We start from the raw sequence: 142,714 nt of genomic DNA, 5'->3' as shown, positions 1-142,714 counted from the left end.
ACATGGAAGGTAGAAGCGGGGGATGTGAGGAGGTCACAAGAAGATGAGAAAATATGTTATGTTATGTTACAATTTTGTCTGTTTGTTATACTGTAACTTAAAAACTTTAATAAATATTTATAAAAAAAAGAGAGAACAGAGAAAATGAGGGTGGAATGTGGAGTGCAAGGAAATCAAACAAAGTTCTGACTTTTCTTATGATTATTTCACTGTTTTTTCCCCTGAAATATAAAATTCTTTCCTTTGAAAATTCTTTTGGTGTGTTTGCACCACTGTGACATCCCCCCCCCCCATTTCCCATAGATAGCTTGAAGATCACTGAGAGTCTTGTAAAATGATTAGATCTGCTGTGCTAGATGCTGTAATGATTTTAAATTGCATTTTTATTGTTTCTTTTCATCCTTATATATTCTGTTTTATTGAATTATGGTCTGAATTCTATAGAACAATCTGAAAAACAAAAGAAGCTTTAAAACATGCAGTTCAAAATCAACGTGAATACTGACTGCAATGGACGTGCCATCTCCCATCTTCAACCACATTCCAGTCATACAGTAGAGTACCTCACCAAAGCCCATGGACCAGAGTTTGATCCTTCCTCAATGGTTGGTTGGTTTGTTAGTTTATACCCTGCCGTTTCGCCCTTACAGCTTACAGATGAGAAAGAACTGCTAAAAACATAAGGAAAAAACATTATTAAAAAGCAATTAAGCATTGATAAACTTAAAACACTCTGTGTGCGTGTGTGTGTTTAATCTATTTAAAACACACAAATACAGTGGTACCTCGGGTTAAGTACTTAATTCGTTCCAGAGGTCCATTCTTAACCTGAAACTGTTCTTAACCTGAAGCACCACTTTAGCTAATGGGGCCTTCCGCTGCTGCTGCACTGCCAGAGCACGATTTCTATTCTCATCCTGAAGCAAAGTTCTTCACCTGAAGCACTATTTCTGGGTTAGCGGAGTCTGTAACCTGAAGCGTTTGTAACCTGAAGCGTATGTAACCTGAGGTACAATGAAACAGCATGGCAGCAGCCCTTTCATTAACAGCAGTCAATTCCCCAAAGTCTGTTGAAGCCTGAGAAGAAAGTCTTCACCTGCTGCTGGAAAGACAACAAGCACAGAACCACGTGCATGGAGCATGAGACTCTTAATCTCAGGGTTGTGAGTTTGAGTCCCACATTGGGCAAAAGATTCCTGCAATGCAGCGGGGTTGGACTTGATGACCCCCATGGTCCCAACTCTACGGTTCTATGATACAAAAGCAAGGACCAGTCTTGTATCTCTAGGGAGTTCCAAAGTCTGGGAGCAGCCACTGAGAAGGCCCTCTCCTGCATCCCTACCAAGTGTGCCTGTGAGGGTGGTGGAACCAAGAGAAGGGCTTCCCCTGAAGATCTCAGAGCCTGGGTAGAAGGAATACAGCTTTTCAGATAGCCTGGACCTAAGCTATGTAGGCCTTTGCAGGTCATAGCCAGCCCAGAAACAGACTAGAAGCCAGTGGAACTGTTATAACCAAAGACAACTAAAACCAGCTTTGGTCAACAATCTGGCTGCAGCCCATTGAGGCAGACAAAGTTCCTGAGCCCTTTTCAAAGGCAGCTCCACGGGGAAAGCATTACAGTAATCCAAACTGGATGCAACTTAAGGCATGTGTCAATGAAGTTAAGTGATGTCTGTTTTAACTTTTTATGGCTTTATTGAATGGTTTTATGGTTTCATTGCTGTAAAATGCTTTGATATATTTTTTTATGGCACAGCGGTGTACAACTATTTTTATAAATAAAATACAGTCTAACGGGGGAACCTGCAAGAAGTGAATGAAGGCCAGGCCTTAACGTTGTTGACGGTGGAACCCAGGCCCATGGAACGACACAACAGAAGTCAATAACGTGACTGTTGTTTCCTGGTTCTGTTTGAATGAAGCTGTCAAATATTATCCTACTGGCACGCCCATTATTTTCTGTCTTTGAAATCATCGGGACTCTTTGGGTCTGCTTCTTCTCGGGCCTCCGCTGGCAGATATCCACCCATGTTTGCCTTGCCTTTCCTGCTTTGTACCAGCCTGACCAGAAAGGGGACTGGAGCCCTTTTGTTCCTCCTTGAGATTTATGATCCTTCACTAAGCCCTTCCCGTCTTCTCCTCTGTCACCACTCTTGATGACTGAACCACCTGCCTATCTCAGCTTCCTTGTCCTCAATGCCTTGACTTCAGGAGGAAGCCCATTAGCAAACAAGAGAGATACCTGAGACAATGGGACTGGGATAAATAAAATAAAAAAAGCTTGATAAAACCTGGTGGCAAACTGTTTCCCTGAGCCTCTACCTGTTGTAATGCAAACACTCCCTGGCACCAGGAATGTTTGCCTGTCTGAGTGACTGGTAACAGGATGAGCCTGAAGTAGAACAGCTTTTGAGCTAGTTTGCACTTGGCTTAAAGGTATTGTTGGTCACCAGAGGAGACTGTTGTGATGGTGGTACTGCGCCCCTGAGAGGCAGTAGGATTACCTAGAGGGGTGCTAAGACGTAAGGGGGTGGCAGTGGGGGAAAGCGCTGAAGGTGTAAATGACCATCAGGCTTTGAAAAACTGGTATCACTGGAACAAGTTCATCATCATTTTTGAATTAAACAAAATAGTTTGAACCGGATTTTGAATAAATTGCTACTGTTTTGAATTCTATTGTGTTATTATCTTCCTTAGTGGGCCGTGCAAACCAGTATTCTGAATAATGGTTTTTCTTTTTTTAATAGGGTAGAGTAGAGGGCGCTAGGAATGAGTTCATGGAACCAAGAAGGTCCAAAAAAGTTTGGGAATCACTCCTCTACAATTCTTAGAGAAGAAAGGCAAGCTTTAAATCCTCTGGATGACCTGCTTATTTAGCATTCATCCCCATTTCCTTGCACAGTGCTCACACTGACGTTTGATTATAAATAGTCTTTACCAAGCATTTGTTCTGACTTGTTCGTGAGGAGGTTATACGACAGCGAGCGTTTGGTGTGATTTCCTTGCAGAGTGTTTATAGGTCATCCCATGAATCATTTGTTCATTGTTCACTTTTCAATGCATTCCCTGGTCCCTTTCCAGACTGCAAAAAGTCCGGTTTTTAGAGTGGGTCCATTGTCCCACTAGCCGTGATGCCTATGTTCTACCTACGTTGTCAGAGGCAGTGATGCTTCTGGAAACAAGTTTATGGAAACCAAAGGGTGGGGAGAGTGTTCTTACGCTCAGGTCCTGCTTCTGGGCCTCCCATGGGCATCTGGTTGGCCTCTGAAAACAGGATGTGGAACTCGTTGGGCCATGGGCCTGGCTCAGCAGAGTTCTTCTAGTCTTAAGGCGATGGCCCAGTCCTCAACAAGGTGCAAAACCTTGGTCTGTACTATGTAAAATTGTAGCTGGGAACTCCCATGGTGGAATGCTGTATCTCTCTCTCTCTCTCTCTCTCTCTCTCTCTCTCTCTCTCTCTCACACACACACACACACACACTTCCTGATTATTTTCATTATCTATTCATCATTATATACAGTGGTACCTCAGGTTAAGAACTTAATTTGTTCTGGAGGTCTGTTCTTAACCTGAAACTGTTCTTAACCTGAGGTACCACTTTAGCTAATGGGGCTAAATGCGCGATTTCTGTTCTCATCTTGAAGCAAAGTTCTTAACATGAGGTGCTATTTCTGGGTTAGCAGAATCTGTAACCTGAAGCGTCTGTAACCTGAGGTACTGCTGTAACAAGGTTGCTCTCTGGGCAGCTCACAGAATTTTTTTTTTTTTGAAAAATACAACCATACAATACAATAAAGACTTTTTTTTTCTTCCCAAAAAACTAGTAGCAGCCATTAGCTCTGGGATAGATGGTAGAGCACGAGACTCTTAATCTCACGGTTGTTGTGGGTTCAAGCTCCATGTTGGGCAAAAGATTCCTGCATTGCAGAAGGTTCTCAACCTGTGGGTCCCCAGATGTTGTTAGACTACAACTCCCATCATCCCTGAGCTCTGGCCTTGCTAGCTAGGGGTGATGGGAGTTGTAGTTCAACAACATCTGGGGACCCACAGGTTGAGAAAGGCTGGGTCACTAGATGATCCTAGTGGTCCTTCCAACTCTATGTTTATGTGATCATTTTGTTTCCCATGGTGCCCCAGAGCGATGCTATGTTAGCAATGTCCCATTACCAAAGTTCAATGGGAGATTATGGCCAGGCAAAAACATTGGGGGTGCAAAACAGGGCTGGGGAGGGGTGCTGTGACCAGGAGAGAGTTCTGAGGGCTATATAGGGAGGCCTGAAGAGCCACATATGACCCTCTGGGCATGACATCCCCCCCCACTCTAGATCAGTGTTTCCGAAACTTGGGTCTCCAAATGTTTCTGGGCTACAGTTCCCATCATCCCTGACCACTGGTCCTGCTAGTTAGGGATGATGGGATTTGTAGTCCAACAGCAGCTGGAGACCCTGACCTAGATTATGGGAACTGCCTTTCTCCTTGGAATTATGGGAGAGGAAGTAGAACACCACAGTCTTTTCTCCCCATTTTCTTGGGGGGTGAGGAGATCAGTGTCCCAAATAATGTATAAAATAATATAAAGGCATCCCTGCATTTTCCAGGGATGTCCCTGATTTGCACCTTTCTATTTCTATTTTTTATTTTTTATTTTTTTAAAAAAGCTTCTCCCTCTGTCCCTTATTCTCCTTCCTAAGTCCATGGCTCAGCAGCTGCCCGTCAAATCAGTTTGAATTCTTTGGAATTTGCTCACAGCTGTGTCTAGATAGAGACCATTGTAATGACCATGGAAGTCACAGTGAAGAGGGTCTTCTTCACTCAGCTGCCTTGCCTGCTCAGATGCAAGCCGAGGAGCAGGACTGGGAGAAATAGCATGACTAGTCAAAAAAGCACAATGGTTGCATTAGCCCGGTCCGGGCAGTGCGAGACTCTGTATCACTCAGACATCATTTTATTTAGTGTGAAGCAACCAGCCATCTCCTTCCCTAATACTGCACCATTGTGTCCCTTGATTCAAGGTCGGTCTTCTCTGATCCCAGCCCCTTTTGACAGCTTTTATTCCTCATTTGTAGAGTCAAAAGTTTGAGTCATGAAGCACAGGCAAGGGAGTGCACTGTGTTGCTTGCAGGGAGGTCACTCGTGAACTGACTACTCCAAAAATAAACTAGGCAATGCAAAAACTGCAAGCAGATTCTCAGGGCTTTCTCAGAACGTTGTTGTTGTTGTACCATGCCCATCTGACTGTGTTGCCCCAGCCATTTCGGGTGCCTTCCAACATGTTTGTTTGTTTGACTTATTAGCTACTTAAAGGTAAAGGGACCCCTGACCATTAGGTCCAGTCGTGGCCGACTCTGGGGTAGCGGCGCTCATCTCGCTTGCTTGGTCGAGGGAGCCGGCCTACAGCTTCCGGGTCATGTGGCCAGCATGACTAAGCTGCTTCTGGTGAACCAGAGCAGCACACGGAAACGCCATTTACCTTCCCGCCGGAGCGGTACCTATCTATCTACTTGCACTTTGATGTGCTTTCGAACTGCTAGGTTGGCAGGAGCAGGGACCGAGCAACAGGAGCTCACCATGTCGCGGGGATTCGAACTGCTGACCTTCTGATCAGCAAGTCCTAGGCTCTGTGGTTTAACCCACAGCACCACCCGGGTCCCAGTTACTTACTACAGTACTGCCAAAAAATATGTCTAGGAGAGCAATCCAAACCACCCTGGGGTATGTGTGTGGTTTGTGCAGAGGTGTCCTTCCTGCCGGCCGCCTCTTAACAGGCCATCCATACCTCAGCTCCTCAGACTGCTGAATATAGCTCTACAATGTGAATTTTCAAAGCCCAGGAAATCTCTGAATTTAGGGAAGAGAAAGGGTAGGACAGCAGTAATTCGAGGAGGAGGAGAAGCCTTCAGGAATGAGGGGGTTAACAATCTGCATTAAGCTGAGATATGGACAGGCCCAGAATGACACAAATGACTGCCCACCAAACATGCAGGCGTGGGCAGTGGTCCTGGTGCCCACTGGGGCAGGTAAATCAGAAAGCAGGGAGCCGGACAGGAGTCAATGACAGGCAGAGCCCATCCTCCTCCCTGCTGAGTTCTGCCAGGGCAAAACTGAGGGGGAACTCGACAAGCCACCCATTGTTAAGTAATAAGGCAGGCATGAAGGGTTGGTTGAGGGCAGATTGAGGTTGATGGGCAATGCACTGTTCACCCTAGCAGACCAGCGTCCGCTGGGCATGTGGAAATGCTGCTGGTGGGAAAAGAGGCCGAGCCAGCCCAGGATCCACTGAATCCCAAACCTCTTGCACTGCTCTCATGCGATAGCATCACTGCCCTTTCCTAGGTGGGTCCTTGATTGCAGGGGACAGGGACACTCCAGATAACTAAGACTACTATGGGCACAGACAGCAGCAGAGTCAAGGCCAGCCAAGGTCTCTATTTTCATCCGAGAGAGGTTGGGATGGATGAAATTGGGAGCAAATAATGCACTCTCTTTATTTAGTAACTAGAGGGCATCCAGGCAGCGCTCTTCTCCCAACACACTCTTTGTGGGGCACAGTTTCTTATAACACAAAGCGGTGATATTGTTGTAAAATTTGAAGTTTGGGAGGCAGGAGAAAGCTTAGTCATTTATTTGCAGAAGTATTTGCCTAACATCAGGGTGATGTACCAACAACAGAAAAACAATTAAAGCAATACCAAGCAATCATGATAATGACTGGCTAATCAAGAGAGATCTTAACCAATTGCATAGGCCTTAATTGGTACCCAGCACCTCCTGGAACAGGGAGTGGGATAGACACTTCCTGCCACCCCAGCTGATCTAGGTATCTGTGTGTGAAGCAAAAACTGCAGTTAGACACTGGAACTTTAAGAACATCTTAGGAAACTGCCTGCAGAGCTCAGACATAGGATCAATGGGTCTTGGCTATGTGTTGGGTTTAAACTCCACCTGTGCTCACCCTGCATATTTATAAATTTTACAAAGAATTTATTTATTGAGTTACTCTTTGCATTTGCTACCTCCCAACAGAAGTCGGCCAGGTGGTGAACCATAATTAAACCTAGAACAAAATGAAAACATAACATAGGTAACAATAAACATATTTGACACTGAAATCCCAGAACCAGCACAGAAACTTAAAATAGAATAACACCAATGCATGCCAATAAGGCTGCAGTCCAAGCCATGTCTACTCAGAGGTAAGTCAACAGGATTTACTCCCAAGTAAGTGGAGTCAGGATTGCAGTCTTAGCCCAGGCTTCCTCAGCCTTGGCCCTCCAGATGTTTTGAGACTACAATTCCCATCATCCCTGACCACTGGTCCTGCTCGCTAGGGATCATGGGAGTTGTAGCCAAAAACATCTGGAGGGCCGAGGTTGAGGAAGCCTGTCTTAGCCTCTAGCAACCTCCTTCCAAAGGAAATCAAACCTGGACAAGAATTTCTCACTGCCCAGAGAAGTGGGATAAGGTAATATCTTGTTCTGGGGAAATTATCTATTCTTTCCTCTCCACACAGTGTTACAAAAATAAAAGCTACTGTGCTGTCATATTTAGATTATCACCACTATTAGACCACAGTGGTCTACTGAAGTTTGTTTTTAATTATTTTGGTTTTAACTTGTTACGACTTTTACTGTTTGGTTTTATATTGCTGTAAACCACCGTGATATATATTTTATGGCACAGCGGTAGAGAAATATTTTCATAAATAAATAAAATAAATTGGTTAGCACCACTGGCTCCAATTAGCTAGCGGGCTCAGTTCAAGGTTCTGATTCTGGTGTATGAAGCCCTATACAACTTGAGACCAAGGTATGTAAAGGATCGTCTGACCACTTGCATACCTCGTCGGTCGCTGTGCCTTGAGGGAGAGGGCCCTCAGATCAGGAGGTCCTGTCAGCACCATATAGGAATTGGGCCTTTAGTGCTGTCCTTTGGAACTCCACCCCCCTTGAATCTCTGCATTGTAGGGGGTTGGGTTGTGGGGTCCCTGCCACAGAACGCTACAGTTCTGTGTTTCTATGCAGTGCTTTTTTCTGGGGGGCCGCAGGGGCCCACATACCCCTAAACATTTTGTGATGTTTGGCCTCCTTGAAGGGCAGTATTTCAATATGAATAGGAAAATGAGAGTACCCCTTAACATTTTTTAAAGGAAAAAAGCACTGATTCTAGGTATACTTGGGTTGCAATCACATTGCAAACACTTACTGGATGGTGCTAGTGCATTCACTGACGGTGAGCAAAACAGCTCCCTCTCTCCCCAATTTTGTGAGCACAATTGACAGTTTTCTGCAGGGCCGTGCCGGACATTTATCGAGTGTTTCACCACCACAACCATTCTCAATCAATTAGTGAGAAAATAATTGACATACAAAAAAAATCAAAAGTGTTGTTATCCTGTTGTTGTTCTCATGGTTGTTATCTGGGCCTTCATCATGGTCGCCTTGCTTTTGAGGTGGCCAAGGGTTGTCTGTGAATATTCCTTTCACTCCAGGTCCACTGCAAGAAGACATTTTGGCACCTGAGGCAAACTGCAAAATGGCGTCCCCCTGCCACAGCCAGGGAAGAAGGGGTGAGTGAACTTCCCTTTCGGTCAATTTCACCCCAATCAACTGCAATTTATACTTCCCAAGCCCAATTCCTGAAATGCCAGGGGAATCTCTGCAGTACAAGTCTATTTGTAAACACTCAAAAGTTCAACGGCGCCTACTCTCTGGTGGAGAGGGTTGTGGGTATGAGAGTGAGAGGGTAAAGGTAGCCAGGTTTTTAAAAATAGTTTGTGCGGTTTCTCTTTTTATAAAAGCAAATGATACAATACATTGGGCAAAACCACCTTTCCTTTGCACCATACCCATTAATTACATGGGGAAATGGATAGCCCACGATAACGGATTTGTGGAAGGACCACACAAAGAAAAGTACTATTGGGGTATATTTTATGCTAGGGTTGTTGCAAAGTCCTGTGCTGCCTTTTAAGATGTATTAAAAATAGCCAAATTCTTCTGATATTGCTAAAATGTTCATCCCTAAGCTCAAGACAACCAAACATCAACTGTATTTAATTTATGCAAATCAAGGGAATCCGTGTTTTGGGCAATTTTTCATTGCAGTGCTGTCAACAACAATAAATATAATAAGGGACTTGATGGGAAAACACCATCGTGTGAGGTTCGTAGTGTTCCTTTTTAACTGGGATGGTTACAGCCGAACATGGTTTAGGTGCAGCCCGGCGTTGAATGGGAATTCTCTGAAAAGAAAATGACATGAGATGAATTGGCCAAAGAGGTTTTATGTGTTCCCCCTCAACCATTCTTTCCCTCTGGTTTTGGAAAAATAAGTAAAAATTGGCCTGCCAGAAGTCGACAGATCCTCTGAAAGCCAGGCACTTTTTTTTTCCAAGAGAGAAAGTTAATCCAGATGACTATGGAGGAAGAAGTTCCCTATTTAGAGTTTGCCAGGGCTGGAACCATTTCTCACTTGTATTTAGCATCATTTCCTTGGTTGCAAAACTGCCAGGAATCTTCAGTTTTTTGGAGCATTGCGAACAAGAACTCCCCCCCCTCCGCAACCGCCAGAGCAGGCATCCCTTTCCAAGAAGTTGAGGTTAGACTGGTATGATCAGCATCTGCGGAAGATATGTACTCCCACTTTGCTGCCCTCTCTTATTGTCTTCTGCTTTCCACTCCAAACCAGCCAGTCAAAACCTTCTGAAAGGGGGGGGGGGGAGAGGGATTGTTGGAAGGGGGTGAAAAATCCATGATTGCATTTGGAATCCAACTGTCTCGAATGTGTTCATATCCTGCCCCCTCCATACTTTTTGCTTTTAAACATTTTAGGAGGCTCTTAAAAGTCCACTTGTAATACAAGGCCCAGCTGGTCACTTTCTAGTAACATTTGAAAAAAAGGGGGGCGGGGAGGATTCCTATTGAGAGGCAATTTACAGAATATACTTTTTCAGAGACATAGTTGAGGGTAAAGAAGAGGGCGGCAAATGGACTAGGGCAGAGATTTAAGGTCTGGAAAGGGGACGGGGTCAGCGTTAAAATATATATTAAATATATATATATATATATAGGGTGGAGAAATGGCTGGACAACAGGACAGTCAGCTGCAGGCTAGAAAGCTCTTCAGAGAATGGAGCTGGGTAAGGAGTAGATGCAGATTGTGCTAAAGAAGGCTGCACTTATGTATACAGTATATGTATTTTAGCTAGTGGAGGGTCTTGTTCAAAATTGCTTTCAGGACAAACCGCAGTTCTGCAAGCAATACAGACTCCTCTCCTGGCGAGCCAGCCTCGCTGTTCAGTCATTGCACCCTAGAGCCTTGGAGGCAATAGCGGGGCTATCAGCATCACTCCAAAAGCCAAGAAAGCGAAGTTCACGCTTTGCCAAACTGACCTAAATTTGCGTGTGGTAAATGATTAAAACTCATAATTCTGGAATATATAGAAATAGATGCCCATGCTATCTGCCGGGTAAAAGAGATGCTCTCAAGGAAAAGGGAAAATAAAGCCTCAAAAATGGTTTTTATGGCCCCAACAGACTGTCCAGCTTTTCTCCTTTATAAAAAAAGAAAAGAATTCAAAGCTTTTAAGAAGAAAGGCGCAAGCCATCTGCGAGAAAACCTCCCTCGACTTATTCCCGGCCACGCCTCTCCCGTTCTGCTGCTCCGATTTCCTCCCCTATCCCCGGGAAGCCCCGCCCCCTCGAGCCCCGAGACCACGCCCCGCCCTCTCCTCATTGGCCCTTGCGGCGAGGTTCCAGTTCGGTGCCTATGGCGGCGGCGAGGTTGCCTTGGCCACGCATCCCTGTGTGAACGCATGACGTTCGCAAGGCTGGCGCCAGGCTGTCTGGAGCTGCGAGTTAGATCAACACAGCTGGAGGGACAGGGACACAGCTGGGCAAAGGGAGCGGATTCCTCAACAAAAAATAGGATTGTGAGAAAAGTACTTAAACAAAAACAGTTCAAACAAAAGCCTTAATGACATCCTTTCATAAAAAAGAGAAAGAAAGAAAGGGAGGGAGGGAGGGAGGGAGGGAAGGGGGAAACGCTTGCAGGACTGGGGGAAAAGGGAGCTGGCAGTGGGAACAGGGAGTTCAGATGCACTGAGAAGCAGCCTTGCTAAACAGCCAAACAAGCGCGCTCACAAGCGCGCGCACACACACACTTCGGAGCGAAAACTTGGGTTTGGTGCCATCAGCCCTGGGGAGACATTTCAATCTGATCACTTACAAAATTAGAAACGAGTTTTATAAAATATTTAAGGCCTCTATCCTATGCACACCGTGCAAGTCCCCTTGCACACAGTGGAATCTTGCCTCCCAGTAAACATGCACGGGGTGGGCTGTGCTAAAAATAATAATAGGAGCATTGTGTGAAACGGCATGGGATTCCTGTTAAGCTGCATTTGTAGGGCTGTTCAAGGCTTATGGATCAATTGCATTTGTATGCCACCTTTGTCTCCCAAGGAGCTCAAGGTAAAGCACATGGTTCGCCCTCTCCTCATTTAATCCACATGACAGCTCTGTAAGGTAGGTCAGGCTGAGTGAGAGCAGTCGACTGGCCCGGGGTTACCCTGTGAGCTTAATGGCCAAGCGGGGATTCGAACCCTGGCCTCCCAAAGTCTGAGTCCGACACTATTAACCACTACACCAAAGTGGCTGTGTGGAATGGGGTGGGTAGTCTTAAGGGTTTCAAGGAACAATGGACAGTAATGTGGGTGGGATAACCTACATATAAAAATATGTAAATATGTAGCAAGTATTGTATGCCTGGGTTTAGGAACTGACTTGATTCGAAAAGCTGCAGGGCTGCAATCCTACATCTGAGGAACGACTTCCACTGAAATCAACAGGACTTCCAAGTAATCATGAACAGGGTTGTTATAAAATCCTTGTCCTCTCAAGTGGAAGAAAGCACTAGATTATAGTTTCGAAAGGTAACAAACAATGCAAGAGCATACAGAACTGGAAGTTGTGATTTCCACTTGCAGAGAATGAAGTACCTCTAGAAATCAAAACCAAAATAAAATTGCCTCTTTGGTTAGGAGTTAAACAAAAAACAAAAACTGGCAGGATCTAAGGAAAAGAATGGAAGAAAGAGGGATCTGTTGGGTTACCCCAAACCCATTCATTGCTTTGGACAGCAAGTTTGCATGCTAAACATTCTTTTAAAAGTTTTTCAGTAACACAGACTCAGTCATTTAGGAGGAAGAGTTTCTCTCCCTCCCCTCCACCCACTGCACCAAAGCACCCACCAAGCAAAACATGATTTTTTAAATTGCAAAATGTAAACAGGGTAAAAAATATAGAAATTGACCACGATTAATTGTATACACAATGTGGTCTGTGTGTAAGTGAGAGAGAGAGTGAGTGAGTGAGAGAGAGAGAAAGAGTGCAAGCCTGGCTAAAACGAATTGAATCCAAAAAAGAAAAAAAGGGGGGAAACTTTGGTTTGTTTCTTTTTTTAAAAAATCCAGCTGTGGGATGGGATAGGAGAGCAGTTGGGAAATTAAATTTGAGTTTAGGTATTCTGGTGAATGCTCTACTAGTGGGCAGGCATAATTTATTCCAGGTGCCTTTTCCTTCTTGACTCTAAAACAACATTTTCAAAAGTTGTCTTCAGCCAGAGGTGGCTACCCTGTGTCTCTAATCCTGGACTACAACTCCCATCTGCCCCCGGCCAGCATGACCAGCGGTCAGGAATGAGGGGAACTCTAGTGCAACATCTGGAGGGTTGGGTTCCCTGTCTCTGGTTTAAGCTTCTTAAATTTCCAGATGCCTGATTTGTATTTATAGCCAGTCATGGTGGTACGGCACAGATGCATATTAATTATACCCAAGAGGCAAATGGCCTTTGGACACTATCCCTTAGTCTCCTATCTAGGATCGGTTCCTATATGCACTCTGGAGACCAGAGGCCTCCCTTAATTACATCCACATGTTCTGGGAGTCTCTACCTACCAGCAGCACTGGCTGTCACTGCCCTTGAGACATTGACGCCCCCTCCCACGGTTTATTATAATATCTACCCACCTCCTCCAGCTGTCATTTGGATGCCCAGCAGTGGCGTAGTGTGGGGGGTGCAGGGGGGCCTGACTGCACCGGGTGCAACATCTTGGGGTTAGGGTTAGGGGGTGCAAATCCATGCGTTAGGGGGCGCAAATTACTTGCCTTGCCCCGGGTGCTGACAACCCACGCTATGCCACTGATGCCCAGAACCCGCAGGCTTCTTCTGCCAATGCACAGGAAAAACCAGCAGGAACTAAGGAACCCATGGACCTGTAGTTTGTGGGAAAGGACAGAGCTAGGGAACCTGTGATCTGGGGGCCAAATGTGATCCTTCGGGCCCCTCTGCCCAGTCCTTATTTTATTTATTTAGAGCTCTTTGACCAATATGGTGGTACCTCAGTTTTCAAATGTGATCCATTCCAAAAGACGGTTCGAGTTCTGAAATGTTCCAAAACTGAAAACTCAGTACAGAAGCCTCAAAACGGAAGGAAAACTCAATACAGAAGCCGCGTTTCCGGTTCGACTTCCGAGGCGCATTTGAAAACCGAAGCATTTACTTCCAGGTTGACGGCGTTGGAAAACAGAAATGTTCGTCAACGGAGATGTTCGAAAACCGAGATACCACTGTAAAGTTGTCCAAAGTGCCTTACATGAAATCAAAACAAGACGCTCCCTACTCACAAGTTTACATTCTAACTAACTATCTATGGTAACTAACTAGCAAGCAAGGGACAAGGGACAAGGAGAGAAGAGGAAAAATAAAACTCAAAATGCAGGCACTGATTTCTATACAGTTCCATATAAACCAGCTGGCATAGTTCAGAGGCAGGAGGTTCCTGATGGGCTGCAGCAAAGCGGATGCAATGAGCCCTGCTTCCTATCTCTCACACTTAGGCAGCCTGATGAAAATGGCTGCCCCAGGTGACAGTTCAGGGGAGAGGAGGCCTGGTGGAGCCTAGCCTGGCTCTGCTGCTCAGCTTCTCAGTGCTTACACTTCAGTACCATGGATGCTGCTCTTCTGTTCAGTTAGGATTAAGCAGGGTCAGCCACAAAGAGGCAAACACAAAATCCAAACCCAGGACTCCAGGCCGCCCTTCTCTTCTGCTACATCCACTTCCCCCAGACCAAACCCCATCACCAGCCTTGCTTCACTTCCCCTGGAGTGTTTTTGCCTGGCTGGAATGTGTCCTTGACTCAAATGATGACTGTTTCTTGCCTGGATAAAGTTAAAATTTACTATCATGGCTCCCTGGGCTTTTGCCTCCCCAGCCATGTGGCCTTCCCAAAAGTGGAAGTGCCCCTTAGGCTGTAAAAATGTTCCCGATTTCTAATGTAGGGAGTTTCGCTTCTCACTATCTCCCAAGTGACAAATCCTGGCATTTACTGCATCTATTGTTTAGGCCACTTTTCTGGGCGAATTCCCATCCTTAATGCGGGCTCTGCTCATTGTTCAAAATGTGTATCTGAGTCTACCTACCATTAGGTATGGTGAGGTGGTGGCCTCAGGTAGTTGCTCTTGGGTGTCAAGACAGGTAAACTCTTATTGTTGTTGTTGTACAGGCAACTCCCCATTTGTGGGGTTGCATCATCCGGGTCATTGTGTGTGTCAGTGGTCACACGTATAGCATCTAGATCAAGGGAAGTAATAGTGCCACTGTATTCTGCTCTGGTCAGACCTCACCTGGAGTACTGTGTCCAGTTCTGGGCACCACAGTTCAAGAAGGACACTGACAAACTGTAACGTGTCCAGAGGAGGGCAACCAAAATGGTCAAAGGCCTGGAAACGATGCCTTATGAGGAACGGCTAAGGGAGCTGGGCATGTTTAGCCTGGAGAAGAGGAGGTTAAGGGGTGATATGATAGCCATGTTCAAATATATAAAAGGATGTCACATAGAGGAGGGAAAAAGGTTGTTTTCTGCTGCTCCAGAGAAGCGGACACGGAGCAATGGTTCCAAACTACAAGAAAGAAGATTCCACCTAAACATTAGGAAGAACTTCCTGACAGTAAGAGCTGTTTGACAGTGGAATTTGCTGCCAAGGAGTGTGGTGGAGTCTCCTTCTTTGGAGGTCTTTAAGCAGAGGCTTGACAACCATATGTCAGGAGTGCTCTGATGGTGTTTCCTGATGATGTTTCCTGCTTGGCAGGGGGGTTGTGGTCTACTCCAACTCTATGATTCTATGATTCTTCTATGATTCCACCCCACCTGGTTCTGCCCCCTTCTGGGGCCAAAAGCAACATGTGCATCTGCAGTTGCATGTCAACTGGACATGTGCAAAATGGTCACCACCTGTATTTTTATCCCATGGAAGGTGTTTTGAGGGGTTTAGGAACATGAGAAGAGCCTGACGGATCAGCACCTGGTTTTCACTGTGGCCAACCAGATGCCTATGGAAAGCCTGAAAGCCTGCTTCATGTGGAAGTGAGTTCCATAGCTTAGCAATGCGTTGTGAGAAGAATTTCTTTCCTCTTGTCTCTGCTGGGTCCTCCCAATTTTCAGCTTTAAGTTTTCCTCCCTCAACCTGGCTAGCCTTGTACCCTTATGAGGGTGGCCAGATGCAAATGGGAGAGGGATCTTGCATCTTTTAACCATTGCGATTTCAGCAGGTCATGTTTGTAAATTAACAACACCTACTAAAATCCCCCATTGCAAGTACAGTCATACCTCGGGTTACAGACGCTTCAGGTTGCGCGTTTTCAGGTTATGCACCGCGCCAAACCCAGAAGTACCGGAACGGGTTACTTCCGGATTTGGGCACTTGCGCATGCGCAGAAGCACTAAATCGTGCTTTGCGCATGCGCAGAAGTGCCAAATTGTGACCCGTGCATGCGCAGACGCGGCGCTGCAGGTTGCAAATGCTGCGGGTTGCGAACGTGCCTCCTGCACAGATCACATTCGCAACCCGAGTGTCCACTGTAAATGTTAGAAGGTGCCTGGTCCGCCCTAGGTGCAGTGTATCTCAGCTTCAGGGGGTGGCGTCATTTGCTGATCTGCCCTGCATGGCCCGCACTGTCTGTCCCAATGCTGTTTCTGAACTAAAGGCTATACGTTTGTATCAACATCCTCAAGCAAGATCTTCAAGAGAGTTGGTGGGGGAGGGACTTGTGGCCCTCCAGATGTTGTTGGACTCCAACACTCATGAGACCCAGTTACCATGGCCAATGGTCAGGGACAATGGTCTGACAGTCGATAAGGATTCCCCATCCTTAATTCCTTGCAATAGCGGGCTTTCAAGTGAGGCTGCATTGACCCCATGCATTTAAAGCAGTGTGAAACCACTTAGAATCATAGAATTGTAAAGCTGAATGGGACCCCCAAGGGTCTTCTAGTCTAGCCCCCTGCAATGCGGGAATCTCAGCAAAAGCATCTAAAGCACGTTAAACAGTCCCAATAATTTTGGGAGCTGTACTTTGTTAAGGGCACCGAATGTTGTTAAGAGACCCTTATTCTCCTCCCAGAGCCACAGTTCCCTGAGTGGTTTAACAATGAATCCCTCTTCTCAGGGAACTGTGGGTTTGTGAGGGGAATAGGGTGCTGGGAGTTGTAGCTCCATGGGGTATAAACTACAATTCCCAGTATAAAAAAAATGGGAGGGAGGTTTAAATGTATGGTGTGTTCATCTTAATTTGACTCACTTGGGTACCTAGTGAAAAGATTTGCATGAGCTTGTGCAAGGTGGAAGAGCTATTGCTGCAGATTCCCACATAATGGCCAGTTGGACCTGCTTGTTCTGTTGAAAACGCATGATGGCCACCTGTCATGGATGCTTTAGCTGAGATTCCTGCATTGCAGGGGGGCTGGACTAGATCACCCTTGGGACCCCCTTTCAGCTCTACAATTCTATGAGTCTCAAATTCATTGTGACCCAAGTCCCACTGACTGGATACAACCCAATATATTCACAAAGCACCATCCTTTTATTTATTTTATTTAACAGAAGCCATATACCACTTGATTGAACACAGAAGCTCTACATGGTCAACAAGAGAGTTAAAATAGTCAACAAAGAAAAAGTTTAAAACATGTATTTAAAAATATGATTAAAATCAGCAGTTAAAGTGAAAAGCAGATTTAAAAGCACCTCTCTCTCTATATGTCTGTCTACTTGGAAATAAGCCCCTATGAGATTTACTTCCATGCAAATGTGCACAGGATTACAGCCTATTTATTGTTCAGGTATGTAGGACAGGGAATTCAGATGGGCCAAATTTCCTCTTTCCTGCCCGCTTCCCTTTAATCCTGTTGTCCTAAAATAATCCTGTTGTCCTAAAATATTTTAGCAATGTCTTGCCTGGATTTTTGTGTGCCTGTTTATTTGTTTATCAAGTAAATTATGACTTGTAAAAAAATTCCCCATAATCTCCTCCGCCACCCCCCCCTTCCCTCACACACGTTTCACTACCATTATTGCTGGCTCAAATCTGCTTTCTCCATCGTAGCCTCAGCTTTCCCGCAATTAATTTTTTTTTAAAACTTGGTCACAAGATAATTCCTGACGCCAGAAAGTCTGGAGGTCATATGAGTAGCAAATTGAGGAACAAGGCGGCACTAAGTCCTTACAAGATTCCCTCCCCCAAACCCTGAAGAGGAGGAGGAGGAGGAGGAGGAGGGGAAAAAATCTAAAACCTTGGGAAATTTCTCTGCCGTGATGGGATTTATGGCTCCTGAACGTTTTAAGGGCTGGGTGAAGGCAGAGAAGCAGTAATAGAAAAATGTGCCCTTTTCTTCTCGGCACAATAGCTCTTCCTCCCTCCCCCTTTATAATCATACCCAAATATAAGAATTAAATCGGACAAGGCAAATGGCACACATTTCGAATTTATCTCTGTTTAATTGAATGGAATAGAGAGAGCGAAAGGGGGAGGGAAGGAAGGAAGCGCTTTTGATAGCTGGCCCCTCCTTCTTTGTAATCAGAGCTTCCTCATTCCTTTGATGTCCTCTGCTATTCGGTGTCAGCCGAAGCCAATAGAAACCTGTTTTGCAGTTTAACCATCTTGTAAACGTTCCATTCCAACATTTTCGCTGTCATCAGAGCGAAGGGGAGTGGGAGGGGGAACGCGGTGGCTCATTTGCATCAGCGGGCGGGCTTGAGCGCTCACACTCGGCTATAAAAGCCGAGCGGGGTGACAGCCCTCGCTTTTTTGCAAAGAAGCATCTTCTGTGTGTGCACAATAGAGATTTAACCAGGCCGGCAAGCGGCAGTATCGATCGCTCACTTCTCCGCCTTAAGGAAGGAAATCTTGCTCTTCTGCAAATCCCTCTCTCCTCCTTCGCTGCCATGAAAGCCATCAGCCCCGTCAGATCGGTCAGGAGCTGCTACGAAGCCGTGTGCTGCCTCTCGGATCAGAGCCTCGCCATCACCCGGGGAACGAACAACAAGAGCCCGGCTCTGGAGGAGCCCATGAACCTCCTTTACGACATGAACGACTGCTATTCCAAGCTGCGGGAGCTGGTGCCGGGCATCCCGCAAGGCACCAAAGTCAGCCAAGTGGAAATCTTGCAGCACGTCATCGACTACATCTTTGACCTGCAGATCGTGCTGGAGGAGCAGGCAAAGAAGGGGCAAGATCCGTCCGCAGCCGAGACTTCCCTACTCTCTTTAAAAGTAAGGAGATTTCCCTTAGAAGGAAGAGGGGGCGAAAACCCAGGGAGCCTTCGTGGGCTCACACAAGGTTGAGGGGCGGGGGGGGGGGGAGCCGGGGAAAATGCTGTTACTATAGACGCGCCATCTAGGCTAATTTGGGTTATGAGTTAAAGTAATGATCTAACGGGCGCCAGCGGGAGCCGCGTCCTGCCTGCGGTCCGCAGAGCGCTGTAAGGCAAATTGCAGTGGGTCGTGCTTTGCGCTATCCAGCCTTGAGCGAACTGCGTGCGCCTCTAAGGCTGTGGAGTCCTATCGCAAACGCTGCGGGAGTACTTTGCTTGCTCGGGAATAGGCGCACAGTTTGCGCTCTTCTCTGCCATATGCGTGGGGCGGGAGGGATTTATGGGCGCTTTTGGTTCCACTGACAGCTGTGGTCTAAACTGAGATCCTAAATGCTTTGCCTCCAAAAGAAGATCCACTGTATTTATTTGTTGGGAGGGTGTTTTTTAATCTTAATAATCTTTTAAATCTTAATAAAATGCTTGGGATCCCAGTTTCAGTGGGACTACTTGAGCAGGATCCAAGATAGCAATCTTGGGTTCTGATCCCAAGGACCCCATGCTAAACACATTTGATGAAAATTGAATTGGCACTGCTGTCCATTCAGGCTGCAATCCGAGGCATTTTCCTGGGAGTAAACCCTGTTGAATGTAGTGGGACTTCTGACTAGGCTAGCCTTGCATTGTCAGTCAATAGGTGTTGCTCAGCAGAAAACCCACTGAAAAGTCAATAGGATCATGGCCCTTTGTGCAGCAAACCCATTTTCAAAGACTACTCACTGTTCCCGATCTTTATCTTTATTTTTTTGTATCGTGTGGCATATATTAAACTGTGAACTCCGTATCTCCTTAACGCTTCTCTCCCCTTCTCTCATAGGCTGCAGAGCTGGCATCAGAACTTTGCTCAAAAGAGGAGAGAAATCTCTGCCACTAACCTCTTAAAACAGGTAACAGCCAAGAAATACCCAAATTATTTTTCCCCCATCCCTGATCTCAACCAGCAAGATACTTCCCTGGTCATCAAGCAGGTTTTTATTTAAAAAAACAACCACCAAAATATTTTTTAAAAACCCTACAGTCAGTCTAGAAATCTAGATTTGCACCCCAATGTTTACTCCAGAGTAGTCCTACTTGACTGCCCTCCCTGGAACAGATTGTGGTCTTTAGAGCCCCTTGTCACTGCTTGGCAATAAGGCAGCAGCCTCAGATGCCTCCATGCTTTTGCCTGTAAATGGAGTCATTATTTTTACAATGTCATTCTTTTTATAGCTTTAAGTCTCTGCAGCTGCTTAAACAGCCCTGTTGAAATCAGTGAATCAAGAGGCACTCTTCTTCTTTCTCTCTCCCTCTCTTCTCTTCTCCCCCCTCTTCTTTCTTTTCTCTTCTTTTTTTTTAAAGTCGGAAGACACCACTAAAGAGTTTGTCCCCTCCCTCAGAATCTGTAATTTTAGATACATCTGCAGAAAGTTAGAAAACAGAAGGGTCCATTTCATTCCACCCTCTGCTGCCCCGCCTGCTTTAGATTTTTGGTGCCAATTAGCAAACCTCCAGCTTAGAGTGTTGGCTCCTGATTCCTTATCAGCTGGAGGTAAATAGAGGCTTCCTCTGTGGCGCCAGGATGTCTGCAGACCTGCCTCTGATCTGTTGCTGAAACTGACATGTCTTTCTCTCCCGCCTCCTCCCCCTCCTTCCCTCCCCCTTTTTTCAGACTGCAGGTGTGGGATCCTGACACTTGGTTCTCTCCAGTGAGACAGAAGATAGAAGAAGAGGAGAGAGAAAAAAAAGATCTTGAGTGGGGAAAAGGATCTGATGTTTTAACCCCGTGCATCCAGTAATGGAGAGACCTCCATCATTATCTTCCAGATAAACTGTGGAACATGGGTCTTGCCCGGCAGTTTCAGATGCCTTGACTGGACTTCCAGAAACAACTTTCTGCCCTCAATCTGTTGTTCTCTTCCAACTGCCTGAAAACAAAATTTGCAGGCCAGAGGAGGGGGGCGGGCGGGTTGAAAGCAAGCCCACCTTTTAATCCACTCTCAGATTTAACTATCGGATTGCTGTATTGCACAAGAAGAAACTTTGTGGGGTTTGTGTGTGTGTGTGTCGGGACAGTTTTTTGTTTTTTTTAAAGCTCTGAGCCATCAGATTTTTCGCGTTGATCCTGGTCGGGAGATTTCTTAGTGAAATCGTACACTTCCAACATTGCAACAACTTGTGACAAATGTGGACCGATCTATCGTTTGCTCAGAAAAAAGGGCAACAACAAAAAAAAACTTTGCAGATATGCAGCTTGTATGTATATTTTGGATTATAGTTTTTTAACATCATTTTTTTTGGGGGGGGGTGGACGGGGACTTTCAAGAACATGAAAACTGAGGTGTCTTGGGGCTGTTTCGCCTCATGGTTTTTATTGTTGAACTCTATAATAGAGAGAACACATGTACCTTTTTTTTTGGCAGGAAGGTTAATTTCTGCATCCATGAATTGTACTTCCTTTGGTTAAAAAAAAACTTTTTATAAAAGTTTCTTACATAATAAATTTTAAGCTGGTTTTTTATAAAAAAAAACATATCTGAAAACTTTTTGGGAGGGGGGAAAAACTTCTTAGACCAGACCACCACCATCACCCTTTTCACATCTCTTTATAAACACTTGAGGTATTCTGAGCCAGCCCTGGCCCAACCTGGTGGCCTCCATATTTTTTGGACTACAACTCCCATCAGCTCTGGCCAGTATGGTTGTATTGGCTGGGGCTGATGGGATCTGTAGTCCCCAAAATGGGACTCCCACCAGGTTGGTGATGGTTGATCTGAAGATCCTACAGATTCTAATCCCCTTAAAACTTGGAAACTCTTGTCTTGCAGCAACTGCAGTTTCCTAAAATAGGTGCAATGGCTGCTGTCTCGTTTTGACAACTCCAGGAGCCTTTAACCACTACCAACACAAAAAGAAGGCAAATGTTGATGAGTGCTGAAGCCTTGGAGGAAAACATCCAGTTATCTGCTAGGTGGAATTGGCCGCACCAGCTATAAACAATATTGCAAATGTTATTGGTGGTGTTAAAACAACTTGTGTGCACTGTAGGCAGCAACCAAAGGTGTTCTCCACTGAAACTGTTTCGGGAACTGCTGAGGCAGCTGGCGCTCAACAGAGATGCCATTCTAATGGAGTTGTGTGGAAATGGGACAAACTCAGGGCTGTACCAGCTGCACGAACCACCCACATAGTTGCTTACGGCACCAATATTTCTGGGGTGCAGTTGGGAAGCACAATTAACACAGCTCTCCAAGGGATCCTGGGATGGGTATTACAGCGTCATGGCTTGTGGAAGCAACATATAAACAACTGTACAGTTAATTCATATTTAACCCAGAACGCTTGATGGGTGAGTTAAACAGCGAAAAGCAAGCATAAAAAGAAGGCACTCTTGCGCTGGTGTTGGGTGGTGAAAAAAGAAGCTGTCAAGAAGTCCCTGGTTTGAATCTCTGAACACACTAGGTAATCTTAAGACAACAATTGGGTCTCTGCCTCAGTCCTCGCATCTGCAGCATGGACATAATACTAAGTGGTTGCATTTGACCGCTTACACATGCACTCCAGACGTCAACCTTGCATTTCTTTGCTTCTGTCTTCTACCTATGCACGGGTAAAACTTGATAATACAGCTTCTGTAAAGGAAAGTAATTTCTCTTGGGGGTGTAGGGGTGAATTCCACTGTGACCCCCCCAAAAAAAATCCTAGTTTGAACTAGTAAATCATTCTCCCATGCTCAAATGGCAAAGCTGAGCAAGATCCCAAGGTAGCTGCCAGTTGCAGGCTGGGAATTTACGCCTAGTTGAAAGTTGGCAAAGCAGCCGGCAGTTACTGATCTATTGCAGTTCTTCAACTGAGCATCTGCCAGTCTTAGCCTGATTGTCTTGCTGGCACAGGCCAGTGCAAAGCATACCTCTCTGCCTTTGCAACACTTTAGGTCATTGGAAGTCAAAGCTTTTTCACTGCTCTCTGTGGTACACATGGTTGCTTAAGGTGGGGTGGTTGTTTTTTTAAAAATTAAAAAAATACAGTATCATCCAACCAGTACTTGATATGCTTGTGATTCTCTGGAATCACAGTATATTCTGAAGCCACGATGGTCAGTTGTGCAAATAGATCTTTGTTCCAAGCTCTGCTTAGCTAACATTCAGTGATTAGTGCTGAACAGGTCACTCCAGTTTCAGTAGGGATTGTATATATCAGGGACGTTCAACCTGTTGATCACAATCTACCAGTTGATCTCTGGGCGATCCTGTTCGATCACGTGCTCCTGATTGATCCCCTCCCCCCAAAAAGCTCAACAACTTTGGTCAATCCAATGGGTAGATCACTGCCAGTTTTTTTATAGTGAGAGTAGATCACAGTCTCTTGGGAGTTGGACATTCCTGGTATATATCAAGTGGGTAGACTGGGATCTACTGGTAGACTTCTCTGATTTACAGGGAATCTGCTTAAATTTATGACTCTTGACGGGTTGAACAATAGGGCCTTGTTTTGTTTTAAATTAAATTTCTGGGATGGCTGGTGTTCTGCTAATCACTTAGCCTTGGTTTTGCTCACCTGTAAAATGGGAGATATTGCAGCGCATTAGGATTACTCAGAAGTCCCATTGAATTTACTTCCAGGTAAGTGCATTAACTAAATAACATTAAGTGCTGCTAGGTAAGTGTTGCAGCCTTAACCAGTGGCCTTTCAGTTAGTCCTCACACAGTTTTAAGAGTTTTGAGGTGGAATACCTGATCCGCAGTAACTTAAGATGTAGATACACACTTAATGTGTGCAGCTTATGGGATGTGGAAGGAAAGTCGCTCTGCCCCATTTGCATCTGGCTCCACCTTCATAGCCACTGTTTTCGCACCTGGATGTAGTTGGTGGACCTTGGTGTCGCTACTGAAAACAGCAAAGCAGATTCTGTAGGCTGGTAAAGGAGACTCACTGGGCCAACGCAAAGGTGGTCACCAGCTAGGCAACAAGTTAGTGCCTATTGACATGATATAGCCCCTGGGTTTAAAGCAGACTGCCCAGGTGGCCTTTTCAGTAGAGAGGGATACATAGTTAATGATGTGTTGGAATGCTGTTTCTCTGTGGCATAAAAGCTGCAGGACTTCAGAGAGTGAAGAATAATAATAAATAGGACCCTGTTCACATTTGTCTAGAGCAGGAGTCAGCAAACTTTTTCAGCAGGGGGCTGGTCCACTGTCCCTCAGACCTTGGGGGGGGGGGGCAGACTGTATTTTTTAAAAAATTAACAAATTCCTATGCCCCACAAATAAACCAGAGATGTGGGGGGGGGGCAGACTGTATTTAAAAAAACAAAACAAATTCCTATGCCCCACAAATAAACCAGAGATGCATTTTACATAAAAGGGCACATTCTACTCATGTAAAAACACACTGATTCCCGCACCACCCATGGGCCGGATTTAGAAGGCGATTGGGCCGGATCTGGCCCCCGGCCCTTAGTTTGCCTACCCATGTCTAGAGCCTCTCCCACCCACTTCTATTCTTTACCAACTGAAGAACATAAGAAGAGTCTGCTGAATCAGGCCAGTGGCCCATCTAGTTCTTCATCCTGTTCTCACAGTGATCAACTGGATCCCTATGGGAAGCCCATAAGCGGAACCCAAGTGCAACAGCTCTCTCCGCGCATGGGATTGCCAACAGCTGGTATTCCAAGGCAGACTGCCTTCCAACAGTAGAGGAAAAACAGAGCCATCAGCATTAGTCGCCATTGATAGTCTTAGTCTGAAGCCAGCGACATGCCTGCTATGCTATTTATACTCCAATGCAATTGGATTTAGATGGCATTCATGATAATTTTGCAGCAGCCCTCGTGCCACTCAGCTGGGGGCAAGAGAAATGGGTAGAAACAGACATAGCTCGTCCCCCTTTATCTTACGTGCTCAGTGAGGGTTGATGAGATTTTGGCCGGTTCCTTCGTCTATCTTTTGATATAAGGTTTGCAGTTCAATCCTACACATGCCCATAATCGGAAATAAGTCACACTGCTTTCTTGGATAATTAATCCCAGATAAAACAGGATTGCAGCACCCTTTCTCTCTCTCTTTTTGATGTGTCCTCATCTCTTCTGACACCCCTGAACACATGCAGAAGGTTCTCCCTCCCTCTTTCCATTGCTTTATCCCATTTCACCTTATTTCTCCTCTCCCTTTCTCCTCTCCTTCTGGGCTTCCCCATCCCACATAAAATTAGTTTGAGGTCTCCACTTGCCCCACCCAAAGTGTTGATTTATTTTGTGTAAGCTATTTGTCTGCCATCCTTCATAAAATCTTATCCTGGGGTAGTACAATTTTTTTTTTAAAATCATAATAAAATATACAATAAACTTCAGAAAATGGTAAAACTGCTTTTTCTGAAAAACTAGTTATGTGCAGAGACACAACCTCACTGCTTCTTTCATTTTTTGGGAGGGGGATTAGACAGCAATGTTGGGAGGGGAAACATTTGGAACAGAAATACAACACAGAGACTATAGTGGTACCTCAGGTTAAGTACTTAATTCGTTCTGGAGGTCCGTTCTTAATCTGAAACTGTTCTTAACCTGAAGCACCACTTTAGCTAATGGGGCCTCCTGCTGCCGCTGTGTCGCCGCCGCGCGATTTCTGTTCTCATCCTGAAGCAAAGTTCTTAACCCGAGGTAATATATCTGGGTTAGCGGAGTCTTTAACCTGAAGCATATGTAACCCGAGGTACCACTGTAGTTGCTTAATCCTTTACCCTCCACTCCAAATCCTCCCGCTGGCTGCTTTTCCCTTACAGCAGTGGTGTCCAAACTTTTTTCAAAGAGGGCCAGATTTGATGAAGGACCATGAGGGCTGGCCAAGGGGCCAACCAAAGCTGTTGACCTTTTTTTAGGATTGAAGTTGTTGAGCTTCTTCTCCATCCCACATAAAATCCAGTTGCCCTTCTTTCTGGGAAGAAAAGTAACCCACAAGTGGGTAATTTTGAGCGGAGAGGTTGTGAGTGCAGAAGTAGTTAAGCGCCTTCTTGCTGTTGCTTCTCGACTGCAAACCTCCTCCCCAGGCTGCTTTTCTTCAATGTTTTGTAGCAGTGGCGTAGCGTGGGTTGTCAGCACCTGGGGCAAGGCAAGTAATTTGCACCCCCTAACCCGTGGATTTGTGCCCCCTAACCCTAACTCCCAGATGTTGCGCCCGGTGCGGCCGGCCCCCCCTGCACCCCCCATGCTACGCCACTGTTTTGTAGATAATGAGCACAACTGATACAGCTGCATCTCTGCTATGCACCCCGTTTTGCATGAACAGTTACCTGCAGCTCCATTCCTTGTTGGCAAAGGCCTGTTGAGAGAACCACCTTCACTGCGTTTCAGGAGTGTGTTGTTTTTCAAACCTGGAGCTATTAAAAAGATGATCATCCAATGGAGGGACAAACCGTAATCCTGATACCTCTTTTCTACCTGGCTTTCAGGATTCGTTCTTTCTCTCTCACTGTCCTAATTTCCCAATCCATGACAAGTGGGGAAGTTCTTCCCAGCTGTTTATTCTATAGTTAAGCACATGGAATTCGCCCGCGCAAGAAACAGGCACCAACTTGGACGGCTTCAAAAGAGGATTAGGCAAATTCATGGGAGAGAAGTCTATCATGGAATCAGTGTGTGCCTCTGAATACAATTCTCTTGGAAAAGCTGCTGTTGTGCTGAGGTTTTGCTTCTGGGCTTCCCATGGGCTTCCCATGGTTGGCCACTGTGATAACAGGATGTTGGCATGTGACAGGCATTTGGTGAAGGGTCCTTCTCCTGTTCTGACTATCCAGCACCAAACAGGATAGGAATATCACCTGCTTCCTTTCCCAACTCTTCATAATGACGAAGAAAGTTTAGGCAAACAGTGTACAAAATGGTACTGAAATCCAAGCAGCAACTTCTGCTTTGACACGCGTCACTTTGTTCTGTGGTCACATTCACACCAGGCATTTGAAGCACTTGGATTATCGAACTGTAATCTTACCCCTCACAGAACTGTAGATCCAGAAGGGACCATGAGGGTCATCTAGTCCAACCCCCTGCAGTGCAGGAATTTTTCACCCAACATGAGACTCGAACCCACGACCCTGCGATTAAGAGTCTCATGCGCTACGAACTGAGCTATCCCTCCCTTAACACACTACAGAGCCAGTGTGGTGTAGTGGTTAGGAGTGGTAGACTCGTAATCTGGTGAACCGGGTTCGCGTCTCCGCTCCTCCACATGCAGCTGCTGGGTGACCTTGGGCCAGTCACACTTCTTTGAAGTCTCTCAGCCCCACTCACCTCACAGAGTGTTTGTTGTGGGGGAGGAAGGGAAAAGGAGAATGTTAGCCGCTTCAAGACTCCTTCGGGTAGTAATAAAGCGGGCTATCAAATCCAAACTCTTCTACAGTTCCCAGGATTCTTGGGCAGAGGCCATTTTGTGCTTTAAATGGACATTCAAGATATGGTGTTCATGTGGTCTATAAATGGGCAGGACAGAGAGCATGCAGAGAACTAGCAGAGGAACCACAACAGAGCTCACCTCAGTATGAGCAAATGCACCTATTTTCCCCCATCCGTATTTATCTATTTTAAAGTATTATTACCTTAAACATTATCCCGTCTTTGTCCAAGACAGCTAACGACAATAAAGCACACACAGTTACAATAAAAATGAAATCTATTAAAAACCAGCAGAAGGAAACAGTAGCCAATATACAAACAATAGATTCATGCAACGTATCACAAACTGATGAAATTTGCTATTGCAAGAAGTGGTGACGCCTGCTGGCTTAAATGGTTTAAAAAATAGATTAGCGTAATTCATGGGGGAGGAGATGTCTATCATTCATGCTGTTTCCAATGTTCAGGTGTGAGTGCCAGTGCCAATGGAGCCAAAATGGAACCACACACAGAGAGAGAGGAGATTTTGGCATGTTTGGGGAAACCCTGAGGTTTGCAGAATACTGGAGGAGGGCAGGGAAGTTAGGAAAAAAGTCTTAAAATGAGGGTTACAAAAAAAATCCACAACAGATCAGCAAGGACTGAGAGTGCTCAGTGGCAACAACATCGTGACCTGAGTCTTGGAGGGGAAATGGAAAACTGGAAGCGGGTGGTGGAATGGAGTATCACAGGACGGCATTGCTGGCTGGAACTCTGAGCAAGAGCACTTCACACTTGAACATTCTGCTGCCAGTCCCCCTAGGAGGTAGGTTAGGTTGACAGATAGTGACTGGCCCAGGGTCACCCAGTGAACTTCCTGGTTAAGTCAGGACTCGAACCCGGGTTGCTCAGACCCAGGTTTGAGTCCTGACTCAACCATGAAGTTCACTGGGTGATCCTGGGCAAGTCAGCGTCTCTCAGCCTAACCTACCTCATAGGGTCATTGGTGAGGATCACATGGAGAGGGAAGGGAGAACCTGGTATGACATCTTCAATTCCCTGGAGGGAAGGTGGGATAGAAATACAATAAAATGATAAACTCCCAAAATATTAAGGGAAGGCAACAGTGTGGGGAGAGGGCTACTTTTGTGCCACACTGGGTGGGCTTCCCAGAGCCACCTGACTGTCCGTTGTAAGAGACAAGATGTTAGAGTGGATGGACCACTGCCCAGATCCAGCAAAGCCCTCCTGATGTTTCTATCTGTCGAGGGACCCACCTGGCAACAGAGCCTGCAGGGAAGGAAAACTGGCTCACATTAAAGCAACTCTCTCACTGTGGAGCGGAGAGACTGTCTGTTCCACCCACACTTTCCCCCAAACGTAGGCATGAAAGCCGTTTCCCGGGCGCAGATGTTGGTACCTTTGAACTCTTGTCTTCCTGTCATCAGTTGGATGCCTGGCGGGGTGGAAAAAGGAACATTAGCCTTAAATCTCTCCTCAAACAGGTGAATGGAGAAAACCTCTGTCTCTATAGACCTCTCCACAACAGGGGTCCTTCCTAGCAGATGAAGGACCTGCCACTGCCAGGATTTTGCCTTCTTCCGCTCCATCTTGGCAGTGAGGGTGTGTGTGTGTGTGTGTGTGTGTGTGTGTAACTCCCCCTGTGAATTTTCTGCAACTTACATAGACCCTACATTTATATGTATTGTCACCAGATAAAAGGAGGGCAGGCGGTATATGGAATCAGAAGTAATGCGCCTATTTTGCCTCTTCCTCACCCTGACCTAAGAGGTATATTTCACAAGGGGTTTGCTTCAGAGCAGGCCAGTGTGTTACAGATGAAAGGAGACACGTCATTGCCACATATTCACATGTAAGAATAAGTCAGGGTCATGATTATGCCATTTCACTAAACGTTTAATTGCCTGATGATATCAATTGTTCAATCTCTAGTGGTTAAATGTTTGTTTATTTTGAGTATTTCTACCCTGCGGTTCATATTTAAAAGGCTACTTCAGTGGCTGACATACAATCAGTTGAAACAAAACAGCCTGTACTCACAGGTTTACAGTCTAAGGATACGTATACATTAGTGGCTGGCTTACGACACAGCAAGGTCCTTGTTCCCTCCTGCTGTATTTCAAGTCACATTTGCACTTGTTGCACACATCAGGAAGGGGGTGGGGTGTCTACACTCAATCCACATTACCCAGTTTGTTTCTGCAAGCCTGCAACCGCCCTGAGCTCCAATTCAAGGGAGTTGAAATCTGAGCATAAAGGAAAAGGGGACAGGGAGGGAGAAGGAGAAGCAGTTTTCATTATTTACCATTCTGTTATTGGTTTGGCAAATAGAAGGGGAAGAAATAGAGGCAGTGAGAGATTTTACTTTCTTGGGCTCCATGATCACTACAGATGGTGACAGCAGTCACGAAATTAAAAGACGCCTACTGCTTGGGAGAAAGGCGATGGCAAACCTAGACAGTATCTTTAAAAGCAGAGACATCACCTTGCCAACAAAGGTCCGTATAGTTAAAGCCATGGTTTTCCCAGTAGTGATGTATGGAAGAGAGAGCTGGGCCATCAAGAAGGCTGATCGCCGAAGAATTGATGCTTTTGAATTATGGTGCTGGAGGAGTCCCATGAACTGCAAGAAGATCAAACGTATCCATTCTTCAGGAAATCAGCCCTGAGTGTTCACTGGAAGGACAGATCCTGTAGCTGAGGCTCCAATACTTTGGCCACCTCATGAGAAGAGAAGACTCCCTGGAAAAGACCCTGATGTTGGGAAAGATGGAGGGCACAAGGAGAAGGGAACCACAGAGGACGAGATGGTTGGACAGTGTTCTCGAAGCTACCAGCATGAGTTTGACCAAACTGTGGGAGGCAGTGGAAGACGGGAGTGCCTGGCGTGCTCTGGTCCATGGGGTCACAAAGAGTCGGACACGACTAAACGACTAAACAACAACAACTGGTCTGTCAAAACTGTGCTTTCTTTTTTATTGCTACTTTCTGTTTAAACTTTATATAAAATTAAATAATAATAATAACAGTAATAATAATAGGCGAAGGCATTCTCCCAAAGCAAAATAGGAACAATGATTAATCAGAGACAGATAGAAGAAAATAGGGGCTTTCCCTGTTTAGTAAGGTAAATTGGGAGGGATGCAGATAACAACCCTTGTGGGTGAGATTCACAAGTCAAATGTTGCACTTTACAGGAAGGAGCATGACTCAACTTTGCCTCTGCTTTGTACACAGCAGTTCCCAGAAACCCAGGTCCAGAGATACACAGCTGAACAGAGCAAACGCCTCAGAAATCAGCAGGGGAGGACTGCCACAATCCTGAGGGCTGGAGTCTAGTGGCTTAATTGTCAGTGGCTGCTGCTTCAGGGATTGTGTGTCCAGAGGAAGATGGCACAAGGGCATTTCCAGACTGTTGTTATTTTCCAGTTGGATTAAATAACATCCTGGCAAATCCAGGTTGCACCATCAGAGTTGGAGTGTTTTGTGCACACACACAACCCCCCCCCAAAAAAACCCACACCTTTGCACATTATTAATAATGATCCCTCTCCATTCTGTCCTCACTGCAAACCTGTGAGGTAGATCAAGCTGAGAGACTGTGACCGGCCCAAAGTCACCCAATGAGTTTCATGGCGGACTAGTAGGGACTTGAACCCTGGTCTGCCAACTCCTGGTCTACACTCCAGTTGCTGCACCACACTGGTTTATGATATCTTCTATCCAGTATCATGCCTTTTAATGTTTGTCCAGGTCTTTTCTGAGCTGGAGCCCACCCTGCCACTTGACTGACTAATTGATGGGACATTGCAAGTTTAATAAGGAGAGAGTCACCCATGAAAAATTGACAATTGAGAACTGATTAACATGTTCATCTGGAAATGTGGTATAGACCTCCACTGGACTGTACCCCCTTTGCAATACAGAGGAACTGTGAGTGTGTGGGTGTGGGTGGGTGTTACGTACCACTGCCACCTTTCCCAAACTCAGTCAAACTCTTCTTGCAAACTTATAAGGAACACTAGTGCTATAACTCTTCCCTGGAGCAGGGAGGTCAACAGCACATAGAGCCAGAGTCAATGACAAGTCAAAATGACTACAGTGGTACCTTGGGTTACATACGCTTCAGGTCACATATGCTTCAGGTTACAGACTCCACTAACCCAGAAATAGTACCTCGGGTTAAGAACTTTGCTTCAGGATGAGAACAGAAATTGTGCTCTGGAGGCATGGCAGCAGCGGGAGGCCCCATTAGCTAAAGTGGTGCTTCAGGTTAAGAACAGTTTCAGGTTAACCTCCGGAACGAATTAAGTACTTAACCCGAGGTACCACTGTAATTCTAGGTTTGTCCCATTCCATTTCTTGCTGAGTTCTACAAGGGCAAACTGGGAAGGAAGCTAAAAGGCAGGGTCACCGGCTGGACAGGTGATATGATAAGAGTTTATAAAAACTATGCATGGCATGGAAAAAGCAGATGGAGAAGTTTTCTTTTCTTTTCTTTTTCTCATAACACGGGCATCCAATGAAACTGAATGTTGAAAGGATAATCAGGACATTAAGGATTTATACAAATTTGCAACATGCAGAGAATAGCATTCATAGAGAAACCAAAGATTGGAACTGAGGGAAGTCGGGAGGGGGGGCTATGGGAGGGTGGGGGGAAGGGAGGAAAATGGGGAAAAATTAAGGATGTTATGTTTTCAGATATTATGTTATGTTTAAGTTTCTAATAAAAATTTATAAAGAAAGAAAGAAAGAAAGAAAGAAAGAAAGAAAGAAAGAAAGAAAGAAAGAAAGAAAGAAAGAAAGAAAGAAAGAAGAGGAGGACAATCAGGACAGATAACAAAAGAAAGAATTATCTTCCTGTGGTGCATTGTTAAACTATGGAACTCCCTCCCACTAGAGTCAGTGACGGCCACCCATTTAGTTGATTAGACAAATTCACGGAGGGCACAAGGGTATCAATAGCTCCTGGCCATGAGAGCTATGCTCTGCCTCCACAGCTGGAAACAGCAATGCTTCTGAAATGCTTGCAGCCACGGGAGGGGAGAGTGCTCTGGTGCTGAAATCCTGCTCGCGGATTCCCCTGGTTGGTCCCTGCGAGAACAGGATGCTGGACTAAATGGGCCATTGGCTAATCCAGCAGGCTGTCCTTCTGCTTTCATGTTGTAAGAAGGGAGGCAAGTAGGAGCTGACTGAGGCAGGCTTGAGGCTCGTGGGGCAGTGCCCTGCAATGGACTAGTCCCACGTCCCCCAACTGCTCCTTTTGCCTGCTCTCTCCTCGCAGCCTTATGGTTTGGTCCTCGCAGAAGAGGGGAAGCGGTGAGAAGGACCTCTGTTGTAACTCGAAAGCTGACTCCTCCTGAAGAATGTGGTTCAGGAGGCAGGACGTCACGACAGTGCTTGCTTTGTGTAACTTTAGCTTCTGGGCTTAAGTGACTTAGTCAAAGTGAGTCAGGTGCCCAGCTGGGACTAGAACCTCGAAGTCTTGGCTGGTCTCCTGCAAGAACCTGAATGGCTGGTCCCGAAACTGCCCCTCCTCCCACATAATAACCTGCCATGAGCCAAGCGACTGAATCCACCCACTGTGGCTTTGAGAAGCACCTGCCTCTCTCTGTTTCTGCCTGGCGGGGGGGGGGGAGGGGGGGATTGAAGGGGAGGCTAGGTGCACACAGCCATCTCTTCAGCCCCACTGGGATCTCTCCCCCCCCCCCCACTTTCTTACAGCAGAGGGAAAGAGTGCCCAGAGAGGAAGCAAGGTGACGGGGTGTGTGGGATGGCGCATGCATCAGGCACAAGAGCCGCTGACGCAGAAAGGTATCCACGTCCCCCTCGTTGCGCTTGTGGTGGGGGGCGTGGGATGAGACAGGAACAGGGGTCCCCTTGATCTCAGTGCTCTGAGGCAGCCTGGAAACCAGAGTTAAACAGTAAATTGTTTGCGCTGAAAGCTGGGCAGGATGCGGCAATGTGAGAATGGGGTCTGTGTGAAGTACATTGTTCTGATTTCTTATGTGTTTGTCCCACCCTGCCTCTAACGTCACTTCCATAGGATCGTAGAATTGTAGCGTCGGAAGGTACTGATATAAGTAAAGTCCAACCTCCTGCAATCTGGGAATTACAGATAAAGAATCCCTGCCATCCAATCTTCGCATAAAAACCTCCATTGAAAGAGAGTCCACCACTTTCCAAATCCATTTGATAATAGAGAGAAGAATCTGCCCATTTCATTTCTCTCATTTTTTCCAGTTTCCAGGTACTCAGATTTCTGCAGTTAATTTGGAATCTTTAAAAACAACCCACACAACCCCACCATGAAAATTCTTCAGCATTCTGGTGTGGATTTCAACTAATTAAACACATTATTGTATGCAGTTTTGACTAATGCACACATTTTGCCTAGCCGACTATATTTCCTTTTTGTGTGCTATTTGCAAAGGCAGGTCTCTCTGCACAGCCGGTGGACGAGCCCAGCTTCCTGGGCCATGGCTCAGTGTTGGGGCCTGCAGAAGGTCCCTAGGTCAGTCCCCCAACAACATTCACAGCTGGGAAAAACATCTGCCTGAGATCCTGAAGAGCCACTCAGCACAGGTGATCCTGACCAAGATGGACCAATGGTCTGACCTGGTATATGGCAGCTTACTATGTTCCTGGTGATGGGACTGGAGAAGGTTGTGTCTGGCTGTTTGGATTGCGGGTTTATGGCAGTGGTGAGGAAGCTCGGAGCAGTGGACCATTAAAGGTAAAGGTACCCCTGCCTGTACGGGCCAGTCTTGCCAGACTCTAGGGTTGTGCGCTCATCTCACTCTATAGGCCGGGAGCCAGCGCTGTCCGCAGACACTTCCGGGTCACGTGGGCAGCGTGACAAGCTGCATCTGGCGTGCCAGCGCAGCACACGGAACGCCGTTTACCTTCCCGCTGGTAAGCGGTCCCTATTTATCTACTTGCACCCGGGGGTGCTTTCGAACTGCTAGGTTGGCAGGCGCTGGGACCGAACGGCGGGAGCGCACCCCGCCACGGGGATTCGAACCGCCAACCATACGATCGGCAAGTCCTAGGCGCTGAGGTTTTACCCACAGCGCCACCCGCGGCATCTCTATTGGGCCCAAGAGGCCACCTTGGGCAAATTTCTAAGCCAAAAGGCATTACATCCTACCCAATCTTCGTCCTTTTCCTTTGGTGCATTGATCAGCTGAGTCCCTGAATAAGTTAGCTGGCCTGCATTCCCATTGGAATGAATGGGACTTAAGCTGTGATTAAGTAGATTCAGTGATTTCTGTGGGACCTAAGCTGTTCAGCTAAGTCTGGAGCCAACTAAAGGACATTTATGGGTACATTCCTCAACACTGGCACACATCTCTCTGTGTTTTAAGGTATCTCCTCTCTGTGCTACCGCAGGAGAGGTTAAAAGGCATTTTGTCTGCATATCAAACAACAGGAGCACCTCCTAGTATCCCGAGTATTTAAATCAGGGGCTGCTAACCTGTTGTTGACCAACAACTCCCATCATCCCTGACCGTTGGCCATGCTGGTTGGGGATATTGGGGCTTGGAGTCGAACAAACATCCAGAGAGCTGCAAGTTAGAGCCACCCTTGTTTGAAATGAAGCACTCGTGTGACAATCTGCCCTTGTACTTTAGAAGGCCTGAGTTCAAATTTCAGTCCAACAGCAAACACTCCAGGCAGCCTTGTGTGCAAACTGCTGCCTCTTAATCTCTCCTGCCTGTCTGTCGCATGGAACTCTCTTTTTAAAAAGTTTTATTAAAAGGTTTTCTTGGGTAACAATAGAACATTAAGAGACTCTGTTTTCAAGTCACAGAATCATTCAAACAAATCAGTCATATTCAGAGTGAGACATTACTGTTACAGGGGCTGAGGGAAAAGAAAAACTGGAAGGGAGAGGGAAGGAAAGGAAAGGGCAAGACAGTAAAAAATCATTCTTCTCCATAGTGTATGAGCAAAGCTTTTGTGTCAAGTGTCATATAAACAGTTACCTTATTCTTGCTGGTGGTACAAGAGACCAGAGGGCCCAGGGCATGGTTGGTTGCGAGTTGGTTGCACCATGTTTTGTCTGTGTGTGAGAGGGGTGTGTGTTGTTGGGTGGGCCAAGTTAACCATATTGATTTGTATGCTGTCTAGGGGTGGGGTTGGTTATTGTCTTGCTGGCTTGCATATGTAATAAAAGAGTGCCACATCGGGGTAAAAGTGTCCTCCTGTGTTTGTCCCCATGTAAATAAAAAGATCAGTAAATAAAAAGATTAAATGAACAGAACGTCTTACCAGTTAGATTCTTTAATAATCACAGTGAAAGATAAAAGAACACGTCTACCTAGAAATGGTGGTGCTCCCAATTAAGGCGCACCCCCCCCCGTCCCTATTAATCTACATCACTCCTGTGTCTTGTAATCTGAGCTTGTTCCCTCTGCACTTTCTGTTCTAACACTTTCCGAGCTCTCCGTGTCTTTGGAGAAGGGGGATGAATGCTGTCCAGAGACTTTGAGTCTGTTTACTCTCTCTCTCTTCTAGTGTTTCTTCTGCCAGCTGTTCCCCATCCAGTATTTCCCAGCTTCCGCCTTTTGAACTATGCCCCTCTGCAAACCACTGTTCCAAATCTATACTGTCCTCCTGCTCCTGGGAAGATTCAGGATCAGGGCGAGGGGATGGCTCCCACCATTCTTCCTCAGTGCAGCTCTCCTCAGCACAGTTTCTGACAGTTTGGTATTAGTGGTCCATGTTCACTCCCAACAGATCCCTCCTGTGTCTAGTTATGATACTCCTAGCAGCTGAGAGTAAGTGGTTTGTGACTTCTTTGTCATGTAAGTGCACATAATTGTCTTGGAAGATATTGAGTAGGACCAGTTCTGGAATTGCTTCTATTACCTGTTTTGTTATTTTGCAAATTTATTATAAGACTAATATCTGAAAGGATCAGATCTGGGGGCATTCCCACCACACAAGGAGGAATGTGCCCATGGAGGAACAACCTCTCCAGCACCTAGGTGAAATTCCTGGATGTATCAATACTAGCTTTCATTGTGTTAGGTACCATCTATAAATAAGTTTCAAAGCGAGTTCCCTTCTTTTGGCTGAGATATATTTAAAGTGTGACTTAGGCCAAAGTTCTGACCATCGAGTTGAGTTTTTGTGTGTCCTGTGTCACATTCCCATTGGTCTTTGATTGTGGTGAAGGAGCCTGTAGTGGCGTAGAGCAGTATTTTTGTGTGTTGCAGATACCATCCCTTTGCTGCATCCCTCTGTTGTCAGAAGGGGTTTTCCAAAGTTAGCCAGCGGCCTGGTAGCTGCCGCCTTTGCTTACCAGGTTGTTGAAAAGGCCATGTAGTTGGTGATGGGTCAGCCAGGGTATATGGGTGTCTCCTAGTTTCACATGGAACTCTTGACCTACCTTGGAGGACAGAAAGAAAAAGATAAAGGAGCCTATGTAATTAACGTAAGCCTTATTCCCAGAAGGGAGCAGGGAGCAGGAGGGAAATGAGCCACCTACGCACACACGCACCCAGCTGCACAGCTGTCTTGCTCTTGTTGTGAAACAACTCTTGATCGATGTCACAAGTCAGCCTGGAGCATCTTGAGACCGGGCAGTCATTTGCAATGCTTAAAAAAAAAAAAAGAGGGATAGGAACATCAGAGCAATTTCTCCATAGAAAGGATTGCCGGTCTAATCAGCAGCAAATGGAATTCATGTTAGCATATATATGAAAGTGCTGTTCCTTCTGCCTATGCAGTAATAACATATGTATCTATATATGTATCTTATGCACGCATGCACATGCACACAATCTAGGCAGGTGACAGATTGCTTTTCTTAAAATCACAGATCTTCTGAATCTATAGTTATACTAGAGCTGCAACAGTTTAATCCCAAGGTTCCCAAATTACCCCCCCCCCCCGCCACAGACCACTTGAAGATCGCTGAGGATCTTGGTGGACCACTTAATGGCTTTTCTGCTTGCTGTAGCAATTGCAATGTGTTGTGTGCTAAATGCCATATGATCTTTAATTGCATTTTTAATTATTTCTTTCTTATATAGTCTATTCTATTGTATTAGGAGTTAAACCACATGGAATTTAAATGACAACACAACAGAACACAGTATAAGAAATAGAAGAAGCAATAAAAAATACAACTGAAAACCAGTTTTGGATATTTAACATTGGTGCGTTTTTTTCTGGGGGGACGCAGGTGTATGCATACCCCTAAATATTTTGTGAATCTAAGTTTGGCCTCATTGAAGGGCAGTATTTCAAAATGAGTAGGAAAATGAGAGTACCCCTAAACATTTTTTTAGGGGGGAAAAGCACTGTTTAACATGATGGACGTCATGTCTTGTGTCTTCAACCACAAATCCACAGACCCGCTGCTGCAGACCACTTCAGTGAAGCTCACAGACTACAGTTTGGTTTAACTGATTAACAAATTTTAGCTTTTTTCTCTCCATTCTCCTCTCTGTTGAGTCTTACAAGGGGAGAATTGAGAGGAAGAGGCTGGCAGGCATTGCCACCCCTTTGTCTGCATGGACATAGAAGGAAGGCTGGCTGAGATTCTTGAGGCAGTGCCTCACTTGCCCTAGAGAACCAACTTCAGCTGGGGAAGGCACCTTCTGAGTCTAAAGATGACATGGCCACATCATCATAAAAACCCCCCACGTTCAGAAGGTGTTCTATGATTCATCCTCATCCCCTTTCAGTTCTACAAGGCCAACCCCGAGACTAAGGAGGAAGTCGGGAACCTCTGCCCCCCTTGGACTGGTCACAAGGAGGAGGCAAGCAGGCAGGAGCTGGCTAAGGACAGGCTGAGCTTGGTAGGGCAGGGCACCATTTGCCCTCCTGGACCAGCTCTTCTCAGCTCTCTTGGAGAGAGCGACGGTTTGCTATCACCTTCTGCCGAACCTGCGTGGAGGTTAGGGTGGTTTGATGGAAAGGATGCCAGAGTTCCTGAGCCGTGTTATGAATAATAATTTTATTACTTATATGCGCCCATCCGACTCCTTTCCCTCTCTCCCTTCAGGCCTTCTCCAGCTTCAAAGCAGCTCCCTGTGTAAATACAACAGGAAGTGCCCACGGGGATTCTCGTAGATCATCACCTTCTCTTAGCTCATGGCAGTGATGTATGTGTACAGGTGTCTCTTTCTAAACCCCTATATACCCAGTGGAAGAAGAGTCTGGCTCAGCATAACATGTGGGAGATATTAAGTGGGGATGAGGGGGGAAGAGGGCTCCAGGGGGGGGTGCCTGCCGTACTGGCTGGGAAAACTCAAGGAAAGCAGGAGCTGCTCCTGCTCCTGTGTACATAATCACTGGCTACGAAAGGCTCGTGATTGATGGCAAACAGCGTGGAAACACTCCCTCAAGAGCACCTGGCTTGAGGCAGGCAGTTTCCAAGCATGTTTGGTAAAAGCTGTGAGGCAGTTGGATGTAGGCCGGCATGACTTCCGGGAGAGGAAGAAGAAGCAGGGGTCTCCCAGGAGGAATGTTGGGTCCCTGGGCTTTCTGAACTTGAATCGCCATCAGGGATAAAAGGATCCTGCTGAAGATGAACAGGCGACGTTCCTGAAAATGGGCCTCATCGCTGATCCTTGCTACAGTGGTACCTCGGGTTACAAACACTTCAGGTTACAGACTCCACTAACCTGGAAGTAGTACCTCAGGTTAAGAACTTTACCTCAGGATGAGAACAGAAATTGTGTGGCAGCAGCAGAAGGCCCCATTAGCCAAAGTGGTGCTTCAGGTTAAGAACAGTTTCAGGTTAAGAAAGGACCTCCAGAACCAGAACCAGAGGTACCACTGTAATTGAATTTAGCACAAGGGTGGTCACTTATGCATGGTGGAAAACGAAGATGCAGACTTTCCTGATCTGTGTGGGAATGTTGGGGTGGAGCAGGCATGCGCCCCCCCCCAATCTCTTCAGAACATCTACTGTGTGAGGTGGAATTGGTGGGCCTTTAATAACATACCCTCCAACATTTATCCGATGAAAATAGGCATGCTGTTGTTGTTGTTGTTGTTGTTATTCCACCCATTTGATGGGTTGCCCGAGCCACTCTGGGCAGCTTCCAGCATATATAAAAACATAATAAAATATTTAGAAAACTTCCCTATACAGGGCTATAAAGATTGTATAGTTCCTTATCTCCATGGCTTGTGGGTCGCATAACTCCATACCATGCAACATTTATCCAATGGAAATAGGGGCACCCTAAGTAGAAACCAGACATTTCGGGATCAAATCAGAAACTGGGACGCCTTTTGTAAATCCGGGACTCTCCTTGGAAAACAGGGACACTTGGAGGGTCTGTAGCAAGCCATGGCTGGTGCCCGTTGAGACTTGTGGGGCATATGGGAAGTAGCTCAACAGTAGGTGGAGCCAGATCCAGACAGAGGCAACTAATTCTAGTTGTCCCCATCCTTCTCTCCGCTGAGTTGAGTTTTATTTGATATTTAGATGTTGCTTTTCAGCCCTCAGTGGGACTCCCAAAACTGTACATGAGCATGATCAAACAAGAACAACCCTTGTGCATTCATGATTGGGGCAGTTATATGCAATCCCATTTCATCTGAAAAGTTTTGGGACGGACATGATGCTCTGTTTCCACTGGGACTTGTCCCATAGCATCCTAGTGAGATTCTATATCTTTTCAGGCCACAAATCTTCCTCTGTGTGTGTGTGTGTGTGTTGTCCTGCTTTTGCTGCATTACAGTGCCCAAGTGCCCTTGTGGACAGCAATAATGTAGTTGCACTGAGAAAGCAATGCAAAACAACTAATAAAGTGGGACAATGTGTGGGTAGTCCAATATTAATCCACTGCTAAAGCATTATTATTGCATCAATGACAAGTTGCAGAAGATGCTTGCAAACAACAACAACATCACCGACAACCCATCAATCTGGATTGCTCCGAAAGCTCAACTACACTCTACTTGCCATCTTTCCTGGGTTGTATTCAACTAACTTTTACTCACGAGTAGGTCTACTGAAATCAATGGCCATGATGACTAACTTTGGCCTATCATTAATGTCAGTGTATCTGCTCTGAGTAAAGTTAGTTGAAAGCATCCCCAGTGTGTCAATATTGTTGTTGCTATCTCCCTGGATTGGGGCCACTGCAATGATATATTGAGTCACAGGGAACTAGTTTTCATTTTGGGTTTCTGTCTTTTAAGCTGTCTCTTGAGGATGGCAAGAGAGGATTTGGTTTTGGGTGACTCACATATTGTGACCAGCATATCCTGTTGGCGTTCTAAAGGCTGGAATGAGGCTACAAGACACATGCAAACCAAGCACAATAATCTTCCCACCCCCCAACCCATCCCAGTTGTAGTAAATGGGATGCCACAACTTGTGACTCTTCTCTAACACGCTTGCACAATGGGGCAGGGTTCCAAATGGCAGCGCTGTTTATCATCCATTGAAGGCATCCAGCTCACCCAAAAAAAAGAAAAAAAGAAACCAAAACAAAAAACCCCAACAAACCTCTGAATGCAGATCGTTATTTCCTGCATTATTGAGCTGGGAAACTGGATCCAGGCCCCAGCCAAGAATGGTTCACTAACCCGTAACATTATGCAGGGAGACAATGATCCTCCGGGAATGACGCATGAGGCTTTAGTAGTTCCCTGTCCTCTACTGTTACAGTGGAGACATCCATAAGGGCACTCACTGGCTCCTCTTCATGAGAACCAGTTTTAGTTGATGGGCAGAAATTCAATTTTGTTTGCTTTTCCATGAGAAACTTGAATCAGAACCCAAACACTTCCAAGTTCACACGTCTCTGAATTTGGCAACACGGTTCTCCAACTTGGCTATGTGTACCAAAAATGAGTGCATTCGGGAGGGGGAAGTGTGTTTTAAATGCACATTAGTGAAAATATCATACAAAGATTCATAATACGAGGGGAAATAGTAAGTACATTGGTCAATACTGCATATAAAAATCTGTTCATTAGAAGAAATTTGTACTAAAATACTAACAGCTGTTTTGAAGGGGGGAGGAATCTGTAGTAAGGTGCAAAATTGAGATTAAGATTGGAAAATTGAGAAACTGGGTCAACAAAAGCTGACAGATTTGCCGATCCCTAACCATGGTATAGGGACGCGGGTGGCGCTGTGGGTTAAACCACAGAGCCTAGGGATTGCCGATCAGAAGGTTGGCGGTTTGAATCCCTGTGACGGGGTGAGCTGCCGTTGCTCGGTCCCTGCTCCTGCCAACCTAGCAGTTTGAAAGCACGTCCAAGTGCAAGTAGATAAATAGGTACCGCTTCGGCGGGAAGATAAACGGTGTTTCTGTGTGCTGCTCTGGTTCGCCAGAAGTGGCTTAGTCATGCTGGCCACATGACCCGGAAGCTGTACGCCGGCTCCCTCGGCCAATAAAGCGAGATGAGCACTGCAACCCTAGAGTCGGTCATGACTGGACCTAATGGTCAGGGGTCCCTTTACCCTTTACCTTTAACCATGGTATAACTTTATATTTTGAGGGCTGAAACAAGTGCAGGGACAGCAGAGGTGGCCAAGGTTCGTCAACCATGCATGGCATTTTGAAATCAAAAGACGTACAGGCAACATGTGGATGGATATACATCGATCTGCAGTGCAATGAGAAGATTTGGGTTGGGAAGGCTGGATTCCAATTTCTGGTCAACCTTGAATCTCACTGGGTGGCCTTAGGTCAAGTACTTTCTCTGTGCCTAACCTACCACACAGGGTTGTGGTGACCACAATCCCCATGTAAACTTCCCTTGGGGGAAAGGCAGGATACGACTGCGAGAAACAAATCAAAAAAAGAACCATACATTTAATGTTCAGGAATGATTCTGCTAAGTGGCTAGAGGGACATTGGTTTGAAGATGTGGTCAGCCCTGCAGCCACATCCTATGGGTGCCTTCTAAGATTTGCCACATCAGCAATGGCAGGAGTCCGCATTGCATTCCTGGTCAGCATCCTGTGCTTAATTTGGGGCTGTGAGCTTTTATGTTTGGTTCTATGAGACTCAATATGCACTTTTTTTCACTCACAACATTGAATGGGCTTAAAGGCACAGCTCAGCTTGATGTGTTGCCATACTGCAAAGGATTCTGGGGCATGTGCTAGAATGCACCATGGATGCAAGGCACTGCTGTGCCCAGTTGCTCTCACCCTGGCTCCTATGTCAACCAAGACTGCACTTTGTACTTTGCCTGATATTTTTATACAGCTTCCTAGAATTGTAGAGTTGGGAGGGAGCATAAGGGTCCAACCCCCTGCAATGGAGGAATTTTTTGCCCAACGTGGGGTTCGAACCCCCAACCCTGAAATTAAGGAGTCTTGCACTCTACTGACTGAATTTCGAATGCAGAGGAAGATTGCTCCTCCCACACCACTTCAGATTGCAGAGCAGGATCAGAATGGCAGTGCAACCATTCTCAAAGGGCAAGCATTCTCTGCGACTCTGCAAGGCATGGACGCTAGCCCTGGTTGCCATCCCATCAGCTGCAAGCAACATTCCCATGCAAATCTGAATTGTGGGGCAAGAGTAGTCACAGGGAGTGCTGTGGAACACTCCCAAGGACTCTTGAGAACTATATCAGAAGGCAGCCCTAAAACTCTTTTGTAGGTCAAGAGTGATAGGGATGCACAAGAGAAGGCCAGGAATGTTGGGCAACACTCCCTTAACCCCTTCAGATTCCCACGGAAAGATCAACATTGGCAGGCAAGAACTTTTAGGGAGATTTGCACACCCATGTCTGAACCTCAGAACACGAAAGAACGCCCAATAAACACTCAGTAACGGACCCCTGCTCCCCTTCCAAAAACACAACTTGGAAACCACCACACAACATCTAAGGGAGATAGTCAAAAGTCCGATTTTATTATTGCGCAATTGGTAGCAGCAGTCTCTGCTTTCATATTCAGAGGGAGGAGTGGTTTCAGGTTCAAGGGCACCTGGGCAAAGCAAATATTTGTAAGCCTCTCTGGATTCACCTGGGAGAAGCATTCACAGCATTGCAAACAAGCCACACTGGGTGGCTGCGCCAGGCAGCCATTTTAATTGCCCATAATGCCCTGGAACAATGCTGTCCTAGAGCACTGTGGGAAATCTGACATGTCCGCTCCACCCAGCCAACCAGTGTTGTTCAGAAGGCTGTGAAGAGGTGTGTGTGTGTGTGTGTGTGTGTGTGTGTGTGTGTGAGAGAGAGAGAGAGAGAGAGAGAGAGAGAGAGAGAGAGAGAGAGAGAGAGAGAAATTAAAAGGGGTGGGCAGGGCTGGTATCAGCAGCGGGTCCCTCTACAGTGCTGGCAGCCCAAGGCTGCTGGGCACCAACCCCAGCCCTGCTCTTCGGCAAACCTAACCCTGCTCTGATCCACTGAACTGCAAGGGCACGAACCTACTGGTTGGAGTGGGGGGGGGGCGCTCAGATCGATAACCCTTAAGCTGATCCGGCTTGGCTTTTATTCGTTCAGCCAGTGAGACTCTTACTCTGAAGCCTCCCCCCACCTGTTTCCCTCCCCCTCCCTTTTTGTGCTGAAAGGGGGGGGGAATTAATGCAAAGTTGCTTTAAATTAGAAAAGAAAAAAAATCCTGACACAGAGAACAACTCTGGCCGGCTGCTGGCTGGTGGGTCTTGGCAGGCTTTGGAAACTGATGCAATCAGCCGTGATTAACAGTGGGGAGAGGCCTGGCTTGACAGCACTCCCCCACCTGCGTTTGCCATTGTGTTCCTGTTAGCTGCTCGCAGGTGTTTGCTGGCGCCAGGCTGTCTGAGCTCCCCGCCTCGGCTCCTTCCCCCGCCCCTCCCTGCCGGCTGATCTCTGCCTCTCCGCTTCCAAGTCCATTCAATGCGCCTCTCTCTCTCTCTCGCTCGCTCTCGCTCATTCACACGTCTGCAAACAAGGCCCCACATAGAAAAGGCCCAGCCGCTTGCTCTCGCGCTTAATAGCCTCTTTCCAAAATAGAAAAAAGCACCATCCATTGCTCTCGAAACGCCAAAAATCCTGCACAAATTCCTGCCTTAATTTCTCCGCGAGTCTCTCCCCCCCCCCACTTCCTCGCGCGTGGTGGTACGGGGAATACTCAGAAGTCTTCTCTTTGGTCCTCCACGCCCCCCTCCCGCTCCCAGTCCTTTCCCCCTGTTTATTGCTCGCTCTCGATCGGGCCAAAGGGGGCTTTTGACCGCGAAATAATTGAAAGAATTTCATTCCTCTCATCTCTCCCTCTCCCCGCCCGTCTTTCCTTTCTCTTCCCACCCGACCTTTATAAGAGAGGAAGAGAAACGTAGAGGCCGCTTCCAGTTTTCCTCGTGCATTGAGATCTGTTTAATCGCTCCTGGAAACCGGGTAGTTGGGGGCGGGGGGGGGGAGAGAAATGTGCCGAGCCCTGCCCTTAAGTGATTTAAAATCATTTCCAAGAAAAGGGGGGGGGCGGTATGTAAAACAGGGTTGCTAATAATATTGCTGTTGTTCCCTTGGCAGGGCTCCTGTGCCTTTTAACAGCTGCTCAAGCTGAACTCCCCACAGATAGCATTTTCCCCTAGGGTTGCATGTGCGGGGCAGGGAGCGAGGTTAGGGCTTCACTTGTTGAGCTAGTGCTGGGAGTTGGGGTGGCACCGGCCACCCTCGTGTCAACACAAGTGTACAGTGGCATTTGGGTGCAGAGGAACTAAACTGCGGCTCGGGCGTCTCATCCTTGCTCCCCTCCAGCTCAGCATTTTCCGCACTGAATGGCAGTGCCTTTGCAGGGTTTTTAGACCTGGGATGCCCCCAGTCCTATCCAGAGATGCCAGGGATGGAAACAGGGACCCTTCCACTGACCTATAGCTTTTCCCCACGGAGGAGGCCTGCCTGTGAATCACCTGTGAACCTGTGGAGTCTATGGACTCCAACTCCCATCAGCCCCAGCCAGTCTGGCCAAAGCTCAAGTATGATGGGAGTTGGAGTTAAGCCACATCTGGAGGCCCACAGGTCCCCCACCCCTGGTCTGTTCTGACCGGTAGCAGCTTTCCAGGCTGAGGTTGTTCCCAGTCTCTGCTCCCTGGCTGTTTTAATTTTCTATCCCAAGGATTGAACTTGGGACCTTCATGTTCTCTGCCACTGAGCTGTGGTTCCTGCTCTTGAAAACCCTGCTAAAGAGAGAAAACATGGGATATCAACCCATCAGTCAACATCTCCTCCTCCTCCTCCAAAATGCTGTGGAGGAGAACCACCCAGTCTACATAATGAACTGCTGTATATAATGGCAACATGCTGGTCCCTACTGCATCTGGGGTGAAGAATCTATGGATCTCCAGGTGTTGCTGGACTCCAACTCCCATCATCCATGACTTGACCACGCTGACTTGGGCCAATGGGAGCTGCAGTCCGCACCCTAGCTGCAGCAGTTACCAGCATGCTGCCATTACATGCTGTAGCTTACTCTATACTTCAAACTTCTCTGTCGTTGCAGAAGGATCAACACAAAGCAAGAGGATATGGCGTTTGTGTGTGTTTTGTGTGTATGAACACACTTAAGAACTTCATAAAATTTCCCAAACCTAAAACAGACCTGAAGGAGGCCTTCAAAACAGAAGAGTAGACTCCCAAACAGATCATTCACATCTTTTACTTACACTCACTGCCAGCTTTTGGAATCAGGCATGGCCAATGGTGAGGGGAGGATGGGAGTTGGAAGTCCAAGAACCCCTGGAGAACACCGTATTGGTTCCCCCGATTTAGAACATCTTCTCCAGGATCACTGATTTGGCCTGCACCATAGCTTGAGCCTTCTGGTGTGGTTTGTGTGCACCATCCCAATCAGGTTAAGGCCAGATCTGGGGGTTGGGGGTGGTTGAACAGCCTAAGAAAACTGCATGCATACATAGCACTGAAAGTGAAAGATGTCTAGAAGAGGCCCAGATCTTTTATAGGGCATTCACCACTTTTCTCCACTGCTACAATCTCATCCACCACTCCGCCTGCCTCCACCCCCGGCATTCCCTCCATTCTCACCAAACTGCAGAGTCTTAGATAACTTCTGCTGCTCTCCAGGCCTTTCCCCCCTTCTTCTTAAAGGTTGCCAGATGTTCACTGTCAATAGGAAATGGACATGATTTCAAAAACACCTACGAAACAGCCAGCTCTATCCTTATCTCAGTAGAGACCTGTAACAGACAGACACGCACATGCCTCCACAACGGACAGGCCTCCGTAAAAGGGAGACACCCTTCCCCCCACCTTCGATTCTTCCAAAGCATGGATGGGCAATTTGTTTGATGCTGGAAAAGCAACCATGATCACAAGGACTCCAAGCAATTTGATGCCTTTATGATTGACATAGTTTGCACAAAGCTGGCGTGTTCAAGCCCAAAGCTGATGAACACATAGCATTTCCTCTGTGCACTTACTTGTGCCATTTTTAAACTAGCCTGCACATACCCACTCTCACAAAAAGACCTGAATTTGTTCTTTGGAAAAATCATCAGCTCAGATCCTGATTTATACTTAAGACGCAGTAACGGGAATCCTTCCTGGCAAATAAAAGATAGCTTTGGTTTTCGGAAACTGCAAGCCTGAATAGCTTTAGGAAACGGGTTTTGTTTACATTAGGAAATGTGATGAATCTCACCAGCTTCAATCTCCCAGCCAGCTGAGATAAGCAGGAGTTGCGGAATTGCTTAACCCTGAACCTCAAAGAACCTCCTGGGTCAAAACAAATGAGATCTGTAAGGTTGGGGGCTGCATGCCAGTGGTGGGTGGGGCCATGGATGAGATGGCTACATCATCATAATCATCGATCATCACCATCATTATTTATTAAATTTACATTTGGCGCATGCAAAACCCAGAGGTTCCTGCACACGCAGTAGACACAAATGCCTCTCTATCCAAAACCGTCTCTCCAAGAAGCATTCTAGTTACATCAACACCTTCCAGCTAAAGCACATTTATACCACTTTTACTATTATGGCTTCCCCTTAAGAATACTGGGTGCTGTAGTTTATCTCCTCATTGAGCTACAATTCCCAGCGCCCTTGACAAACTGCAGTTTCCATGGTTCTTTGAGGGAAGCCGTGTGGTTCAATGCACAGGGAGGACGCGACCTATGACAATTCAAAGGCACATACCAGTCAGGCAAAAAGCACTGAAGAAGGGAATATAACAGGGCCAGCGAGGATATGTGGTTGAGGAAGAGCCACAAGGGTCAGCAAGAAAGGCTTGGGGGCGGTTCACATTTGGCCCATGGTCCTCCATCCTTAGCATATGTCATGAACTGGCAGGATGACAGGGAAGAGGAAGAGGATCCTGCGGAGAGGTGTATAGCTGGGACTGGGAAAACACTGGGGCAAGCAGGGGATGGGGAAGGAAGTACTCACAGGGTGATGGAGCATGACAAGGGGATGCGGGTCAGTGCACAGGAACCAGAGAACTAGGACCCATCACCAGAAACAGAGGGGCCCCTGTTTCCACAGACACACAAGGGGCACTCTAGGAGGCTGAGGCAGACAAGGGCCCACAACCCAGCACACTAGCTGGCTAGGTGGGGCTTGCTAGCTCTGGGAAGAGGTGTGATTCCTCAGATGGAGCAGGCTTGGAACAGGTGAGGGTCACCTGCCTCCTCAAGCCCAGATGGTGCAATCAGCATGCAAAGTTCCAAAGGGAAGCAGAGCTGAGGTGCTGTGTTTGCTCAACTGCCCATGTTGATGGACCTTGTTTTGGATGCTCCTGGACTTTCATAGGACTGTACTTTGGGTTTGACTCTGGACTGTATCCTGACTGCTGGACTTCAGCCTTAGCTACTTGGATTGACCCTGGCCATTTCCTGACCTTTGGACTTGGGGTTTCGGACTTTGCTTGTGTGGGTTGATCCTTGCACTTTGAACTTTTGACTTGGCATGCTGCCTTGCTGCCAGTTAGGCCAGGGGTTCAGGACAGCTTAGTGTCTGAGAGATCCCAGACATCTCCAGTGCTCTCTCTTCTAAAGGAAACCTGCCCTGTAAAACTGGGGTCCAGGAACCTTTAGCCTTTGCAATGTGCTAGACTATATCTCTCTGCATCCCTGATTGCTGGTTTGCCTGCTGGGTCTGCTGGGAGTTAGAATCCACAAACTAAGCAACTCTGTATGTAGTTTATAATATACACAGTGCCAAAATAATAATGGCTTGTGCAATTCAGTATCTCAAAATTGCGCATGCCATTATTCTTTTGGCATTATATATATTATTTGAGATTTAATGTAACAGAAGGTGGTGAAATGCTGTATATTATTGTTAATGGGTTTTTGTAAACTACATACAGAGTTTGTGATTTATCTCTCTGTGTTCCTTGGGTGTAGTATGAAAATTAGAGTCCGGCACCTTCTGCAGTGCTGCAGGTTGCCCATCCCTGCTGAAAAGACAGGCTTGCAGTTCCTCTTGGGGGCACGCAAGACCCAGTTATTTATTTATTCTAAAGTTTTATATCTTGGCCTTTGCCAAAGCTTTCCAGGACTGTTTACCCCCCAAAAAGCACCCCAAAAAAGCAAGTCACACAGGCAAAACATTATAAATAGCAGCATGCAAAACCAATGCAAAATTGTTGGGGATTTGCATACAGGAATTCATTGATGTGTGATGGTATCTTAACAGCTTTGGCAATTCAGCTGTAAGGTCTTTGAACTGATCTTCAAGCTGAAGTTTGACGTGCAGAGGAGTGTGATGGGCATGTTAGGCTTGCCATACGCCAGGAAAATGTCCTGGTTTTCGGGCGTAAAAATGGCGTCGGGGGGGAATTTTGCTGAATTGGCAAATTGTCAGGGAAAATCTGGATGTAGGGCAATGTGATGGAAAAAGCAGCGAAAACAGCTCCAAAATCTTAAAATCATTATTGTTGGGGGAAATCCCCCCCCCCCCAAAGCTCAACAATTTAGGTGGGTTCCTGGTGTCAGGAATGATGCTTTTTGAAACATGGCAACCCTAGGGCATGTTGCCTGATTTGTAGCTTGCTCATGACTGCCAGTGCAAGATCTACTCCTGGCTGAGAAATCTCACCACCCCATAGGCAAAGCACAACCTCTGAAATGCAATGTACGGATGCAACATCCATCTTTTGCCAAGCTGAAACATCAGCATAATATGACATTAATAACATTTATTATTTTTATTTCATTTATGTCCCACCTTTTCCTCAAAGGAGCTCAAGGTAGAGCACGTGGTTCTCCCCGTCCTCATTTAATCCCCACTACAACCCTGTGAGGGAGGCTAGGCTGAGAGGCAGCGAATGGCCCAAGGTCAGCCAGCGAGCTTCATGGCCCAGTGTGGGTTTCAGCCCTGGCCTGCTTGGTCCTATTCTGACACTCAAACCACTACACCGCACTGGCTCTCAAATTCAGCCGTCGGAGAGTGGGGGTGGTGAAGGAATTTTAAAATGTGTGTCTTGCAACTTGACGTTCAAACCATGAAATGCAAATTTAATGTCAAACTTCTATCTCCGTGTCATCTTGAATGACGGCACCCACATTCCGTGGCTAACCCTAGATTTGGTGATGGATTTCACTCTCGCCTGAGACAAAGAGGCTCATTCAGGAGATGAAAAGGAAGAAGTGCTTTCTGCCTCTGATGCAGAAGAGTTGTTATGGTCACAAGAAAAGCCCTGCTGCATCAGACCAGAGGCCCGTCTTAGTCTGGCATCCTGCTGACCACAGCAGCCAACCACAAACAGGACATGAGTGCAGCAGCTGATTGTGTTTCCCAGGAACTAGTATTTATAGGAACATAGAATCATAGAATTGTAGAGTTGGGTGGGACCCCAAGGGTCATCTAGTCCCATCCCCTGCAATGCAGGAATCCAAACTAAGAGCATCCATGGCAAATGGCCATCCAATCTCTGCTTTAAAAAACCCAAGAAAGGAGAGTCCACAACCTCTCTTACTGCAAGATTATTCTTCCTGGTGTTTGGTGGGAATCTCCTTGGTTTGGGGGGGGGTGTTGTTGTTGTTAAAAAGGTAAAGGTACCCTTGACCATCAGGTCCAGTCAGACCGACTCTAGGGTTGCGCGCTCATCTCGCTCAAGAGGCCGGGAGCCGGCGCTTGTCCGAAGACAGCTTCCAGGTCACGTGGCCAGCGTGACTAAGCCGCGTCTGGCGAACCAGCGCAGCCCATGGAAACACCGTTTACCTTCCCGCTAGAGAGTGGTACCTATTTATCTACTTGTACTTTGGGGTGCTTTTGAACTGCTAGGTTGGCAGGAGCTGGAACCGGGCAACAGGAGCTCACCCCACCGCGGGGATTCGAACTGCCAACCTTGCGATCGGCAAGTCCTAGGCACTGTGGTTTAACCCACACTACCACCCACGTCCCGTTGTTGTTGCTAAGTTAATTAAATTTGTATACCTTCTATAACCATAGATCTCAGGGCAGTTCACAACATAAAATTGAGATATTAAATACATAGTAAAAATAAAAGCCAAGACAACCCAATACAGTGGTACCTCAGGTTACATACGCTTCAGGTTACATACGCTTCAGGTTACAGACTCTGCTAACCCAGAAATAGTACTTCAGGTTAAGAACTTTGCTTCAGGATGAGAACAGAAATCGTGCTGCGGTGGCGTGGCAGCAACGGGAAGCCCCATTAGCTAAAGTGGTGCTTCAGGTTAAGAACCGTTTCAGGTTAAGTACGAACCCCGGAACGAATTAAGTAATTAACCCAAGGTACCACTGTAACCCCCCGTTTCCACAACACATTTTAAAAGGGCATCAGATGTCATTCAGCCAAAGGCCTGGTTAAAAAGGAATATTTTCGCCTGGTGCCTAAAGGTGTATAATGAAGGTGCCAGCCAAACCTCCCTGGGGAGAGTGCTCCATAAACAGAGCCAATGCAGAAAAGGCCCGTTCTCATGTTGCCACCCTCCAGACAAAGGAGGAAACAAGCTTGCTCCATCTTCCATGTGAGATATTTGAAGATGGCTATCATATCTCATCACAGTCTGCTCTTTCCCAGGCTAAACATACCCAGCTCACTCAACTGTTCTTCAGAAGGCTTGGTTTCCAGACCCTTAATCATTTTGGTTGCCCTCCTCTGCACATGTTCCAGCTTGTCAACATCCTTCTTAAATTGTGGTTCCCGGAACTGGACACAATATTCTAGGTGTGGTCTGATCAAGGCAGACTAGAGCGGGACTATTACTTCTCTTTATCTGGACACTCTACTTCTGTTGATGCAATCTAGAATAGCATTAGCTTTTTCTGCTGCTGCATCACACTGTTGGCTCATGTTAAGCCTGTGGTCTACTAAGACCCCAAGATCCTATGCAGATGTACTACTGGCAATCCAGTACTGGTAGAGTGAGAGATTATTTATCTCCTTAGAATCATAGAATTGGAAGATTGGAAGGGGCCCAAGGGTGATTTAGTCCAACCCCATGCAACACAGGAATCACAGCTAGCACAATGTGTTCAGATTAATGTAACATTCTGTCTTTATATTTCTCTCTCCAACCTTCTTCTTTCTAAAATGTCACTTTTTGATTTATTTGACCTATATTATTGAAATGTAAAGTGTGACGTTTATAAAATAAAAATAAAAAAAGAAAGGAAATGGAAATATGTCTTAACACTGACTGTAACCATTGACCAGCTGGCTAAGTGCTGTCTACACTGGCTGCCAGCAACTGTCCTAGGGTGTCAGACAAGGAGTCTTTTTCAGACCTACCAAGAGATGGCAGGGATTGAACCTGTGTTCTTTGGCATGCAAAACAGGTGCTCTGCGCCTTGCCTGCCCCATGCTGCCTCTTATTCTGAATGGAATGGGAAGATGATGACTAAGAGCCATTGATAGCCTTGTCCTCCTTGAATTTGGCTTAAAAGTCATTAGGCATCACAACAGAAAACTGGAGAGCCTTTTGTAAACAAATTATACTGTTTCCTCCAGTACTTTGTTCGCTGTGCCTCTTTGTCTCCCACAATTGCCCTGCTGGATTTTCACCAAACTGCTCCCCCCACCCTTATAAATGCTCAAAATGGTTGTCTATGCACCATGCATTCAAAGCATGTTTAATGCACCCCACACAAAGAACATTGGGAACTATAATTCTCACAGAACTATGATTCCCAACACCCAGTGTGAGCTGTAAATGCATGGTGCAACACAGCCAATGTGCAGCCAAGAATTTGTGAGCGTGACTTTCTCAGGTACAGGTGGCCTTTTGAGTTGGGATTTGAAACCTCTATATTCCAAACTTAACTTGGTGGTGGTTCTTCATTCAGGCCAATGGCCACGTTTTGGCTGGGTGGAGTCGTGGCGCTACTTGCTTACCACCCTCTCCTATGTTGATCCATTGGGGTTCCCCTGGGCTCTGATGTGCTGACCCACTCCAAGCAACCCTATAAGCAGGGAGGCTGTCAGCTATTTAAAAAACTGGGGGGCACAGGTTCCTGACACAAATTTGCATCAAGTGGCACACATTGGCATAAAATATGCATATGCTAGTTTCAGCAGGAGCACATAACCTCAGGCCTTGGGAGCCAAATGTGGCCCTCCAGACCTTTCTATTTGACCCTTAGAACTTTCCCTAGACTAGGGTTCAGCAACTTTTTCAGCCGTGGGCCAGTCCACTGTCCCTCAGACCATGTGGTGGGCCGGACTATATTTTTTGGGGGGAAATGAACGAATTCCTATGCCCCACAAATAACCCAGAGATGCATTTTAAATAAAAGAACACATTCTACTCATGTAAAAACACACTGATTCCAGGACTGTCTGCGGGTCGGATTGAGAAGGCAATTGGGCCGCATCCAGCCCCCGGGCCTTAGTTTGCCAACCCCTTGCCCTAGACCCCATCCCTCAACTGGCGCAGCCTCACACCCTGAGTGTTATGCTTGGCTGGAATGTGTCCTTGGACTCTGATAATGCCTCTTGCTTGCCTTGTTGTTGGCGCCCATCTATCTCGAGAGAGTGCGCCTTCAGAGACGAAGTCAAACTGCATAGTAACCTCTATGGGGGTGCAAACCTGGGCAGTGTGTGTGGAGGTCCTGGGCTGCCCAGATGGCAAGACCCCTCCCCTCTCAGCCTCGCTGATGTGGTCCAAAGCAAAGCAGAGCAATACATTTGGCACCAGCTTGGCTGCAGGAGTTGCCAGAAGGAGGTGTACAAAGCACCATCCAACCGCCTTAGGGACCACACTCCGGATTTGTGTAGGGTTTCCTCCTTAAGCCTTTTCTTCTCCTGAAGATGTCTTGCTTTCCTGGATGGAAGAAAGGGAGTGGGGTTTGTGAGTGTGTGAAGAAGCCAGCCTACTGTATAAAGCTAACATGTATAATAATTACACCCACCCACCTTTGTCTCTGGCCCCGCCCAGCACTGACATATGGTTCTCAGAAGGTTGAACAGAAGGGAATGTGGCAGATAAAAGTTCCCTACCTTTGGGATAGATTTGGGGGCTTGGCAAGAAAGACCTGGTTGGTGTTTGCGCCCCTTGGACTACCCCATAGCAACACCCCAGCCTACAAGCTTTTTTCTGCTTGGGGGCAAAAGATGATTCATGCTGCCGACTCATTCATTTCCAGGCCCTTCCTGGCTATTTTCCCACCTCTCAATCCCATCTGGTTTCCAGCGCTTCTTCCTGATGCTGACATCCACCCCACTCTCTGTCCCAGCAAGAGTTCCTCAGGTCGAGGAGAAATGCTTGGGGGATGAGTCGGAGAAGGCGATAAAACTGTTCAGACAAACCTTTTCTCTTTCTTTCCATTTTTGGCATTGATGCTCACCAGAAGAAAAAGGACCTGCTTCTTCTCAACAGTTCAGCCAGACTAGAATATAGGGTGTTTTTTTAAAAAAAATAATTTTTTTTAAGGAGGCTGTGCTTATTCCCTTTCTAATATGGTCAGCCAATCAGGAATTTCATTTCAAAATGGGTCATAGCTCCATAGTGGAAGGAATGTCCAAGATGCTCGAGATCTGAAGTCCATCTTCGGGTTTTGTTTTTCTGAAAGATCAGGTAGTGCAGGGGTGGGGAACCTATGGACCCCAGAAGCTGCTGGACTCCAGTTCCCGCAAGCCCCAGATGGCATGGCCAATAATCAGGGATGACGGAAGATGTAGGCTTTGTACCCAGCATCGTTGATGCGCTTTCACTGCCAATGTCAGAAGCAAAGTACACATGGCATCGCCCACAATCCTTATATACATCTTATAGTTTCACCCCATGTCACATGTCCAGCTTCCCAAATAACTAGTGTGCACAGTTGCTCCTTCTGATGCCCTTGTCTCCAATGAGAAATTGAATAAACCACGCATCAGGCAACATTGCTGCGATTCCTTGGAAGGGCACTTTTTTTTTGGGGGGGGGGGATACTTTCCTGATTCCAGAAGCTATTGAACTCCTGTAGAACCACTTTACCATTGACAGGGCTTTCTAGCCAGTTCTGTACAAGTTCGCTTACTATCCTCTCATCTAGGCTGCTCTCTATTTTGACGAATCAGTGGTGAAATGGAAACAGGAGGCCCATTTCCCAAAGTTGTGGACTTCATGAGAGTCAACCAAGTTTGGGCCCCTTGGAGCTTTTTGGTGGGCCAGAGCGTAACTCTTTGTCACCATCTAGTGGGCGAAGCAAACAGTTGTCTCCAGGCCAGGGCAGCATCTCATGTGAGGAGCCTGCATTAGAAAGCAGTCCCAGCGCATCTTCAAACAGGACGTCAACTTGCCACAGACCCAGTTCCTCCCTAAATGGCCTCAGCCCAGTATACCTGAAGGAGTGTCTCCACCTGCATCATTCTACCCGGACACTGAGGTCCAACGCTGAGGGCCTTCTGGCGGTTCCCTCACTGCAAGAAGCCAAGTTACAGGGAACCAGGCAGAGGGCCTTCTTGGTAGTGGCACCCGCCCTGTGGAACACCCTCCCACCAGATGTCAAAGAGAAAAACAACTACCAGACTTTTAGAAGACATCTGAAGGCAGCCCTGTTTAGGGAAGCTTTTAATGTTTGATGCATTACTGTATTTTAATATTTTGTTGGAAGCTGCTCAGAGTGGCTGGGGAAGCCCAGCCAGATGGGCGGGGTTTGTTTGTTTGTTTGTTTGTTTGTTTATCAATCATTATATCCCATCTTTCCTCCAAGGAGCTCAAGGTGACATGAACGGTTCTTCCCCACCCCAATTTTATCCTGACAACAGCCCTGAAAGGTAGATTGGGTAGATTAGTTGAGAGGTGGTGAATGACCAAAAGTCACCCCATTGGAAGACCAAGGTTCAAATCCATACTCAACAGCAGGACATGATGTGTGCCGGGATGAGTGTGACCTAACCACCTGTGGGGTTGGTCCGGCCTATGATGCTTTTTCAAGGGTCTTAGTGAACCACAAGTTTAACATGAGTCAACAAGTGTGATGCAGCAGTAAAAGATGCTAATGCTATTCTAGGCTGCACCAACAGGAGTATAGGGTCCAGACCAAGTGTTCAATTTTGAGCACCACAATTTAGAAGAATATTGACAAGCTGGAATGTGTGCAGAGAGGAGTGACCAAGATCATCAAGGGTCTGGAAACCAAGCCTTATGAGGAATGGTTGAAGGAGTTGGGTATGTTTAGTCTGGGAAAAGAGCAGACTGAGAGGAGATAGCATAGCCATCTTTAAATATCTCAAGGGCTGTCACATGGAAGATGGAGCAAGCTTGTTTTCTCCTGCTCTGGAGGGTAGGAACCAAACCAAAGGGATTCAGGTTACTACAACAGGAGATTCCGACTAAACACCAGGAGGAACTTTCTGAAAGAGCTGTTCGACAGTGGAACAGATTCCCTCAGGGGGTTGTGGATGTTATATTCTTATTTCATGGAAGTTTTAAAGCAGAGGTTGGATGGTCATCTGTCATGGATGCTTTAGCTGAGATTCCAGCATTGCAGGGGGTTGGACTAGGTTGCCGTTGGGATTTCTTCCAACTCTACAGTCCTATGATTTTATGATACTCCTGTTATGATTATTACTATTAGTTTATTAATTGCCATCTACACAATAGTCTCAAGGTGATGTTCAATACAACCAAGAAAAAACACTTGAAACCACACACAAAAACCACAGATACCTTTAAAAGAAAACAAAAACAGTACAAAACCAACACTCATGGCATAGACCCATTTATCCAGCTGGAACTGCCTGTCGGAACAAGAATGTCTTCAATTGTTTCCGGAAAGTGCAAAGAGTGGGAGCTTGCCGTATGTTGAGAGGAATGCTATTCCACAGAACGAGGGCAGCCTGGAAGTCCCTGTTTGACAAGCTTCTGAAATCTTTGGAACTTGCAGGATATGTTCCTGCAGACCATAGTGATCTACTGACTATTTAAGGGGTAAAGGAGTTTATTAAGTAAGGGGCCAGCCACCACTGTGACACCACGCAAAATGCCTCTGCTAAAGGACTCTGTACATAACATCCTTCTTGGGTAATTGTTGGGGGAAACAATGGCTTAGGGCAGCCATTTTGCCACCGCCCATGTCCCTGGCAGGTCCTGACTTTCATTATAATCATAAAAAGTAATTATGTTTGAACATTCCATTGCACTTTATCAATAACGGGTTTGGGGGAAGCAAGTAACACATCTGCCTCAAACGATCAATGACTCAAAAGCTGTGTCTGTTTTCGGAACCCATAGAATATTCCAACAATCCCCTCTTGCATCAGCATGCTTAAGACTTTGCCATTTACCTGTGGCATTTTTAATTCTTGCCTTCTTGTTTGTCTGTTGTTGTCCTGCTGTAATTTTAATAAGGTAAATGTAAAGGGACCCCTGACCATTAGGTCCAGTCGTGGCCGACTCTGGGGTTGTGGCCAGCATGACTAAGCTGCTTCTGGTGAACTGGAGCAGAGCACGGAAACACCGTTTACCTTCCCGCCGGAGCGGTACCTATTTATCTACTTGCACTTTGACGTGCTTTCGAACTGCTAGGTTGGCAGGAACAGGGACCGAGCAATGGGAGCTCACCCCGTCACGGGGATTCGAACCGCCGACCTTCTGATTGGCAAGTCCTAGGCTCTGTGGTTTTTAACCCACAGCACCAATAAATTATAGTAATAATAAATTTTTATTTATACCCCGGCCTCCCTGGCCAGGGCTGGGCTCAGGGCGGCTAACACCAAATGTGAATTACAATAAAACGTAATAGAAAACAACAAACAAACAAACAGTTGATTAAAATACGGCTTAAAATACAGCTTAACTGTGCGATTCTCGGCATCTGCTTCAGACTGACGTGGAGCATTTCCTTGCACCGTTCTGCTATTTTATAATGGGAGCAGCTAATAAATCGTTTAAAGGAAATGAATAAAAATAGATGCCATGGACTTTTAACATGCCCCTTGAGAAGAACTGGGCCCCAAATGGCATTCGCCGCATGCAAAATGTGGAATAAACTGTTTGCATTCCACTTTGCCATCAAGAAGACTCCTGAGAAGTGGCTCTTCTGTTGGGTGGAGGCTCTGGTTTGCTTTTTGCTGTTTTAGGGAATTGGGGGGGAGGGGGTGTTCAAAGGCGCTGTTGAAGCCCCATGAGCTGGAAGATGCAGTCAGACCGTAAACTTGGGTGGTGCAGCTCTCTGCAGCTGGGACACCACCCAGGCTTATAATTATCTCTAATTCCTCCCCTGCTGCTGCCACTGTGTTAACGATGCCCGCAGCTGCATGCTGAAGGGGCAATTAATTGCCTAGCCCACGTAACCGTGGTTACGGGAGGGATATACAGCCGGTGGGTAAAGATGGAAATCGGTTGATCTGAAGCAGCAACAGAAAAGGCCGACTGACTCCGGGACAGAGCTGGCAAGAGCTGTTTATTACCAACGGGAATATCCTTGCGCAGGGTTCTCAGGCTCCCTTTGAGGGAAATCGAGGTGGCAATCAGGTGAGGCTGCATCGTGTCCAGCAGGTGTGGACGGGCTCCGAGCATCTGGGATCAACGTTCCTTTTTCCTGGGAAAACCGAAATCCACCAATGGCAAAATAGTGGCTTGGGGCAGAGCCATGTGCAAGCTGGTGGCTCAGGGGGAGAGTCAGTGTGGTGTAGTGGTTCAGAGCGGTGGACTCGTAATCTGGGGAACCGGGTTCGCGTCTCCGCTCCTCCACATGCAGCTGCTGGGTGACCTTGGGCTAGTCACACTTCTCTGAAGTCTCTCAGCCCCACTCACCTCACAGAGTGTTTGTTGTGGGGGAGGAAGGGAAAGGAGAATGTTAGCCGCTTTGGGACTCCTTAAAGGGAGTGAAAGGCGGGATATCAAATCCAAACTCCTCTTCTTCTTCTTCTTCTTCTTCTTCTTCTTCTTCTTCTTCTTCTTCTTCTTCTTCTTCTTCTGCAGTGTGCCTTACAAACCATGGTGCTGGGATGCTTTGCGGATACAGGATGCTTAAAACATTGCCTCGCTCCCTGCATACCCTAAACAGTTCCTATGTTCTGCAGGAGAGGGCCTTCGTAGATACCATCAGGAGGCCTATTACAAAATGTTGAAACCAGTCCTTCGATGTGCTACAATGGCGGATATTGGCGCTTCAAATTTCAGCAGTGCCTGCCCTGTGCGATGCCTAAATCGGGTGTCCCCAGCCTCTCGCCTTCCATTGGAGAGCCCATCAGACAAATGTTCCTCCTTCAAGGCACCATCTAAAATCTTTCTCCCAGTTGGTATCTGTCTTTAGTCTGAATTGATTTTATGTATGCGCTGTTGTTGTTTTAAACCACAATTCTCTTTTTTTTAGAAAAGAAAAAGTTTTCCATATGCAGTTGTTTTACGTGTGCTATTGCACATCGCTTCGGGATGCCTCACGGGAAGTGATTCATAAATGAAATCATCTCCATCTATTACAGATCAGGAATTCCAATCGCCTCTTTTTGCCCTGGGGGAGGGAGGGGGCTATTGGTAAACAACTGGAAGTCAGAACTCCTGGCAGAAAATCCCCCTGCCATGTACCAGAAGAGGACAAAGATCTGTCTCCTGTACAGAGCGTTCTGCCATTCTCTTTTTTATATAGAATGTGCTTTTTTCACATGTGCTTCAGGTGTGGTGGTCAACATTCAGCAAGTTGATGTGTGCAGACCCAGCAATCAACACACAGACAGATAGGGGACATCTTGGTCTAAGGGAGAATTTCTTCAGAAAAAGAGCTGATCCCAAATCAGAGGGCTAAGAGGGGCAGCTGGAAGCCCCCTAGCCCCTTGTGCCACCTTACAACTGTTAATCTAATAGCGCAGCAAGCAAGGTGCCTAGGTATGCTTGCCAGGGCAGAGTCTACTATCCAAGCCAGGATCTGACTTCCTTGCATTATTTCAGCCTTAGTACAGCACCCCTTAGGGGACACGGGTAGTGCTGTGGGTTAAACCACAGAGCCTAGAAGTTGCCGATCAGAAGGTCGGCGGTTCGAATCCCCACGACGGGGTGAGCACCCGTTGCTCAGTCCCTGCTCCTGCCAACATAGCAGTTCGAAAGCACATCAAAGTGCAAGTAGATAAATAGGTACCGCTCCAGCGGGAAGGTAAACGGCGTTTCCATGTGCTGCTCTGGTTAGAAGTGTGGCCTGGCGAGAAGGGGTGTGGCTGAGGAGGGGTGTGGCTTAGGGAGAGAGAGAGAGGTCAGGAGGCCAAATTTCGTCCCTGGGGCTGAAGGTCCCCAAACCTTATTTAAATAAGCCCCCTTTCTGGGCAGCATTAGAGCAATTGTATTCCAAAGCTGTTTCTGCAGAAAGCTTTAGATTCAGCACTAAATTAGAGGCAGTTGTTTGTTGTTTTGTTTATTTAACAAATGTATATCTCAAGTTTAAAAAAGAAAAAAAATGAATTATTCATATTTTGCAAAGTGCATACAGTGGTACCTCAGGTTAAGTACTTAGTTCGTTCTGGAGGTCTGTTCTTAACCTGAAACTGTTCTTAACCTGAAGCACCACTTTAGCTAATGGGGCCTCCTGCTGCTGCTGCACCGCCGAAGCACAATTTCTGTTCTCATCCTGAAGCAAAGTTCTTAACCCGAGGTACTATTTCTGGGTTAGCAGAGTCTGTAACCTGAAGCGTATATAACCCGAGGTACCACTGTAATTCCTTAGCATCTGTTGTTTTGACTGTTGTTATGCCTTCCAGCCATACTGCCACAGGCTGTGGGTCATGAGACTCTTAATCTCAGGGTCCTGCGTTTGAGCCCACATTGGGCAAATGATTGCTAGATCACGGTCCCTTCCAACTTTACAATTCTATCATTCTGTCATGTGCATGCTGACAGTCATATGATACAACTGAGTTGTTTCTGGTTAAAGAAATGTGAGCGACGAAGAGTGGTGGCTGCTGCCCAGTGGGGTTAGTGGGGTGGAGCCAGGAACATAGAGAGGCTAAGAGAAGGTGGAGCCAGGGCCAAAGATAGATGGAGCCAGAGAAGGTGGAGCCTGCTGAGAGCAAGGAAGAGGAAGCCGATTGGCAGTGGTACCTCCCTGGGGAGGCAGGTGGGGGCTGGCTGACGGCAGATTGAGTTTCGTGGGCCCAAATCAACCTGCCTCCACTGCTGGCACCTGACTGCAGCCCCTGGATCTACTTTGGTGTTTCTGCCAGCAAAGCTAGGTTAGCCTACGGCAGCATTGGCAAAACCACCGGGGCCTGGTTGAAGAGGAACGTTTTCTCCCTGTTTTGCAGTCGTCACTTTTATGTTGTGAACTGCCTTGAGATCCACAGATGAAGGGCAGTATACAAATTTAATAAATAATAAAATTAAAAATATCCATACACGCACTCCCCCAGCCAATTACCTGTTTCTTCCATACTTCCTAGTCTTTTCTATTCACTACTTTCTTTTTATCTCATCCCCTTCCTTTCTATTTACAGCTTCTTCGCTTGTTCATCACCACCACTGTCATCATCAGCAGCAACAAATCTTTGTCTCTTTCCCAGATGGCCTTTAACCCCTCCTCTGGCTTTCCCCCCTCGGATTAGGGAGACCTTGCTCTCCTTGTCCACAAACTCCTCTGTCTCCTGGCTACCTTTACTCAGCACAAAAGGGGCTGTTGGTGCTGGCATTAGTCCAGCCAAAAGGCTGTGGCAGAGCCCCAGGGTGTCGGGCAGGCAAGTGAGGAGGCCCTGGGCAGGCTGTGGCACTGCAAGGCCCTTGCCCCCTGAAAGTGGGAAGGGTGGGGTCAATGAAGTATTTAATTCACTCTTCATGGGATCAGACACATTTGCCTAACACAGCTTTGGAAAAGCGGCTTCCATATTATTTCTTGGTCTCTTGCCTCCCCTTTGTGGTCAAAAGGTGCAAGTGCAGAGCCATCAAATCGGGGAGAAGGCATGCATGATGATGAAATGTTAGACTGAAGATGTGCTATTTTAAATCACATTGGAAGCACCATCATTTCCTCGAAGAATTCTGGGCAAGGGAAGTTTACCCGTTCACTGAGTTACAACTCCCAGAGCTGGTCCACTTCCTTACCATGGCGTTGCCTTTGTGGAAGTCATTGGGGAAGAGAATGGGGTCAAAACTAGAATTAGTTGCCTCTTCCTGTCATTGGCCTCCTCCCTTTCCATCCACCCTACCAGCCCCGTAGTGGTAGCTGCTCTGTTTGCGTAAATGGGGCTCTACCCCACTAACCTCAGTTGGCCTTCTGCCAGCAGCCACCTGCCTGACTTCCTACTTACCTCCAGTCCAGGGGGGTGGGATGGAGCTGGTTGCAATCTTCCTCCTCCTAAGTCTCAGCATTGCCCCTTGTGGACCTCAGCAGGGAGAAAGGGGACAGAGACAAAACTAGAATGAACTAGCTCTGCCCACTATTGGCTTGGGCTCCACCTGCCGTTAGCTCTGGCGCCCCCTACAGTTGGGCTCCCTGTCTTCTGCCCTATCAATCTCAATGGGCACCAGCCACTGTTGATGTTCCTCCCACCTGCTGTTTTCTCTCTTATCCTCCGCTCTCTCCTCCCCCCTCCCCCTATAATTTCCTGTTTATTCCACATAGCAGGAGAGAATGGAGGCTTTTGTGATGTCATGCTTACAGCCAGGATTTCATGATATTAGAATGCTGAGGTCACAATGCAAGAGGGAGGAATGGTTTCGTAGGTGGTGGACTTGACGCTGCACGCACAATGGTTGAACGTCGTAAGAGCTCTCTGGTGAGATCCTGGGGGTTGATTTCTCGCAACTTCAGGAAGCCGCGGAGTTTGCCCTCCTTCTCTTTGTGGAGCAGCAGAAACCTTTCTGCCCGCTGACCTTTCTTCTCCCCAGAGAAGCAGTGGCAAATTTTGACTTGCAGGACCTCATCTCGAAAGCTGCTATGGCTGCAAGGATTGCATGTTCCCTTAGGTTCGAAGCTAGACTAAAGTTGAAATTAAAAGTTTTTCTCATCCTTGTGGCATGGCTGCAATCCTACGCTTAGTTACCAGGGAGAAAACAGGCCAAGCTTTCTGTTAGGAATGCTAAAAAAAGCCCTCAAAACCCTGTTGCAAGGAGGTGTCACCACTTACACTGCTAGCATGAAGCAGGAACCCCATCAAATAAAAGGAAAGCAGTATCCGGCTTCTACTGGATTGCTTGCTTATTCTGTGACTTTGAGTGCTTTCAGACTGCAGTAAATTTGCAGGTGGGATTCAATGGCATGCCAGCATATTCGGGTTCCACAGTTAAGGTGGAATTGGTCTTGTGCAACCAATTCACTTCCCTAAAAATAAAATAAAACCCAGATCTTTTTGCAATAAGGAAAGTGGCAGGGAAATGCAATGGGAAAATGCTCAATAAAGAGGTGATCTGGAAGTGACCTTTCCCTGTGCTGATCTGTCACAAGCCATAGCAAAACTTGAAGGCCTCATTAGCACCTTATTCATTTGCTAGATAAAGGAGGGCCTGGCAGTTGGCCTAGAGATCCTGTGGATGATGCCTTCACTCTTGCTCTGAAAACAAGTCCTGGAACTGCAGTTCCAACACATTTCCCCTCCATTACACCAGTTCTCGGCTCCCATCCCAGCACAATACACATTTGATATAGCTGAAATCCTTGTATCTCACTCACCTTCCAGTCCTTCCATCTTTCGGATGCTCCCCAGGAGGCCAAATGATTTTTGTGGGGCTGGAGCAATTTGGAGAGAGGGATGTGAAGTTCAAGCATATCCTCCAATGGATGGAAATAGGGGCATATCCTTGTAACATCCCAGTTCTCATCTTACCAAGGATCATTTCCTCAACCCCCAGCATATTACACATCACAAAAAACCAGGTCCTGTCTGTTGTATGCTGCATATATTGACTCTACACTTGCCTGCTCTCCACTGACATAAAAAAACCAACCACCTCTGTGCTTTTCATTAGAGATAGGTCAGAAAAACAAAGTCTTAGTAGATTGATTAGAAGGTTGTCGTTCTCCTAGTAGGGATGGGGACCCCCAGGTCCAGAATGTGGCCCTCAGGACCTCTCCGTCTGGCCCTTGGGACTCTTCTCTGCCTCCCTGCCCCCCCCCTACTGGTCCTGCTTTGCAGCCTCCTTGAGTGTTTTCGCCTGGATGGATTGCAACCTTGAACTCTGGCAGTTTTAGAACTCTGCTTCTTACTTGCAGGGACGGAGGGTAGAGGGGTGTGTGTGTGTGTGTGTGTGTGTGTAAAACTCACATTCCTTCCCCTGCTTGGAAGGAGGACATGTGTCAGTGTGTGTAAAACTAAGCCACTGTTCAAAGGTAGAAATGGCATTTATTGCTCCCACACACTTTTGCCTCTGGCCCTGCCCTCTACTGGCATTCACCCCCCATCAGGAATGTGACCCTCGATATGAAAAACGGTTCTTCCCTTATGATACACACGTTCAATATGTTTAGCCTGCTCCCACAAGAGTCTCTGTGTTTTCCTGTCTCCCAGGTGGTTGACGTAGGCGGTCAGGGACTTACTACTGAAGCAGAAGTCCCCGAGATCAACTGCAGATATGTCACTCGTAGTCAGGTATTCTCCCCCCCCCCTCCCCTGCCTCTCCTCTCCAAGGCTCAATCTCTTTGCTTGTTGTTTGACTTTATTCCAGAGCTCCCTGAACTTTCTTTTTTTCCAGGTTTTCTTTTTAAGTTTTTAGTATTAATACACACGTATTGAGAATATACAAGCATACATTTCATACAGTCCTTAAAAATGTTCACACATGCCTACACTCAATCCCACAGGTAATTCCTTTTCCCATCACCACCCCTCACCCCACCTTTGTGTTAGACTTCCAATCTACTCAATTGCAATTTCTTTCCACTTCTATTGCTTTCTTTCACACACCTTTAACCTAATTTCATGCTTCTTTTTCTATTACACATTGTTATCCATCTTATTTAGTATTTCAGTATTTAAAACGGAACTTATTTATTCTAATAGGAGTTCTGATTTTTTGATATGGTTTTGCAAGTATCCTTTAAACACCTTCCAGTCCCTGTCTATCTTCTCTTTTGAGATCCTTCCAATTTCTCCCATTATTTTGGATATATTGTAGTACTCCAATAATTTGGTAAGCCACTCTATTTTTGTCGGTATAATATCACTTTTCCAATTTTTCGCAATCAATAGCCTTGTTGCTTCTGTTGCGTATAAATATAATGTCTTGTCTTCCTTTGGACTTCCTGGTACTATTCCCAATAGAAAACCTTCTGGTGTTTTCCTAAATGAATATCTGAACATTTTTTTCATTTTGTTATATATCGTTTCCCAAAATTGTTTGATGTTTAAACAATTCCACCATATATGTATCATAGTACCTTTTCCAGTGTTGCATCCCTGAATTTTCGTAAGAGCCCTGCTCCATCTGGTCCAGAATCCTGTTTTCCACAATGGCCAAGCTGTTGGCTATTTTTTTCTGAGTCATGCAGAGTGATTCAGCAGTTTTACCCTTGAAGCCCTAGGGATGAAGTAGACGCCACACACAAGACTTTGAAGACGACTCTTTACTTGCAGGATGGCATCTATTTACAAGCAGTGTCATACATATATACTAAGTCCAATGCAATGCCTTTTGCTCTCTTGAGCCCAAGAGTGTCTTCTTGCTACTTACTGTAAACTCCTGTGAAGCAGTCCAAGCTATAAATTATAGCTCTTCTGTCCTCACCAACTCCTCCAAACACAACGACTTCACACTCAGCAAAACATTGGCAAAACAGGGGAACAACCAGCCTTCCTCCAATTCCCACGCCTACCTAAGACACACACATGCTCACTTTTAAAGGGAGTTAACAAACTGTCAAGGGAATGATTCAGTGTTTCTGTGACCTTAGTTGGAGTCACAAGATGTTGCATTGCATTGCATTGCATTGCATTGCATTGCATTGGTTTTCTTTCCCCTGGTACAATTTATTCTTTGTAAAATACATTTTCTAATGAATACAGTACAAATACTAACAGTGACCAAGCCAGAGTCGGCTCCAGATGTTTTGCTGATTGAGGTGAAATAAAAGGTGGTTTCCTTCCCCAAGGCACAGACAGAAGCCAACTGGCTTGGTAAAAGGTAAAGGGACCCCTGACAATTAAGTCCAGTCACAAACGACTCTGGGGTTGCGGTGCTCATCTCGCTTTACAGGCCGAGGGAGCTGGCGTTTGTCCACTTCTGCAGACAGTTTTTCCGGGTCCTGTGGCCAGCATGACTAAGTCGCTTCTGGCGAAACCAGAGCAGCACACGGAAACGCTGTTTACCTTCCCACCGGAGTGGTACCTATTTATCTACTTGCACTGTGTGGTTTGAACTGCTAGGTTGGCAGGAGCTGGGACCGAACAACAGGAGCTCACCCCGTCACGGGGATTTGAACCGCCAACCTTTCGATCGGCAAGCCCAAGAGGCTCAGTGGTTTAACCCACAGCGCCACCCACATCCTTCAACTGGGGAAGGGCACTGCCTTCTACTGCAGTTGAGGGCAGAAGTCTAGCCTAGGGGGTACATAGCACTACAGCTCTGGACGCTGCACAGACATCAGAATCTGCCACCTGAGGCTGCTGCCTCACTCTGCCTCATTGCAGGGCTGGCCGTGGGCCAAGCAGATGTCCATGGGAAGCTTACAAGCAGGACATGAGCTGGTGTTCCCCAGCATTCATAGACATGCTGACTCAGATACTGGAGGTATTGCACAGCCATTGTGGGATTTTAATAGGCTTCGTAAAACGAGAAACTCAGCGCAGGAACCCCTCGATCATCTTCAAATGCAATGTCGGTTGAGTCATGCATGTTTCCTCCAGTGTAAAAAAAAGAAAATAAAGGATATAAACAAACCTTTTCAAGGACCACTTGGTTTGATCTCTGGCTTTGCTTTACAGTAAAATCTCCTTTTTTACTAGACCAGCTGGAATCATTTAACTCTTTTGCTAATACCAAGGTGGTTCTGTTGCCTTCCCTTGCCGTGTTAAGAGCTAAACTCTTGTCAACATGCCTATTATTCTGGGAGACATATTATGCAGCAGATTACATTGATGATAGGAGCAAATATTAGACTTTTCCCAATGTTGATAATATTTAATTGGATTGAGGACGATGTGTCTGCAAAACAGATATCTTTTTTTTTTTAAAAAAGTCTTATTGAAGCCAGAGTAGTATGGGTGAGAAAATGGAAATGCCCTCATGTCGCATCTATATGGGATGGCTACTGAATAACCTTGAATCAACGGAAATGGAGAGGCTGAGTCAGTCCATCAGAGGAATGACATGGTCTATACAGTGATACCTTGGTTCTTGAACTCCCGAAACTGTTCAAAAACCAAGATGCAGCTTTCTGTTGGCTGCAGGAGCTTCCTGCACTCAAACAGAAGCCATGTCGGACATTCGGCTTCTGAAAAACGTTCACAAACCAGAACACTTACTTCCAGGTTTGCGGCGTTCAGGAGCCAATTTGTCCAACAACTAAACCATTCAAGAACCAAGGTACCACTGTAATGCGAACTTGGTTGATTGGGTGGTAATACTTTGTAAATTATTGTAACACAAATCTGAGAAATATTAGGCTGGAAATATGTTCATTTATGTACATAAGATTTGTGGAACTCTCTAAATAAATAAATAAATAAATAAATAAATAAATAGAGATCTTCTTTATGCAGCTCTTAAGTGCATTGCACTATTTTGTTTTATTTATTTATTTTTTAAAGGTTTGCTCAGCTTCTAGCTGTTGTTGGGCCCAATACATCAAGTTAAAAACAAAACAAGTTAAAAACAAACAAACCTTGGACTGAGAGGGGGAGGCAAATAAAAGTGTTTTCAAAAATGCTTTAAAACCACTCTTGAACAAACCAACTTTTGAGCAAAATCTAAGCAAACCACCTTTCTCGTTTATTTATTTATTACACTTATAAACCTCCTTTTCCTCTAAGGAGGTCAAAGTGGCACCCGTGGTTCTCCTTTCCCATTTTATCCTCACAGAAACCCTGTGAAGTAAGTTAGGCTGCGAGGCAGTGGCTGGCCCCAGGTCAACCCAGTGAGCGTCATGGCAGAGTAGGGATTTGAACCCTGGGCTTCCAGGTCAGAGCCCAGCACTCTAACCTGTACACCACACTGCCTCTGCAGAGGAAGCTTTCAGGCTACAAGTGACAAAGGCTACATAGGCGAAGAAGATCCATGTAGGTAACTAAACAAGATTCACTGACGTTCCAGGCTTTCTGTTTTGTTTGTAAATGTAGCCATTAGGACAAATCTTGATTCAGGGAGAAGTTCTACTTGATGAGAGCTCAGTTGTCATAATCGGCTCTTGAAGAGTCTCCTAAGGTCTTGCCTTCCCAGGAACCGCTGTAGCCTCCACCTGTGCTGTAGTATCGCTGACCTTCTGTCTCCACCATCTCAGGAATAGCCACAGCTCCACCCGCTGTCTCCAAAATGGCCACCTTTGTATCCACAGGAAGGTCTCCCTGCATGATCACCTCTGATCTGAGGCCCATCACCAGACTCTCTATCAGTAGTGTAGTGATAAATTCAGAAGGGACCATGCTACAGAGAAAGACAGAATCAGGCAGAGAGAGACGGGAAGGTGCCGTTCCTATGTTCTGAGTTCCTCTGCCCAGCCTGACTGACACCCCCACAATTCTGCTCTTTCCGCCAACAGGATGACTGGGACGTGGAAGAATTTATCTCGAAAACATGCATGGGGACATTCCTCCATCATCCAGCCTTCAGGCTGCTACTGGCCAGCTTCATCATCCTCAATGCCATCACTATTGCTGTGCGAACAGAGCCAACGTTAGAAGAGGTGAGCTTTGACACACCAGTCCAGGGCAGGGCCAAAGGACCACCAAGTGTTAAATGGGCACAGCACACCATTATTCCCTCTTTGTTATCCCTTTGACTCTCTAGTTCATTGGTAGGGAACCTGTTGCCCTCCAGATATTGCTGGACTACAACTCCCATCATCCCTCACCATGGGCTAAGCTGGTTGCGACTGATGGGAGCGGGAATCAAATAATGTCTGCAAGGCCACAGGTTCCTGAACCCTCCTCTGTTGACCGGGTACCAGTGGACTGTATGAGTTGCATCCAACTATGGCTTCCTCAGAGTAGACCCATTGCAATTAACATAGCCCCCTATTGGCACTCTACGTTTAAAGCAGTCTCATGCCACTTTAAACATGTATAAAGGTAAAGGTAAAGACTGGATCCTTAGGTCCAGTCGTGGCCGACTCTGGGGTTGCGGCGCTCATCTCACTTTATTGGCCGAGGGAGCCAGTGTACAGCTTCCGGGTCATGTGGTCAGCATGACTAAGCCGCTTCTGGCAAACCAGAGCAGCGCATGGAAATGCCCTTTACCTTCCCGCCAGAGCGGTACCTATTTATCTACTTGCACTTTGATGTGCTTTGAACTGCTAGGTTGGCAGGAGCAGGGACTGAGCAATGGGAGCTCACCCTGTCGCAGGGATTCGAACCACCGACCTTCTGATCAGCAAGTCCTAGGCTCTGTGGTTTAACCCACAGTGCCACCCACGTCCCTTAAAACATGTATGGCTTCCGCCGTATGGCTTCCCCCAAAGCATCCTGGGAAACGTAGATTGTCATGGGGGCTTCTGAGAATTGTCAGGAGATGCCTATTCACCTCCCAGAGCTACAATTCCCAGAGTTCTTTAACAGTCACACCCTCTTCCCAGGGAACTGAGATGTCAAGGGCCTGATAGAGAAGTCTGGAGAGCCACAAATCCTGGGCCTGAGGTTCACCACTCCTGAGCTAAACCTTCTGTTTCCACGTTGGCCCCAGATACGAGGCTTTAGGGCACAGGTGGGCAACCCTGTTCAATTTGGAGGCCATGTTCCCATTTTGGGCAACCTTCCAGTGAGCACACAGCAGTAGTAGGTGGGGCCAGAGTCAAAAGTGGGTGGAGCAACAAATGCAAATCTTCTACACAAGGTCACACTCCCTCCATCTAGACCAGGGGTCAGCAACCCTTTTCAGCCGTGGGCCGGTACACTGTCCCTCAGACCATGTGGGGGGCCGGACCATATTTTTTGGGGAGGGGAATGAACGAATTCCTATGCCCCACAAATAACCCAGAGATGCATTTTAAATAAAAGGACACATTCTGCTCATGTAAAAACACACTGATTCCCAGACCGTCTGCGGGCCGGATTGAGAAGGCGATTGGGCCAGATCCGTCCCCTGGGCCTTAGTTTGCCTACCCTGATCTAGACAAGCAAGAAAGATCAGGGTTCAAGGACACATTCCAGCCAGGCGAAAACACCCAAGGAGGGTGTGAAGGGGGCTGACAAGGGGTGTCGTCTAGAGATAGGGGTTGTGGCTGAGTTGTGGCCTGGGCTGAGTCCAGAGGGCCAGACTGTGAAGCTCGGAGGGCCGCACCATATAGTACAGGGTCCTGCACCATACACCTCACAGTGAGAATGAGAAACATGACATGGAAAATGCTTATCTGCCTTTGTGTTGGAAGAAAGACCTGCTCCCTGCTTCAAGGCCCATTTTCACCTGGCCTAGGGGCCCAGACTCACTCTGAATAGCTAAAAGAGGCTCATGGGAGGCCTCTGGGACATTGCTAAACAAACCTTGGGTTGGGGCAAGTGGCTAAAATGTTTTCAAATGTATTAAATGGTTATAATTTTGGTTCCTCTGTTCCATTTTTGTCAGATTGGTGTTGGTTAAATGTTTACTTGGGATTGGCAGTTACTTTATTTTGAATATACTGTACAGTGGAACTTCAGAAGCCAAACGCCTTTGAACTTGAATGTTTCAGCTCCCAAATGATCAAAACCCAGAAGTGATTGTTCCGGTTTTCGAACAATTTTTGGAAGCCAAACATCCAGTGCAGCTTCCGATTGGCTGCAAGACGCTCCTGCAGCCAATCAGAAGCCACGCCTTGGTTTTCGAACTGTTCTGGAAGTCGAATGGACTCCTGGAACGGATTAAATTCAAAAACCAAGGTACAACTGTAACTGTAAACTGGTTGTTGTTGTTGGTGGTTTTTATTGATGGGTTTGTTGCCTGTATAGGATATCTTGTTTTTTAATGTTTGATGTTTTGTTGTGTTTTATATGTTGCAAGCCACCCAGAGCAAGATGGGCACAATATAAATTATTTATTATTATTAATCTAGGGAGACTGCCAACTTTGTTCTTTCCTTCCTTTATTGTAGAAATACTTTGGGTTCTTCTCAGCCATAGATATGATTGTCATGTCTCTCCTTTTCTGCGAAGTAATCCTCAACTGGTACTATGGTTTCTCCTTATACTGGAAGGTGAGAACAGGGCACCTGCCTCAGTGCATAGATCAGCTTTGTCTGCGGGCGCTTAGTTACTCTCAAGAGAAAGTAGGGTGTGGTAGCTGCGGAAAAAGGCAAATTCCATGCTAGGGATCCTTAGGAAAGGAAAACAAAATGGCTGACACCATAATGCCATTGTACAGATCTATGGTGCAACCATGTTTGGGGTACTGTTCTGGTCGCCTCACCTGAAAAAGGATATTGTGAGTTTGGGAAAAAGTTTCAGGAAAGGACAACCAAAATGATCAAGGGGCTCCCCTACAAAGAATGGTCTCAATGTTTAGAACTTTTTAGTTTAGAAAAAGGGCACGTAAGAGGTGATATGAACCCTGGTCTCCCAGGTCCTAGTCCAGCACTCTAACCACTACACCACACTATGGCTGTATACACTATGCTAAGGCGTACAGAAAAATACATACTGTATATTAGATGCATTTAAATGCATTTAAAATAATAGGGGAAATTGCAAAACTACATATAAGATGTGTGTATTAAGAGAAATTTGTACTAAAATGCTTGCGAATTTCACACTGACTTAAAAAATAATAATCACAAACTGATGCAGAAATGTGGAGAGCTGAACTTAAGATGGGGGAAATGACAATTTGAGATAAACAGACATATTATCCCACCCCTATGCCCAACATCATCCTGAGGTTCTTCAAGGAAGACTGGTATCACAGGAGTGTGCTGGTCAGTAATAACAGAGTTCAAAGATAGAGTAAATTCTTTATTAACAGATTTGATTGAGTGTTGGGCCTAATGAGCAGAGCAGCTCATTCCCGATGGTCTTCCTCCACAAAAATCAGTTGCCAAGACTTTTTCCAAGCAATCAGAGACAGCAGCTACATGCAGCCAATCTCTCCTCCACCCTTTCCATGCCCCTTCCGGTTCTGGGAGAAATGGGGGGGGAGGGGTTTTCACCTTAGTAGGTGAGGGAGACACCCCTGACTCTTTGCCAGCCTGACTCATCTCTGCCTATTGGCCTCCCACATCCTACTCTCCTGCTTCAGCTTCTGCCTGTTTCTTGACTGCTCTCTGCCACAGACTCTCCCAGCTCACTAAGCCCTGTCACCTCTCCAGCTTCCAACACCTCTTCTTCCCATTCTTCTCCCTCTTCTCCTTCTGACCACTCATTGTTGTCCCGCTCTGAACCTTCTTCCCTAAGGGGTTCGCCAGCTGGTTCCCTCCACCATTCCTCTGCATCCAACCAGTCCATGACAGATGGGATATAAATGTGGGAATTAAAATAAATTAAAATAAATCCTTTGAGATCTTCCATATGACAATTCATTGTTCCCTGTTTCTTAACTCAGGATGGCTGGAACATAATAAATTTTTTCATTATGCTGCTTCTGTTCCTTGGCCTGATCTTTACCGCACTGAATGACAGAACAATTGTCCACATGCTCAGGTAGGAATGGAGGGCTGTCTTTGTTCCCAAAATTCTTAGGAGGTGTTGTTGTTGTTGTTGTTGTTGCTGCTGCTGCTGCTGCTGCTGTTGTTGTTGTTATACTCCTAAAGGAGCCCAGAGCAACAAAAAAAGGGGGGAGCAGCAGAACAATATTTTTAGAAATGAAAATAAACATCTAAACAGGTTTAAAATCAATCATACATCCTTGTAGCTTGAGATGTAAGAAGGAACCTTCGTTTTCTGTTCTGCCCTGTTGTCATTGCAAACAGCTCCGTTTCTTTTCTGCTGCAGTTCATATTGTGCTAAAAAACAACGTTATGCATCTTGCTGCTCACTGTGCTGAGCTTCTGTAACTTGCATTGTCATTATATTATTCTGCCTCAGACATTTTCAGGGCCAGATAAATGCAGCAGAAATGGCAGGGAGGGTAACGCAATCCATGATGCATTGCTTTGCGGATTGGAAGTCACAGCAGCAAATGCCAAAATTTGGTGAAATGCATTCACCAAATTGAATTCTGTTCTGGACAATGGGATGAATAATCGAACACCAGCAGTTCCTGCTCCTGTTTCCATTTTGGGCAGAGTTCTTCCACATGCCTACTCATGTCCCATGATTTCAAGGTTACAGGGAATAGTTTTTTGCTCAGCCATCAAGCACCTGGGTGAACAGGGGAGCTTTTCAATTTCTACTGAATGTTAATCATGAGGGAGACAGATGCACCTTACCAGGCAGGGCATTCCACAAATGGGAAACTGCCACTGAGAAAATGTGGGCTGCATGCTCCATTCATCCTCTCTCATGAGGTCTCTGCACATGGTAGAGAGAGGATCCAGGTTGGTCAGATGATTTGGCCTAACACTTAATTTAGCTCTTCATCTAGGGATTGCCCATAGTGAGAAGGGGATGTTGGACTCAATGGGTCACTGGCCTGATCCAGCAGGCTCTGCTTCTGTTCTTACATCACTTCTGAGCAAGTGAATAGTGAGATGTACGTTTCCGAGCAATTCAAAGTGTTGGGGCTGACATTTAAAGCCCTGGGCGGTCTCGGCCCAGTATACCTGAAGGAGCATCTCCACCCCCATCATTCAGCCTGGACACTTAGGTCCAGCTCCGAGGGCCTTCTGGTGGTTCTCTCACTGCAAGAAGTGAGGTTACAGGGAACTAGGAAGAGGGCCTTGGTTGTGGCGCTCACCCTGTGGAACACCCTCCCATCAGATGTCACAGAAATAAACAACTATCTGACTTTTAGAAGACATCTGAAGGCAGCCCTGTTTAGGGAAGTTTTTAATATTTGATGTTTTATTGTATTTTTTCTATTCTGTTGGGAGCTGCCCAGAGTGGCTGAGGAAACCCAGCTGGATGGGTGGGGTATAAATAATAAATTCTTCTTTGTCTTCTTCTTCTTCTTCTTCTTCTTCTTCTTCTTCTTCTTCTTCTTCTTCTTCTTCTTCTTCTTCTTCTTCTTCTCCTCCTCCTCCTCCTCCTCCTCCTCCTCCTCCTCCTCCTCCTCCTCCTTCTTCTGTCCTGCATGCAGTCTGTGTGCTCTGCCCCTGAGCTTTAAATGCAAGCACATTATTATTATTCCTCTGCTTTCCAGAGTCATGAGACTGATGCATGTTTGCACCATGGTGACTGGTCTGGCACGGATGATCCAGGTGATCCTGCAGTCCATTCCTGACATGGCTAACATCATGATCCTGCTTTTTGCCATCATGCTGGTGAGATGCTGTCAAATTCCTCTTAAGTCAGGTTGTGGTGCACGGGAATGAACTGAGATCCCTTCCGTCTCCTACATCTTCCTGCACCCACTCAGTGCTCCTTCATTTTGTTCTTTCACCGCTGTCTTTTCTTTTTCATTTTGGCAACCCAGGCATATGTATGATGTAGGAATGAGGGATAAAACCAGTTCTGTTTGCTTTGAAGTTGACCCGAACCAATTCACACTTTGCAAAACAATACGCAAACTGAAACAAAGGCAACTTTGAAAGTTGCGTTTTTCTGAGTTTTTCAGTGCGGCTCACCAGCAGAGGAATGTGTACAAAAATGCCAGTGCTAGGGTAAAGTGTGCCTAAAAATGCATATGTTAGTGCAAATAAAACCCGGAAACCTTCCTTATTTTTGCATCACCATTGCTTTGTCCTTTTGCAGGTCTTTTCTGTGTTTGGTGTTACCCTCTTTGGAAGCACGGTCCCAACGCATTTTGGGAATATGGGGACTGCTTTGTACTCCCTGTTCATCTGCATAACGCAGGATGGGTGGATTAACATATATGACGACTTTGAGTGAGTAGCTTGCAAACCATGCTCAGCCACAATGAAGAAGGGTCACTGGTCTTCTCGGTAGTGGCACCCGCCCTGTGGAACGCCCTCTCATCAGATGTCAAGGAAATAAGCAGCTATCTTATTTTTAAAAGGCATCTGAAGGCAGCCCTGTTTAGGGAAGTTTTTAATATTTAGTGCTGTATTGTTTTTAACACTCGATTGGGAGCCGCCCAGAGTGGCTGGGGAAATTCAGCCAGAAGGGTGGGGTATTATTATTACTACTATTATTACTATTATTATTATTATTATTACTATTATTACTTATTATTCCAAACAAGAGGAAGTAGTGAAACCAGATGCCTGCAACTTCCCCAGCTGCAGTGAAACATGCATCTCCCATTTTGGTCTCTACAGCCACAGCAGGTGCTGTGAATCTCCAACAGTTTAACTCTACTTCTGATGGTGCACACTTCTGCTGTCTCTCGAGACAGGCGGATGCCAACAACTGGTTCTTCATTCCAAATGAGAGGAAGGGCATCATGCCAATAAATGATGTTCTGAGTTGCAGCCATGTTAGGCTCAGCATAGTCTATGCTGACTGGTAGCAGTTCTTCAGGGATTCAGGCAGGGAGCATTTACAGCTTTACCTGGTAATGTCAGGAATTGAACCCAAGACCTTCTGTGTACAGAGCAGGTGCTATTCTACCAAGCCCTTCCTCAAGCTTACTGTCCCCTACGGTCCAGTAAAATCAGAAGAAATCCTAGAAGAAGCCAGCAGGTGGGACCCAGACTAGGTTAGTCCAACCAGGACTGGCTCTATCGTTAGATAAAGTGGGGCAGTGGCCTCACATGGCAAATAATGGTGATCATGGATTGTATAAGCCAGGTTTTTGCCCTCATCATAGGAGTCAATTCCTATGATAAAATATTATAATACTTTATATTATAATATTATATATTGTGTCAGAGCTGCCCGAGGTCCCAGCTCACATAGGACCAACGCCAGTTCGTTACTATTTATAAAGGTCTTTATTGAAGTTCAGTTTCGATTTCAAAGCCGCGGCGCGCAGCCCTACATCTCAAACTCTAGACCGCTGAAGCTCCGTCTGAATCTCCTCCCCCCAGACACCAGTTTAAGACTCTAGCCTTGCTCCACCTCTTCCTTTGCTCTTTCCTCCTCTGGGTCCGCCTGTCCGCTGGGGTTTTGCCCTTTCTGGACTCTTCAGACGCTGAGTCCCCTGAGTCTTCCCCCTGCCTCCGGCGGGCTTTAGGACCTGGTTCCCAATCCGGGTTTTCTGCTGTCCCGCGCGCCTGTACATTTGAACTTGGCGCACGCGCCCAGCCGGCAACCTTCCTCCTGACCGTTACACTGCTCCTGTCACTGCTTCCCCCTTCGGGGAGGCTAGCTGGGCCTGACTTCCCCTCTGTTCCCTCACTCTCCGAATGTAGCGTGGTCAGCCCTGACTCATCTTCTCTCCCTGCTGGAGGAGACGCTGGCCCTGATACATGGGACTCTTCCCCCCCCCCACTACGCTCTGGTGGGGAAGCTGGTCCTGATCTCCAGCTGCTGCTTTGGGAGTCCCCGCTGGCCTCTTGTTTCTGGTGCATCCCCCCTGGGACCCCCCTTGCCCTGGCCATCGGTGGCCCCCTCTGGGAATCTTCTGATTCGCTGGAGAAGCTCGTGGAATCTCTCAGTTCACTGTCATACTCCCCTACACTTCCCTCAGATTCTTCCCCTTCGCTCTCCATTCCCTCTCTCCCCTGTGCCTCTGCTCCTGAGCCCCTGACATATTGTATACTATATAAATACAGTTGTACCTTGGTTCTTGATCGGAATCCATTCCAGAAGTTTGTTCGACTTCCAAAAACATTCGACAACCAAGGCGCAGCTTCCAATTGTCTGCAGGAGCTTCCTGCAGCCAATCGGAAGCCGTGGAAGCCCTGTTGGACGTTCGGGTTCCAAAGAAGTTTTGCAAACCGGAACACTCACTTCTGGGTTTGCGGCGTTCAGGAGCCAAAACATTTGAGTTGCAAGGCGTTCAGGATCCAAGGTACGACTGTATATTATATTTGAGGTGGTCCCCTCACATATTTTATTGTATTCTAATATAATATATTAGAATACAATGAAATATATGAGGGGGCCACCTTCCCCCAAGTTGATGAGCATTGCTGTTCCAATGGTATGTGTGCACTGTGTCATGTGATGAGTTATGTGGGGTGGGGCTTACCTGCCTCCCCCCATATTTTATTCAAGTTGGTACCCCTGACCCTCATTGACGGTGGTTAGTTGCAAAAGAGGGACAGGGCTTCTGCACATTTAATAACAAGCTATATCTGCTGAAATTCACTCTTCTCAGCAACTTAAAGGGGCAGGAGACCTGCCTTCTTTTCTTCACCAGGCCATTCTGAATGCATCCCAGATGACATTTAGGCTGGCAGTGAAAACATTCTCCTCCTGGGTGGCTTTGATGTCCATTAAGAGATGACTGAAGGCCTTAACTCTGCTTCTTTTGATTTTAAAGTTTTTAAAACTTTTAAAGTATTTGCTTTTGTTACTTGATGGCCATTTGGCTTAATTTTGTTCTTTTATGTAAATTGCTGCATTTTTTGGAGGGAGTTTCCTTTTTTAGTGTTAGAAAAAGAAGTATAAAATTGATTTGATGAATAGTAGAGGGCTGGTCCCAGGCTCATCCACACTGACCTTTTGCCCCATGCTTTCTAGGCACAAGTCTGTGCTTTCCTGGTCCATGCCAAAGTGCTCTTCTCTCCTTTTGTCCCACTGCTTTCCCCAGGAAAAGCTGCTCTTTAATGCTGAATCAGAATAAACAGCAGTTGGGGTTCCCCATGGATTGCCGAGAATGTTGAAGAGCTGGTCTTCACTGGGAAATAGGGGAGGTGGGTGAAGCTCTTGGATGCAGATCGGAAAAGTACAGACCTGCGCCTAGGAATCGCAGAGGAAAATTAGTCTGGATGAGCCTTCAGACTGACATCAGAGCCCTAGATCAGGAATGAGGAGCCTGGTGCCCCCCAGACACTACTGGACTCCAAAACTCATCAGCCCCAGCCAGCATGGCCAGTAGTCATGGGATGATAGTCTAACAATATCTGGAGGGCCTGCAAGGTCCCCATCTCTGGCCCAGAGAGAAAAGGATATGGGAGCCATGGCCCCATCCTCAGTGGCAAAGGGTTCCCGCCCACCCGCTTTGGTGATGACTGTTATGTACTGAAGTTCTCACCCTGGGCCAGCAGGGGGATACTGTAGATAGTTTTCACTCAGGTCCACATATGCAAATAAGGGATTGAAAGTGACGTTCAGTGATTGGATGGTTACAGAAAATGGTTACTGTTCTGGTGGAGCTCTATATAAGCAGGCTGGCGGAACCCTTCAGTTCAGTTCTGTTCTGGCCTGTGAATAAACAAGAGCTGATTGAAGAATCGCTATGTTGTATGATATGTTCACTCACAACTGAGCAATGGCATTCCTTCTTTCCTTTACAGAAAGGAAGGTCTTGCTTTGGAGATAGGCGGGGCTCTCTATTTTTTCATCTTCATCACATTTGGGGCCTTCATCTTTGCAAATCTGCTTGTGGCTGTGGTGACGACGAACCTAGAACGGTCTGTAAGCGAATACAAAGAGAAGAAGCAGTCGGAAGCTCAAATCCCTGTCAATATGACCGACGCTGGAATGGATGTGAGTATTAATTCAAGGGCTGGAGAGGGAAGCCAGGTGGGAAATTGGCACAGAGAGATGCCATTTAGGAGCCTAAAAAAGTAAAAAGGCCTCATTTACCAGCATTTTACTAATACAGTATACCCATTTTGGCATGGAACTTTGTTTAATATTGATTTTTTGTATGCTTTTTTTGCATGTATACACATTTTGCTTTTTTGCAATATAGAAATTTTGGTATGCAATTTTGTCTGCCTACTATAGACTTTTTTTGTATGCAATTTTGCCCAACATACACAGTTTTGCCTAGCCACTTCCCCCAATGTAAAACATGTTATTTTCACTAATATATCCATTTGTAGGCACACTTTCCCCTCAAAGATGCATTTTTGTACACATTACTCAACCAGAAAAGTACATTGAAAAATTCAGAGAAGTGTGAGTTTTGAAGAGTTGGCTATGTTTTGGCTTGCATTTTATTTTGGAAAGTGAGAACTACTTAGTTTCAACTTTCACGTGAACTGAATTTCAGCCCTATTCCAACTCTCAGCTTTATTCAGTTTGCCCTTCAACATCAATAAAACAGACACAGTTATATTGTCTGAACCATTTGCAATCAGTCCTGTGGAATTCTTTGATGGAAACCCTAAGGAGGAAGACTTTACCACTGAGCTATATGGTGGTTCCCTCCTCAGGGTTCCAAGATTCTGGGTGTGATTCTCATGGCTGCCAGCCAACATGGTGTAGAGGTTAAAGTGTCAGATTAGGACCTGGGAGATCAGGTTCACAGCCTCACTCTGTGTCCAGGGCAGCTGTTTACCAGCTCCATCTGGTATTCAGGCTGAGACCCTACCTGCCTGCAGACTATGTCCCCAGAGTGGTGCATGCTCTAGTTATCTCTTGCTTGGACTACTGCAATGCAGAATGTGGGGCTCCTTTGAAGGTGACCCGGAAACTAGAACTGATCCAGAATGCGGCAGCTAGACTGGTGACTGGGAGTAGCCACCGAGATCGTTCTTGAAAGACCTACATTGGCTCCCAGTATGTTTCTGAGCACAATTCAAAGTGTTGGTGATAACCTTTAAAGCCCTAAACAGCCTCGGTCCAGTATACCTGAAGGAGCGTCTCCACCCCCATCATTCTGCCCTGACACTGAGGTCCAGCGCTGAGGGCCTTCTGGCAGTTCCCTCACTGCGAGAAGCCAAGTTACAGGGAACCAGGCAGAGGGCCTTCTCGGTAGTGGCACCCGCCCTGTGGAATGCCCTCCCATCAGATGTCAAAGAGAAGAACAACTACCAGACTTTTAGAAGACATCTGAAGGCAGCCCTGTTTAGGGAAGCTTTTAATGTTTGATGCATTACTGTATTTTAATATTTTGTCGGAAGCCGCCCAGAGTGGCTGGGAAAGCCCAGCCAAATGGGCGGTGTATAAATAATAAATTAATAAAAATTAATTAATAATCAGGGTTCACAGCCTCACTCAGCCAGGAAACTCCCTGAGTGACCTTGGACTATCCAGTGCCTCTTAGTCTGACTCTACTTAATAGGGTTGTTGTGACGATAAAAATGGGGAAACAGAGAACACATATGCCACTTTGAGCTGTTTGGAGGAAAGATGGAATATTGAATGGAGTTTTTTAAAAAATGTATTTCAATCCAGGGAGACAACAGGAATAAAAGCTCAGTGGATTGGGGTGGCGCCTGTCATTTTATGACACTGGAACAAATACAGGGACCTAACTATATTCCTCCTTGAGCAGGAAGGCAGTGATGATGATGTTGAACCAAGTCACCAAGAACCTCTGCATGTAAGAGAGGTCATGCGTGCTACACCCATGGTGCACCACCAGAATTTGCTTAGCCTTGGAAACTTGGGCAACCTGAATGAAGGCACCTGCGAAGAACTCTGCGTTGTCCTGGAAGCAATCCATGAGAACCTGAAGGCATACCGGGTGATCCGGGATGAGATTGACCAGTAAGTCTTGCCTGTTCTCCTGAAGGTTGAGAAGCACCTCAAATGTCACTTCCTAACTGGAAGAGCTGACTTGACCCCATCCCCAAAGCCAGAGTAAGGCAACCTGGTGGCCTCCAGGTGTTTGTTGGACTCCAACTCCTAGCAAACCCACCAAGCAGGGTCAGTGGTCCAGGATTATTGGAGTTGTAGTTCAGCAGCATCTGGAAGACATCCCATTGACCCTTCCTCTTGAGCTATGACCTGTCCCAGGGAAATCTGTGATCCTGTTACTTTTTTCTTTTTCTTTAAACAGCTAAAGTGGGTGGAGCAAACTGGACCAGGAGTGCAGCAGAGAGGGAGGCTTTTATATTCCTCCCTAACTGCTTCCCTGGCCTCCCCTTCCCCGCCCCCCAGGAGCTGCTATTAGTCACACATATCTCAGGTGTCAAAGGCCAAGGTAAAGAGATATGTCTTCAGCATAGAATTGAAACTATAGTGAAGGTGCCAGGTGCACATCTTTGATGGATGAAGCAAGTCTCCAGCATTCTTTCTTCTGTGGTTACTCTCCACAGAATAGTCGATGAAGTGAGGTCCATCAAATTCAATGTAGATCAGGAGCAAGAGGTGGTTCTGCGAAACATCCGTGGATCTAACATCTCGGAGAGTATGCTTAATGCGGATCCCATGCAACCAAAGGGTGGCGATGTTCTCAGTGCAATGTTTAGCCTGGAAAAGGTATGGTTGCTTTTTCATGCCTTGGAAGGCAATGCGGGGAGCAGGTCATTCCACATCAATCAACATTACTTCTATCCCAAGTCATTCTCCTCGCTCAAGGGCAGCCAAGGTGCTGCCTTCCATTTGTCATTGGGCTCCAACTCCCATCAGGCCCTGTCAGGGCCAGCCCACCCATAAGGCAAGGTGAGGAGACTGCCTCAGGTGTCAGGATCCACAGGAGCAGCAGATCTCAATGTAGATACTCATACCCGCCCTCCTTGTTCCTGATGTAGATATTCACTCACCCCTTCTTCCCTAGGGGGAGAGGACACCATTTTGTGGTCCACCTCAGGTGCCAAAATGTCTTGGGCCAGCCTTGGGCTCTGTAGTGGGTCTCAGGAAACTGATAAAAAAAAACAGAGCTTGCAAGCCCAAAGTCCTAGAGGAGTAGAAAGGAACAGGTTGTATGTCTTGCATTGTTGGAAAGGGACTGGGAAGCACTTTTGTCTGGTGAGCCATTATGCCAACAGGCCCATCTCCTGGCATCACACGGCACAGGTAGGTTCAAGCCTATCAGAAAGCAGTAGGGCTTCAATGCGCTCTGAACAGAAACAGCGTGGAAGGCAAGAGCTGCTACCAAGGAGCTATCAGGAGTGCATGGCTTAGAACACATTCCCAATTGTCGCTTTGCACAATTGGGGCTGTTTAAATTTGGCACCCTGTTGTTTTGGCCAGCTTTTCAGGCCTAATTTGGCCCATGGGCTGAAGGTCCCCCTCCCCTGCGGTAGAAATCCTGTCCTCAAACCCAGTGGGCTTCAGAGAGTCTGCCCGACCACATGCCACACTCTTTGAACCCATTCGCACTCTGCATCTAGAGCAGTATCATACTGCTTTAAAGAGCCACGGCTTCCCCCAGATAATGCTGGGAGCTGTAGATTGTCGCAGATGCGGAGAGACACTTATTCCTCTCATGGAATTACAATCCCCTGAGCGATTTAACAACTAGCCCCTCTTCCCAGGGAACCCTGGGAATTGTAGCTCTGTGGGGATTCATTGGGGGAAGCCATGGATGTTTAAAGTGGTCAGAAGCCAATTGCATCTAAATCTAAATCTCAGGTTCATGGGTTTGAGCCCCACATTGGGCAAAAAAGATTCCTGCATCGCAGGGGGTTGGACTAGATTTTATTTTGGGGAGCCAAAGACCCCCCAGGAGTTGGCTCTTATGCACAGACCTCTCATTTGCTCCTGCTCTGGCTCACCAAAAACCTCCATCTCTTTTCCACATCGAAATGGACACAGGTACATGTTCTGGGTCCCCAGTCTAGACATGGCCACTGTACCTCTGTGGCCCAAGCCATCAACACACACACACACACACACCCCCCCAGAAAATTCTCTCTTAAGATTGCCCTCATTCTTTGCCTTTCTCTGGCAGATGAGCCCGGACGTGGAATTCCAAAAGGGAGGGGTGAAATCAGCTGCCATGAGAGTACGGCGGCAGTCTGCGACTCCGGTAGGTAGATCAGCAGCTTGTGGTCCTTCTCACGTACCGCAGAAGAAACAGGTCCAAGGGGAACTTCTGCACACAGTGCAGAGTTAGACTATAGAATCCCTACCTCCTCCTCACAAGAGGCCATGACGGCCATCAGATCACATGGCGTTAAAAGAGGATTTGATAGTTCCAGGCTATCAATGGAGACGAACTTTGATGGCTATGCTCTGCTTCCTCTGTCAGAGCCAGTAATATTCTGAATGCCAGTCGCTGGGTGCCACAGTGGGGAGAAAGGGCACTTGAGCTCAGGCCCTGCTTGCAGGTTTTATACCGGCATCTAGGGCTGGACAGTTTTCAACATCGTGATGTATCACAAGCTAACCATTGTGATATACCGATATAACATGACCTCAAGGGCTGGGGCTGTAGGGAGGAAGGAGGAAGAGCAATCTCCCGGTTGGGCTGTCTGCCTTGGCATACCCAGCAATTGCCTCTTGCAGTGGCTGGACATGAATGCTTTGTTTTAAAGCTCTGTCTGGCGATATATTGTCATTCTGAAACAGTAGTCGCAATCTGAACTTGAAATCAGTTTCAGACGATTTATTGATATACCACCCACTCTGGTCAGTCACTGTGAGGAGAGGATTCTGCGTGAGGTGGCCCAGTGGCCTGATCCAGCAGGCTCATCTTAATTTCCCTTTCCATGTTATGTTCTAAGTGGTTTACATACTGTGAAATCACAACATATATATTATTATTATTATTATTATTATTATTATTATTATTATTATTATTAATATACCACTTAATTATCGAAACCTCTAAGCTGCATACTCATTACAATACTGATATAATCAGATGTGTTGCTCTGTCCCAGTTCCTGCCACTTGATGCAGAAGCTGCAGTTAGTGCAGGTCTTTTTGGTGCTTGCTAAAAACATTCCTTTTTTGACAAGCCTGCCGATCAGAAGGTTGGTGGTTCGAATCCCCGCAACGGGGTGAGCTCCCATTGCTCGGTCCCTGCTCCTGCCAACCTAGCAGTTCAAAAGCACATCAAAGTGCAAGTACACAAATAGGTACCACTCTGGCGGGAAGGTAAATGGCGTTTCCATGTGCTGCTCTGAATCGCCAGAAGCGGCTTAGTCATGCTGGCCACATGACCCGGAAGCTGTACGCCGACTCCCTTGGCCAGTAAAGCGAGATGAGCGCCACAACTCCAGAGTCGTCCGCAACTGGACCTAACGGTCAAGGGTCCCTTTACCCTTTACCTTTACCCAGATGCTTAGAAAGCTTAAGCAATTTTAATCTGCTTTAGTATTTTAACTTTTGTATGTTTTAATGGAGAGTTGTAAATTTTTCTTGATTTTACTGTTTTGTTTTTTGTAAAACACTTTGAGGGGTTTGGGTTGTTTGTTCGTTTTTTACAACTGAGGGCAGTGGCGTAGCATGGGGGGTGCAGGGGGGTCGCGCTCGCACTCGCAGCTCTCTGCCCCCTGCTAAAATCCACAGGTTAGGGGGCGCAAATTACTTGCCTTGCCGTGGGTGCTGACAACCCACGCTACGCCACTGACTGAGGGGTGTACACATTTTATGAAACAAATAATTAAACAGCAGGTGGAAAATGTATACAGATTTATCATCTTTTTCAAAAGGCATTTCTTCTTTTCTGGCAAGGCACAAACAGTGACCCTGGAAGAGGAGAACACCAAGCTGGGATTAATTGGTCATGTCCGGATACCATTTAAAACTCTCCCTCCACCCTCACCCACAAACAAGCTAGTCAGGGTGCATAAAGCTTAAATAATATTCCATCAGCTGCACTCTTTTCCCTACTCATGTTTTGTATTATTCTTGTTTCTCCAACAAGGTGGAGAAGGCAACAAGACCTCCAAAGCCTGAAGCTCATCGGTTGAGTTTGGTAAGACTTAAGAAACCTATACTGTGGATGCTATAACATTCATTATTCATATCAACATACAGCTTTCCCATGTGTTCCTGTGAGGGACAGAGAGGGTTTTCAAGCTGCTTGCTGAGGGCCCCTCTAGACTGGAGTGAGGATTTTTGTGGGAGTCTTCTGCAACATTTCATTGCTGCAATAACACTGCATTGTTGTAGTTTAGTTGTTTTGTCATGTCTGACTCTGTGACCCCATGGACCAGAGCACGCCAGGCACTCCTGTCTTCCACTGCCTCCCGCAGTTTGGTCAAACTCATGGTGGTAGCTTCGAGAACACTATCCAACCATCTCATCCTCTGTCATCCCCTTCTCCTTGTGCCCTCCATCTTTCCCAACATCAGGGTATTTTCCAGGGAGTCTTCTCTTCTCATGAGGTGGCCAAAGTATTGGAGCCTCAGCTTCACGATCTGTCCTTCCAGTGAGCACTCAGGGCTGATTTCCTTCAGAATGGAGAGGTTTGATCTTCTTGCAGTCCATGGGACTCTCAAGAGTCTCCTCCAGCACCAGAATTCAAAAGCATCAATTCTTCGGTGATCAGCCTTCTTTATGGTCCAGCTCTCACTTCCATACATCACTACTGGGAAAACCATAGCTTTAACTATACAGACCTTTTATACAGCATCATCAGTGCATCATTCCACTTTATCTTAAATGCTTCTCTGATGATACTCCTTTATTGCCACCTGGAGGGGCACTGTGATCACACATTGCAAGATCTCCCACTATGGGAGAGCAGTTGCCCATCCTTCACCATGGGTTCTGACAAGATTCACAAATTGTGCAGAGTGATCATAACGGTGACAGAAGCTGGAGGTTGCGCCCTAGTCCCCCCCCCCCCTTGGAGGTTACGTTCACATGGAGCTTTGAGGACCAAAGAGGGCTTGCACTCCAACATACTCTGTAGGAAAAGAGAGTAAGACAGTCCCTGTTTAAAAGACAGCCTCCAATGACCTCAGAGCACAGGAACCAGACCGAAGCATGCAAATGTCACGAAACGGATAAATGAAATAGAACAGAAAACCTCAGCTCCTTCAGCCACACCCCTGGCCTTAGTTCTTACTTCCCCCATACAGTAACCCTCTTGGAGGGTGTTCCCAGTCTATGTGTCTGGAAAATGTGTGACTGAAAAATTGGGACATTCATACCCCAATGTCCACATGTCTACACAATGTCTAAAGGGAAGCATGTTCAGCTATAAATGCATAGGCTCCTGTTTTAGTCATTCATTCATTCATTCATTCATTCATTCATTCAATATCCCACCTTTCTCCCAGTGCAGGATCCAAGGTGGCTCAGCATAAATCAAAACAGATAACTAAATACAAACAATGAGAATATATATAGAGAGAGAGGGGGGGGAGGGAGTAACCCTATTAAAAACTGAATAGAAAAACCTTCCTCCTCCAAACATAAAATTAAGAACATCATCCATCTGCACAAGACACTGCCACAACAGCCAGTTGGTGGTCAAAGACCTTCCTGTGAAAGGAAAGCAGAGAGGGCCTAGCTTACCATGGAAGGGAGCTCCACATTCTTGGAGCCACCACCAAGAAGGCCCTTGCATTGTTGCCAAATTTTCCTGTGAAGGTGGCGGGGCTGAGAGAAAAGCCTCCCTGCAAGGTCTCAAAACCCAGGTGAACTCCTATAAGGAGGTATAGTCCTTCAGGTAGCTTTGACCCAAGCCATGTAGGGCTTTGTAGGTCATCTCCAGCACTTTTCAGATGGGGGATGTGCCAGTGTGGAGCCAGCTGGTGTGGTCCAGGCTTTCCCCTCCACACCCTCCTTGATTGTAATGGGTTGGGGGTGGCTTTAAAAGGTGGTTGTGGCAGAGCCAACACAAGTTTTCTTTGGCGGCACACCTTCCCTTATACCTTGAGTTTCTCTTCTTTGCACCACCACACTGTAGCCATCAGAGGCTCCACCGAAATCTTCGATCCATCGGTTGAGTTTGGTAAGGCTGTAGGAACCTATAAGTTAGATGATGTACAGTTGACACCTTTTTGGTGCATGCCTGTGAATGGCACAGTGGGGTATTAAGCTGTTTGGCTTAGGGCCTGGAAGAGGGACCAAGTCAAGCTCGCCAACAAGTGGTAGCATTTTGGTCAGCTTGAGATCCAGTGGATCCAAGCCCACCATAGTCACTCCCTATTCCTGGAGTGCCCAGCTGTGGGGTGAAGTCTCCCAGCAGTACTTCACACACACCCCTTGCCCTGGTAGTACTTCCAGGTGACTGGTGACTGGGGGCGGCCACCGAGACCACATAACACCAGTCTTGAAAGACCTACATTGGCTCCCAGTACGTTTCGAGCACAATTCAAAGTGTTGGTGTTGACCTTTAAAGCCCTAAACGGCCTCGGCCCAGTATACCTGAAGGAGCATCTCCACCCCCATTGTTTTGCCCAGACGCTGAGGGCCTTCTGGCGGTTCCCTCATTGCGAGAAGCAAAGCTACAGGGAACCAGGCAGAGGGCCTTCTTGGTAGTGGCGCCCGCCCTGTGGAACGCCCTCCCATCAGATGTCAAAGAAATAAACAACTACCTGACATTCAGAAGACATCTTAAGGCAGCCCTGTTCAGGGAAGTTTTTAATGTGTGACATCTTAGTGTATTTTTGGTCTTTGTGGAAGCTGCCCAGAGTAGCTGGGGAAACCCAGTTAGATGGGCAAGGTACAAATAATAAATTATTATTATTATTATTATTATTATTATTATTATTATTCCACCCAGTACTTCTGCTCCCTTTCAGCAGGCAGAACCAGGAACTCCACACCAGTGGGGAAACACCAACACCAGTCCATGGGGCCTTGGAGGCTAGTGGAGCTCCCTTCACTGGGTGAAGGGAAACCTCTACCTCAATCAGAGCAGTGAATTGAGGGTGTTGGATTGCACCCTTACTATATGATTTCCCTCAATATCAGGGGTGGAGAACCTCTGGTCTGCCACCAGTCCATCTTGTACAAGCTTTGCCCAAGAGGTGTAGACTAGGAGCCTTTCCTCAGATTTCAGATGCGACTCCCCCATTTTACAGATGATGAAGGTCTGGAGAAAGTGGAGGCTGCTCTTTTAGGGAAAGAGGGGCACTGCCTCACGAAGCTGCCTGCCTTCTTACTTACAGCTGGTCAGAGGGTAGCTCTGCCTGTGATTGGCTCCACTGACCAGTGGTTTCCCCGCCTTCTGCCCTACCAGTCCCAGACTGGGAAACGGAGCAATAAACGGACAGATTGGGGAGGGCAGAATTGTGTCGTGCAGACAATACTGAGCAAGATGCAGAGGGTCTGATTCTGCATACAGTAGCATCCTATGTCCCCATGTTTTTGGATATTCACGACATGATGGATTGTCATATCAGAGAGTTGTCACATGTGAATGTCAATATCTAACTTTGGGCATTATAATCCCCCATGCATGTACCGTCATATCAGAGATGGTGTGCTAAGACAAGGGCGTGAAATGTTTTGCAAAACCTTTTACTGGATTCTTTTTTTTACTACATTTTTATATCATGCATTTACGTTTTGCTTGTGGTTTTCCTATTGTAATTTAATGGTATTGCTATATCAAACAGTATATAACTTAAAGCCATAATAATAAAAGAGGGGTGTGTGTTTATGTCTTCAAAAGGCGGCTGTTCCACACGAGAAGCCAAAATGAGCTTCCTTTGCCTGCACACTTTTCCTTATTTAGGTTTTGCATTTTTCTCTTCTTTTTCTCCACACCCCCAGCCGGGACCATCTGTATCAAAAGTTCCAAGTACTCAGATGAATTTGGTAAGTCTGTATATATTACAGAAGATACCACTTTCGTTATTTACCCCCTTGACAGCCTTTTAGTGCATGCGGATGAGTTGATGAAGAAGAGTTTAAAACTGTTTGGCTTTGTGGATTAAACACAGGGCGCAATGTCCTGCTTGAAATGTCCTTTGTCACAGACTGCAGATGAGGAAGGGAGGCGGGGAATCACAATTTTGTATACTGCCCTAGGTAAAATAAATAAAAGCCTTCAGCAAAAAGCAAAGGCACCCCGTTTGTCACATTTCCATCCCCTCACATGAATTTCAAATTCTCACCATTTAGAAAGCTTTGGCCCTCTAGACATTGCTGAACATATCTGAACTCCCTGCATCTCTAGCTGTTGTCCATGCTTGCTTGGGCTGGTGGGAGTTGAGGTTCAGCAACATCTAGGGGGCTAAAGCTTCCTGACACCTGCACTAAGGGCCCACCCCCCCAACGTAATGTGGGTTGTGAAGCCCTTGCACCTCCTTTAGTTCCCTCTCTGCCATGTGGCATTCTCCTCCAATGACCGCTGTCCTCCATTTTCATTCTGGGAGCGTGGCAGGGGTGGGACCAGAGAGGTGAGGGGACTGGATCCTAAGCCTGTTTCGCTCAGGCACATGATCGAGCAACCTGGCCTAGACCACTATTTTCAAGGCTTAGTTTTCCCTTTGCCAGGCTTTAGGGAACTGGGTTTGGGTCTGGTGTAACATTACACTGGATTAGGTTTCGCCAGCTTGGCTTTTGCCAGCTTCTTGTGCGTAGGATTGCTCCCTTAGTCAGTGTGAATTCTGTTCTATGCCACAGGCACTGGGATGAGGGGGTGGAATGGACTGTCTCGCTTCAGACACAGGCGGGCAGCCACATATCCCACAATGTAACAAACAAGAAAAACAACCACCACCCTGCAAGTAGAAAACTGCTTCATTGGGAGCAGCTTGGCTGCACTTTTTCTCCCTGCTATGCTTGTTCTTTACTTGCATGGAAACACAATGCTCCCCATGTCTTGTTTTGTTTTCAAAGGCATACTGAGAGATGGGGAAGCAACCAGGTGCTATTGGATTGCAAATCCCATTCCACCCCTAACCACTGGGCACACCAGCAGGGGCTGGTTCAGGTGTTGGCCTGGGACAGGTGTGGGGAACCTTGGCCCTCCAGATGTTGCTGAACTACAATTCCCATCAGCTCTGGCAAGCCTGGCCTGGCCTAGTTTCAGACTATTGTAAGATCAAACAAGTTTTAGGTGGGAAACAGCTGCTTTTAGAGATTTTTCAAAACATGTGTTTCCCCTAGCTCCGGGAACACAATGGGGGCTGGTTACTTTGGGTCAAAGGAGCACTGCTCCAACTTCAATATGCCCCCTTCTGCCTGCCTTCTTCTTTACAACCAGCCCAGGGTGGGGTGGCAGCACTGCCTGTTAGCTTCCTCCTCAGCCTAAGAAATCAGCATGGAGGGGCGGGGGGCGGGGACTAGAATCAGTTGGCTCTGCCTATCATTGGCTCTGGCCCTACCTACCACCCTGTCAGTTCCAAAGGGCACCAGCCAATACCGCAACAATGTGAGTTGTAGTGCCAGGGATGGTCTCTGCATAAAAAGAGCATTTGGAAGCCTCTGATCTTTGACCGCCCTGCGTCTTTGATGGCCTCTGGTGGCCACAGGAACTAGATTTTATTGGGTGGGGGGGTAAGAAAGTGCAGGGAGGGGTGCAAATGCAATCAGAGAATCCAGGGAGCCTCTGGAGCTTCAGCCCCATTCCAGCCCAACCCTCAGTGCTGCACATTAGGAGCCAGGAAGAACCATTGTTGGAAGGGACCCCAAAGGTCATCCAACCCCCTGGGATGCAAAGAGTTTTATTGCTGCCTGTGCACATTCTTACTGGTGTTTTGCATTTTCTTCCTTGTTTCTCCGTCCCCCAGCCACCAAGCTCTGAGGACAGCAGCAGCAAGCCTCAGGATAGCTTGGTAAGAATGTAAAGCCAAACACTGCAAGATGAAACAACATTGCTCAGCAATCCCCTATGCAGCCTTTTACAGTGGATGCACACCTCTCTTGTCAAATTTAGCAAAGGAGAAAGATAGGAGATAGAATAATTTTTTTAATAAAAAAAAGTACAGGGAAAAGTATAATAACAACACCCACAGTCAGCTCGCATTGAGAATGCAGTAGCGACCAGTACTTCCAGCTAAAATTGGACATAAAAATTGCTATAAGCCTTCCAGATGTCCAGAGAGGAACCCACGTGAAATTGGTGTTTACAAAAATATATTCCAATGTAGCAAGGGCAGTGAGGTCCTCAGACCATTGCGCCTAATGGATGGTGGGCATTTATCCTTCCAGGCTCAAAATTTAAGTCTCCTGGCAACCACAAGACCTCACCACATTCACTTTTGCTGTCTTGCTGTTTATCCTCACACAACAGGAATATAGTTAAAAAGAACACGGCCATCCTCCAAATGTCAAAGGTTTGGCCAGTGTAAGATTTATATGGACAATAGCTTCAGACCAAAAATAATATATCACTCGGCATGCCTTGATGAGGCCTTGTCAGCGCTGAAATTCCAGCACCTCTCTGCACAAGAAAGTGCCTTCCTATACAAATGTTGTGAAGTCCAAGCGACCAGAAAGAACCATTTTTGCCTGTTCAGTCTCTGTTTCATATCTAGAGAAGCCACGAAGCTCACCAGGTGACTTCCAGCCCATTGCTGTATCTCAGCCTAAGCTGCCTCACAGGGGTCTTGTGGGGATAACTTGAAAATTCAGAGAGCCATGAACACCACCTATAGCTTCTTGGATGAAAAATGGGATATCAACGTAACAAATGTAAAACATAAGTAAATATAATTATAATCAATCAACCCATGCCACTCGTCCCCAATTCAGAATGGGACCACAGCAGAGCGCAAAGGGTTAAAAATGTCCAGAAATATAATTTTAGTTTTTATACTGGCAGCATCTCAGAATTCTGTTTTTTGTTTGTTTTAATTATGGGATTATTGTTGCCATTTGTAGGTGTTTGTTTTTCATGCTGATACTGTATTATTTAATTTTGTGCTCTATTTTATTTTTTAAACTGAATTGGACATAGAATCATAGAATTCTAGAGTTGGAAGGGATCATGAGGGTCATTTAGTCCAACCCTCAGCAATGCAGGAATCTTTTGCTCAACGAGGGGCTCGAACCTGCCTCTCTCAGATTAAGAGGACTAAGTTAGTACGTGACTAATGAATGTAAAGAATAGATCCATTTTTAAAATGAAAGCCCCACTACTGCATGGCCTGGGGTCCAGCTGGTGGGGAGGAGGAACATCTACAATTCTATTTTATTTTTTTAATAAATTTTTATTAGGTTTTACACAGTTTTTATAGACACACACCATACACACTGATATACAGACAAACATGTATAATTTCCAATCCCTTATTTCTTAACTACTTTTCCTGACTTCCCCATCCCTCCCCTTATTGTATCCCAATTCCCATGGTTAGTTCAGCAAGTTCTTACTAATATGACTTATATACTTAACTTTATGAACTTATATATACTCAACTGATAAACTTATAGATTTAATAGATTTAACTTATATACTTGCACATTCTTACCCCTTTTTCTAAGGTCGACCCAAGTTCCCTTCCACAAAATTCTACATTGTTTGTGACTAGTGTTAAGCTTTCTACTCAACTGGTAAGGTCAGGGAGCTGTCCAGTGAGCCACTGATCAATAGGTTTCAGATAGCAATGGAGCTGTCCAGCACAGGAAGATAAGATGCTGCATCAGCAGTGTTTAGACCCCCAACTAAGCAGCCCTACAGCTAGCTCTGCTGTTCCATCCCTAGTCTTGTGGCCAGAATGAGAAAAGGCTGCCTAAATCCATCCGACACCAGGTACCATTAAAAGCAGAGGAGAGCAGGAATATCTGAGATAAACTAAGGTTACCAGATTTCTCCCCCCCTCCCCCAATGAATCTAGGGACACTTTTCAACTTCAATAGGAATGATAGGATTTTGTCGGGGGACTGATTTGTAAATCCAGGTACTGTCCCCGGGAAACGGGGACGTCTGGTAACCTTAAGATAAATGCTTTGACCCATGGATACTTTCCCAGTTGTATAGGGAAGTCCAACGGGTGCCTCCTTGCTTCGGAGAGGCATTCACTGGCTTAAAGAAGGACTGGGGGACCTGTGCTTCTCCAGATGTTGTTGGACTCCAACTCCCATCAGCCCCAGCAAGCATGGGCAGTGGTGAGGCATGATGGGAGTTATAGTCCAGCATCCGGATGGCCGCATCCCTGGCTTAAGTATGGAGGTATAGAATGGAGGCAGGGCAGTGGGTTCCTGATAAAGCTATCCTAGGCATGTCTCCTCAGAAATCAGCCCTATTGAGTTCAGTGGGGTTGGAAACCTGTGGCCTTCCATTGGAAAACAGGAAGAACAGTGGTAACTGCCTTATACTGTCAGGCCAATGGTTCATCTAGCTAGCTCATTATAGCTGACACTGACTGGCAGTCGCTCTTCAGGGTTTCACATGGGGAACTGTCCCAAGTCTACCCCGAGATGATGAGGATCGAACCCAGAGCTTTCTGCATGCAAGGCAGATGTTCTACCTCAGAGCCACAGCCCTTCCTCTATTATCCCCCAGCTGCTCTTGGACTCCCGTTCCATCAGCCTCAGCCAAAACATCCAATGGTCAAGGATGATAGGCACTGTAGTCCATCAACATCTGGAAGGCCACACTTTCCTGTCCCTGCAGCAGAGGAATACAAACAGAAGAAGCTGTTTCTCATACTTTTAGGGGAAGGCAGGTTCTAGGATCCAACAAGAGCTGTGCGGGGGAGGGGAGATGTCCCTGGATAAAACAAGGACACAAATACCAATTGCTATATTTGACAGAACACAAGAAGCCTCTGTAGCTTCAGCTGAGCATGAAGAGACGGAAGTGGTTTCATTCATTCATATAGCTCAATAACACACTGAATTAAAGCTAAAGAGAAAAGCGATGCAATTAGCGTACATGAAAACACCCCCACACACAAAGACACAAATTTGGGTTGTTGCATTCACTATTCCTAGGAATGATACTAAGTGTTGATATTGGATATTTTTGTGTTGTGAATGGCCCTGGGATCTACGGATGAAGGGTGGTATACAAATTTAAGAAATAATAATACGAAATAATGTTGGAGGGTAGCAAGGTGTCCTTCGGAAAATAAAGATTTGCTTTGGTTATAGATATCAGGAAGTCGCTGTCAGGCTCTTATGATATTCTGACTTAAAACTGAAAAGTTACTAAGAATTGCAAAGAGTAGAGCACCTCACGGCAGGCATTTGAACATTGTTAGCACCATTTATATACAGGCATTCCCAACTTATATGCATTCAACTCGTGCACATTCAGCTTTATGCACCTGGGGGGGGGGGCAGAACAGGGATGGGCATCCAGGAAATTGGTTTTTTCAATCCCACCTGCTGTTGAACCCAGTGGAGTTTTGACTATACACAGTTTCACATATACCTGAGAACATAACCCCTGCAAAAGTGGGGAGATTGTATTATGATAATTTTTACAGTGCAATTGAAAAGGAATCTCTTGCTGTTTGTCTTTTAGTATCCCTTAATTTCAGTTGATTTTTCAGCAATAGCTACAGACCAGAATTGACAAAGCCACACAAATCCTTATTTATCCCTTTAAAATATTTCTGTTTTCTTACCATAACCATCCTGGCAGAGTTAATAATGAATATACGTAAAACCAATGCTTTATCCAAACTCTGTTCATTTGGCTCATCCTATATCCCCAGTAATGCTAACAATGGGTTTGGTAGCAATTCCTGTTTGTTGTTAATTTCCATGAACACCACCTCCTAAAAAGAAAGGGTTTCACGTATTCTGCCTCCCCCCCCCCTTTAACCTTTTCTTCTTTACTTCTTCACACCATAGGCTGTCAGGCCAGGACACAGGGCTCGCAGGCGTCGAGAAAGCATAGTAAGACTTGATAGACATATGTATTTCAGATGTATATTTTTATATTTACAGAATTATTTTTATGTTAATTTATATTGCTGCACACCATGATGTTATATTGTATGGATTGGCGGTATATAAATTATTTTATAAATAAATTCCCTGCAGGGTTGCTGGGCGAATTGTCTGTTAAAGAAAGAATGAAACAAACGAAAACAGAGTCCTGTGCCACTTTAAAGATTAATGAATTAGGCATAAGCTTTCATGGACTAAAGTCCACTTCATCAGATGTTCTCTGCTGGCAGCAATATATATATGTTGGGAGGGTGGGGTTGGGGGAGAGAGAAAGAAAAAGGTTAACAGTGGATTCAAACGGCAGTAGAATGTAGAAAGTACAGATTGTGACAATTGAAAGCTCAATCTTCTGCAAAATAAGCACTGTGATCAATTGGTGATACAGTTATCCTAGCGTTGGAAGGACAATAAAAATAGTACTGGGATTGGAAACCATGGTCTATATTGATGCCCAGATGAATATAATTAAACTGTATTTGCAACTCATGCTGGAGTCCGCCCTTTGAAATAGCTCTGTAGGTGAATGGCAGCAGTTTTATTCTTAGTCATATTTTGTCTTCTTCTTCTTCATTTCTTCACCACCACCATCCCCAGCTGGGAGTAATGACAACAGGATAGACTTTCTGGTGCACCTGGAGGCAAGATGATGGTTTGGGGGGGGCATGCCAGGCCTGTAGCGCACCTGGGGTTGTGTCCAATGTTAGTCCTACTCAGAGCAGAGCCACTACTAACACAAAGAACATGAAAGAACACGGCTAACTTTGGTCCGATAGATAAATAGATAGGTAGGTAGGTCTATTCTGTGTGGAACTTCACTGGATACGACTCTCAGGCCTGATCTCCAATAGCTAGAGAAGCAGCTACTGCTGCTGTCCCCAGCTTCTGCATCCTGTAGTGGTTGCCTCAGTCACTTTGCCTAACAGTAGGGCTGGCCCCAGTTGTAACCCTGCTGTGAAAAAGGCAAATTCCATACTGGGGATCTTTAGCAGAGGAACTGAGAATAGAACTGCTGGCATCATAATGCCGTTGTACAAATCTGTGGTGCAAACATATTTGGAATACTGTGTACAGTTCCGGTCGCCTTATCTCAAAAAGGATACTGTAGAGATGGAAAAGCTTCAGAAAAAGGAAGCCCAAAGGATCAACTCCCCTATGGAGAAAGGTTGCCATGTTTGGGACTTTTGCTTTAGAGAAAAGGCCAATAATAATAATAATATACTTTTTGTACCCTACCCACATCTGACTGGGTTTCCCCAGCCACTCTGGGTGGCTTTCTAACAGAGCATAACAAAAGCACAACAAAGCAAAACACTACACCTTAAAAGAGGCGACATGATAGAAGTTTTTTTTAATAATTAGGCACGGCATAGAGAAGGTAGATAGAGAAAAGTTGTTCTCCCTCTCTCATGATGCTAGAACTCACTGACACCCAGGGAGGCTGAATGTAGGAAGATTCAGCACTTTCATGCAGTGCATAGTTCAATTATGGAACATGCTCCTGCAAGAGGCAGTGATGGCAACCTGCCTGGGTGGCTTCAAAAGAGGGATAGGCAAATTCATGAAGGCTGTCGATGGCTACGAGCCATGTTGGCTATGCTTCTGAATACCAGTTGCTGGAGACAGTGGCCTTGTGCTTGTGGGTTTCCCATGGGCACCTGGGCAGCTGCTAGGAAATGAGGAGGCTTGAATAAATGGGCCAATGGCCTGATACAGCAGGCTCTTCTTACTTTCTTCCTTTTTCCTTTAGGAGACTTTCTGAAGCCTCTTGATCATTTTGGTTGCCCTTTTCTGCATCCTTTACAGTATCCTTTTTGAGGCCTTTTTTAGAGATCTATGAGCCTGGGCACGCACCCCAGGTTATTAAAAGTTTCCAAACTAACCACACATTTTTATTTTAATACCAGAAACCCCCTGAAAAACCAGGAGAGTGAGGAGAGACAAATGCACAATCAGGACTACAGAGACTTGCAGATCATGGGAAAACAGCATCCAAGCAGAGAATGCAAAAAGCAGGAGTCAAGTGGAGGGAGAGGCTTCTGAGTGGAGGCTGCATCTGAAGAAGTGTCAAAAGGGGAAGGGAAGAACAGCTTCAGCGCTCATCACCCGGAGAAGGAGCTATCAGCATACGTACCAACCTCCAGTGATATCCCTACTGCTAGAGCATCATTCCTTGGACGTGGGCCACAAAGGAACTTCTCTTTGTATATATATGATCCTCAGTGTGTTCACAATTTGCTTCAAATTTCCGGCCCTTTCCATGTTGGCATTGAGTAGGAATTATGCCCAGGTAGTGCCAATTTGGAGGACATGCCCCTGGCAGCAGCCCAGATCATGGCATAGCATTGGGTTGCTTGAATTGTGGACAAGTCCAAGAACAACATACACAGCTTGGCTCTGGCCCATCAAGAAAGAACCCAGGACACGTTCCTTAGCCAGGTTCTGGGTCATCTTTTCTGCTACATACAGAGATGCTAGCGGGTCTTTTCAGTAAGACCTTTTGATTCCAAACTCTTCTCTTCCAAAGCCTCAAGATGTTTGTTATGCTCTCGGCCCTGCATTTTCCAATGCCACCTAGGATCGCGTCACACGCAGAGGAATAAGGAAAGCTCACTTGCTGCTTTGCATTCTCTGGATTGGGGATGCCGCCTAGTTCAGTTGCCCTTTAAAATGAACTTTGCCCCAAAGAACTTTGTGAATGTCACAAAATAGATGGGGGGGGGAATAGATGCAGTATGTTAATCAACTTTCAGAATTGTGCTGGCTTCAGAGTCGCAATAGAACAATAAACTACTGAATTGAGTATTAGAGCCTTTATGTTTATGAAAAATTGCTGCTTATGCACCAATGTGTGTGACTGGATCCTGGCCTGTATATTTCAAATGGAGGTATTATAATAAGTTTTTTAATTGTACAGTAAACTATCGCAGGATAACATGTTATGCAGAGTGGTATACAAATACTTCGAATACGATTTCTACTACTGCTACTACTAATTAAAACAGAGTTTCCCAAACTTTGCCTCTTCTGGATCCTCCAGAAAACCTATTTATTGAGCATGCATGGCAGAACATTTCCCCCCTACTTACTGTAAAAGGGAACTAGCAGAACTTCAGCCAGGCAACATTACAGTAGCAAAAATAAGCAGAAACTAGAATGAGAGCAAAGGTTCATTTCTTGCCTGCTGGTCTGCAGAGCAATTAAAGAGCTACAGTTTTAAAGACATGCATAGACATGAAAAGAGGAAAATGGCACCTTTGAAGTCCACAGTGCAAAGAGCAGCTTTGAGGGAGGGCTTTTTGGCAGGAGGAGTGGGGGGGGGAGTTAAGTTCCCTTTCCCTGCCTGCTGTGATCCCGATATTCCTCAGCACCTCCCCTTTCCAACAGTTGCTATTTGCATTTTTGAAAGGGGGCGGGAGACCTTGCACATTACATGCAAAAAGAGATATTCACCTCCTGTCTTGTATGGCCCTCAGTGTCCCTTGTGGAAAGTCCTTCTTCAGAGCAGCACAAAGAATAGGGAACATGATTGTTGCAACCAGCAGAGGGCAGTGATGCCATTTGAGTCTTGCTTACAAGCAGTCCAGGGGATGGCAGTGTCTGTCAGCATCCTCAGTCTCCAGTGTTTGGCTGGCATCCGCTCGGGAGACAACGGATGATGAGTGTTGTCCTGGTACATCTTAGCAGGGAGGAGGACGGGGACCAAACTGGACTTTGTTTGCTCTGCCCATCAGGGGCTCTGCATCCAGCTATGGTGGTCTTCCTATCAGACAGCCACCACCACCACTTGGCATTCAGGAGTGCAGCTGCAGAGATGGATAACCTGTGGCCCTCCAGATGTTGATGGACTCCAACTCCCATCATCCCTGGACCTTGACTGATGGCCACACTGGCTGGCACCGGTGGGAGTTGGAGTCCACCAACATCTGGAGGGCTGCACGTTCCCCACCCGGCTTTGGGAGCCCACCCACTCAACTTTCCTCAAAATGAGACGTATTGTGGCGTAAATGTATCAGGATAGATCAACCACAAAGTCAAACCCCACCTCCCCATATTGACAAATGGAAGATGAGTCCCTACAGATGAGCTTCAAGAGGTGCAGGGGCTCACATCAGAAGTGGGATTGGGGGGCAACATAGGCAGCTGTCAGATAATGAGACAGACCACTGGGCCCTGGCTTAGTAGTCTATACACGGGCTGGCAGCAGCTCTCCGGTATTTCAGACAGGGAGTCCCTGGAGACGGCAGGGATTGTTCCTGGGACCTTCTGCACGCAAAGCAGACGAGCTACGGGAGGAACATCGATAACCCTGCTTTCCAAGCCCATTTATGAGCGTGCACCCCCTCGCCATGGGCCTCTCCTTTGTTCAGAGTCCACCGGGCGGTCCAGCGCGCCTCTCTTCCCCGGTCACCTTGCGGGTTTCGAGGGGCTCGCGGGGGAAGCGGACAGACGGAAGGCCTGCCCCCCAAATTCGCAACAGGTAAGATGCGCCTGCCTCCTAGGGAGCCCGGCACTGGGGATCGCCCCTGCCAAAGCCTCCGCCGGCCGCTTTAAGCGAGAGCAAGCAAGGCGTGCAAAGGGAGACCATCCCAGGGTCAATATTTGCATAGCCACGCCCACGCGCCGTGAAGGGCGGGGGGAGCCGGAGCCAGCGGCTGGCTGGAAGCTCTCGGGGAGCGCGGGCCGCCACGCGCTTCCCCTTTAAGAGCAGAACCTCCGGTCTCGCCCCTCGCCTGGCAAAATGTATCAAATCCGGTGGGCGGGGACGGGCTGGCGCGGCGCGGGCCAATGGGAGCGCAGGGTTTTCCGCGGGAGATCCGAATTTCGCGGCACGTAGTTTGGCGCTTAAAAAAAAAAAAGCGAGAGAAGGAGGAACGGAAAGAGAAAGGGCTGGGCAGCCATCGGGTGCGCTCTTGCCCCAATCCAGATCCATCCTTGCCCCAGGCGGCCCTGGCAGCGGCCCGGAACCTGGCAGCGGCCCAGCCGGGAGCCCCAAGGAGCCGAGGGGGCCAGCATTGCAAGTCGGCGGCAGCTCCATGAAAGGCGCCGGGGCCGCGAAAGGATCCAGGGCCCGGACTGGCTGCTTGAGCCCGGCCAGGATGCTTCTGCCGAGCCCCTCCGCCGGCCCTGGGATCTAGGCACGGGGAGCCGGAGCGGGGGGCAGCCGGGGAGAGAAATCTTCCGGGTGGTGTTTTGCAGAAAGAAAGAAAGAGCAGAAAGAAAAAGCACCCGAGCTTTTGTTCCCCCGATTCTCCGGCTGCGATTTTTTTCCCCCAGCCACAAAAGCTGCTTTCTTTGCTGGGGGAGGGGATGCGCAAAGCTGATCAGTAACCTTGCAAAGTCTCTCCAAAAATCCTTTATTTTATGTTTCTGGAAAGAGGGCTAGTGCAAAGTTGGTGTGTCTTTTTTTTTATTCTCCGCGCTAAGCGTGCATCATTTATTTATTTATTTTTGAAGCCGAGAGCTTGGGGTCATTCATCGGTTTGGAGGAGGAGGAAGTGGGGGGGAAGCCTGCTTGGCCGCCCTATGGCTCGCTCCCCTAGCAAAGAAAGGCTCTGGAAACAGACTTTGATGAAAAGAGAGAAATTGGGGTCTGCATGAGCCATTCCTCCAATACCAAAAGTCAATATTGCAAGCTGTTTCTTCCAGGTTTCTTTTTCTTTGAAGGATGAATTTGTGATTTATTTTTTTTATGTTGCATTGGGGCTTGACCCCTGGGGAGCAAGCCAATGGCAGTTTTTTAAATGGCTAAGAGTACATTTTCCAAGTTACCTCTCAGGATCTCTCAAAATAAGAACAGTTATTGCCACCATCACTTGTTTTTGAAGCTCTGCTTGTTCCTTTGTGGCCTTTTGGAGAGGGCTCAGCCATGTTGAGAATCCCCAAAGTTGGGCCTCCTGCCCCTGGACGGGCCCCCTCTGCTCTTGGACCCCCCCAGCAGCAAAAGAAAGTCATGCCTGTGATCACCTCTGCAGAACTGGTGGTCTCCAACCTCAGCAGCCCCCAGATGCGAACTCTCCCAGCTACCTATTTCACTCAGGTCTACCCTCAGACTGCTGTGGTTGCCCCATTGCCTAGGGGCAGCTGCCTTTATGCCACCCCCCATGGACCCGAGATCAAAACCATGCGATCCGCTTCCACTGGAAAACTGCCGGTAATACCGCTTTCCTTTTTCTCTTACTTTTCCTTTCTGTTTCTTTACCAGCGCGTTGGCTTCTGACACCACTGTTGCACCTTTATATGGATGCAACAATGTGGGTAGGGTTGGGGGGCTGGTGGTTGGCACTGGGTTGCACCTGGCTGTGCAGACCCAAGGAACAAGGTGTACTTCTGCCAATAGCTCCAAAGCCAAGGCTACTTTATGAAAACCTCAATTGTTGGGTGGGCTTTGTGGGGTTATGCTGTATGGGGGCATGCAGGTGGAGGTGTCCTTTGGGCTAAAGCCCAAAGATTCGTGAATCTCAATACAGTACATTGTGGCTCATGCCATTTCTTAACTTCCCTGTACTTTGCCCTACAACACTTCTCCTTTTTGTTATTGCAGAAATCCTAACGCTGCTACGTCATGCAAAATGCCATCTGTGACACTAAAAGGATAGGGGAAGCATCTTTAAAAACAAGATGCTAGGGAGAAGAATTTCATGTTGCAAAATTCCTCTCCTGCATTGACATGGCAGTTTGATACATTTCATCACTATTTCAGCCGAGTTGAGCCAGGCCTCAGTGAATCAGTTCCAGCAGCCTTAATCTTTCCCCCCTTTTCCTTTGATCAAAGCCTTGTCTCTTCCGCCACTCACTCTCTGGAAGAGTTCTGATTTTGACAGAGCTTTTACCTGATTCGATAGCCTCCGGTGCATGAATCTAAAGAACCATGCCTAAGTTTGATGCCTCCTATGGCAAAGGAATCATACTAAGCTGGCCCATTGGCCCATCTCGCTTAGGATCGACTGGCAGGGACATTTCCTAACCCTACCTAGATATGCCAGGGATAGAATGTGGGACCAGATGCTCTTCACCAAGCTGATCCCCAAAGGGGAAAAACAGTTATAAAGGATTAAGGAAAAGTCTAAAGGCCCACCTAGTCCAGCATCTTCTTTTCACAGTAGTCAACCAGGTGTCTTTGGGAAGCACGCAAGCAGGAACTGAGCGCCACATCTCTGCTTTCTTCACTTCTGATTCTCAGCAGCTGGTATTAAGAGGTGTGCTACCTCTGGCATTGGAGGTAGTGCACAATCATTGTCACCATTTAAATAGCGGATGTTCAACCATGCAAGAGTCTTGCGCTTGGCGCAGTGAACGATGAGGATGTTCTTTAAGAAAAAAATAGTTGTGTCAGTGCATTTTTGTGAGCTGGGGATTGTGCCCTCTGGCCAAGTTTTTCCGCACTTCTGGTGTGCGCTGCTTTTGTGTGGGTGTGAATTGAAATCGGAAGCACTCTGGTCCCAAGACAGGGCTGGACGGAAGCACCCAGCATTGCCAGATGGATCCTGAGGACCCACAGGTGCTTAAGCCAGGTTGCTTCCCTTGTCTTTGCTTTTCCAAGGGATCTGGGAGTTGGGCCTAGCAGAATTAATCTGAACCTTGAGAAGCTTGTAGAGCAGAAAGAGGAAGTGGGGAAAGTGTTGCACTTCCAACTTCCTCCTTCAGCTCTACTTTCTGGTCAAGAGAGAAAAAGGTAAGCAGCCTCTGCCTGATGACCGAGAGGGCAGTGGGATGAGGGCCTCAGAGAGTTCATGGGTGCCATGGAAAAAATTCAAGGGGGACATTGCACCCATGAGCACTGCATTGGCAACCACTGCTGTAAGAGCAGGTGGGTTAATCCAGGTGAGCAAAGCATTCATCTTAGAAACAGAACACCCACCCAGATCAACCTCTTGGCCTTTGCATGGTAGATCTAATTGCAATCATCCTGAAAGCGGTTGCTGTGAGAGCTGATGTAGGGTTGTGGCTTTGACTTAGGTTCATGGGCCCCAGTTTCAGTCTTGTCTCTGCCATGAGTTCAGTAGGTGAACATATGAGCCTTGCTGTGTTGGGTTAAAGCAGCTTTGGCCAGCCTGGTGCCCTCCAGATGTTTTGGACTACAACTGCCATCAGTTCTGACCGTTGGCTGTGGGACTGATGGGAATTGCAATAGAAAAAGCCTAGAGGACACCAGGTTGGTGAAGACTGGACTAAGAGATGGCTTCATGGGTCATGGTGTTCCTTAACTCCTTCAGTTCATCACTAGCCATTTCCCACAACACACAATGAAATAAATAAGACTAGCTCTGCCAGCTCAAACCAAAGGCCCATTCAGTCCAACATCTTGTTCTTGACAGCAGCCAGCCTATGAGAAGCCTACATGAGGGCATGAGTGCCACTGTTGTTCTCCAACTGGTATTCAGAAGCAACATTCTTCCAATTCTTGAAGCAAAATAGAGCCATTGGGACTAGTATCCACTGATGGCCTCATCCATGAAATTGTCTGGCTTTCTTTTCTAAATGGGAATCCGTCACATATCTTGTGATAGCAAATTGCATTGCATAACTTCAAAGATGTACTTCCCACTGTCGAGCTTCATTGGATGAGCCCAAGTTCTAGCCAGTATTATTCCCATTTGGAATATGGAAGATAATAGTAGCGGCTTGCTTAAAAGCAGCAGTGGAGGCACTGTGCCCCTCCAGATGTTGCTGAACCACAGTTCCCATCATCCCCGGCCATGCTTCGTTGGGATGATGGGAATTGTAGTTCAGTAACATCTGGAGGGGCATAGGTTCCCCACATCTGCTTTAAAGGGCCACTGTAAGGATTTACAACCAGATGGTGCCTGTGAAGTTCTTATGCCTTGATTAAATATTGTTATTAATCCCTGCATGGCAGTGCTGTCTGGGCCTGTACATTATGTGGGATGGATGAGCCACGGGGTGGGGCAAAGCGTGGAGTGATACCCTATGTGATGGTTGATAAGGAAAAGGTGTAGAAATGCTCGTCGTTCTGATTTAACCAGTGCTGTTGTTAGTAATTGTATTACCTGTGTTTTCAGGTAGAACTATAACCCCCTGCTTTCCTGCTAGGGACTTGGGGGCGGAAGGGAGCACCAAAACTACTCCTGTACCATTAGTGGTACTTGGCTGGGTCATATACTAGAAGCAAACTGGACGTCTCCATTGGTGGTGCTTCCACACACCTTTCTGTACCTGCCAATTTACAACCTTACACATGTTTACTCAGAAGTGCATCCTGTTGTGTCCGAGGAGACATATTCCCTAGTAAGTGTGTTTTAGGGGTGTGTTCCAGTGCCCTCTTGAGTCTCAAGCTGCTGCTCTAAAGCATATTATCTTGTAACACCCCCAATAATTTGTGTGTGGTTTGAGAACATAAGAAGGACCTTGCTGGTTCAGACCAAAGGTCCATCTATCCCAGCATCCTTTTCTCACAGTGACCAACCAGATGCCTGTGGGAAGTCCAAAAGTAGATTTACCTTAGTGGCATGTGTGGCACTTGATCATCCAGTCCCATGGTGAGCTTGCAGCCAGCTATTGAAAATCTGTCTTTCTAGGGACCTCTTGGTCCCAGGTTGGACTTAGTTGTCTGGTAAGATTCTGATGCTATAAATCATGCCTCTGAACACCTGTTGTTTGGGAGCACAAATGGGAGAGTGTTGCTGCCCTGGCCTCTACTCAATAATGCACACCAAATGGCAGTGTTCTCCGGGGTCTCTAGGACTGAACTGGAGATATTTTGTGTGCACTGCAGGGCACGAGTTCTACCACAAAGCTGTAGCCTCTGGCCCAAAGGGAAGTTGAGTTGCAACCGAGGTGAGCGGCAAGGCAGAGGCACCTTAAGGGCTTCTGTACCTCTAAGCACCGCATGGAAAAGGTCATTTTGTCAGACATAGCAGCTTTCCTCATTGCATTGCTGTGATACTTATCCCTGGAACATAGGAAGTTGCTTCATATTGAGTCAGATCAATAGTATTGCCCAACAGAAACTTCTCTGGGGTTCTTCCATGGATTTAACCAAGTTTTTCCCATCACCTGCTGCCTGTTCATTAGAACTGAAGATGCCTCGGAGTGAACCTGTGGCCTTCTGCATCCAAGGCATTGCTCTAACACTGAGCTATGCCTTCTCTCATTCCTTCCACGGAGCTGTGGCTCTTGTCCCTGCTCTGAGATCCCTTGTGCTGCTGTTTCTGGAAAGACCAGAAAACTCAACTGGGCTTGTCTGGTAGTTTTCTGCCTCTGGGGTAGAGGTGATGTTGATGTTTCTGCTTGAGGCCATGTCTGCCCCCAGGGAATTTGCAAATTGCACTCCTTCCCTATAGTGCCATGGGGAGGACAGGAGGGCCATAGCTCATTGGTAGACCACATGACTTGCTTACAGAAGGTCCCGGGTTCAGTTCCAGGCATGTCCAAGTAAGGCTGGGAAAGAGTCCCATCTGAAACTCTGGAGAGCTTCTATCCGTTAGTGGCTGGGTATGCACATCTTGCTAAGCCAAACTATGGCTTGCTGGGACCCTGCTAACTTGCGAAGTGGAGATCACAGCTGCCTTGCTCCTCTCCAGTACTTTTAGCTCAACATGCGGCACTTAAGCCAATGTTTGGTTCAGCGTGTCGTCTCAACATGGAGTTGTGGTTAAGCTCCCTCCTCCTTAGCCATGACCTGTAACCAGGAACAAACCTTGGCTATAGATTGTGGTTAATCCCCCATTCAGAGGACACAATGAGCCAAACCTTGGTTTAGCTGCCATGCTGAGCTACAAGGATCTGGGAATGAGCAAAGTGGGTGAAATCGCCTCCTTGGGAGCCAGCATGTTCGCGCTAAACCATGGTTCATCTTAGCATAATGTGTGAGTGCGGATGGTGTGTAGACGGTGCAGAGTGTGGCAGACCGATGGGTTCAAGAATACCTTCCTCAATACAATCTTGCTCGCTGTTTTGCAACTGTTGATGCTAGGCCTCCATGGCATGCTTGCTGAAAGCTTTGACCAATGCTCCTAATTGGCAGAGAAGCCTGGAGTCATCACCCCCCCCCCAAACTTTCCCCAAGTCCTGGGAACTATTCCAGCTTCTGCTGTAACCCTCTGTCCTCCCAAGGGCTGAATCGAATTTCAGATTTCTCTATCTCCCCTGCTGAGTGTTTGACGCCTCCTGACAGGTGTGGGCTTTGGGATGAACATCCCCTTGTGGGTCTGTAGCTCTCCCTCTCCCCTCCATACTTTCTAGTTCTTGGAATTCCTAATCTGGCTGAGCAACTAGGACCTTTGTGCTTAACAGGGGCCGAATGCCAGTTTCTCTAAACAGCCTCCGCCTTATGCTAGAATAATATCACCTGCTTTCTCTTTCCCGCTGCGCATCTGTGCCTTGCATTGCTCTCAGAGATGCTTTCCCTCCCCACCCCCAAAAGAGGGAAGGCACCATCTAAACCCCTCCCCTCTTTTGTTGCCCAGACTCCTCCTGAAGGCATGTCTCTGTCAGGGGCACCATGTTATCTGCGCAGAACAGGAGCTCTGGTGAAATAGACCTCATGACTCCTCTTGCATTCGAGGAACAAGATCTTTCCAAACTTAAGTCCTTTATGATTCTATCCTGACTTGCATAGGCATGTCACTGCCCCAATATAGCCTTGTCTTTTACAGCTTGTCTGGTACTTGTTTATATGTGACCATAGGAATTCCATGCAGGTGAGTGAATGGATGATGGATAATGGACACAATGTGCCATCCCTCCTCTGCCAGGCTCCTTGGTTTCTAGGTTAGCTGTAGAAGATGAAAAATCACCATGACCAGCACAGCACAGATATGCAGTGGGTTGGTGAGGAAGAATGGATCATCCCATCCCTTTTGTATTAGTCCACTTGGTAAAAGGCCTCTCCCCCCCCCCCCCAGCCTCTAAGTCAGGCATCCCCACACTCGGCCCTCCAGCTGTTTTGGGACTACAACTTCCAATCATCCCTAGCTAACAGGACCAGCGGTCAGGGATGATGGGAATTGTAGTCCCAAAACAGCTGGAGGGCCGAGTTTGGGGATGCCTGCTCTAAGTGGCTAGTGGGCAACCTTTGGCCCTCCAGATGTTGCTGAAATATAGCCCCCATCATGCTAATATTAATTTCTAACGCTTGCTCTCAGCCTGGGCATATGACCCATTAAGTTTGTATGTAGACATGTATCGGATTGCACTGTAAATATGTTTGGTAGTTGCACCTGAGAAACTTGTTTCGGAAAGCCACTTCTAATATAAGCTGGTGCGTAATTTTTAAAGTGCAGGTTGGGATAAACTTGCAATTTAGGTCAATGTTGTCTTGGTCGTTTGGTTGATTATGGCACAGCAGTTTTCTTCCGGCCTTCACAAGCAGACTGTGGCTATGATTCAACTTCTAAGTAAGCTACTCCATTTGTTTTGCTAAGACCAGTTAAGGCTGCTTCATAAGCCCCACCCAGGTACCTGAGCTCACAAAAGAGGGGCACTGCACCAGTCAAGTCGGATATTCTTGTGCTGGGGTTGGCAAACTAAGGACCGCGGGCCGGATGCAGCCCGCCGGGCTCATTAATCCGGCCCGCGAACCTTGCGGACCCTGCCGCCCGCTTGGTCAGTCACTGCGCAGAGACTGACTTACGTGACGGACGCGGCTTCTGATTGGCTACAGGAAGCTCCTGCAGCCAATTAGAAGCCGCTGGCACCTCTGGGTGGGTGGCGGTGCTGGCACGACCTCTGCGCCGCTGCTGCTTCCTCCTGCTCAGCCGCCTCAGCAGGAAGGAAGGGGTGGCGCCCAGAGACTGCCAAGTGGGAGGGAGCGGGAAGAGTTGAGCGGGAGGGAGCGGTGGCGGGGCGGAGGCTGCCTCCGCCGCCCAGGCCAGCGGAGACGAGGCGGGGGGGAAGTCCTTTCAGGAGAGGGGGTGCTTTTTGGGGGGGTCCGGCCCTTCACAAGTTTGAAATTCGCTCCGAGTGAAAGCCCACCCAAACTTTTGCTGCATTGCTTGATGATGCAATCAGACGCAGATGCCTAATGCAGGTTACTTACAGCACATCAGGTGCCGAAAAGGTGGCAGCAGGGCCCAGTTTTCTTCCAGGGACAAGCAAGAGGTTGTTGAAAAGCCTGGTGTATGGTTTCAAAAAGAAAACCCATGCTCTTCTTTTTGAAACCATAGCTGTGGTGCAGAGCTCCTAGAAGGTTTCCAGGCACAATTCAAAGAGTTGGTGCTAGCCTGTTGTTGTTGTTGTTTAGTCGTTTAGTCGTGTCTGACTCTTTGTGACCCCATGGACCAGAGCACGCCAAGCACTCCTGTCTTCCACTGCCTCCTGCAGTTTGGGCAAACTCATACTGGTAGCTTCGAGAACACTGTCCAACCATCTCGTCCTCTGTCGTCCCCGTCTCCTTGTGCCCTCCATCTTTCCCAACATCAGGGTCTTCTCCAGGGAGTCTTCTCTTCTCATGATGTGGCCAAAGTATTGAAGTCTCAATACTAGGTCAGTATTGGTGCTGACCTAAAGGTAAAGGTACCCCTGCCCGTACGGGCCAGTCGTGTCCGACTCTAGGGTTGTGCGCCCATCTCACTTAAGAGGCCAGGGGCCAGCGCTGTCCGGAGACACTTCCGGGTCACGTGGCCAGCGTGACGAAGCTGCTCTGGCGAGCCAGAGCCGCACACGGAAACGCCGTTTACCTTCCCGCTATAAAGCGGTACCTATTTATCTACTTGCACTTAAGGGTGCTTTCGAACTGCTAGGTGGGCAGGAGCTGGGACCGAAAGACGGGAGCTCACCCCACCGCAGGGATTCGAACCGCCGACCATGCGATCGGCAAGCCCTAGGCGCTGAGGTTTTACCCACAGTGCTACCTGCGTCCCTGGTGCTGACCTAGTAAAGCCCTCAATGGCCTCAGCCCTGTATACCTAAAGGAGCATCTCCACCCCCATCGTCCAGCTCAGAGGGTCTGCTTATTAAGTGGAGCAGTGGAACACCCTCCCATCAGATGTCAAGGAAATAAACAACTATTTGACTTTCAGAAGACATCTGAAAGTTTTTAAATGTTTGATGTTTTATTGCGTTTTTAATATTTTGTTGGGAGCCGCCTAGAGTGGCTTGGGTGACCTACTCAGGCTGCCAGCATATTAATAATAAAATTATTATTAGTATTATTGCATGCTTTGGCTCTGCTTACTAGCCAGACAGCCCTACCTCCGAGACACATCATACAAAAGTTAAGTGCAAAATGAAGTGAGATCTAGTCTCACTCCAAGCCCCTTTCCCAGCTCACAGAGAACATGTGGAAAGGATGGTTGCCACCAGCATCCTGGCTAGTGGATTTGAGGAGCTTAGCTCTGGAGGGCAGGGAGAACACTGAGCTGCTGCTTCCAAGCATTTTAAAGGGATATGTGCCCAATCATACATGATCGTGGGTTTGAGCTCCAATTGGGGCAAAACAAAACAAAAAGAGAGATTCATGCATTGCAGCTGTTTGTACTAGATGACCCTCATGCTTCCTTCCAACTCTGCAGATCTGTGAATGTGGCTCCTTCACAACATCTGGACATCTTATAAATATACAGTGGTGCCTCGCAAGACGAAAAGAATCCGCTCCGCGATTCTCTTCGTCTAGCGTTTTTTTGTCTTGCGAAGCAAGCCCATTGACAGCTTAGCGGATTAGCGCTACAGCGGTTTAGCGGCTTCTAGCGATCAGCTGTTAAGTGGCTTATCAGCGGATCAGCTGTTAAGCGGCTTAGGAAAAGGGTGAAAAAAGCGGAAAAAACCCGCGGGGACTTGCAAGATTTTTTCGTCTTGCAAAGCAACCCCATAGGGAAATACGTTTTGTGAAGCGCCTCCAAAACGGAAAACCCTTTCGTCTAGCGGGTTTTTCGTCTTGCGAGGCGTTCATCTTGCGGGGCACCACTGTACCTCTCTAGTTGCTGAGGTTGAGCAGGTTTTGCCAACACATTCAAGCATATTTTTGTAGCCATAAGGGATAAATACTTGCCGGCTGTGTGTGTGTGTGTGTGTTTATTTCTTAGGAATCTTTGGCCGGATCAAGGATTGTGCTGAATTTTGAAAAAAAAAATCTTTGAAAAAAATCAAGTAAGGCACACCCACACTCAATATTTGAATGTCTGTTGCATAGATCACAGAACAGATTCACTCCCTTGTTGCCCCAGAGCAGGCATAGGCAAACTCAGGCCTCCAGACGGTTTTTGGGACTACAGTTCCCATCATCCCTGACCACTGGTCCTGTTAGCTAGGGATGATGGGAGTTGTAGTCCCAAAACAGCTGGAGGGCCGAGTTTGCCTATGCCTGCCCCAGAGGGTAAGACCCGAACCAACAGCTTCAAATTATAAGAAATTATAATAAATTTTATCTAAACTTTGCAAAGAACATCCTGATGGGCCGAACTGCTTGACAGTGGACCAGACTGTTTGGAATAAGCCACCTATCAATGGTGCCCTAGGCTGGATTTTCCTGCATTGTCTGGGGGGGGGTTGGTCACAGGAGGGAATAGAGAACCCTTCCAGCTCTATGATTCATAGGCCTTAATCTCATTCTCTCTGTTTGCATGCATGTTCCCAGGCATGATTTCAGTGACCCTTGACAGGTTAGAACCAGGTAGCAGAGACCTTTAATCTTATTGCCTGGGCTCTCCCCTCCCCACCCCCATTTCACTTTTGTTCCAGGCTGCCCTTTGAGATGACGATTCAGAGGACTTAGCAACACAGAGTTCTTACAGGAAACTGTTTGGTCAGCATTTGAAGTGCAAGTCACTTTGCTTTAATTGCACAAAATGCAGCTGCCAGGATGGGCGTGGTTTGAGGGACAGCAAGTTCAGCCTTTTGGGCTTCTTCCTGAAGGTGGCTGCAGTCTCTTCTTCCCTGGGGCCATATTTCCGCACATCTGTGGAAAGGGCGGGCCATGCATAACTCAAGTAGACGGCACAGAACATTGGCATCCCAACATTGGCATCCCGAGAGCCTTGGCTTAGAGAGAGGGAGAGAGAGTCAGAATGCTAACTCTGCCTTTCAGCAGTCAAGATTTGGTGGTCTAGAGCTGCAAAGTTGGTGTTCACGCACTTCAGTCATCATAGCCTTCATTCTTTCTGCTCTTTCCAAAAATCTAGGTTTTATTTAATAACCTGAAGAGGTATAAATGCACTGTGTCTGCATTAACACATTGGTACTGGGAGCCTAAATTCATGCAGAGCCCTTTAAACGTCCCAACTCCTGAAATGTTGGTATCCATTATTAGTATTACAAAAAGTAGTCCTGCAGTGCGGACTGTTTCGATTCAGGGTTCCAGCCAGCCATGCCCTATGCTAGGAGACTCCATTCCATTTCCCCCTCCCCTTTTGAAAATGAGTATAATAATAGTTCTGCTGTATAAGGCTTTATGCAGCTCATTGCAGAGCTGCCCTCTTGGAACTGGAACATAATGTCTTGATCCTTTATCCATTCCTTGTGGGCTGTTGCCTTTCCCCCCATGCACTGTTATCAATGGATATTTGGTCCATTTGGATTGGCAGTCAGATGCAGTTGGGCGTGATGCTCTGCTCTGTTACTCTTTAGGGTGTACTATATCATAGCTTAGTGGTAGAACACGTGCTCTGAGTGCAGAAGGTCCCAGATTAAATCCCAGCATTCCCACATAGGGTTGGAAGCAGTGTTAGAAATCAGCCAGGTGCCAGGCACATTGCAACTAGCACAGGTCCAAGTGTGACCACATGGAGATCTCTTGGTGCCAGATTGGGGACTGACATCTCCATCTAGCTGTCCCCTCCAGCTTTCTTAAGCGGAATAACTTATTTATTGTATTTATATCCCACCATCCCACATGGTTCACCCTCAGTTAATCCCTACAATGACCTTGTGAGGTAGGTTAAGAGACTGTGACTAGCCCCAGGTCATTCAATAAGTTTCATGGCCGAGTGAGGAATTGAACCCTGATCTCCTAGGTTCTGTTCCGACACTCTAACCTCTACACCACATTGGCTTCTTAGAGTACTTCTGTTGTGGGGCAGCTATATAAATTAAGCAGATAAATGAATATGGGAGAAGCAAAATGTCACTTAGCAAAGGATCTGAAATATTTTCCTTTGTTTTGTTCTGGATTGTTTGATTAGATGTTTTAACGTGTTGTAAATTGCCTTGAGATTTTTTTTCTTTAGAATATAAAGTGGCATAGGAATGAAATTAAGAGTAATGATAACATTAAATGTCACTGCGAAAAAAGGGGGGGCTCCTAGGCATTCCATTGTGGCGACTGTAACCTAGGCTTAAGGTGCCATTGGGCAATTGGCTTATATTTTTGAGTTTCTAACACTAGTTGGAAGAGATCTCCCCAAACCCTGGAGAGCTGCTGCCAATCATGGTAGACATTATTGAACTAGATGGAACCAGGGGCCTGACCTGGTGCAATGCAGTTTCCTATTTCACTTAAGAGGCTGTGGACTCCATCGGAGTACAAGCCACATTGTTTGGGGCAGGCAGGCTTTGATTTGAGGGCTGCTGTGCAAATGGGCTTCAGAACGTGAAAAACACTTCCTGCCTTTTCTTTAGGTTGCCGATGTGTGTGCTGCATAGTGGGACCTGGCTTTCATGGAGAGGCCCCGACCAATGTGACTCTGCAAATTTTCCTATCTGTAGCAGGAGAGGAAACTGAGGGCTGGGCAGGCAACTCCCAAAAGAGAGTCTGATAAAGTGTGAGGAAAAGCCATCTAAGGACATTCGAAGCTGTATGTTTTCCCGTCTTTGCAGGATGTCTGTGCTGTGACCAGTCGCTAGTTTTGATACTGCCTTATGGTTCCTGCCCATTGAGCTTAGTTTACAGCATGTAGCTTTTGTGGGTTTCCTCTGCCATTTCGTCACAGAGCATCTTTCCCAAGTAAAGGTCTTTGCAAGTAAACTCAGCAATGGAGAGAAGGTCCCTCTGCCATCACCAGTCCCCCTGGCACCTACAGCTGGCTGTTCTATAGAAAGTAGCATGCCATATTTCAAAAAGTAGGAAACCACCAAAATTGTTGAGGGGTTTTTTTTAATGCCCCCCCCAAGTGATTGGCATGCCTAAGATCCAGGACAAAGCGCCACCTTTAAGAAATTCCCCCTGGGCATCAATTCTGCCTTTGAAATCCTGGCACTGTCCAAGAAATTCTGGACGTATGGCAACCCTATGCTAGGTCAGTGGAAGAATGAAGATCTGGGGTGGTGTGACTGTTCAAGAAAAAAATAGATGATATTTTGGTTGTGTTCTTTTAAAAAAGCAAACTAACATGTTATAAGCCTTACTGTTTTTCTAAAAAAACAACAACACACCACTATATCCATGACCTGTCAAACACTTTTGGTTAAACTAGCGGGCATAGGGGGATCACCAGGCTACCCAAGCTATGAAGGGAGTTTTTATGGTGTGATGTTTGTAGTGTCTATTTGTTCTGCTCCATGTTGCCAGATGGCGATCCTGCAAGGAGCCACGATCATTTGGCTTGGAGTCACAGCTATGGCTGCAGTGGAATGCCAGGTTTTCACTGCTGGAGAGAATGGTGCTCCCTCGTGCCCCTGCCAGTGCATGATGAAAGCTCGCCAATGTCTGGCTATTTCTTGGCCACAAGGATTCCTCCATTCTGCACAATGTACACTTATTACGTGTCTTCTGCAAGAGGGACACTGCTACCCACTTGGCAAAAAGGTCTAATTCTCAGTTATTAATATTGCAGAGAGGTGCAGGGTATAGGAGGCATCTGCAGCAATTGTATTTTGAGGATATGGTAGAATATAACCTCTCCTTATGGTAGAACATAAGAAGAGCCTGCTGGATCAGGCCAGTTGCGGAGGCAGAACATAGCCATCATGGCTAGTAGCCACTGATTGCCTTAGCATTAATGTCTAATTCTCTTTTAATGCTATTTAGGTTGGTGGCTCCCACTGCCTCCAGTGGGAGCAAGTTCCATAGTTTAATTAATTGATGTGTACTTTTAATTAAGCGCTGAAGTACTTTTATCTGTCTCGAATCTTCCAATATTTGCTCCATCCCTTGATCACCGGGTTTCCCTTTTCTGAACGTCTTCCAACTTGACAGTATCTTTTTTGAGGTGAGGCGACCAGAGCTGTGTTCCAGATGTGGTTGCACCATAGATTTGTATGATGGCATTATGCTATCTGCAGTTTTATCTCCAATTCCCTTCTTGCTGATCCCTCGCATGGGATTTGCCTTTTTCACATCTGCTGCACAGTGGATTGATGTCTTAATCAAGCTATGCACTATGACCCCAAGGTTTCATTCCTGGTCAGTTACTGCTATTTCAGACTCTATGGACATATATGTGACGCTGAGGGTCTTTTCTTGCCCTGGCATGCATTACTTTACACTTGCTTACAATGAATTGCATTTGCCATATTACAACCCATTCATTCATTTTGGAGAGGTTCCTTTTGGAACTTTTTGCCATCGCTTTTTGTGTTAATGATCCTGAACCAATTTAGCCTCATCAGCAATCTTGGCCACCTCACTGGCCACCCTAATGTAAAATTATTTATGAACAAGTAAAATAGCTCAGGTTCCAATACTGATCCTTAGGGGATTCCACTTTTTACATCCTTCCATTTGGAGAACTGTCCATTTATTCTTGCCCTCTGGATTGGTTTCTGCTGAACCAATTCCTGATCCACAAGAGGACCTCTCCTCTTAGTTTTTGTGGAGATGCCTTCTCAAAAACGTTTTGAAAGTCTGAGTGCACTGTGTAATTTGTGGGCATATCCTCATTTGCTGGGCATTTGAGTGGAGTCCTGAGATGGAAAAGCTGGTTATTAGTGCAATATGCTCTTCCTATGTTTTTTTTTTCTGGGGCCAAGCTGCTTGTATTCCCTATTTGCACCAAAAATTTTCCCATTACAAAAGTTCCTGCTTGCACACTTAAAGCTTACTTGACATGGGGACCAGAATGATACCAGTAATTGCCTTCTGCTATGAACCCTATCCGAGTTTTGTGGCTTCCATTGTTGATATGTTTTAATTGGCTGCAGAGTTAGTTGGCATCCTGTGCTCAGTTGTGGCTGAGTGGGAAGCAGCCATCTTGGTCTCCGCATTGAGCCAGTGACTGTGTAGTTGCTTACACCAGCTCTTTTGCTGTTTTAATGTTATGCTGGTGGTGGAGGCAGGATTTTGGCCGGTAGAGGATAGGATCTGTGCTAAGCTGCCCTTTCTGTCAACTTAACCAGGGTACTGTAGAACTTCACATTGGCATAAAGTTATACTGCTGTCATGAGGGATTTAGGAGCAATCCTTTTTTTTTAAATCTAGCCCACATAACTTGAAGTTGGGATTGTGCTGTGAGATCTCTTTAATTAGGTGTCAGGCCTAGAAAGAATAGTTGGAAAAGAGTGGGGGAAGGAATCTGACTATGCCTGTTCAGTGTGCAAATTATGAATATTTATAACTGTGAAGCAGACTGCTCATTTAGGGTAAGAGGGACAGAGTTAAGTCCTAGCCTTTGATCTCTCTTGTAGAAATCAAAGGGCCCGTTCAAAGGTAACCCTAAACTATGGACTTGGGCAAAGTCCTCTTTACTATGTCTACAAGCAGGAGAGTGGCAGCATCTAGTTCCACTTTTAAACTACCCATAGTTCCCAACTGCACCCAAACTCTGGGAACTGGCTAGTTTAATTTATGGTTAGTAAGCAATATAGAATCGTAAGCCATAGTTTGACCCTGACGACTTCTTTTTTTGAACTCGACATAGTTTAAACTAGTGATGGAGAACCTGTGGCCCTTCAGATATTGTAGGCTTACAAATCCCATTTCCCTGACTATTGGGTTTGATGGGAGTTGGAGTCTAACAACCTTGGTAGAGCCAATGTTGGTTTAAATGAAGTTTATTTACTTTTATTTATTTATATAAGCATTTATATACTGCCCTCGCAGAACATCAGGGTGGTATACAACAGCACAAAAACATTTAAAAGCAACAGAAAGCAATAATTAAAACCAGTTCCTTCTGATACCCTGGTGCCCAAGTTGTGTAGGGCAAGTTGTAGCTGGGGCCCATTGGGACTGCTAGGGTGGAAGGCAGAGTGATATGCAATAGATAGAGCCTATTCTAGCCCTGTCTCCTGCCACAAATCCTCCCTGTTATTAGGTGCAGCGCCCATCAGGCCGGCCAGTGTTGCCAATGGCCAGGGATAACTGGAGTTGTAGTTCAACAACATCTGGAGGTTCCACAGGTTAATCACCGCTGAATGGGCCCCATGCATAGTTTTCAGGGGGTATAAAGATTTCTGTAGAGGGCTGGATTGCCTTGGGAGGTGCTGTTCTTGTTTTTTCATGGTGGAAATCCTGTTCTGTCTGTGCATGAAAGAGAGAGAAGGAGAGAGTGGGTGTGTACCATAAATGCTGTGGTATTCTGTGATAATATAGCAGAAGGGTTCCCACGCCCTAGAGAGGGTGTGTGCATGTTTTGGGGAAAGGATCGAGGGGGTGTGTGAGTTCAGGGCATGACATATCTGCCTGGGCAAGGCTAGAGCGTGGTGGGGCTCTGTTCACAGTTCTGCCACCAGAATCCTCTCTCCTCCTCTTTTTAAAGAAATGTAGGCCCCCTCGGGGCTGGGTTTGGCCTTCGTTTTTGGCTGTAAATGAAGGGAATGCTTGCCTTCCGACAAGGGTCTTTTCACCTGTTTGAGGCTCCCGCTTGTCTTGCCATCCCTCCCGTCCCCTTGCCCCAAGGGATTGTGGGAAATTTGCCAAGGAATGCCTGGCTAGGTTGAGGCCTAGTAGTCAAATAAAACGTTTGCTGATAATGCCATTTGCTGGGAATGAAAAGGTGGGGTGCAGGATCCTGTTCTCCACCTCTTCATTAAAAAAAAAAAGAGTCCCTAAGAAAGGAACTTTCATCTTCTTACATACCTATAAATCAATCAATAAATGCAAATGTTTAATAAGAACTATGCCATGTACAAACCGGGCAGGGCATTGAGGCCTCCTTGCTTCCCACTCCAACCCACCAGCAACGTCCTTTGCTTAGCACCAGCCGTGGCCACGACAGAGGCAGGGCATTCCCCCCCCCCCAATTCGGCTGGCTTCTCTCTCCCTCCAGCCCCCGACACCCCCAATTCCTTTTGGCGATGGGCCTGTCAAAGCTGAGGAGATGGGGAAAGGAGGAGGGCTCTTCTGTTCCATTATCAACGTGGCAGCTTGGGCGGCCAGCTGTCGTGCGGCTAATCCTGCTGGTGGTGGGGGAATGACAGGATCGCGCTAGGTTGGGCCAGGCAAAGCAGCTGCTCCCTGGCCTGCTCTGCTACTTCCTTTTGTCCTTTCCCCACCAAACGCCCTCCTCCCCTCCTTGGGGACTTGTGAATGCATCCTTCTCCCTGTTTCGGAGGCGGCGGAGGGGAGCGGACAGGCGGATACTGGGGACTCTTGTCTTGCATACATGGTGTGTGGATGGCTTGTGTAGTCTTGAGCCCTCCACCTCTTGCAGATGTGGGGAACTTTTCCTGTAGGGTTGCCGTACGTCAGGGCAGGGGGTTCCAGAAGGAGCCGGGTTGTCTTGGATCTTCAGCAAGTAAACCAAGAAATCACATTTTTTTTGGGGGGGGGATTGTCTACTTCTTGAAATATGGCAACCCTATTTTCCTGTCTCCCATTCTTTCCATAAGGCTGCCGTGGGGACAGGCCATAGCTCAATGGTGGAGCTGCTGCTTTCCATGCAGAAGGTCCAAGGTTCAATCCCTGGTCGGGTTGGGAATGTCCCCAACCTGAGACATCAGAGAGCAGCTGCCACACAGCATAGAGAATTACAAAACGAGGTTGGCCAATGGTCTGACTCTTTATAAGGCGACTTCCTATGAGGGCCTTCAGCTCTCCACTTGGACCACATCTGCACCATTCTTTGAAAGCACTATGGTGCTGCTTCAACAACAACCATGCCTTCCCCAAGAAGTCTGCATTGCTCATGACGTCTTAGTTTTGGGGGGTGGGTGAGATGGCTAAACTGGGGGTTTCCAACATGGGGACAGAAATCCTGATTGACCAAGGTTCCATTCTCCGTGTTGGAAACTCTTCCTGAGTGGAAACACTATTTCAGATTAATCCTGATCGCGTGTTGGCTAAGGGTGTGCCCATCGTGCTTCGCTGTTGAGCAGGTGGAGCTTGCCTTGCACATTCTCACTTTCCCCATAATGTGCTTGCCCTTGAATTCCTTCATAGGGCTCAATGATGGTCTCCCAGTGTAGCTTTGAGTGCCAAGCCTGCTGCAGGGCTTTTGTCTTTCTGGATCTGCCTTTGATGGGTGTTGCGTTTGGGGCCAGGTCAAGGGCCATGCTAAGCTGTTGATCTCTTCCATTTCTCATGACCTTACGACAGGAAACGAAAGTGCGAGCAGCGGCAACAGCGCTGCTCTGTGCGTGCCCCCCACCTTTCTTGTTGTTGCATCTGAGCCTTCTGTTCTTGACTGTTACCGTTTTGCAGCTGGGATGTGCAGAACTTTGACCACAGCTGGAGCGGCGTTCAGCTCCTCTCCAAGCAAATTAAATGTAGGGCAATGCTATGGCAGCAGGCAAATGGCTTCACGGCAAATGCTCTTTGCCTGGGAGCCGTTGCTGCCGTTGCAGCTGCCAGTCCGCTGGTGAGTGTTTTGCAATGTTTACTGCGATCTTAGATGCCTGTTATATTCATCGCATGAAGGGTTGCCATGTGTAAACAAGGAGTAACTGGCTGTTGCAGATGATTCTGAAGGAGGCGAGCAGAGAAAGCCGAAAGGGGTCACATCATTTGTCTCTGCTTATGTTATCTGTCCTTTGGGCAGCTAACTCTTTAGCTGCTTAAGAAGTGGCGGCTGGTGCCCATTGGCATGGGGGGGGGGTGCAGAGGGCAGGGAGCCCAAACAGTAGGTGGAGCCAGAGTCAATAACAGGCAGAGCCAAACAAGTGTTTTGTCCACATCCTCTTCCCTGCTGAGTTCTTCAGGGGCAAAACTGAAGCTAAGCAGACAGACAGAGCCACCTTTTGACCTGCTGTAAGAAGGCAGGTAGAGGGACGCAGGTGGCGCTGTGGGTTAAACCACAGAGCCTAGGACTTGCCGATCAGAAGGTTGGCGGTTCGAATCCCTGCGACGGGGTGAGCTCCCGTTGCTTGATCCCTGCTCCTGCCAATCTAGCAGTTCAAAAGCACGTCAAAGTGCAAGTAGATAAATAGGTACCGCTCCAGCGGGAAGGTAAACGGCGTTTCTGTGTGCTGCTCTGGTTCGCCAGAAGTGGCTTAGTCATGCTGGCCACATGACCCGGAAGCTGTACACCGGCTCCCGCGGCCAATAAAGCAAGATGAGCGCTGCAACCCCAGAGTCGGTCACGACTGGACCTAATGGGTCAGGGGTCCCTTTACCTTTACCTTTAAGAAGGCAGGTAGGGGTTGACTGAGGACAGTGCCCCATTCACTCAATAAGGGAGCAGGCTCTGATCCTACTGAAAAAAAGACAAGCATTGATAGATCAAGGAAGACAAGTGATAGTTCTGTGGTCTCCATTGGATTTCTTTGCCTATCACTGGGTGGGGGACCCTTTAGAAGTCACAACGGCCTGACTTACACATGGCTAGTTCTCTCTGGGGTGTGTAATGTTTAGCCACGGACTGGCCACCTTCCCTCTTTTTCAACTTCTATAAAAATCATACTGGCAGGAGCATCCTAGAGTCCAGAGGAGGCTGCTGTGGGGGTCATCAAACTGCAGAATTGGAAACAGTGCTAGAGACTCAGATACAGAAGCTGGGAGCCCACTAGAACAGCCCTTGATTTTCCTTCTGAGATTCAAGGACTTTCAGGTGGCTTAAAAAAGAAAAAGAAAAGCGGACCAGCCAACGCAGTTGTCAAATTTTGTTTTGGGTAACTGGTCATTTTGGTGGTCTTCATTTGCTTTTAAAGGTTTTTTTACGTTGCTATACAAAGCCTTGATGTTTTGTGAGAGGGAGGGTAGATCAATACTTTTATTAATTGAATGGTTTTTTAAAATGCAGCCGTTTGCAGCAGGACCTCGCTTGTTCGCAGATAATATGCATTTCTCTCGTCTGGCTATCAGAGAGTAGCGGGTGGCAGGAGGCGGGGAGGGGAGCAGCATAACTTTGCAGAAGCATCTTTCTGTCTCTCTCTGAGTGTGAGAGAGAACAAGAGAAGCACAGAGCCCATTTGTCTCGCCTTGTACTGTGGGAGGAGGGTTGGCATCTTGACTTGGCGGGCTACTGGACCCCTCCCCGGATTGTCTGCCCTGTCAAAGCCACCTGTTGCTCTGCGGCCTGCAAGTTTGTGGCTGACAGATGTACCGCATGGGGAGCAGAGGGAGCAGAAAGCGTTGAGACCCCAGAGAATCCTCCTTGGCTCTGATCTGCCGGGCTTGTTTTTTTGTTTTTTTTAAGGCAGGCGGGAGAAGGTGGTACAGTGGATTCTGTTGCTTGGGGTGATGCTGTTTGCTTTAGCAGGTGTTTCCCGTACAGCCTGGGTTTAACCATATGGGTGCCCACAGAGACTTGCTGAATGAAAAAGAGGAGGATATCCGTATCTCGGTTCGCTGTGTTAAAACCAAAGTGATATAAAGAAATCTGCAAGCCCACGTGCAGAAACCTCTGTGCATGCTGTATTTTAAATATTAGGATTTCTTTTCAAAACATAGAGAAAAGAGCCAAATATCCATCTTGGTGGCAGGAGGAATTATTATATTTAGTTTTGTGTGCTTTTTTGTCTAGCCCTCTCTCTGTGTGTACATCGAAGACAATGTTAACTGAAAACTGCACCGTGTATCCATGCAGAACACAAAAGCCTGACCTGTAGACAGCGGACACTATTGTGTGTGTGCATGCTTCACTACCACCATGCTAGAGTCTTGACCCTTTTTTAAAAGAAAAAGAAACGAATTTTGCAGGAATCAAATGCTGCCCTATTGCTAATTTCTCTCTGAAACTGTAAGACATGGGTAGGCAAACTAAGGTCCGGGGGCCGAATCCGGCCCAATCGGCTTCTAAATCCGGCTCATGGACGGTCCAGGAATCAGCGTGTTTTTACATGAGTAAAATGTGTGTTTTTATTTAAAATGCATCTCTGGGTTATTTGTGGGGCATAGGAATTCATTCATTCCCCCCCCCCTCAAAATATAGTCCGGCCCCCCCACAAGGTCTGAGGGATAGTGGACCAGCCCCCTGCTGAAAAAGTTTGCTGACCCCTGCTGTAAGACAAACAGTGGCAAACGTGGGTCCCCAGAACATAATAAGCCGAACACATTGCAGAGCCAAGTCAGAATTCCTGTGTCTCTTAAAGGCTTTTACAGAAGAAGGAACTTTAGCCAGTGACACTAGTTGTACTGGATTGAGAAAAGCAAATCTGGTGTTGTGTAGTGGTTAAAGTATTGCGCTTTGACCTGGGAGACCAGGGTTGAAATCTCAACTTGGCCACGAAACTCACTGGGTGATCTTGGACCAGTCACCATCTCTCAGCCTAACCTGTATCACAGGGTTGGTTATATCCATTTATTTGCATATACATATAAATTATATACCACTGTGTCATAAATATATATATATATATCACAGTGGTTTACAACAGTGAACCTGAACGCTGGAAGATTCAGAACAGAGAAAAGGGAGTATCTTTTTCACACAGTGCATAGTCTGACTAATGAACTCGCTGCCTCAAAGATGTGGACATGGCTGCTCCCTTGAATGGCTTTAGAAGAGTCTATAAGTCATAGAGAACAAGGCGCTCAGTAGCCACTTTGCTCCATCTACCTCCCAGGGACTGGCTTGCCCTGTTTTCTGCTCCCACGGCTCCCATTGGGCCGAGTGATCCAGTAGCAGGGAGGAAGCACTTGAGGAGAAGGGCAGGCAGCATGGGAGCAGTCTGGCCGCTAGGCAGGAAGTGGGCAGGAAGTGATAGGGGAGTTGGCTGACTTGGGCCACTGCTGCCTGCCCTTATTTTTCCTGTCGGCCGTCTTTGCATATTGCTCCTGCTTGCATTTTGAATGGGGTTAAGGATGAGTGTCCTTCCGTAAGTTGGCGCTCATGCCTGAGGACCCTTTCTTCATCTTTTCACTGGCCAGCCCTTAGCTGAGCAGCTGTGGGATTTCAGAACCTGCCTTTATAACGGCTGTAAATTCTACGTCTTGATTCAATCTCTCTCTGGTACTAGAGAAAATGCTTTGTTTGCTTGCTTCAGTTACATCTCCATCTCTACAGAGCTCTAGGTGGCAATCATGGTTCTCCCCCATCTCCTTTAACCCCCACAACAGCCCTGTGAGGTAGATTAGGCCGAGAGGCAGTGAGTGGCTCAAGCTCACCCAGTGAGCTTCATGGCTGAGTGGGGATTTGAACCCTGTTCTCCCAGGCCGACCCTCTATCCACTACACCACACTGGCTATCTCACACGGTCTTCGTCGGTAGACCTGGACCTGCTGTGTTAGTGTCACAAAGGTCTTTTAACCAGTGTTAGAAATTAGCCTGGTTCCAGGCGTGTTTTGCAACATGCTAGCTGTTGGAACTGCCCTTCTGCCCATGGTAACTTCCTTTGCCAAAATAGCAAAAAGTCGTATTTCTGTGCTCTCTGCACCTTCTGAGCATCATGGACTCATTGCACGCATTCAGTCTTGTTGCATTTCCTCTCTCCTCTGTTTGTCCTCCCCCTCCCTTTTTTTTTTTTTTTGGCAATTCCCCCATTGGGATTCCCCCACTGGAAAACCAAACCCCACCCTCACCCCAATACTAATAGCAGCAGCCTGGCGTCTGCTTGCTTTCTATTTAAATTGGTCCCTCTCCAATGTGGTATAATAATTAGGTTGCCTCAGACCAGTAGAATCAGCTAGTTGCTGCAAGCTGGGAATTAGTGCTCCTCTTTCTTTGTAGGAACGCTAAAGGAAATGTCTCCCTCCCTTTTGCTCAACAAGGTGCGTTTTTTTCTCTTTGAACTTAAAACTCGCTACTAGCAACCTGCTTCAGCATTTGAGATCTGCTGCTAGCAACTTCATCTGGACCAACTTGGTGTCTTTTGCCATATTTTCATAGGTTTCTCTCAGCCTTGAACTGCTTGACCACCACCTTGTTATCACGGAGACCCGTTACCTGTGTTCACTGGCAGAAACTTGCAGCAAAGCTGCTCTGACATCCCACTCTCCACCCCCCCACCCCCTCAAAACCTGCTGCTTCAGCAGACATGTTTCTCTGCAGGGTTGGGCTGAAAGTCATATAGAAACATGTAGCAATCCATCAAGCAGTCAGTCCTAAAGCCTGCCCTGATAAGATCAGGCCTTTTCCCTTTGCTTTGGCTGCTAGCCAGGTTGGTAGCAAACATCTCTCCTCAAGAGAAACACTGTATTCTTGAACCTCTTGTGTTCTTTGATAATAAGAACGTACAGCCCGTGGCATGTCTGTCTCAAAGCAACTTTTCCAACAGGTTGTCAACAAGTGGTGGAGCCAGTGTTTGAAACTCAGGTATATAACCTAGGTGCCAAATGGCACCTTAAACCTAGGTTACGGTTGCGACAGCAAGACCCTCTTGGTCCCTTTCAATGCTACAGTTCTATGATCTCATGTACATTGCTTGCCACTTGCTCTTTCAATAATTCACTTGTCCCAGTATGCAAGGAGGAGAAACACACACAGTGGAAATGGTAGTAAAGCAGAGGTTTTAAAACTGTGGTTGCAAACCTGGCACCCAGAAATCTCCACACAGTCCTGCACCAGTCGCAAAAAGCGCCTGGCGCCTGGCTAATATCTAACACTGAGTGAGAAGGCAGGAGTGAATTTCTTCTTCCCCTTTTCTCTCCTTGGCCTGAATAACAAAATTAACTAGGCCTGTCCATGGACTGAGATCAGCAGAGGAAGCCCTGTTTTGGTCTAAACCATGAATCATGGCTTAATAAACTAGAATATGCACAATCAACATGTACCTGCAAGCAGCTGCCTTGTTCTACACAAGCGAGAAAACGAGCCAAGCAGTTGCTCTTAACTATAGTTTGGTGTTACATCCAAATTAGGAAACTATGGTTAACAGCTTCCACAGGAGGCAGCGATGGCCATCAACTTGGATGGCTTTAAAACAATATTAGACATTGCAGATGACTTAGTTTTGACATTACAGGAGCCAGAATCTAGTACGAAAAGAGTATTACAACTGATTCAAGACTTTGGTCGGGTGGCGGGATTTAAACTAAATAAACAAAAAACTAAGGTGTTGGGAAAAAACTTGACAGAGATTGAGTCGGAATGGTTTCAGAGAGAGACAGAATTAACTGTGGTGAAGAAAGTGAAATACCTAGGGGTAAATATAACAGCAAAAAAATCTGAGCCTGTTTAAAGATAACTATGAAAAATGTTGGTCTGAAATTAAGAGAGACTTGGATAGTTGGTCAAAACTAAAACTTTCATTGTTAGGCCGAATAGCTGCCATCAAGATGAATGTATTGCCAAAAATGTTGTTTTTGTTTCAGACTTTGCAGATTGTAGACAAAACGGAGTGCTTCCGGAAGTGGCAGAAAGATATCTCTAAATTTGTCTGGCAGGGCAAAAACCCCAGAATCAAGTTTAAGATACTAACGGATGCGAAAGAAAGAGGGGGCTTTGCCCTGCCAGACTTAAAGTTGTATTATGAAGCCGCAGCTTTTTGCTGGCTAAAAGACTGGCTACTTCTTGAGGACACGGATGTGCTGGATTTGGAAGGTTTTAACAATGCATTTGGATGGCATGCATACTTATGGTATGATAAGGTTAAGATTAATAAGGCTTTTAAGAACCATATTGTCAGAAAAGCAATATTTAATGTCTGGACAAAATACAAAGACTTATTGGAGAACAAAACACCGAGGTGGTTGTCACCCTTGGAGGCTAAGGCCCGAAAAAGACCTAATATGGAGGCCAACTGGCCAAAATATTGGGAAATTTTAGAAAGAGACGGAGACAATTGGAAATTGCAGAGTTTAGAGAAAATGAAAGATAAAGTGCGAGACTGGTTACATTATGCTCAGATTAAAGAAGTGTTTAAGAATGATAAAAAGCTAGGATTCCAGGTGGAGAAATCGAAATTGGAAACAGAATTGTTAGAACCTAAGACCAAGGTACTTTCAAAAATGTATAACTTGCTGCTGAAATGGAACACACAAGACGAAATGGTTAAATCAGCTATGATAAAGTGGGCTCAGGATATTGGGCATAACATAATGTTTGAGGACTGGGAAAGGTTGTGGACCACTGGGTTGAACTTCACTGCATGTAATGCTCTGAAGGAAAATGTAATGAAAATGATATATAGATGGTACATGACCCCAGTGAAATTGGCTAAAATATACCATTCGTCTGATAATAAATGTTGGAAATGTAAGGAAAATGAAGGAACATTCTTTCACCTCTGGTGGACCTGTCCTAGAGTGAAGGCCTTCTGGGAAATGATTTATAATGAGCTAAAAAAGGTGTTTAAGTATACCTTTACTAAGAAACCAGAGGCCTTCCTTCTGGGCATTGTCGGCCAGAATGTGTTAAAGAAGGACAGAACATTTTTTATGTATGCTACAACGGCGGCAAGGATACTCATTGCTAAGAATTGGAAAACTCAAGATCTACCCACACTGGAAGAATGGCAGATGCAGCTGATGGACTATATGCAACTAGCTGAGATGACTGGCAGAATCCGCGACCTGGGAGAGGAGAGGGTTGAAGAAGACTGGAAGAAATTCAAGATTTATCTACAAAAGTACTGTAATTTGGCTGAATGCTAACAAAGATGCCAGAGTAGAAACAACTGTCTACCATCAAATTATATTTTATATTAGAGTTTAACCTAAATTATTGGATTTAAGATTTTAAACAAAACGATAATTTGCTTGGAAAAATTCTTTTTTTAATGATGCAAGTGGAAGCGGGAGGCGTGAGGGAGTCCAAAGTAGAATGAAAAGATGTTATAAAATTTATTTTGTTTGTTAAATATGTATTTGTATGAAAAAATCTTAATAAAAAATTATATATATATATAAAAACAATATTAGACAAATACATGGAGGAAAAGGCTTTCGGTGGCTACTGGCCATTAGGGCTATGTTCTTCCTCCACTCTCAGAGGCATTACATTGCTGGAAATTGCAGGTAGAGATTGATGTTGCGCTCATGCCCAGCTTGTAGGCTTCCCACTGGCATCCAGTTGGCCGCTGTGAGGACAGGAAACTGGCCTGCATAATCAGGCCTGGCTCATGTTCTTATGACGCAGGTTTCTTTTGTTGAATTATTCTATTATCTCGCTGTATTTCTGCCCCACTTTTGTATGAACTATTTTCACAGCAGCTAACAGTCTGAAAGGTGGTCATACTCGAACAGAGGAAAACCAGAGAGTAGCTCCCGTGGGCTCCTCTTAAATTAGGAACCTGCTGTACACCAGGTCAGACCACTTGGTCAGTATTGTCTCGGTCAGTATAGTTCACACTGGCGGGCAGTGGCTCTCCAGGCAGAGGAGACTCCCAGCCCTACCTGGAGATGCCAGGGATTGAACCTGGCGCAGGCATTGTACTTTCTCTGCCATTGAGCTGCAGAGAGGGCTCTTCCCCAAGGCTCAAAGCATCAAGAAGTTCAACTCTACTCATTTCGGTCCAAATAGAGACAGCGGTATGGTTTCCCACTACAGATGTTCTTCAACTCAGCAACGCCAAGCTGATTGTTTTGTCACCTGTGTATGTTAGTCGCCACCTGTTTGCTTGTGCCCTGTTCTGTTCTTTGAGCCCAAGGGACACTGATGGTGCTGTGGTCCAAGCCACTGAGCCTCTTGGGCTTGCCGAGCGGAAGGTCGGCGGTTCAAATCCGCACGACGGTGGTGAGCTCCCGTTGCTCTGTCCCAGCTCCTGCCAACCTAGCAGTTCAAAAGCACGCCAGTGCAAGTAGATAAATAGGTACCACTGTGGTGGGAAGGTAAACAGCATTTCTGTGTGCTCTGGTTTCTGTCATGGTGTCCTATTGCACCAGAAGCGGCTCAGTCATGCTGGTTGCATGACCCAGAAAGCTGTCTGTGGACAAACGCAGGCTCCCTCGGCTTTGATTGGACTTAACTGTCCAGGGGTCTTTTACCTTTTGCCTTTTACCTGTTCTTTGAGCTCCTGTTGGTAACTTAACCATGGCATCCTTTCTCTCCCTTCTTTCTAGGCCAAAAGGAAGCTGGATCTGGAAGGAACAGGCCAGCAGTGCATCCCAGAGTTCCGAACCCCAAAGGGCAAAGGAAGGACACTCCCACACATCCCCAGTCCCAAAAGTAAGTGGAAGCAGAAGTCCTGGGTGGAGAAAAGGTTGCATTATTTTATTTTTAGTTGCCATTTTTAAAAATTGAAAAATCAAGTTTCTAGCCCTTATGACTGAAGAGATTAGCTTGGAAGTCATGTGGGCAGCTGAGAAGCTAAAGGTGTGTGTACTGATGAAATAGAAAAAGGTAACTCAATGTACAAAGTCACTTTTTAACACGCGTGTGGCTGTACTGTATTGCAAATCATAGAATTGTAGAGTTGGAAGGGACCCTGAGGGTCATCTAGTTCAACCCTCTACAGTGCAGGACTCTTTTGCCCAATGTGAGGCTCGAACCCAAGACCCTGAGATGAAGAACGCTAGTATATGTCACTGCAGGGTGTGGAAGAAGAGAGATCAAAACCTACTGGTGGATTGGTGGGTGGTTTGTAGGTATTAATAACAGGGATAACAGAAAGCTGGTTTCCCCCACCCCTTGTCTAAATTAGGCTGTTAGAATCTCTGGTCTGTAGTAACTCAGATGCAGATTTATGCCTGCAGGTGCAGGTCACTCCAGTGTATGGCAGCAAGTAGATGTTTGGCTCCTCACTGCAAGCTACCATTTCCCCACCTAGCCCCGCCCCTGCTGTGATTTTGCGCCTGGCAGGGAAATTGCAGGGCTCCTGCCTCTGTGTCTCTCAGTTGAGAGTAGCAGAAGGAAGAGGAGGCAGTGATGGCAAAGGAGCAAGCTAACGGGGAAAGCAAGCACTGAATGCCACTCCTTCCTTGGGCTACTAGACAGAGGGCACTTTGCAACAGAAGTAGGGGAAAGGTGGCCACAATCCTGCGGCCAGCTAGTAGGAGATTCCATCTGCCAGCGTTGAGTCAGGGAAGGCTTGCATTACTTTCTTGTAGCACACAAGCGGCTTAGATCTTGGCAGATCTTAGGAAGTTGCTTTTGCAGAGTCGGGCTATTGGGCAGTGAGGGAGTGGCAGCTGCCTTTCCCCCTCCACATACAACTGTCCTTCCCATTGGGACATTTTATAGGACTCAGAAGGGTTGAGCGAGAGGCTCATTGTAGTTTGAAGCAGCAGTAGAGCTTGTCCCATTTTAAAAGGAAAGGGTTTATATTCTCTCCTGCCACATCTCAATGGGATGCTTAGGTTCATCTTAGGTTGGGTAGTTCGCAAGTCTCTGTGGCTTTGTTTAATGTTTTGCATTTTTCTCAGAAGGTTGATAAAGTATGTATCATTATTCTGTGTATATTAATCGCCAACTTGTTGCATGAGTCGCACTACATCTCAATGGGAAGCTACCAGGGCCCTGTCAAAATTTACAAGAATTCAGTTACAAGAATTCTGTGTGCAGGCTATAGCAAATCTTCTCTTTTGCATTTAGCCCCTAAGTCACCTGGGGAGAAGACCCGCTATGACACGTCGCTCGGCCTGCTAACCAAGAAGTTCATCCACTTGCTCAGCGAGTCGGAGGATGGTGTGTTGGACCTGAACCGGGCTGCCGAGGTGCTGGATGTCCAGAAGCGGCGCATCTACGATATCACCAATGTCCTGGAGGGGATTCAGCTCATTCGGAAGAAATCCAAAAACAACATTCAATGGATGTAAGTGCGTTGGGGAACTGGGAGCAGACCCACGCTGCCCAGTGCCTTAGCTGCTGGACCCCTGGTGAAAAATGACAGCTAAGGGAATTGCAGCCTTGCACAGTGAGCTTGGCAGGATACGATAGGGACAAGAATAATAGCCCTCCCCTTTCTCCCCAAAAGGGCTCGAAACATCATTAAGGGAATACATTACACCATAATTGTTTTGTGAGTATGTGGTGGTGCTGTCGTTTGATAAAGTTATCAACAGATGCCATATTTCAATAGTCATCCAAGTTTCACCCAATACGGCAACCTTGGTTTGGACATAATTTACTTTTAGGTGCTCTTTTCTTTTTCTTTTTTTACACAGTTGACCAAATTTGACCAACATCCTTCTAAGTCCAGTTTTGTTCAAAGAGAGCACACAACTAGGTCATTGGCGTAAAGCGGAATGGACAATTGCCAAGAGAGGGAGAAAAGTCCCGAGTCCCATTCAGGACCTTAATGCGTTTGGTCAATTTCTCTACCAATGGCACTGTCCATACCATTTGTCTCTTTAGTGAAAGCTGCAGAAGATCCAAATTTTAACTTCTTTTTAATTACAATCGTACTTTGGAAGTCGAACGGAATCCGTTCCAGAAATCCATTCAACTTCCAAAACGTTTGAAAATCAAAGTGCAACTTCTGATTGGCTGCAGGAAGCTCCTGCAGCCAATCAGAAGCTGCAGTAGCCCTATTGGACGTTTGGCTTCCAAAAATAGTTTGCAAACGGGAACAGTCATTTCCAGGTTTGCGGCGTTCGGGAGCCAAAACGTTCGAGAACTAATCTGTTCAAAAACCAAGGTACGACTGTACTGGTTCTAACATACATTCTATGTAAACTGCTTAGAGCTTTTGACGATGACGTAGTATATATTAAATCCTGTTGAAGAAATTAAAATTATGATAAAGTTCTCGTTTGAATGCAGCAAAATGCAGTTCTGTGCTCATTCAGTGTATCTTTTGATTTGCTACCCAGGGGAACAGGGATTTTTGAGGACTCCTCTGTGGCAACAAAGCAGCAGGCATTGCGGCAGGAGCTGACGGAGCTCTCCAAGACCGAGAGGATGCTGGACAAGCTCATCCACGAGTGCACACTTCAGCTGAAGCACCTGACAGATGAAGAAACAAATCAGAGATATCCTTTAGAGGGCCGGGAGGTTCTGGAGAAGTTGGGTGGGAGTCTGGAGAGCTGGCTTCTGTGTTCAGTGAACAATGTGGCTCAATGTGGCTCTCATGAGAATTGTTGGATTCCAGCTTCCATCAGCCCCAGATAGCATGGTTGTCGGGGGTGATTCCCAGCCAAAGGAATACTTGTGGCAGATGGTTAAGCCTTTATTGTCAAAGATAACACTTACAGTCACTTCTACAGCTCTGGATACCTATGCACCCCAATCCAGTTATTCCCGGGTCCTCACTCTCTAGAGCAGTAGCATCAACATGGGTCCACTCCCCTCCACCAGTTTATATATCTTCCCCCAATGGGCTGTGTTAAGGGTATCGGGTGGTTGCTTGAGAACAATCAGGCAAGATGCCTCACTAGTCTGTGCTAAAGCTTTCTTATTGGTGCTAAAAAACCTTTGCAAAGCAGAGCGCCTCTATTCCATGTCTTGCTCATTCACTGGCAGAATCTGAGAGTGGGCGGTGCTTAAATCTTCCCAGTCTTGACCCCCAGTCTGCGCCTCCCCTCTCTGCGCGGAAGCCTACTGCGCAAGGACGGCTTGGGTAAAGGAGGACCTCCCTCCTCCCCGCTTTGCTCAGGCAAGGTGTCCTATCACCGCCTTGCCTCCTCCGAGCCCTGCATCTCCTCTCCACTAGAGGCATGGCTTCCTTCCTCTGCTGAGGAAGTGCTGCTACCCACGATCTCTGGGGGCTCTCTGTAATCCATCCAGCTTTTCCCCTCTCGCCCCTGAGCCGATGGCAGTTCCCTGTCAGGCTGCATGCATGCAGCCAGAGACTGTGCCTGTGTGGCAACTTCCTCTGCTCCTCCCTTTTCATTTCCCTCCTGGTTCTAGGGGACAGTGGTGCAGGAGAGGGTGGGGAAGCACCTGGCCCTTCACTTGCCTGATCTGCCTCTTCCTCGTCCCTAAGGAAGAGGTTTCCTTAAGTTTCCTAAGTTTCCCCTGCCTCTTGATTCTTGCCTCCTGGCTGGTACAGGTGCCCACGGATCACGGTGTCACTCTCCTGAGTCAGACGCCAGCCCTCTTTCCTCCAGGGCACACTTATAGTCCCTGACGCATTTGCCAGGCATGATGGGAGTTGGAGTCATGTTACATCTAGAGAACACCATGTTGGCTTACCTCTGCCTGAGCTGATTCTCGATACGGGTGCCTAGTGTTTTCTTAACTTCTGCCCTGCCCTACGCTAGCATATGTCACGTATCAGGATATCCGGGCCATCAGCAACTTCAACGAGCAGACGGTGATTGTGGTCAGAGCCCCACCAGAAACCCGGCTGGAGGTGCCAGACGTTTGCGAGGTGAGATTGCATGATTGGGTTGTGGGGCAAGAGTATAAATAATGTAAGAAGAGCCTGCTGAATCAGGCCAATGTCCCATCTAGAAGAAGAAGAAGAGTTTGGATTTGATATCCCGCCTTTCACTCCCTTTAAGGAGTCTCCAAGCGGCTAACATTCTCCTTTCCCTTCCTCCCCCACAACAAACACTCTGTGAGGTGAGTGAGGCTGAGAGACTTCAGAGAAGTCTGACTGGCCCAAGGTCACCCAGCAGCTGCATGTGGAGGAGCGGAGATGTGAACCCGGTTCCCCAGATTACGAGACTACCGCTCTTAACCACTACACCACACTGACTCTAGTCCAGCATCTTATTTTCAGTGGCCCCACCAGTTCCCTATGGGAAAGCCCTCCGGCACACCTGAGCAGTTTCCAGCAACTGATATTCAGAAGCATCCTGCCTCCAGCTGTGGGGCTAGAGATATCCCTCAGGGCCAGTAGCCATCAATTGCCTTATCCTTTATGAATTTGTTAAGCCCTATTTTCTTCCTTTTATTTATTAACGTTCTTATGTCACGTATGTATACATTATCCTATTACATTACAGGGCATATTATAATATAATTTCCAACATGTATGCAAAGTTTATATACCAAATTTATGTACCTAAAGAAAGAAAAAGGGGGGGGGGAGAAAAAAAAGGCATAAAGCCATTTCAAAATAATATTTGTACCAACACTATGGACTTCCTGTCAATCTCATATATATTTTTTTACAAATGAATGTACTCATATTATTGTATATTTCTTTACATTTTATCTAATACATTCCTATATCAATATGTACCCTTAATCTTGTTTCTCAACTCAATTTCTCTCCAACATCAATCGAATGCTAGCATAGATAGCGAACCTTTACTTTATTTTTGAACATATATCTTATATCTATCCCATTTTTCCATAAATTTTTGTTTTGAATTTCCTCTCAGGCTATTTGTCAACTGCGCCATTTCAGCAAATTCTTGTAGTTTATTATGCCAGACTGTTATTGTTGGGGCTTCTTCTTCCTTCCACCCCTTTGCCACCAAAGTCCGGGCTGCAGCCGTTGCATATAAAAATACAGTGGTACCTCGTGTTAAGAACTTAATTCATTCTGGAGGTCTGTTCTTAACCTGAAGCACCTCTCTAGTTAATGGGGCCTCCCGCTGCCACTGCGCCGCTGCTGCATGATTTCTGTTCTCATCCTAAAGCAAAGTTCTTAACCCGAGGTAATATTTCTGGGTTAGTGGAGTCTGTAACCTGAAGCGTATGTAACCCGAGGTACCACTGCACCTCTCTAAAGGCCTTCGGGATGTCCCTGCCAACAATACTCGTTAAGTCCTATTTTCTTTCAAGCCATCCAAGTTGATGGCCACCACGGTCTCCTGTTTTTTGCCTGCCTCTTGGTAGCATTAGAATACTAGAACTGTAGAGTTGGAAGGGACCCCGTGGGTCATCTAGTCCAACCCCCTGCAATGCAGGAATCTCAACTAAAGCATCTGTGACAGGTGGCCAGCCAACCTCTGCTCGGAAACCTCCAATGAGGGAAGAGTCCACCACCTCCCGAGGAAGTCCATTCCACTGTCAAACAGCTCTTGCTGTCAGAAAGTTCTTCCTGGTGTTTAGTTGGAATCTCCTTTCCTGTAACTCAAAGAGTGGCTTCACAAGATGAGAGCTAGCATAGCATTAGCAGCTAAGAGACTCCTCTGTGCATCAGGGAGTCCTGGGTTCAAATCCCACCTCTGTCATGAACTTACAAGGTGACCCATAGGCAGGCCACTTTTATTTCAGCCTCAGTTTCTCTTCCTTCCCTCTGTAAATGGAATACCATAATAATAATGCTTGCCTACATTGCGGCATAGGAGGGACCGGGTGGTGCTGTGGGTTAAACCACTGAGCCTAGGACCTGCCGATCAGAAGGTCGGCGGTTCGAATCCCCGCGACGGGGTGAGCTCCCGTTGCTCGGTCCCTGCTCCTGCCAACCTAGCAGTTTGAAAGCACCTCAAAGTGCAAGTAGATAAATAGGTACCGCTCCGGCGGGAAGGTAAACGGCTTTTCCGGTTCGCCTGCCCCGGTTCGCCAAAAGTGGCTTAGTCATGCTGGCCACATGACCCAGAAGCTGTACACCGGCTCCCTCGGCCAATAAAGCGAGATGAGTGCCGCAACCCCAGAGTCGGTCATGACTGGACCTAATGGTCAGGGGTCCCTTTACCTTTACTTTACATTGCGGCATGGACCCTATTACCATGTTATTGACAGCTTGGTAGGGCCCTGTTTCCTAAGTAAAACGTACCCTGGTAGAACATAGGAAACTGCCTTGAACTGCCTATTTGCCCAACTACCCTAATACTGTCCACTCTGACTAGCAGCTTCTTCCTGGGCATTTAAGCCTTCCCCATGTAATGTGGCCTCCTGGGGGAAGGGAGGGGGGCGATAGCTTACCTTCCTAGCCTGTGCCCCAGATCTCAGTGAGTTGTGTTTGGCTTGGTCGGTGACACGTTGTTCTCTAGTCTCACACCGCTTTCCTCTTTTCTGGCCAGGAGAACGTCCAGCTGCATCTGAAAAGCAACAACGGCCCCATTGAGGTATACCTCTGTCCTGAGGAAATCCTGGAGGAGAGCCCAGCCAAGGAAGGCAGCTTCCCTGCTCCAGCACCCCAGGAGAGCAGCAACCCCCCAACAGTGAAAGGTAAAATCTTGGGGGTCTGGATAACCAATGCCTTGGCACTTTTGCATCAGTGGGTTGTATTTTGGTTTCTGCAAGGTGTCTCTGCAGGAACCCGCCCCCTCCACCTTTCCAGCAATGCTCTCCAAACTGGTTTATTTGCTTGTCTCAGGGCAGAGCGCCCTGGGCCAAAGCATCCTTCCTTGGGTCCCTCCCTGCTTAACCCGGCAGCAGTACCCAGTAGTTGGCCACCTTTTTTCATTTCCTACAATGCCCTGCACTGTAGCTCCCGAATCTGCTGCGATGCTAAACAAGGCAAGGCAAGCAGACGGGTTAGGAGTCTCCAAGGAAGTCTTGCCTGATAGCAGAATCCGCATACAAACTCAGACAGTCTAGAGATCAGGGAATCCAGATGGTCGCAGAGCCAAGGGTCCAGATGGAGAGCAGGAAGCAGCAAGGTAGGGCCAGGAACTACAAGCATTGTTTCTAGCATCTGACTGTTGCTGGAAGCTCTGCTTCAGAAGGCTGAAGCCAGTTGGTTCTCAACAGTGCCTTCTCTGAGTCCTTGAAGGCTGATCAGCTGCTGGTGGAGTCACTCTGCCTTCTCCCCCTTCAGGCTGCTGTTCAGCAGGCAAGGCTGACTACCGACCCATGACAATTACTGCCTCCGATCGTGGAGACAGAACATAGCCATCATAGTCAGTAGCCATGAACTTGTCCTCCTGTGTGCTAGTCTGCTCCTCCATCCAAGTTGGTGGCCATCCTTGCCTGCTGTGGGAGGCAGTTCCATCGTTTATGTGCTGCAGAAAGAGGACTTTTAACTGTCCTGAAATCTTCAGCTTCACTGGATGTCCACGAATGTCTTGAGAGAGGGAGAAAGCCCTTTCGCTCCCCATTTTCTCCATGCAATGCACAATTGTATAAACTTTTCTCATGTTACCTCTTGCCTAAAAAAGCCCCCAGTGCTGCGACCCTTCCTCATAGGGGCATTGTTCCAACCCCTTGAAACTGTTGGGGCTCCCTGCCTTCTGCTTCTCATAATAATAATAATAATAATAATAATAATAATAATAATAATAATAATTTATTTATACCCTGCCCTTCCCGGTTTAAAAACTGGGCTCAGGGCAGCTAACAACAAATTTAAAAGACTTAATTGTAAAAGCAGTATAAAAACACGAATAAAAATAAAATTCAGAAATCAATTTGGGGGAATAAGCATTAGATAATCCCCAGGGCTATCTGGCTGAATTGGTCCTATTTGGGCCAGCGAGGAGGCCAGGGGAGAACCTAGTCTCATGGGACAGAGCATTCCACCAGGTTCGGAGCCATCACTGAGAAGGCCCTTCTCCCAGTGGGTACCAGCCACCACTCCTCCCTTCTCTTTGTGTTTTTCCCCAGTCGAGACTGTGAAGACTGAGCTGCCCAGCTGCCTGATGGAGGGGGAAGACGGCTTCCTTGAGCTGCCCCACCACCTCCTGCAACAGACCGAGGACCAACTCCCTTCCGCTTCCTATGGTGACGCGGGGCCCTTTGTCACCTTCTCCCCTCCCCTCGACCAAGAGGACTACCTGTGGGGGCTGGAGGAGGGCGAGGGCGTCAGCGACTTATTTGAGGCCTACGACTTGGGCGACCTGCTAAAGAATTGAGCCCCCAGGATCCCCAGGTCCTTCTCATGGTGCTAATTCCCTCCACTCCAGAGCCTCGGGGCTTTTCTGCCTTGGGGCACCTGCTTGCATTTGGGCCCAGCGGAACCTGGCTGCCAAGACCTCCACAAGCAGCTCTCCAAGAGATCCTTATTCATCTCAGGTTTTTCTGAAACCGTCGTGGACATTGTGCGTGACACTCACCCCCCCCCAATCCAATGAGAAGTGCCAACAGCTGCCATGGGGGGACCCCCTCTCCCACCCCTTTTCCTTCTGCAGAGGTTGCAAGCTGGATGATTATCCCTCCACTCCACTCGTGGTGCCAGCAGCTATAATAGCCCATCTCTGTGACTTTTCTAGGGACCCTTGGAACCTTAACCCCATGATGCGTTTTTGTTTTGCTCCAATTTCTCGCCGAGGCAGAAATGGTCCATTTAGGGCAGTATCGGTAGCACCCGGTGTGTTTATGGCTGGCAAAGCAACTGCGCTAACCCCAGCAGCAGGAGATTTGCCCTTTTCCTTGGCTTTGGCACCCTGAAATTATGGGCCAATTTGCCGGGAGAAGTAATATTTTTAACAACTGCTTGGCACAGGGTACTCTCCTGCTACTGCTGCGATTCCTCTCCAAGTATCAGTCCTGTGGCACGATGTGTCTGAGCTAAAAGCCCATCCTGGTGAAGCCGATTAAGCTTGAAACTTCCTTTCCAGTGCGCTCTGGTATGAAGCTGCAAGGTCGCAGGCTTCCTCCTGTGAATGCACCATGTGATGCTCTAAATCTGAAATGAACGGCTGGGGAACCTATTGGACTGCAGCTCCCATCACTCCAGGCTGGCTAGGGCTGATGGGACTTGTTGTTGAACACTGGGAGGACCACAGGTTCTCTCCTGTATCAGGAGGGTAGGGGAAGGTTTCCTTTGTCTCCTACGGTAGCTAGAACAAGGTTGGCTTATTTTTTGCAGGCTGAGTTCTAAGCAAGCCATGCACATCCCTTGCTAAGACATCTATGGTGAGGCTAAGCTGCACTTTTTGGACTTAAGCCATGCAAAGGGATCTGTCCTCTTCATTTCCAAGGGTAGCCTCATCCTTGGAAATGGAGCCATTTCTGGTTGGCAGAACCCTCTCCTTGCTTCAGTCGGTTCTGCCTTGGGCAAAGCATTCTTTCTTCCGCTAGAGTTGTCTGTCCCCTCCAGACGTTGTCAGACTCCAGCTCCCACCTGCCCCGATCAGCAGTGTTATTGATGAGGGATGATGGGAGTTGGAGTCCCAGCAACTTCCAGAAGGCCAGAGGGTTCCGCATTTCTGCACTGTAGCTCCCGTCCCAAATTTAGGTACACCAGAGGATGTAATCTCTCGTCATTCATAATCGCCAGATGTAGTAGCTCACCTTCTTTGAGGTGTTGGAGGAACTCAGTTGGAAAGATTGGAACTCTTAAAGCAGGGATTGGGGTACCTTTGGCCCTCCAGATGTTGTTGGACTCCCAACATCTGGAGAGGACTGCAGATTCCCCAACTCTGCCTTATTGGTTCAGTTCAATTTTAATCTTCAACCTCACCATTGCCACCAAATCCTCCTGCCTAACAGAGCCTCATTGCCCTCTAAATGTTGATGTCCCGCCAGTTCTTGTTTTTTTAATGTCCTTGCAGAGCTAGACAAGACACAGGCCAGTCCCTGAAAAGACCATCTTTCTATTCTCCCTAGAAACGTTTAGTGAAAGTCTCTGAACATCACATTATGTGGGGAGCTTTCCCACCTTTGCTTCATGCATTGTCAGCTGCGAGTGTAAAATAGCAGCATGATGAACCATCAAGCCCAAGCATCCAGTTTGTCTAGATCATCTATGAGAGAAGGTTGGGGTGCAATTTAGATGCATCATTCTTGATGACTGACCTTGCCGTCTGGGTCTGGTGGGAGCAGTGGTCTCAAAACATCTGGAATGGCCACAGGTTCCCCATCTCTGCTATAGGGGATGCATACTTTCTCAGGGAACAATGGTTTCATTTGTTCTGATGCTCCTGACCAAATAACATGCTGCCTTTGGAGGTGCTGCTGCTCTGAACTGTTCCTTGTGTCTCTCTCTGTCTCTCTCTCTTTGTCTATAACACACACACACACACAGAGAGAGAGAGAGAGAGAGAGAACTTCTTTGTGGAATGAATTGACGTTTTGCTTGGATATTTATGGTAAGTGACAGTGCCTGACCGTGGAGATCTGGAAACACTTCTCCTTGCAGCCTCATTTACTCTGAATCCAGGATTGCAGGTGTAGTACCTTGATTGGAGGTCTGTCACCTCCATTCATTCTAGAGAGCAGGGAGAACTGGGCAGTTGAACTTACAATAGAGGGTACATAGCCATCCATCAACATGTCTGGTGTCTACCTGATCTTCAAAGCACAAATTGCATCCCAATTTGAACAGATCCTCAATCTCACATACTCCTTGTCCTCATGGTGCATGACACCAAATTCCACGAATAAGTTAAGCTGGTCTTTAAATCATAGGATTTGAGCCATGGGTTCGCCTCCTGATGATCACTTCTTCCATGGCTGAATTAGGCTTAGTTTTTTACTGGGGCAGCAAACCTGCATCAGGTCTATAGCACTTCAGGCTGCAGGAGGAACTTGCATAATACATATTGTTCTCCTGTGTTTATTTTTAAATGTTCCTGCATGTGGGAAACGGGATGTTAAGGGTGTGGGCCTGCCCTTCTGACATGCTAGTTTTCTGCTTGCAAAGACTTGTTTTGTTGTTGGAGCATTAGGTCATGGCAGTCCCCACCATGTTGAAATCTAGGCGGATGGAAGTGCAATACCTCAGTAAGGACTAGGAGTTTGTTGTAGCACTAAATAATCAAGCAACAGCGTGAAGGTGTGGATTGCAAGAAAGTGAGACTGACTAGTTGCTGCCTTGGATTGTGTGGCCTGCTGCTGAGATCTGCTGTTTTCCACTAGCAGGGATCAGCTTGACACAGTCTCTGCATGACAACAAGTGTGTTGAGTGAATGCAGCCCTCCTTTGCAAAACATTTCTTTTCTTGATACAGCACATTTAAAAATCTGGAAAGTGCTCCGTTCCCTAATTCACTAGGGAAACAAAAAAGGGGGGAAATTGTGCGTTGAGAAGATTTCATGTACATTATTTATCTTTATCTTTCTCAGTGAGTTGTTTGTTCCCTGCAGCTACTGGAAAGAAAGAAAGAAAGAAAGAAAGAAAGAAAGAAAGAAAGAAAGAAAGAAAGAAAGAAAGAAAGATGGGCTTCATCCTAAGGTGGCCCAGCCAATCAGGGCTTACTTTGCATTTTGAAATCACACCATCATGTGACCAAATACACCAGTTGCGTGGAACACCATTCAGTTCTTAGTACCCTCCCAAATCAACGGGTCACAGAGCATGAATTCATCCTGGATTCAACCACTGGGTTGCCAGTTGCCAACCTCACCTTTAAACTCTGGTAGCTCATTAATTTGGTATAGATTATTTTGAGGCTTGTTTGGAAAGCAGGGGGGGGGTGGGAAATGGGCATGAAAGTCTTGGGTAAGAAATGCCACAGTGCTATTTTGGGGGGGGGGCTAGTCATTCCTTTTCTGCGACAGAAGGACACTTAAGGGCTATCTGTTATATACCTGTTTGAAAATAAGCTTTTGGAACTGAATTGTCTTAAGTGATTTATTTGCATAGACGAGGTTCTTTACTTTGTACATAGCAAAATGAGTTGTGAGTTTGGGGCTTCATCAACCCTTCTGGGATACCAAATTTCTGCGGCATTCAGTTGCCTGTAATTGTTTCGAAACGTGGTTTGATGTAGACCTGGCACCTTCCAGGTGTTTTGAACTACCAGCACAGTTGTTGTCCAAAACGTCTGGAGAGCACCAGGTTGGGGGAGGCTGTTTTCTAGAATACTTATTTCTCCATGTTCCTGTTTCACTGGATGGTGTTGGGGTTTTTTAACCAGTTTCTGAATCTAGATTATAATACGGGTTGAGCATGCGCCAACAATGAAATCGCAGCTCAACTTTAGTCTTAATTCACCATATGTTCAGAGAAGAGGGAGGCCTGTTTTGATTCTTCAGTGCTTCCCCCTGTGTACAAGGCCTTTAACATGTTATTTGGGCCCAACGTTGTCCCCGGTCCTGTCTTAAATATTGTAAAAAGTTGTATATAATCATTGCACTGTATTTATAATGGAATCCCTCTTTGACACTGTTCTGCTGTGTGGCTTTTGTTTGGGACTGAGTATTTAAAGACTTCTAGGTTTTCTGTAACTTTTGGCCTGGTGGGTGGAGATGTATGTGAGGGTTTTGTTTTGTTCTAAACTTGAGGCACTTGGTGATGTGTGTTTTGTGAACAACAGCAAGAAAGGAAATAAAATGTTTGAACCAAGCAGAGACCTATTTTGAGTTCTGTTTCCATGGTCATTAGGTTTTTTTGTATTTTGTTGTGGGGGAGAGGGTGGATATTTCTAAGCAGGCCAGACTAGGACCTGGGAGACCAGGGTTCAAATCCCCACTCAGCCATGAAGCTTGTTGGGTGACTTTAGGCCAGTCGCAGCCTCTCAGCCTAACCCACCTCACAGGGTTGCTGTAGGAATTAAATGAGGAGGGAGAGAACCATGTGGGCCACCTTGAGCTCCATGGAAATAAAGGTGGGAGATAAATGCAACAAATAAAGAAATGCATTAGTATGTCCCAAACATTTAACTCAGGGTTCACTAACATGATGCCTTCAGGCACCAGTGTAACTCCTGTAATGGTAAAGGTAAAGGGACCCCTGGCCATTAGGTCCAGTCGTGACCGACTGTGGGGTTGCGGCGCTCATTTCGCTTTACTGGCCGAGGGAGCCGGCGTACAGCTTCCGGGTCATGTGGCCAGCATGACTAAGCCGCTTCTGGCGAACCAGAGCAGCGCACAGAAACGCCGTTTACCTTCCCGCCGGAGCGGTACCTATTTATCTACTTGCACTTTGACGTGCTTTCGAACTGCTAGATTGGCAGGAGCAGGGACCGAGCAACGGGAGCTCACCCCGTCACAGGGATTCAAACCGCCAACCTTCTGATCGGCAATCCCTAGGCTCTGTGGTTAACCCACAGCGCCACCCGTGTCCCTATGTAACTCCTGTAGGTCTCTGTAAATGCTAAAAAAATCCGCAATACATGAAAGACTGTTAGCTCCTCCTGGCTCCTCCTGGTTGCAGTGGCTCAGCCTCTCCTACACTGAACCAACCCCATTAAACATGCCCGCACATCGTGGGACGCTGACATTTGATGACCACCCTCCCATTGCAAACAGAGGATAGGTGCAAATAACTTCTTTCCATGAACGGATATGATAGTAATTGATGTAGGTGCCTTTCCCTTCCCCCATTTATTTTGGGTGGGGCAGTATGCTGGCACCATTTTGCAGTCCTGCCTCTTGTTCAGCTCTTACATGTGGCAACCATTATGCCACACATCCCCACAGGCAGCCATGTTGTGATCTGGGATGCCCCCTGTGGCAGCCATTTTGTGATTGCCACCCATAGCGCTGACTTGCTCGTTGCTTTTGCAGGAGCTGCTGGGCTGAGAACAGAAATCCTCAAATCCTCAGCGTGTGTCCTTTGCCCATACGGCAAGCCACCAGGACCACTGTTTCCTGGTTTTCAAGTGCCATTTCCAGGCGCCTGCCTTGCTAGAGTAGCCATTAGGTTCTCCTGGTCAGGAAAAGTTTAACCAGGCTTCCTATTTGGCTGGGATGAGTAATGGCTGGTTCCCATTGGGGCAGAAGGCAGGGAACCCAAATAGTAGACAGTAAACAGCTAGAGGCAATGACCAGGAGAGCCAATTCATCCCCTCTGCTGATTTTCCTACAGGACAACCATGATAGTGCAGTCAAACACAGGGATTGTTCCATTAGCTTTCCTGATTAGAAACGCAAGAATTAATTATCCTTTTAGACTGCACTACCTGTTGCATTATGGGACTATGGCTTTTGAATCAATATACCACCATGTTGCAACCCACCTTTCATGCACATATGCGCTTTCATTCCCTGATAATTCACTCGTGGAAATGCCGGAAAAAGAGCTGTAGGCCGGAATACCGCTCTGAATTTAGTTCCACAATTTTCTCTCCCACCGTAAGCAATTATCACAAACAAGTGGGGAACTTCCATGCCAGATGCTGCTAGGTTCCCAGAAGTGACTTTTTTTACGTTGTGTGAAAGATCACAAAACGTGAATATTTATCAGGAAAATGGAATAAAGTGCTGTCTGAATGCAGCCTGAGACGAAGCTGGCAGTCAAAGCCACTTTCAAGTCCACAGAATCCTGAACAAGACAAACAAATCCCCCCAAATTACTGAGGCTTTTTGGAGAAGTATTTGGGATGTATTGATATAGGCTGCCCCCATGTGGCTGTCTGCTGAGCAAGGAAGAACAGAAAATACTTGAAGGGCAGAGAAATGGCTGGATTTACAGCTGCTCCAGGGAATCTGCTTTTTAAGTTACTCCCGGGGTGGGGTGGGGGGATTTCTTGCTGCCACTTGCTATGTTATTTGTAGGTGTTTTGTATTGATTTTTTTTAATGATATATTGTATTAATATTTATGTTTTTCAAACATGTAAGTCGCTTGGAGACCTTTGGACAGTAAGTGGTTAACCAGGCTGCCGCTGCTTCATCTATAGATTATTAGGTAGATCAGGGATGGGGGGCACATGGTTGGCTAAATATAGGACTCCCAAGTCCCGTCAACCCCCTGCCAACCTGGCCAACAGTCAGGAATGATGGGAGTTGTAGTCCAGCATCATCTGGAGGTCCACAGATCATTAACGCAGACCTGCTAATCTTTCTCATTGACATTCTCTTTTTCTTCTTCCTCTTTCTCTAATCCGTGTCAGGCAATGATGAAAATGCTGGACTTGCCAGTGGCCTATCCCTCAAGGGAGGTCAGCCATGGGTCAGGGTTGCTCTGGCTTTGGGTTTCTTGCATTCAACAAAAGGTTGGACTGGATGGTCATCAGCAGGGGTCACCAGTGTGGTGCCCATGGGGGCCAGTGTGCCCACCAGTACCTTCTAAGGTGCCCAGGTAAAGGGTAAAGGGACCCCTGACTATTAGGTCCAGTTGTGGTCAACTCAGGTTGCGACACTCATCTTGCTTTATTGGCCGAGGGAGCCGGCGGACAGCTTCCGGGTCATGTGGCCAGCATGACGAAGCCACTTCTGGCGAACCAGAGCAGTACACAGAAACGCCGTTTACCTTCCAGGTATTTATCTACTTGCACTTTGACGTGCTTTCAAACTGATGGCAGGAGCAGGGACCAAGCAATGGGAGCTCACCCCGTTGCGGGGATTCGAATCGCCGACCTTCTGATCGGCAAGTTCTAGGCTCTGTGATTTAACCCACAGCGCCAGCCGCATCCCTTCAAGGTGCCCATGAAACATCTCAGTAAATACCTTCTAAAAAATCCACAATGCCTAGGAGACTTTTTGCTTTTCTTTATCAGCTCCTAATTGCAGTGGCTTGGTCTCTCCTGCATTACACACACACACACAATCCCACACACATTTTTGGGAGGATGGCAGGATCGAAAATCCACCTTTCCTGAAGGGAGGTATAAACAGCGTCATTCTTGGAATGTGGTGGTAGTTAATGCAGGTACCTTCTCTCTCTCTCCCCACCCCACTAATGTGGGTGGTTGATTGAAAGGAGGGGCATACCTACAGCATTTTGTGGTCCTGTCTCTTTTTCTGCTCTTTTATCCATCTTGCGTTATGTCACACCCCACAGCAGCCATTTTGTGACTTGCACCCATGGCACTATTCCAAAATACCACATGTGCCCACTGGCATTGAAAAGGTTGGCACTTCCTCACCTACAGGGCTGCCTCCAACTCTGCTTTGCTTCTATTTCTGTTCTTGCCGTTTTGAAGAGATTTATATCTGCAACTTGCTAGGAATCCTCTAATCGTACCTGAAGATACATTAGCAGAGTCCCTTTTGAGCGGCTGAATTAAGAGGCTTCCTCAAGGGCAGGAGCTGCCCTTTGCTACAGAGTCTGGGCCAAGTGCCATAGGCAGGGGAAATTCCCCAAGAAACCCCACAGATAAGGCAGGGTCCATGCCCGTTAAGTGTTACGGCATTTTTCAGCAGCAATGCTTCTGAGAGAATGCTTCGTGCTAGCACTTTTGAGTTTACAATGCTTAGATAGCATCAGCG

At 46.8% G+C, this 142,714-nt stretch overlaps 3 protein-coding genes and 1 long non-coding RNA gene across 7 annotated transcripts; 3 read left to right on the top strand and 1 right to left on the bottom strand.

Moving 5' to 3' along the window:
* The first annotated feature begins 18,127 nt into the window (after positions 1 to 18,127).
* Positions 18,128 to 21,187, top strand: ID3 (inhibitor of DNA binding 3). The gene is made up of 3 exons (XM_081923220.1): positions 18,128 to 18,610; positions 19,526 to 19,595; positions 20,357 to 21,187. Exons 1-2 carry the CDS (start codon positions 18,284 to 18,286, stop codon positions 19,580 to 19,582), a joined length of 384 nt encoding a protein of 127 aa, XP_081779346.1. The 5' UTR covers positions 18,128 to 18,283; the 3' UTR covers positions 19,583 to 19,595; positions 20,357 to 21,187.
* A 1,983-nt stretch (positions 21,188 to 23,170) lies between these two features.
* On the bottom strand, positions 23,171 to 61,909 carry LOC309375383. Of its 4 annotated transcripts, none has more exons than XR_014170885.1 (5): positions 61,640 to 61,909; positions 46,037 to 46,114; positions 36,579 to 36,676; positions 28,467 to 28,502; positions 23,171 to 23,241 (listed from the first exon to the last, which is right to left on the bottom strand). It is a non-coding gene; the product is annotated as an uncharacterized lncRNA (long non-coding RNA). The 4 variants fall into 4 exon arrangements; XR_014170886.1 differs by lacking the exon at positions 23,171 to 23,241 and adding an exon at positions 25,904 to 26,514 and having other exon boundaries at positions 28,320 to 28,502; XR_014170888.1 differs by lacking the exons at positions 23,171 to 23,241; positions 28,467 to 28,502 and adding an exon at positions 34,160 to 36,463.
* Positions 61,910 to 61,991: 82 nt separating this feature from the next.
* CATSPER4 (cation channel sperm associated 4) lies at positions 61,992 to 96,738 on the top strand. Its single transcript, XM_081921729.1, has 19 exons — positions 61,992 to 62,107; positions 63,836 to 63,916; positions 68,020 to 68,163; positions 70,543 to 70,644; positions 71,985 to 72,082; positions 73,683 to 73,803; positions 74,234 to 74,367; positions 77,848 to 78,040; positions 79,779 to 79,993; positions 80,545 to 80,707; positions 82,122 to 82,199; positions 84,045 to 84,095; positions 86,040 to 86,084; positions 87,854 to 87,960; positions 88,396 to 88,482; positions 88,709 to 88,812; positions 89,672 to 89,862; positions 93,833 to 93,877; positions 95,836 to 96,738. Exons 1-19 carry the CDS (start codon positions 62,081 to 62,083, stop codon positions 95,860 to 95,862), a joined length of 2,013 nt encoding a protein of 670 aa, XP_081777855.1. The 5' UTR covers positions 61,992 to 62,080; the 3' UTR covers positions 95,863 to 96,738.
* A 2,049-nt stretch (positions 96,739 to 98,787) lies between these two features.
* Positions 98,788 to 136,113, top strand: E2F2 (E2F transcription factor 2). Its single transcript, XM_081920756.1, has 7 exons — positions 98,788 to 100,082; positions 126,018 to 126,123; positions 127,489 to 127,708; positions 128,709 to 128,867; positions 130,093 to 130,207; positions 132,759 to 132,906; positions 134,284 to 136,113. Exons 1-7 carry the CDS (start codon positions 99,798 to 99,800, stop codon positions 134,529 to 134,531), a joined length of 1,281 nt encoding a protein of 426 aa, XP_081776882.1. The 5' UTR covers positions 98,788 to 99,797; the 3' UTR covers positions 134,532 to 136,113.
* The last annotated feature ends 6,601 nt before the right edge of the window (positions 136,114 to 142,714 follow it).

The sequence above is a fragment of the Podarcis melisellensis genome (assembly GCF_964234715.1).
Source record: "Podarcis melisellensis genome assembly, chromosome: 8".
NCBI classification, from domain to species: domain Eukaryota; kingdom Metazoa; phylum Chordata; class Lepidosauria; order Squamata; family Lacertidae; genus Podarcis; species Podarcis melisellensis.
This window is presented reverse-complemented; position numbering and strand designations above follow the sequence as displayed.

Excerpts from the sequence above, each read along its gene's own strand:
- ID3 (XM_081923220.1), top strand. The coding sequence starts at position 18,284 with ATGAAAGCCATCAGCCCCGTCAGATCGGTCAGGAGCTGCTACGAAGCC. Across the intron at positions 18,611-19,525 it reads CTTCCCTACTCTCTTTAAAA|GCTGCAGAGCTGGCATCAGA; the intron begins GTAAGGAGATTT and ends CTTCTCTCATAG.
- CATSPER4 (XM_081921729.1), top strand. The coding sequence starts at position 62,081 with ATGGTTGAACGTCGTAAGAGCTCTCTG. Across the intron at positions 62,108-63,835 it reads AACGTCGTAAGAGCTCTCTG|GTGGTTGACGTAGGCGGTCA; the intron begins GTGAGATCCTGG and ends CCTGTCTCCCAG. Across the intron at positions 89,863-93,832 it reads GCAAGCCTCAGGATAGCTTG|GCTGTCAGGCCAGGACACAG; the intron begins GTAAGAATGTAA and ends TTCACACCATAG.
- E2F2 (XM_081920756.1), top strand. The coding sequence starts at position 99,798 with ATGTTGAGAATCCCCAAAGTTGGGCCTCCTGCCCCTGGACGGGCCCCC. Across the intron at positions 128,868-130,092 it reads GATGAAGAAACAAATCAGAG|GCTAGCATATGTCACGTATC; the intron begins ATATCCTTTAGA and ends GCCCTGCCCTAC. Across the intron at positions 132,907-134,283 it reads CAACCCCCCAACAGTGAAAG|TCGAGACTGTGAAGACTGAG; the intron begins GTAAAATCTTGG and ends GTTTTTCCCCAG.